Source organism: Oncorhynchus tshawytscha, unplaced genomic scaffold, assembly GCF_018296145.1.
Source record: "Oncorhynchus tshawytscha isolate Ot180627B unplaced genomic scaffold, Otsh_v2.0 Un_contig_27_pilon_pilon, whole genome shotgun sequence".
NCBI classification, from domain to species: Eukaryota; Metazoa; Chordata; class Actinopteri; order Salmoniformes; family Salmonidae; genus Oncorhynchus; species Oncorhynchus tshawytscha.
Genome location: NW_024609711.1, coordinates 174,667 through 318,275, shown reverse-complemented (window position 1 = coordinate 318,275; position 143,609 = coordinate 174,667). Strand labels below are relative to the sequence as shown.

The window sequence follows — 143,609 nt, the reverse complement described above, 5'->3', positions numbered from 1 at the left end:
CACTTAAAAAAGCAGGTTAAGTAGGTCACCTGCTCACATTAGTCTACTCCAAAATAAGTCCAGCATCCGACCAGTGCACTGTGCACACGCCATTTGAATGGTAAGGGACATCTATTACAAACACCACAAGTGTAATGAAATTCAGCCGACAAAGTGGCACGTATTCATGGATGCCAAGGGAAGCCAGGATTCCCCCAAAAATATGAACAATAAAAAAAGGGATTTTTTTTATTTTTATCATTCTTCTCTATCCGTGTTTCCTAATTTTCCACCAGTTCACAAGAAGCTGAATCTATTTCACCACAGAAAGCATCGGACCGAGACAAACAGCTCTCCTCTTGTCACGACTTCTGCTGAAGTCGGTGTCTCTCCTTGTTTGGGTGGCGGTCGACGTCCCCGGCCTTCTAGCTATCACCAATCCACTTTTCATTTTCCATTTTTGTCTTACACACCTGGTTTCAATCCCCCAATTACTTGTTCATTATTTAACCCTCTGTTCCCCCATGTTTGTTTGTGAGTAATTGTTTATTGTATTGCGGTCCGTATTTGTGGCCTTGTATTTATTACGACGTGTATTGTGTCCTGCGCCTGACTCATCTCACCAGCTACACACAGACACTTTACACCTCTGTCATAGTATCTGTAGCTCATGTATCTGATGCTGTCGGGCCAAAAAGATCACCCTGGACTCTCTCTCTCTCTCTCTCTCTCTCTCTCTCTCTCTCTCTCTCTCTCTCTCTCTCTCTCTCTCTCTCTCTCTCTCTCTCTCTCTCTCTCTCTCACACACACACACACACACACACACACACACACACACACACACACACACACACACACACACACACATAGGGTATCACCTTGTGAACAGCTTGATGTGACTGTCTGCAGCTGCCACCTGTCATAGTCCTGTCTGATCTCTTCCCTTACCAGAACAGCCATTAAAACATGGGCCTCTCTGTGAAATGAAGTCTTACTATATCCTACAGTAGTGTATTAGAGTATAGGACATATATTGCTATATTATAATATACCAGACTTTATGATTGCACAGGTGCAATTTAGAACCTGAAAGGGTTAGTCGGCTGTCCCCATAGGACAACCCATTGGAGAACCCCTTTCGATTCCAGGTACAATCCTTTTGGTTCCAGTTAGAACCTTTTTGGGTTCCATATAGAACCCTTTTCACAGAGGGTTCGACATGGAACCCAAAAAGATTCCAGCCGGAACCTATAAAGATTCTATCTGGAACTAAAAAGGTTTCTCCTATGGAGACAGCCAAAGAACCCTTTTGGAACCCTTTTTTCCAAGGAGTGTAGACTGTAAGATCAGCTGGTATTAAGTTGGTGTACCTGAGCAAAAGATGAAACAAGGAAAACCAGTTACCATCTAGCTAATATGTAAGTAAGTCGGTAGGCTACAGGATTTGATTAGATAAAATGAAACCTCACCATCTGCAATACTTTAACAGTGTGATAACTGTGATGAATAGCAGCCTAGTGTTGATAGCAGGAAATCAGTCGGCCTTACTGGCACTGACTTGTTGTGTTCCATCATCACTGAGGCAACTCTCTAGTCCCACAACAAAGGCCTTCTCCCCCTCTAGAGTCAAGGGTACATCTCAATATTCTCAAGTGGCCTTCTCTCCTCAACTGCTTTCCTTCTGCTGAACTTCTCTTTAGCTAATCTGTACATCTCAATTGTTTATAGCGGCTTTCTCTCCTCGTCATATTTCTCGGCACTGTGGTGAAAGTGCATGACAGGTGCGAGAAAATACCTGGTGGACATCCATTATATACAGAAGCTTCCACCAATCCTGTTCATAGATGCAGTGTAAATGAAAGGGAGGAGATGAGGAAAGGCAGCCACTTTAGCCTGTTGAGATTCATCCTAAACCTGAATAGAGCTTCACCCCGAGGCTCTGGCCATGATCGTGACTACACCATGAGGAGTGGGGACTGCTGAGGACTGCTGCTCTGAAGCGAAGCACCGAAGAACAGACTCACGCCTTGGTGAGCAGCAATGCATGTGGACATAACTAACTATTTTCACAGAAGTGTTTTAATTTGGAGTTTACTGGACTCCAGTGTAAATTGCTTTCTCGGTTGCTATGGTGCCATTGAGGTGGATTGTTGTACGCTGTCAGGGGTGAGTTTGGTCAAATGCACAGACACGCACACATGCCTTTTCACACACACACACACACACACACACACGCACACGCACACGCACACGCACACACGCACGCACGCACGCACGCACGCACGCACGCACACACACACACACACACACACACACACACACACACACGCACACACACACACACACGCACACATGCCTTTTCACACACACACACACACACACACACACACACACGCACGCACACACACACACACACACACACGCACGCACGCACGCACGCACACACACACACACACACACACACACACACACACACACACACACACACACACACACACACACAGGTTGTGTGGTGGGCGTGCAGAGAGTGTGCTTTGGATCTGTATATCAAACAGCAGGTCATGGCTAGTTCCTTCGTGGCTAAGGAGTAAATTGTGGTAAGACACATTTGTTCAGTGTATTTCATGGTTCCCTGGCTCCAAGATATTTTGTAACCAGTCTGCTACCGCATTTGAATGAGATTGGATTGGAAAGTGAGTGCGATTACAACTGTAATGCTCTTGGGGTCCCACACTGCCAAGAACCAAGTGTTCAGATGATGGAATGAATACAGTTAGCTATATTACATTGAGCCTAATTCACTCAGAGTAGTGTTTAATAACTTCCTCTTGCTCAGATAAGACTACAATATGCTAACTGATATTCTCTTCTCGTTCTTCTGACTGCTCCTTCCACTTTCTTCACAGTACTTATTTATTATGAACTCATTATAACGTTTCTCCCTTTATTGTTAGTCGCTATATTCCTCTCCCTTTCTTGCTCTCTCCTTCTCTTTTTGAGTCTCTTCCATTATTATTTTCACCCTTTTCTGTTACTTTTTCCATCTCTCTCTCTTTCTCTCTCCCTCTCTAATTCATTCTCTCTGAAGATCTTGCTGTCATGGACACAAATGAATGGCTCTCTGTCTTTCCATGTAGAGTGTGAGCCAGTGTGTGATCACAGCACACCTCTCCACACTCCAATGACCCCCTGGGTGCATAGTATATAAAGCCATCCCACTGTGCTCTACAGCAATGGCCAGCTAGCATGTGGTCATATACAAATACAGATTCAAACATACCGTTATACACATACAAATGGGCGGAAGGGAGGATGGACACACACACACACACACACACACACACACACACACACATACACAGAACATTCCTGTTCATACACATAAAGGTATCTCACGGTGCTTTAGATGATTGGCCATCTCTCAGCAGGAGGGTGACTGGTGTTGATTTTGGGGTTCCTAGGGGCAACCACTATTCATCAACATTACTACCAACTGAACAGACAGACACAATGACACACAGACTCAAAATCATCACCACCAACATTATTGTAGTCATCATCAATATCACTATAATTATTTTTATCATTATAATTATCAACATCGCCATCATTTTAAGATTTATTTTTAACCAAATCCCCATTATTATGGGCTACAGTTTAACCATAACCTACACTGAACAAAAATATAAATGCAACATGTAAAGTGTTGGACCGATGATTCATGAGCTGAAATAAAAGATCCCAGAAATGCACAAAAAGCTTATTTGTCTCAAGCTTTGTGCACAAATTTGTTTACATCCCTGTTAGTGAGCATTTCTCCTTTGCTAAGATAATCCATCCACCTGATAGGTGTGGCATATCAAGAAGCTGACCAAACAGGATAATCAAACCAACAGGTGCACCTTGTGCTGGGGACAATAAAAGGCCACTCTAAAATGTTAAGTTTTGTCACACAACACAATGCCACAGATGTCTCAAGTTCTGAGGGAGCGTCCAATTGTGTCCACCAGAGATGTTGCCAGATAATTACATTTTAATTTCTCTACCATAAGCTCTACCTCCACCATTGTTCTAGAGAATTTGGCAGTACGTCCAACCGGCCTCACAACCGCAGACGTGTATCGCGTCGTATGGGCGAGCAGTTTTCTGATGTCAATGTTGTGAACAGTGTGCACCATGGTGGCGGTGGTGTTATGGTATAGGCAGGCATAAGATATGGACTATGAACACAATTGCATTTTATCGATGAAAATTTAAATGCTCAAAAATAAGGTATCTGTGACCAACAGATGCACATCTGTATTCCAAGTCAAGTGAAATCCATAGATTAGGGCCTAATGCATTTATTTCAATTGACTGACTTCCTCATATGAACTGTAACTCAGTTAAATCAAGGAAATAGTTGTATGTTGCGTTATTATTTTTCTTCAGTATACATATCGTGGCATGTCACACTATTGTGAATTCTGTTGCCATATGTACTTTTTAAGAGCCTTTCCATGGAACATTATAGTGAATGTGTGTGTTTGTAGCCTATTGCGTAATTCATAACCCTACCTGAGATGGCACCGGAGAGGATGGATGCTGTTTTATTGGCTCTTAACCAACTGTGCTAATTTGTTCGTTTTTTTGCATTGTTTGTAACTTACTTTGTACATAATGTTGCTGCTACCTGGAAGGATATACTCCAAACACTCGAACAAGCCCTCATCCCCGTCATTCGTTGGAGAAAGAAACTGAGATTTTGCGGAAAGAAATTGGGGTGCGTTGTGAGGAGCAGGCGACTAGTGGCTAATCTGCCTTTGCCATCCGTGCTGTTAGCCAACGTTCAATCGCTGGAAAACAAATGGGATGAATTGAAAGTATGTAACAGAATCACCCACCACACCAGGACCAAGCAGCTTGGTGACAGGCAGCGACAGCAGAAGCAGCGAAAGGAGGAATGGACATGGGAAGACGTTTTGGATGGCAAGGGTTGTTACACTTGGGAGGAGATACTGGCTGGAAGAGATCGCCTCTCATGGGAACAGGTGGAGGCACTTAGGAGAGCAGAGGCAGCCGGAGAGAGGAGCCGAAGATACGAGGGAACACGGTTGGCAAGGAAACCCGAAAGTCAGCCCCAAAAATTTCTTGGGGGGGGCCTCAGGGAGAGTGTGGCAGAGTCAGGGTTCAGACCTGAGCCAACTCCCTCTGTTTATCGTGAGGAGCAGCGATCACAGGACTTCTGGACTTGGGAGGAAATATTGGACGGAAAAGGACCCTGGGCACAGCCTGGTGAATATCGACGCCCCAAAGAAGAACTGGAGGAGGCGAAAGCGGAGAGGCGCTGGTATGAAGAGGCAGCACGGCGACGCGGATGGAAGCCCGAGAGTCAGCCCCAAAAATGTATTGGGGGGGGGGCTCACAGGGAGTATGGCTACGCCAGGTAGGAGACCTGCGCAAACTTCCTGTGCTTACCGGGGGCTAAAAGACCGGGCATGCACCGTGTTATGCTGTGGAGCGCACGGTGTCTCCAGTGCGGGTGCATAGCCCAGTGCGGTACATACCAGCTCTTCGTATTGGCCGGGCTAGAGTGGGCATCGAGCCAGGTAAGGTTGGGCAGGCTCGGTGCTCAAGAGCTCCAGTGCGCCTGCACGGTCCGGTCTATCCAGTGCCACCTCCACACACCAGGCTTCCTGTGCATGTCCTCTACCCAGTACCACCAGTTCCAGCACCACGCACCAGGCCTTCAGTGCGCCTCGCCTGTTCAGCGCTGCCAGAGCCTTTCTCCTCTCCAGCGCTGTCGGAGTCTCCCGCCTGTTTAGCGCTACCAGAGCCTTCCTCCTCTCCAGCGCTGCCGGAGTCTCTCGCCTGTTCAGCCCTGTCAGAGCCTTTCTCCTCTCCAGCGCTGTCGGAGTCTCCCGCCTGTTTAGCGCTACCAGAGCCTTCCTCCTCTCCAGCGCTGCCGGAGTCTCCTGCCTGTCTAGCGCTATCAGAGTCTTCCTCCACTCCAGCGCTGCCGGAGTCTCCCGCATGTTTAGCGCTGCCAGAGCCTTCCTTCTCTCCAGCGCTGCCGGAGTCTCCTGCCTGTTCAACACAGCCAGAGCTGCTAATCTGCATGGAGAAGCCAGAGCTTCCAGTCTGCATGGAGCAGCCAGAGCTTCCAGTCTGCATGGAGCTGCCAGTCTGCATGGAGCAGCCAGAGCTTCCAGTCTGCATGGAGCAGCCAGAGCCGCCAGTCTGCATGGAGCAGACAGAGATGCCAGTCTGCATGGAGCAGCCAGAGCTGCCAGTCTGCATGGAGCAGCCAGAGCTGCCAGTCTGCATGGAGCAGCCAGAGATGCCAGTCTGCATGGAGCAGCCAGAGCTGCCTGTCTGCATGGAGCAGCTAGAGCCGCCAGTCAGCCAGGATCTTCCAGATCTGCCAGTCAGCCAGGATCCGCCAGTCGGATCCGCCAGTCAGTCAGGATCTTCCAGATCCGCCATTCAGCCAGGATCCACCATTCAGCCAGGATCCGCCAGTCAGCCAGGATCCGCCAGTCAGCATTGATCTTCCAGATCCGCCAGTCAGCCAGGATCCACCAGTCAGCCAGGATCTTCCAGAGCCGCCAGTCAGCCAGGATCCGCCAGTCAGCCATGATCCTCCAGATCCGCCAGTCAGCCAGGATCCGCCAGTCAGCCAGGATCTGCCAGAACCACCAGCTAGCCAGGATCCGCCAGTCAGCCAGGATCTGCCAGAACCACCAGCTAGCCAGGATCTGCCAGAGCCTACTACCTGCCTGAGTTTCCTCTCAATACTGGGCTTCCTCTCGGTACTAGGCATCCTCTCAGTGCTGAGCTTCCCCTCAGTGCTGAGCTTCCCCTCAGTCCCGAGCTACCCCTCAGTCCCGAGCTACCCCTCAGTCCCGAGCTTCCCCTCAGTCCCGAGCTTCCCCTCAGTCCCGAGCTTCCCCTCAGTCCCGTGCTTCCCCTCAGTCCCGAGCTTCTACCTCAGTCCCGAGCTGCCCCTCAGTCCAGTGGGGTCCTTGGTGAGGGTTATTAGGCCAAGGTCGACAGCGAGGGTCGCCAATCAAAGGACGCGTTACAGGGGGACTAAGACTTGGTTGGAGTGGGGTCCACGTCCCGAGCCGGAGCCGCCACCGTGGACAGACGCCCACCCAGACCCTCCCCTATGGGTTTTAGTGTGCGGCCGGGAGTCCGCACCTTGGGGGGGGGTTCTGTCACGCCCTGGTCTTAGTATTTTGTGTTTAAATATTTATTTGGTCAGGCCAGGGTGTGACATGGGTTTATTTTGTGTTGTGTTTTTGTAGTGGGGTTTTAGTAGGTATTGGGATTGTGGTTGAGTAGGGTTGTCTAGTAAAGTCTATGGCTGCATGAGGCGGTTCTCAATCAGAGTCAGGTGATTATCGTTGTCTCTGATTGGGAACCATATTTAGGTAGCCCGGGTTTCACTGTGTGTTTGTGGGTGATTGTTCCTGTCTCTGTGTTAGTTGTCACCAGACAGGCTGTATAGATTTTCACATTTCCGTTTGTTGTTTTGTATTGTTCATATTCATCGTCATTAAAGATGTCTCGATTTAACCACGCTGCATTTTGGTCCGACTCTCCTTCGACAGAAGAAAACCGTAACATATTCCCTCATGTCCACATTGATGAATTGTGGTACATTGTTATCAATGTTTGCTATTCATAATGTTAGCCAGGTGGAGCCAGGTGGAGCATGTTGTTATACTGTTGTATGTAGCCATATGTATGTAGCCATTGCAGCCATTTTGGAATGGCAGTGTCAGCCAATCAGCTCCTTTGTTGTTCTACACAACATTGTTTTGTGGTGTCCATTGCGTGCCTCCCACTAACTCCATTGTGTTGTATCCACTCAATCAAGAGGATGTGTGTATGTGTACTGTTCCCACAAACTTTACAGTGTGTCCAGCCAGGCATCCAGCCTAGGATGCTCCTCCATTGTCTGTTCATTCACACACATACAAACACTAAAAGTGTACATTTTCATCTACCTATACTCAACCCTGTTGATGCTGTCCTCTATTCATTTGCACATGTTCTTTACTGAAACCGTGTTGTGTTCATTTGAGCACACACCATAACAAAATATGTTTCAATGAAAAAAACAAAATAAGCATTCGATATTGTATAAGTTCAGATGGTATTCGACCTGTTTCACTGTGTTTTCTTATGCTGTAACTTATGAACATTACAGTGTCCTTTACTGACTTCTTCTCTGTCTGTCTCTCTAGTGGCCTGTTTTTATTATTGTTGTTTTGACCATGTTTTCCTCTGATCTTATTTACCCAGCGGCCTGGCTGCGTTGGACCGGGCTGTGAGGTGGTGGTGGTCTCTGGGTGCTGGTCTAGGCAGAGAGGCAGAGGCAGGAGGAACCTGCAGTGGAGCTGATGCCCGTGCCTGGCCTTGCCCGGGGGGCGAAGAGGGCCGAGTAGATAGCAGTTGAGACACTCTGCCCTACAGACACTGGTAGGAGGCAGCCTCTGCAATGGACATAGGACAGGTGAGGAATGGATGAGGGGGGACGACACACAGATATACCCTGAGTGGACAAAACATGACATAGACTGACCAGGTGCATCTTGGTGAAAGCTATGATCCCTTATTGATGTCACTTGTTAAATCCACTTCAATCAGTGTGCATGAAGGGGAGGAGACAGATTAAAGAAGGATGTTTAAGCCTTGAGACAATTGAGACATGGATTGTGAATGTGTGCCATTCAGAGGGTGAATGAACAAGATAAAAGATGTCAGTGACTTTGAACAGGTTATGGTAGTAGGTGCCAGGTGCAATGGTTTGTGTCAAGAACTGAAACGCTCCTGGGTTTTTCACGCTCAACAGTTTCCTGTGTGTATCAACAATAGTTCACCACCCAAAGGACATCCAGCCAACTTGACACAACTGAGGGAAGCATTGGAATCAACATGGGCCAGCATCCCTGTGGAACTTATTTCGCCACCTTGTAGAGTCCATGCCCCGACGAATTGAGGCTGTTCTGAGGGCAAAGGGATGGGGGTGGGGGTGGGGGGTTTAGGAAGGTGTTCTCATTGTGTGCTTAGTGAAATTCAAACGTTGCAGATTGTAAAATAAATTTTCGATGTAACAGCATACTAATCAGCTACAAATATATATATTTTTTATAATGTATAACTGTCTTGTATAGGCTACATGAACCTGCATGACATGAGCCGTCCTCACGCTCTCTCCCAGCTTGGATAGAAAATTGTTGAGTGTAAAACCAGTCTATTAATGCCAAATAATACCGTCAGTCCACCCTCAAAACACAAAGAATAGATAGATAGTACCAGTCAGCCAGCCGGCCAGCTAGTACCAGTCGTCTGGCCAGAAAGGACCAGTCTGTTCAGCCGGCCAGATAGTACCAGTCGGCCGGCCAGATGGGATTTGTCGGCCGGCAGGCCAGATATGGTCAGCCGGGTGACATGTGTACACATACCGCACAAATACAACCATACACACACACCTCAACATTAGCTTGGAATGCTATTTTGGTGTGTGTGTGATTTCACCTTTATTAGCTGTTTGCTCTCACACTGCCTTTCCAGAGAGTCCAGCTTCATACCAGCACTGCCAATCCCTTTATCAGTCTTAAACAGCCCACTGCAGAGAGAGCGAGAGACTGGAGAGGGAGGGTGAGCGAGATGGAATAAGAGAGGAAGAAAGGGAAAGTGATACAAACAAACAATCAAAAAAACAGAGACAGACAAAGATCCACAAATATGAAAGTATTACAGAAAGAGAAGACAGCTACTGACACAGAGAAACAACAGTCAAAACGGCAGACGCCAGTTAGAATGTCAATTGAGTTACAAAGAGATAAACTCACTCACCCTTTTTGAACAACCTAAACTTGATGCCTTTGGACTGGATGACTCTTAAATCTACGGCGAGTTCGTTTGATGTCCATCTTAAAATCCTCACTGAGCTCTGGGTTGAAGGGGGGAGGGCAAAACAACAAAATGAGGAGGTAATGACAGATGAGGATAGAGAAAAATATAGGATAAAATAAGAATAAATAGAGATATAGAGAGAGAATGAGCGAGGAAGGAGTAATGACAGATGGATAGAAGAGTAGGGATTCAAAAACCTCAAACAGAACTGTCTTATGGAGACTAGCATTATTGGGACAACGATGCGCGTAAGGGTGTGTTGGAGTGTTTGAGGAGTGTTATAGATCAGGTACCTGGACAGGTTGTGTTTGAGGAGTGTTATAGAGCAGGCACCTGGACAGGTAGTGTTTGAGGAGTGTTATAGATCAGGTACCTGGACAGGTAGTGTTTGAGGAGTGTTATAGAGCAGGTACCTGGACAGGTAGTGTTTGAGGAGTGTTATAGAGCAGGTACCTGGACAGGTAGTGTTTGAGGAGTATTATAGATCAGGTACCTGGACAGGTAGTGTTTGAGGAGTGTTATAGAGCAGGTACCTGGACAGGTAGTGTTTGAGGAGTGTTATAGAGCAGGTACATGGACAGGTAGTGTTTGAGGAGTGTTATAGATCAGGTACCTGGACAGGTAGTGTTTGAGGAGTGTTATAGAGCAGGTACCTGGACAGGTAGTGTTTGAGGAGTGTTATAGATCAGGTCCCTGGACAGGTAGTGTTTGAGGAGTGTTATAGAGCAGGTACCTGGACAGGTAGTGTTTGAGGAGTGTTATAGATCAGGTACCTGGACAGGTAGTGTTTGAGGAGTGTTATAGAGCAAGGGGGGATATAATCCACAGTATGATTAAGTTATTCATACCTGTAGGGACCGGGAGTTTGATGCCCTTCACTATGGTTAACACCATGTCACTACCTGTTAGCGAGGGGATGAACTTACTGGATAGAAACACAAGGAATGGGGGGATGTAGGGTGTGTGTGTGCTCCCAGTGTATCTATCAGCCCCTGGACATTGGCATGGATCAGTAAATCAGTTAATCAATAAGAGGGTGGATGAAAAGACAGGGCGAGTGTGTCTATGCCTCTGTCTCTGTCAGGGACAGTCAATGCAGCCATCTGTCGGCCGTGGACACACACATGCACACACAAACGTTTCAGGGAAATCATTCTTATTCAATGCCTGGAACTGGAAAAAGCCATAGGGTTGTCTGGCTGTACTTACCTCACCTTGCACTAGCAGAAACGAACCCCAGGACTGGACTGAATGGCTATATCACAACACCACCACTAGAGGGCCACAGCTCTGGTCTCTTAATGCACTTGTAACAAGCCCCTGCACGTGTAGAAGGTGAGTTCCTCTATGTGTCATTTGTGACTGGGTGTGTTGTGTGAGGTGTCTGTGTTGGTAGTGTACCTGTATGTGTTGAAGGTGCGTTCCTCTGTGTATGGGGGTAACAGGTGTCCTCTACTCTGTACCTGTTTCACTACCTCCAGGTGTCTCCTACACCACTCTGACAGCACCTCCAACCTGTCTAAACAATACACATTCTCACATCAACAGTGTCGTTCTGCGTGTCTGACCTGTCCTAAGGCAGCACATGTCCACCTGTCTGCTATCCGTTATATAACTTACATATCGTTTATCAATGCATAAGAGGTAATGAAAAGGGCCAGCACAGACCTAGTTGTCTCAGTGATCTCCCCCATGTGGGTGAACAGCTGGCACAGACACTTCTGATGGAGGGAGGAGAGGCACAGAGTCAGTTAGGGTACTGTGATAACCAGTGTAATTCAGTGTGTAATAAAGGAAGTTTTATAGTAACCTGTTATTGCTGTGTGAGGACCTCTGTCAGCTGGTTGTACTGGTCTGAGGCTCCAGGAGGGGCTGGGAGGGGCTGGGAGTGGACTTGTATCTTGTCTTCTGTTCTTGACACCTAGAATGACAACACAGTGGTGGAGGTGAAAACATAGAGGATGACTTGAAGCGGCTAGAGAGGAGAGGATATATACCATGATCATCCTGCCAGGAGGCTCCTTCTTACTGGCAGGACAAGTCATGTGACTGAGGCTGGCGTCTGTCTCTGTCTGTTGTTTGAGTGGTTCGTCTGGGGGAGGAGGAGATGGAAACAACCAGTCCGCCTCAGGAGAGAGAGAATTAGTAAGCGACTTCCTCTCTCTCCCTCATTAGCCCTCTTCATTAGCCTACTCCCATTATAGCGATCAAGCCCTCAGATAAAGAATGACAGGGGGAAGAAAAATTAAATGAGAGGGAGACTGACCTTTTTTGTTTGAAGTTCTCTCAAAAAGCTGTTATTAATTACCAGACCACTGTCTGTACTAGCTACCCTTAAAGCTTCATTGGAGTATATGAACTACATATGGGGGTATTATGCACAAAAAAAATGACATTGGTGTTACTGGGGAGAGAGCAGTAATCGATAGAGTAGTAGTCTGAGATCCAGCATTACTGCCAGTTCCCATTGTGGTGTAATGATAAGGACTCACCAGGAGGGGTGGTATAGAGCTGATGACCACTCACTCCTCTCAGATGCCTCTTCAACCATCACCTCTAATTTCTGAGAGAAGAAGAAAGGGAGGGGATGAGATGGATGGAGAGAGAAAATGAATGAGAGGGGTTGAGAGAGAGAGAGAGAAAGAGAGAGAAAGAGAGAGGGAGAGAGAGAGAGAGGAAAAGAGGGGAGGAGGCAGGAGGAGAGAGGGTAGAAGAGAGCGAGAGAAACACACAAATACACACAAGCAAGCAAACAAAACATTAACTTGACTTATGACCCTCATTATTGACTCTATTATATTGCATGCTGCTGAGGCCATCTATCAGACTGACTGTTGTGTACTCACACACACATACACACAAAAGCTTCTGCTAAATGGCATATACACACACACACACATTATCCTGAGGAGAGTTATGAGAGACGTCTGCCCTCGATGACCGGGGAGAATATACTGTACGGCTGTGACCCAGATCCCTGGTTGGTTGGTGGGCACAAGGAAGGATGGCAGTAAAGATGCCCATCTGGTTTGGCTCCACTGGGCAGAGCAGTGTTTGCCAAGTAGCTGGTTGGTAGCACGCTGGTGGCATCTTGGCTGTGTGTCATGTTTGGGCATGTGGTGTGTGACTCACCTTAGTCAGGTGAGAGTGAATGAGTGGTGTGTGTGGTACCTTTGCTGTCCGATAGTAACGTCTGGCTAGCTCCATGTCTCCTGCCCGCTTGGCCTGGACTGCTGCCACTCTGTACTCTCTGTCTGCTCAGGCCCAAGCCCTGAGGATCTGAACACACACACACATCCATATCACCACCACTGTATACTGTAGTAGCCAGTGGAAGAGCATCCATCCCTGATCCACAGTCAACCAACATACAGTGGCTTCCAATATTTCCTCCGTTATGCAATTCATCATCTCCTCATTAACACTAAGAGGAAACTATCATTCCATGACTTTAAGCAGTAGGAGTGTCTTCACACCCCACAAACCACACTTCCAGTCAGGGTCCTGTGCTATAACACACAGTGAGCCCAGGCCGGGATCAATAGCTAATTCACTCTCAGTCTGTGGAGACGAAGGGGACCCACACACAGTGATCAATCACAGCAGACTGAGAGGGCAGATCACGTTGTGAAAGCCACGCCTATAAATCTCATTAAGAGAAGGCCACGGTTTAATATGATTGATGATAAAGAACTGACTGTCGGGTTTGGAGATGCAGTAACAACTCAGGTTTTGGTTGTGGTTGGGTGGAGCTGAGAGATGCTGGTGCCAAGTGTGTGTGTCTAATTCTGGCGCGGGAGTCAGAGAGTTAGGTTTGTGTGTGTGTGTGTGTGTGTGTGTGTGTGTGTGTGTGTGTGTGTGTGTGTCTTCCTAGTCCCACTCTGTCATCTACACAATACTTAGTTAGTTGACAATATGCACTCTTGTACATGAATGACTGAGCTCTGGTTGGCTGGGCGTGTCGGAGGGGGTTGGCTCAACACAGCATTGTCATTGGTTGAGGCAGTAGATGGAGGCGAGTGATAACCCTGCTCCTCACCAGTGACTTGTGTCTTGAATGACAGGGTTGCTGTGGCCGGTGGCTACATGTGGTGGGATTACCTCCTTATTGATTCATTTGTCCCATTTTACGGTCGCCAACATGGACCGCAGGGTATAAAAGACAATAAAGGATTGAAGGGTCTATAAAGAATGAATGAAAAATGTCAATGAGCACCATTCACAATATTAAAAACATATTAATTCAGTTATATGGATTATGCTGAATTATGGCCATTCAATTCACATCATGCAATTCGTTTTTATTGATCTATTGGTAAAAAAAGAAAGAAATATTATGCAACAAAAAAAACACAAGACTCAACCATTCAGAGGTAATGTGTGTAGTTCTGATATGAATTCAATTACATTCTTTGCATTTGTTTCAGAAAGGCTTGATGTAAAATACCAGAATATGACAATGTGCATACATATTTGTGATCTATATAGAGTATCTATCTCTACTGCTCTGCCCTAACCCATCCTCCAAGGTAACAACCTGTGTTCTCTACTGCTCTGCCCTAACCCATATTTCAAGGTAATAACCTGTGTTCTCTACTGCTCTGCCCTAACCCATCCTCCAAGGTAACAACCTGTGTTCTCTACTGCTCTGCCCTAACCCATCCTCCAAGGTAACAACCTGTGTTCTCTACTGCTCTGTCCTAACCCATCCTCCAAGGTAACAACCTGTGTTCTCTACTGCTATGCCCTAACCCATCCTCCAAGGTAACAACCTGTGTTCTCTACTGCTCTGCCCTAACCCATCCTCCAAGGTAACAACCTGTGTTCTCTACTGCTCTGTCCTAACCCATCCTCCAAGGTAACAACCTGTGTTCTCTACTGCTCTGCCCTAACCCATCCTCCAAGGTAACAACCTGTGTTCTCTACTGCTCTGCCCTAACCAATCCTCCAAGGTAACAACCTGTGTTCTCTACTGCTCTGCCCTAACCCATCCTCCAAGGTAACAACCTGTGTTCTCTACTGCTCTGCCCTAACCCATCCTCCAAGGTAACAACCTGTGTTCTCTACTGCTCTGCCCTGACCCATCCTCCAAGGTAACAACCTGTGTTCTCTACTGCTCTGCCCTAACCCATCCTTCAACCCTGTGTTCTCTACTGCTCTGCCCTAACCCATCCTCCAAGGTAACAACCTGTGTTCTCTACTGCTCTGTCCTAACCCATCCTCCAAGGTAACAACCTGTGTTCTCTACTGCTCTGTCCTAACCCATCCTCCAAGGTAACAACCTGTGTTCTCTACTGCTCTGTCCTAACCCATCCTCCAAGGTAACAACCTGTGTTCTCTACTGCTCTGTCCTAACCCATCCTCCAAGGTAACAACCTGTGTTCTCTACTGCTCTGTCCTAACCCATCCTCCAAGGTAACAACCTGTAACCCATCCTCCAAGGTAACAACCTGTTCTCTACTGCTCTGCCCTAACCAATCCTCCAAGGTAACAACCTGTGTTCTCTACTGCTCTGCCCTGACCCATCCTCCAAGGTAACAACCTGTGTTCTCTACTGCTCTGCCCTAACCCATCCTCCAAGGTAACAACCTGTGTTCTCTACTGCTCTGTCCTAACCCATCCTCCAAGGTAACAACCTGTGTTCTCTACTGCTCTGCCCTAACCAATCCTCCAAGGTAACAACCTGTGTTCTCTACTGCTCTGTCCTAACCCATCCTCTAAGGTAACAACCTGTGTTCTCTACTGCTCTGCCCTGACCCATCCTCCAAGGTAACAACCTGTGTTCTCTACTGCTCTGCCCTAACCCATCCTCCAAGGTAACAACCTGTGTTCTCTACTGCTCTGTCCTAACCCATCCTCTAAGGTAACAACCTGTGTTCTCTACTGCTCTGCCCTGACCCATCCTCCAAGGTAACAACCTGTGTTCTCTACTGCTCTGTCCTAACCCATCCTCCAAGGTAACAACCTGTGTTCTCTACTGCTCTGTCCTAACCCATCCTCCAAGGTAACAACCTGTGTTCTCTACTGCTCTGCCCTAACCCATCCTCCAAGGTGACAACCTGTGTTCTCTACTGCTCTATCCTAACCCATCCTCCAAGGTAACAACCTGTGTTCTCTACTGCTCTGTCCTAACCCATCCTCCAAGGTAACAACCTGTGTTCTCTACTGCTCTGCCCTGACCCATCCTCCAAGGTAACAAGGAGGGTGTCAAGATACATGTCAATCATCTCAATGAGGAGGGGCTCCAAAGGAGACGAGCCAATAGGAGACAGAGGCCATGAGAGCACATTGGATTGGTCGTCAAACTTGCATGGTTCTGTACTCCACTCCCCCATTATCTTCTTCAACTCTGCCTGGCAAATTGAACACGTGATTGCAATGTGATGTTAATGTCAATATGCGCTTTGCATGAAAAAACATGTCATGTGCACAGATCTCAAGTTTAGTTTCGACATTGCCTGTCCATCCGTGTCTGAGTGGGTTTATGGCTGTGTCTCTTTTTGATCCAGGTTGTCTCACCAGACCCTCAGTAACAGTTCCTTACCACAGGCTCTGTGTCTGCTTCTAGATCCCACAGTTCCTCTCCTCCTTCCTCCTCCTCCTCTTCACTGGAATCCTACATATACAACAGGGCCTGTTCGTACTCTTGTCGTACAACGGTGGCCTTAGAGTGCACTTTGAGCCACAAACCTCGGTTGAGAGGAAACACCACCGATACACAATGCATTTTCTTGATCACACAGGCCTGCAATTGACTGATTTGATATTTGAGTCTCATAGCACTTCTTCAATACTGTGAACAGTATTAGGTCATTAGGTCTCACCTGCCTCACCCTCAGCATTCTTTCACCTGCTGTCTGAACCTCAACATCTACTACAGGATCCACCCTCTGCACGTCAAGCTGAGAGATGGATGGAGGAGGAGAAAGGATGGATGGGGAAGAAGAGAAGGGTGTGATGCTGTTGGAGAAGAAAGGGATGGAGAGAAGGATAAGAGAGAAGGCGGGATAGACGCCTTTTGCCCATTTGTGATAATACAGAGGACTGAATATTCTATGAAAGATTTTTCATTAGTGCTCCTAACTTATTGGCGGTGGCTGTGCTTGTATGAAACACCTGTTGGACAAGAGCCTCTTGGCTCTACACACAGTCTTATTTACATCATAATGACAGATGGAGGCTGCCTCATTATACCCATTAAAAGAGGCCCTACCGTGGGCAAACAGCCGAGTCCATGCTGGGTTAGAGTACATGAAAGTTCCATAATCACAGGGTCAATATTACTCATTCATCCACTAAGGGTTAAGGTTGGGATTTTGGGACCCCTCTAAGAAAGGTAGTCAGACACCAAGACTGGAGGCCGCTGTGTAATAGGGTGAGCTGGTGTAAATGCATCCGAGGGGGTGTAACACACAAATGTAGGAGCTGGATTTGGTGGGTAGAAAACTGCACTTATGATGACACTGTTAACAAAGGTGTGCTGATTGGTCTATACACTATTAATGGTGTGTTAGTCACCAGACAGAGTCCCAGGGGAGTGATGCAACAAACTGCTGAGACTGTCTCTCTCTTTGGTAATTACATGTAATTACTCAGTAACTAATAACTAATTTCACACAGACTATAGCCAGGCCAGTATCAATTCACCAAAACTGATCTTATCAGCATCATCCTACTCATGTTAGCCTATCAGCATCATTATACTCATGTTAGCCTATCAGCATCATTATACTCATGTTAGCCTATCAGCATCATTATACTCATGTTAGCCTATCAGCATCATCCTACTCATGTTAGCCTATCAGCATCATCCTACTCATGTTAGCCTATCAGCATCATCCTACTCATGTTAGCCTATCAGCATCATCCTACTCATGTTAGCCTATCAGCATCATCCTACTCATGTTAGCCTAAGCATCATCCTACTCATGTTAGCCTATCAGCATCATCATGCTCATGTTAGCCTATCAGCATCATCCTACTCATGTTAGCCTAGCTTACCTTTCTGTCTCCTCCAGAACCCTGTGTCTGAGGAGGAGGGTCCTCTCTGCTGTCACTCATGGTTGACCAATCAGAGTCAGATCAGAATGTGCAGTACCTGTAAACAAAACATGATGTCAGATATTTGGTTATTCCTAATCTCATTCCTAGACACTTCTGCACAAAGTTGTTCGAAACATTTCATGAAATGGTGGAGCAAATTAATGACTTTCTCTGGAAAACAAATGTCAATCTCTCTCTCTGACTCTTTCTGATAAATTATGAGTCCTTCATAGACAGCATACTGTAAATGTTTTGCATTGTAAATGGCCCCTATAGACCACTATATAAAGGTAAACCTATTAAGCCTCATGCTAGTGTAACCCCAGTCTGTCTACTTGATGTGTAATTTAACACACCTAGCCATGTAAGACTATATCAGGTAGTTCACCTTTGTCAAACACACCATGAATACGTTATATTAGGATATCTTCATTATGTGTCTGTTCTTGTCAGCTGTATGCACTGAATACAATGATGTGAAATTCTCATGTCTGTAAAAAATCATTACATTACCATGTCGAGGTGAGGGAAAAGGTTAAGGAGAATTGGAAAATGACTTCCTCCTTCTCACTGTTTCCAATGGTAACACGCACAACCAATCATAGAGACTTCTGAAATGAAGGTCGTCCTTTTGTCTCTCTGCTGCATGTTGCGGGTCGCAGCCGATGATTTATATATACATTGGTTGCAGCAAGTGAGTTGAACCTAATATTTGAACAATAAAATGTATGCTATTATATAGCCTCTATACTTTATAATCTCTATACAGGCCTGGCCTGTCAACTCTGGATTAAAGCATCTGTTTAATGTTTAGAGGACGAGTCCACAGGCTGGAACAGCCACTGCATCTAGCCAGCCCAGTGAACTACTTCATGTGTGCCATAAAGGTCCAGACCTCTTGTCACAGACTAGAGAGCCTTCACTTTTGTTCCTGCACCATGATGACATGAACGATGGAAACAAAAAGCAAAACGGTTTATAACCATGTAACTACGTACAGTGCCTTCAGAAAGCATTAACACCCCTTGACTTATTACACATTTTGTTGTGTTACAGCCTGGATTCAAAATGGATTCAATCAGGTTTTTTCTCACCCATCTACACACAATACCCCATAATGACAAAGTGAAAACATGCTTTTTTGAAATTTGAGCAAATATTTTGAAAATAAAATACAGAAATATCTCATTTACATAAGTATTCACCCCCCTTTGGAATAAAACTCCAAATGGAGCTCCAATTTCCAATCATCCTTGAGATGTCACTACAACTTGATTGGAGTCCACCTGTGGCCAATTCAATTGTTTGGACATGATTTAGTAAGAAACACACCTGTCTATATAAGGTCCCACAGTTGACAGTGCATGTCAGAGAAGAAACTATACCAAGTCCAGGGAACTATCCGTAGATCTACGAAATAGATTTGTGATGAGGCATATATCTGGGGAAGGGTATAAAACTATTTCTAGAGTGTTGGAAGTTTCCAGGACCACAGTGGTCTCTGTCATTGGGAAATGGAACTACCCAGACTCTGCCTAGAGCTGGCCATCTGACCACACTGAGCAACTGGGCAAGAAGGACCTTGGTCAGGGAGGTGATCAAGAACCCGATGGCCACTCTGACAGAAGTACAGAGATCCTCGGCTGATATTTGAGAACCTGCCAGAACAGTCTCTATAGCACAACACCAATCTGGGCGTTATGGGAGAGTGGCCAGACAGAAGCCACTCCTGAGAAATAGGCACATGACAGCATACCTGGAGCTTGCAAAAAGGCACGTGAAATACTCAGAGAATAAGGCAAAATATTCTGTGGTCTGATGAGACAACATTTTTACTCTTTGGCCTGAATGCAAAGCGCTATGTCTGGAGAAAACCAGGCACAGCTCATCATCCGTCAAAAATCATCCCTACCATGAAACATGGTGGCGGCAGCATTATGCTGTGGGGATGGTTTTCAGCAGCAGGGACTGGGATACTGGTAAGGATAAGAGGAGGATAAAGGGAACAATGAATGGAGCCAAATACAGGCAAATCCTTGATGAGAACCTGCTTCAGAGTGCAAATGACCTTAGACTGGGGAGAAGATTTATGTCCCAACAGGCGAATGACCCCGAGTACACAGCCAAAATAATGCTGAAAAGTCTTCAGAACAGGAATGTGAAAGTCTTTAAATGGCCCAGCCAAAGCCCAGACTTAAATCTCATTGAAAATCTGTAGAAAAACTTGAAGATTGCTGTTCACCGCTGCTCCTCATCTAACTTAATGGAGCTTGAGAAAATATGCAAGGAAGAATAGGGAAAAATGCCCAAATCCAGATGTTCAAAGCTGATATAGACATACCTAAGACAACTCAAAGCTGATATAGACATACCTAAGACAACTCAAAGCTGATATAGACATACCTAAGACAACACAAAGCTGATATAGACATACCTAAGACAACTCAAAGCTGTACTTTTTGCCAAAGGTGCTTCTACTAAGTATTGACTTGGGCATGTGAATACTTAGGGAAATTAGATATTTCTGTATTTCCTTTTTGATAAATTTGAAAAAATTTATAAAAACATGTTTTCACCTTGTCTTTAATGGGTATTGTGTGTAGATGGGTGAATGCAGGCGCTTACACAAGAAAATGTGTAATAAGTCAAGGATAATGAATACTTCTGAAGTCACTGTATATGTGGTGGTGGCCTAGCATGTATCAACAACAGAGGTGTGGTGGACTTTGAATCGATATCTCTTCCCTCAGAATAACAGAGAGGGTTTTCATAATAGACCATTTAACTGTAGGCTAAAAACATACATTTGGTATGAGAGTCACATCCCAGTCTCAGACTCACAGCATCCATACAGTATGCATTGTTTTCCTCCCAGACAACCCCCCCAGCACACCGGTGGGCTATGAGATGAGCTATGACTTTGCTCTCCTGGCTCTGTGATGCAGGTCTCCTGTGCGTGTGCAGACTGGGGATGACCAAAGCACTGTACATAATCTCAGCTTCTCTCTTTCTCTCTTTCTCTTTTCTCTCTCTCTCTCTCTCTCTCTCCCCCTCTCTCTCTCTCACTCTCACCTGTCTGCTCCCCCTCTCTCTCTCTCCCTCCTCTCTCTCTCTCTCTCTCACCTGTCTGCTCTCCTCTCTCTCTCTCTCTCTCTCTCTCTCTCTCTCTCTCTCTCTCTCACTCTCACCTGTCTGCTCCCCCTCTCTCTCTCTCTCTCTCTCTCTCTCTCTCTCCGGTCTGCTCCCCTCTCTCTCTCTCTCTCTCTCTCTCTCTCTCTCTCTCTCTCACCTGTCTGCCCCCCTCTCTCTCTCTCTCTCTCTCACCTGTCTGCTCCCCCCCCCTCTCTCTCTCTCTCTCTCACCTGTCTGCTCTCCTCTCTCTCTCTCTCTCTCTCTCTCTCTCTGTCTCTCTCTCTCTCTCTCTCACCTCTCTCTCTCTCTCCTGTCTGCTCCCCCTCTCTCTCTCTCTCTCTCTCTCTCACCTCTCTCTCTCACCTCTGCTCCCCCTCTCTGCTCCCCTCTCTCTCTCTCTCTCTCTCTCTCTCTCTCTCTCTCTCTCACCTGTCTGCCCCCCTCTCTCTCTCTCTCTCTGCCCCCTCTCTCTCTCTCACCTGTCTGCTCCCCCTCTCTCTCTCTCTCACCTGTCTGCTCCCCCTCTCTCTCTCTCTCTCTCTCTCTCTCTCTCTCCTCTCTCTCTCTCTCTCTCTGCCCCCCTCTCTCTCTCTCTCTCTCTCTCTCTCCTGTCTGCTCCCTCTCTCTCTCTCTCTCTCTCTCATCTCTCCCACCTGTCTGCTCCTCTCTCTTACAGACCTGTGTTTCTCTCACACACACGCACCTGTCTATAGATATACACACTCTCTCTTTCCCATTTCTGCTGCCATTGTTTTTCCTTTTTGGAGTATTTTCTTTTTTGCTGCCATAGTGAACACTCTTAGACTGAATTTGGAATGCTGTATTACTGTCACTTGTGAGTACACTGTATCTGTGTACTTTGTGTGTTTGTGACAACAGGTCACAAGAGTTTCACCCCCCCCAATGTTGGGTGGCAGTTGGAGATCAGTAGATTGAATTGACAAACCTTCCGATTCCAAATTAGAAGCCATTGAACTGGTTCCTAAGGGGATCACTGGAACAACAGGTATAGTCCCAGGCCGTCAATCATCATCTCAGTCGGGTATGAATGGCTTGTGTTTCAGCTTAAGGGAGATGGTGGCAGCTTTGATGGTGTGTGTTGTTTAGGAGTGTTTACATGGATGTTGACTGTGGGGTTGTCCTCTCCTGCTCTTAGTGGAGAGCACACACATACTGTAGGCCTAAAAAAACACAGTTACAAGATATCACTACCAGTCTTGCAATGCAACAACATGCACACATATTTACAGAATTCTCAAGCACTCCGTTATTATTCTATTAACAAAGAACACCTTTAAAAGACTAGGAAATCTAGAAGTAGCCAAAGCAGCTGATCCTGGCTTTGACGCGTTTGCCCTCTACTTGTGCTCTTGGTACTGTGACTGACCTCCCAGCTGAAGATCATAAAACTGCAGGAAAGAGAGAGAGAGGAAGGAAGGGAAGGCTGGTTGTAGTGAGAAAGAGAGAGAGACAGACAGGGAGAGAGAGAGAGGAAGGAAGGGAAGGCTGGTTGGAGTGAGAAAGATAGAGATAGATACAGAGAGAGAGAGGGGGGGGCAAGAGAGAGAGAGAGATGTGGGAAGAGAGAGAGAGAGAGAGAGAGAGAGTGGGAGGCAGAGAGCAGAGAGCGATAGGGAGAATGGGGAGGGAGCAAAAGAGACATAGGTATGGGGGAGACAGAGAGAGATAGCGTGGGAGCGGGTGAGAAGGACAGAGAGAGTTGTGTGGAAGGGATGGAGTGAGGCAGAAGAGTGACAGAGGCTGTGAGTGAAGGAGATGTGAGAATGAGGCGTGGAAAAAAGGGTAACAAGACTGAGACATCATAAGGTGAAGAGGATATGAGGAGTTGTGAGAGAGCGAGGGAGAGAGAGAGAAAGGAGATGGTAGCGAGATTGAAGGCGTAATTAGAGAAAGAGAGGAAGGAAGGCTGTGGGTTGGTGTAGAGGAGTAGGGTGAGGTGTGGCCTCATATCGCTGGTTTATGAGCATGTGTTCACTGTGATTTACACTCGACTGACTGCAGAGGGACAGGAGTAGGCCTGTGCATGGGAGAGAGAAAAAGGAAGAGAGAGGGGAAAAGAGAGAGGCCCTAGACTCCACAGACCCACGCCTTAAAGCTAATGAAAAAGCAGCTTTCAACCAGCCAGTCCCTGTCTCTGTCACTAACCATAATGATAGTAAAAAGCTTTGGAGCACCTTAAATACATTTTTTGCCAAAAAGGCAAACTCAGCTCCATCATTCATAGAATCAGATGGCTCATTCATCACAAAACCCACTGATATTGCCAACTACCTTAATGATTTTTCATTGGCAAGATCTGCTAACTTAAACATGACATGTGAGCAACAAATGCCAACGCTACACATCCAAGTATAACTGAGCAAATTATGGAAGACAAGCATTGTAATTTTGAATTCACTCGAAAAGTGAGTGTGGAAGAGGTAAAACAATTGTAGTTGTCTATCAACAATGACAAGCCACCTGGGTCTGACAACTTGGATGGAAAATTACTGAGGATAATAGCGGACGATATTGCCACTCCTATTTGCCATATCTTCAATCTAAGCCTACAAGAAAGCATTTGCCCTCAGGCCTAAAGGGAAACAAAAGTCATTCCGCTATCCATGAATAGTAAAGTCCCCTTTACTGGCTCAAATAGCAGGCCAATCAGCCTGTTACCAACCCTTAGTAAACATTGTGAAAAAATTGTTTGACCAGATGCAATGCTATTTTACAGTAAACAAATTGACAACAGACTTTCAGCACGCTTATAGGGAAGGACATTCAACATGCACGGCACTTACTCAAATGACTGATGATTAGCGGAGAGAAATTTATGATAATGTTTGATAGTATTCAGTGTGGCTTTTGACATTATCGATCATAGTTTGCTGCTGGAAAAACTTGTGTTATGGCTTTACACCCCCCACTACAGTATATTGTGGATAAAGAGTTATCTGTCTAACAGAACACAGAGGGTGTTCTTTAATGGAAGCCTCTCCAGCATAATCCAGGTAGAATCAGGAATTCCCCAGGGCAGCTGTGTAGGTCCCTTACTTTTTTCAATCTTTACTAATGACATGGCAGTGTGTCTATGTATGTGGATGACTCAACACTTCACACGTCAGCTACTAGATCAAGTGAAATTACTGCAACACTTAACAAAGATCTGCAGTCAGTTTCAGAATGGTTGGCAATAAATAAGTTAGTCCTAAATATTTAAAAAACGAATAGCATTGTATTTGGGTCAAATCATTCATTAAACCCTAAACCTCAACTAACCTCAATCTTGTAATGAATAATGTGGAAATTGAGCAAGTTGAGGTTACAACTGCTTGGAGTAACCCTGGATTGTAAATTGTCATGGTCAAAACATGTTAATGCAAGAGTAGCTAAGATGGGGAGAAGTCTGTCCATAATAAAGCGCTGCTCTGCCTTCTTAACAACATTGTAAACAAGGCAGGTCCTACAGGCCCTAGTTTTGTCACACCTAGACTACTGTCCAGTCGTGTAGTCAGGTGCCACAAAGAGGGACTAAGGAACATTGGCTCAGAACGGCAGCACAGCTGGCTCTTAAATGTATACGGAGAACTATCATTAACAACATGCATGTAAGTCTCTCATGGCTCGAAGTGGAGGAGAGATTGACTTCATCACTACTTGTTTTTGTAAGAAGTGTTGACATGCTGAATGCAAACGGGCGTCTGTTTAAACTACTAGCACACAGCGCGGACATCCAGGCTTACCTCATAAGACATGCCACCAGCGGTTTCTACACAATCCCCAAGTCAAGAATAGACTATGGGAGGCGCACAGTACTACATAGAGCCATGACTACATGGAACTCTATTCCACATCAAGTAACTGATGCAAGCAGTTGAATCAGATTTTAAAAAACAGATAAAAATACACCTTATTGAACAGCAGGGACTGTAAAGAGACACACACACAGGCACAGACCTGCTGTTTTCACATTAGCTAGCATGTCTGCTTATCAGTGGAGTCTGGGGCCTCTTTCTCTCAATCCAATCCTGAGCATGACATTTCTCTCTCTCTGTCTCTCTCTGTCTCTCTCGCTCTCTCAATCCAATCCTTGGCATAACATTTATCTCTCTCTCTTAGGGCTGTACAGATCCAATCCAAGTCAGTTATAGTGTTATGTATGATCACTGCAGCTCCACTAATTTATTCTGAGCCCCCGTGGCAGAAGATGCTTCAGATAATGAACAGGGGTCATAGGTCATGGGGGTCAAAGAGGACTAGACTGCGTGTGGAGGCAGTCAGCTTTGCAGGAAATGCTGTGTTTGCCAATAGTCCGAAGTTGCTCTCTCTCCTTTTGTATGCATTGACCTTGTAAGGAGAAGGTCCGTTGTGTGGGCTTAAACCATAATGTTTTCAGATGTCTTCTCCTTTTAGATCAGTTCAGATTAAGGAGAGGGGACAAGGAGAGGAAGCCACTTCAGACTATTCTATTGAGATACGCCCTGGACCAGGTTACTTCATACATTGAAGCCTCCTCAGGCGCCGCCCCTCATTATTTTGCTTATGGTTTGAAGGAGAAGCTCATATAGAACCCAAAGCCCCCTCAAGTGTGTCTCTGATTGGTGGGGATGTTTGCCTCTGTTGTTTCATTGGCTTGGAGAGGCTTCTATGGAGTAACTGAAGCAAATGACAGCTATTTTAAGTGACATTACCACAGTTACATCAACCTACCCTGGGACCTGAAGTACTGTCACTCCCACCACTTACCACCACAGCTCAGGGTTTTGTGGTATAGCTTTTGATAGGTGATGCCTCAGAGATGACAGCAATTTACCTGTACTAGTGCACTACATTTGACATCCTATTCAGGGCCATAAGCAGGGTTTAGTTTAGGAACCACTGTTAGTTTGGGAACCACTGTACCAACCTCTCTTACTGCTTCCTTCCTCTCTCTGTCTCCTGTGCTTCCTCCTGCATGCATTGCAGCCTGGCTCAGCCTCACCACTCAGCACCACATCATTGTCTGTCTCAGTATCCTACTCTTTGTAAAGTAAGGTTATTATGAGAACCTAGTTGAGTATTTTTTGCTCCTGCTGAAGTAGACTCCAATTAACGTTAGCTTCATACTTCATTCTTCTAGCTGGCTAAGTAATACTAGCCAGAGCCCTTCAATGTTACTGCATCTCACATCAGCAGTGTCTCTATTTACCTACTTGAGCTGACTGCGAGCTAGGGTAGTTTGTTTTACGTCTCAGGACATTGGCCTGAGCTGCGAGAGGGCGGAGCTGGCCGAGTGGTGAACGCGCTGTTATAAAGGTGCCTCCGGGGAATGCAGGTGAACATAGCGAACAAATCACTGTTCATTACTCCACTTGTTCGCAAAGAGGCAGGCGCGATTAGAACTCAGATCAAGAATATAAGCATTCTGAGCTTTGATCAAAACTGGGAGCAATATTCAGCTGTTGAACCGTAATTTATTTTCTTTAATGTGTACAATGTACACTACCGTTCAGAAGTTTGGGGTCACTTAGAAATGTCATTGTTTTTTAAAGAAAAGCAAATTTTTTGTCCATTAAAAAAACATCAAATTGATCAGAAATACAGTGTAGACATTGTTAATGTTGTAAATTACTATTGTAGCTGGAAAAAGCTGATTTTGAATGGAATATCTACATAGGCGTACAGGGGCCCATTATCGGCAACCATCACTCCTGTGTTCCAATGGCACGTTGTGTTAACTAATCCAAGTTTATCAATTTCAAAGGCTAATTGATCATTAGAAAACCCTTTTGCAATTATGTTAGCACAGCTGAAAACTGTTGTTTTGATTAAAGAAGCAATAAAACTGGCCTTCTTTAGACTAGTCGATTATCTTGGAGCATCAGAGGGTTCAATTACAGGCTCAAAATGGCCAGAAACAAATATCTTTCTTCTGAAACCCGTCAGTCTATTCATTGACTCTGTATTGGTACCCCCCTGTATATAGTCTCGCTATTGTTATTTTACTGCTACTCTTCAATTACTTGTTCCTTTTATCTCTTATTCTTTTTTTAAATTAGGGGCTCGTAAGTAAGCATTTCACTGTAAGGTCTTCACCTGTTGTATCGGCGCATGTGACTAATAAGATTTGATTTGATTTTGATTTGCACACTCTGGCAGCCTCTCAACCAGCGTCATGAGGTAGTCACCTGGAATGCTTTTCAATTGACAGGTGTGCCTTGTTAAAAGTTATTTTGTCGAATTTCTTTCTTTCTTAATTCGTTTGACCCAATCAGTTGTGTTGTCACAACGTAGAGGTGGTATACAGAAGATTGCCCTATTTGGTAAAAGGCAAAGTCCATATTGTGGCAAGAACAGCTCAAATAAGCAAAGAGAAACGAAAGTACATCATTACTTTAAGACAAGAAGAGTCACGTTGTGTGAAGGATCGGGCGACAGGCACAGGAATGTGTAATAGTTTTTTTGATTTCTTTACCCAAATTACAGTGTGCCATGTAAAGGCATGAGGACAAAGACCAAACAAACACATATACAAAATCAGGCTTTCATGGTCGAATTGGTGCAAAAAAAACACTACTAGAGGACTCCAATAAGAAGAAGAGACTTGCCTGGGCCAAGAAACAAGAGCAATGGACATTGAACTGTTGGAAATCTGTCTTATGGTCTGTTGAGTCCAAATTTTAGATTTTTGATTTCGTGTCTTTGTGAGATGCAGAATAGGTGAACGGATGATCTCCGCATGTGTGGTTCCCACCGTGAAGCATGGAGGGGGAGGTGTGATGGTGTGGGGTGCTTTGCTGGTGACACTGTCAGTGATTTATTTATTTTGAATTCAAGGCACACTTAACCAGCATGGCTACCACAGCATTCTGCAGCGATACACCATCCATCTGGCATGCGCTTAGTGGGACTATCATTTGTTTTTCAACAGGACAATGACCCAACACACTTCCAGGCTGTGTAAGGGCTATTTGACCAAGAAGGAGAGTGATGGAGTGCTGCATCAGATGACGTGGCCTACACAATCATCCAACCTCAACCCAATTGAGATGGTTTGGGATGATTTGGACTTCAGAGTGAAGGAAAAGCAGCCAACAAGTGCTCAGCATGTCATATTGGAGTTGCCTGGAGGCCATGCAGTCATACTGGAGCTGCCTGGAGGCCATACAGTCATACTGGAGCTGTCTGGAGGCCATGCAGTCATACTGGAGTTGTCTGGAGTCCATGCAGTCATACTGGAGCTGTCTGGAGGCCATGCAGTCATACTGGAGCTGTCTGGAGGCCATACAGTCATACTGGAGCTGTCTGGAGGCCATGCAGTCATACTGGAGCTGTCTGGAGGCCATATAGACAATCAATCAATCCAATTATATAAAAATAGTAGTACAAGAGGAATAAAATACAAAGAATTAAGCTATATTCAAGGAGTACCCGTACCATATCACTGTGCAGAGGAACAAGGAATTTGAGGTAGATATGTACATGAAGGCAGGGTAAAGTGACTAGGCATCAGGATAGATAATAATAAGAATAAGGAAAAGAACAGAGTAGCAGCAGCATGTGAGTGTGAAAGTGTGTGTGTGTGTGTACCGTATGTTTGTCTGGCATCGGTATGCTTATGTTTGTTATTTGTTATTTTACCTTTTACCTTTTTAACTAGGCAAGTCAGTTAAGAACAAATTCTTATTTTCAATGACAGCCTAGGAACAGTGGGTTAACTGCCTGTTCAGGGGCAGAACGACAGATTTGTACCTTGTCAGCTCTGGGGTTTGAACTTGCAACCTTCCGGTCACTAGTCCAACGCTCTAACCACTAGTGTTTGCGTGCATATGTAGTGTATTTGAATGTGTGTGTGGGGGGGGGTTTGTAAGAGTGAAAGTGTTGTGTGTTTAAGTGAGTGTGTATATAGTGTATATATACTGGAGCTGTCTGGAGGTTAAAACATGGCTCCTCCTCTTTCTCCTCTCTCTTTCTTATCTCATTTGAGGGAGACTCTCCTTTTCTTTATTTACTCTTTTTATGTCAACTTCTTATCTCAATTTCTCTTTATCTCTATCTGTTATACAGGGCTGTACTGTAAAAATGACTCTTCACTTAAACTCCATGGATGAATTATGAGTAACCATCACAGGTGTTGCATTGATGTCCTTACCCAGCCTTTTTTGTGTGTGAATACTGTGAAATCATGACATTTCATAAAATACAACATGAGAATTCTCAGGTTATACATTTTAGGGTGTTTATTGAAAAGCAAATATCACCTCTTTGACAAATTCAAAATTTTTATACAGGTAATAACTAATCCCTTCAGACAGGAAGAGAGACAGATAGATCCAGACAGCAGACATGAAGGATGTTTCATCAGGGGGAAATTAGGTCAGGCTTGGCCACAGTTGTCATTCATCATCGGGCGAGTCAAAGCATTGAAACCCACCGACAGCGATGAATGTGAACCGGGACCCTGCTCTGTGAGAGTTGGTGAAGAGATAGCGTCTTTTCCTTATGACATCATAGTGGGTGAAGAGATAGGGCCTTTTCATAGCAACATCACTGCTCACTGAAGGACCTCGTTGGCAGCCATCTTGGTAAGCGTTACAGTGTGTACTCTAATCCAGATGAGGTGTGTGTGTGTGTGTGTGTTTTAGTGCGAGTGCAAAGATGTGAACTCAAGAGGCAGGGTACACTCAACACGTGATGGTTTCTCTAAGTCACAAACTCACCGACAGCGTTGAATGTTCACTGGGACATGAATGCTATAGACAGACTGACTACCAGACCTGCATACAGCCTACTGTGTCATAACCTGTTTTACTATGTTTTACTGTGTGTAATAGGTGCAAACCAGTAACATGGTGCTTCTTAGTAAATATGGAAAAAATAAATGGGTTCAAAAAGACCCCAATATAGAATGTAACATAACACACAATCTGGATTACATACACCTGTACACATAAAACCCCAATATAGAATGTAACATAACACACAATCTGGATTACATACACCTGTACACATAAAACCCCAATATAGAATGTAACATAACATACAATCTGGATTACATAGTCCTGTACACATAAAACCCCAATATAGAATGTAACATAACACACAATCCGGATTACATACACCTGTACACATAAAACACCAATATAGAATGTAACATAACACACATCATAACACACAATCTGGATTATATACTCCTGTACACATAAAACCCCAATATAGAATGTAACATAACACACAATCTGGATTATATACTCCTGTACACATAAAACCCCAATATAGAATGTAACATAACACACAATCTGGATTACATACACCTGTACACATAAAACCCCAATATAGAATGTAACATAACACACAATCCGGATTACATACACCTGTACACATAAAACCCCAATATAGAATGTAACATAACACACAATCTGGATTATATACTCCTGTACACATAAAACACCAATATAGAATGTAACATAACACACAATCTGGATTATATACACCTGTACACATAAAACCCCAATATAGAATGTAACATAACACACAATCCGGATTACATACACCTGTACACATAAAACCCCAATATAGAATGTAACATAACACACATCATAACACACAATCCGGATTACATACACCTGTACACATAAAACCCCAATATAGAATGTAACATAACACACATCATAACACACAATCTGGATTACATACACCTGTACACATAAAACCCCAATATAGAATGTAACATAACACACAATCCGGATTACATACACCTGTACACATAAAACCCCAATATAGAATGTAACATAACACACATCATAACACACAATCTGGATTACATACACCTGTACACATAAAACCCCAAATAAAGAATGTAACATAACACACAATCCGGATTACATACACCTGTACACATAAGCAGTGATCAAAAACATTGCTTGCTCTTTGGGGGATTTAGGATGGGTATCTGTATAGCACTTTGTGACAACTGCGGATGTAAAATGGCTTTATAAAATACATTTGACTGAACAAAGTACAGTGGGAAATCCCAATCTAACTTGCATATAGAGACTGAAAAACAGCTTCTATCTCAAGGCCATCAGACTGTTAAACAGCCACCACTAACATTGAGTGGCTGCTGCCAACACACTGTCAATGACACTGACTCTACTCCAGCCACTTTAATAATGGGAATTGATGGGAAATGATGTAAATATATCACTAGCCACTTTAAACAATGCTACCTTATATAATGTTTACATACCCTACATTATTCATTTCATATGCATACGTATATACTGTACTCTATATCATCGACTGCATCCTTATGTAATACATGTATCACTAGCCACTTTAACTATGCCACTTTGTTTACATACTCATCTCAAATGTATATACTGTACTCGATATCAGCTACTGTATCTTGCCTTTGCTGGTCTGTACCATCACTCATTCATATATCCTTATGTACATATTCTTTATCCCCTTACACTGTGTATAAGACAGTAGTTTTGGAATTGTTAGTTAGATTACTTGTTGGTTATTACTGCATTGTTGGAACTAGAAGCACAAGCATTTCGCTACACTCGCGTTAACATCTGCTAACCATGTGTATGTGACAAATAAAATTTGATTTGATTTGATGTATAGATGACAACTCATAAATTGCCATCTATTTCACACACACGCTCCCGAGTGGTGCAGCGGTCTAAGGCACTGCATCTCAGTGCTTGAGGCGTCACTACAGACATCCTGGTTAAAATCCAGGGTGTATCACAACCGGCCGTGATTGGGAGTTCCATAGGGCAGCGCACAATTGTCCGGGTTTGGCCGGTGTAGGCCGTCATTGTAAAAAATAATTTGTTCTTAATTAACTGACTTGCCTAGTTAGATAAAGGTCAAAAAATAAAGACTTGCCTCCTCTTACCTTATGTTTTGGGAACATAGCAGGGTCCTGTGCAGTGTTTGGTCAGAGGTTCAGACCCAGCAAGAGGAGGAGAAGAAGAGAGAGGGAGCAGTAGGTCTTGTTCAGTGTTTGGAGGTTGCTGTGCTGCTGAGTGAGGTATAGCATAGCCACTGTGGGGTTGATCATCTGATTGTGGGGGAGGGGAGAGCGAGTTAAGGGTGAGGGGGTCACCGGGTAGAGAGAAAGTGGGGGGGAATGAGAGGAGGAATGGTTGGAAGGAGTAGAGGTAGGGAGGGAGGGAAAAAGCGGGAGGGAGGCTGTCTGGGCAGGGGGGTGTTGATCGATTCCAGGCTTGGCGTTTCCAGACAGGCTGAATGGTCAGAGGTCACCTGGTCTCATTTCCTATGAAAGAGAGGTTGTGTGTGTCTGTCTGGTTTGGCCATGCGTGTGTTTGTCTGTCTGCTCCCGCACTCCTCCTGCATGGGGCTGGGCTGGCTGCTCACATAACAAGATCACATGGACATACCGCCAGCAACAAACATCTAAATAGATACTAACACCCATGCACACCCCCACTTACACACACAGCTGTATCCTACACACTTATTAAAACCCACGTTATACATGTATAATTACCCACGGACATAAACATATACATATATCCAAAACATCTAGGCTATTTATATATTTGCACACATAAACAAACACACATGTACGTATATATTGGTAGGCTACATATATACAGGGCTTGAAGTAAAATGTTTTAGCCACTTGTCTAACACACACATTTATTGTACTATCCTTGTGGGGACCAAACAATTGATTCCCATTCAAAATCCTATGTTCCCTAATCCCTAACTCGAGACCTAACCCTATTTCTAGCCCTAATCTTAACCTTAACCTTAAACCTAACCCCTAAACCTAAAAAAACATTTTTCTTGTGGGGACTGGCCAAATGTCTGAATTGTACTTGTTTAACTATCCTTGTGAGGGTTTCTGGTCCCAGACTTCTGGTCCACACAAGGATAGGAAAACCAAACCACACAAAGTGCAGACAGAGAGAGCATGCTAATTGCACCCACACAGACAGTGATGGAGTGGGGACACTTAACACTCCACTGTTAGCACAACTCTCTGCTAACAACAACCAAAATAAACATTTAGCATTGACCCTCACACACCCTCACACGCAAACACACATGCACTTACGTACGCTCAAGTCCACACACACACAGAGCGAAGGGGGAGCGAGGTTTTACTCTGTCTCTGTCTGATATTGCTGAACTGCTATGTCAGGGTCAGTGAATTGGTGTGTGTGTGTGTGTGTGTGTGTGTGTGTGTGTGTGTGTGTGTGTGTGTGTGTGCGCACGCACACCAGTCCCAATTGAAGTGAATGGCAATTGCATTAAAGTATTGATCCAGTCTGGGGCAGGTAGACACAGACTCAGTCACCCAGACGAGGGGGAAGGTCCATCACCATTCCCATTGCCTCTGACATCTTCATCAATAACCCTCACAACACACACGTTAATGTATTATGCCTAACGCTCTAAAAGAGACACACATTCCGTGGCATGGATTCAATTAGTACTATCAAACCGACATGGGTAAGACGACAACATGCACTGTCACTACTGTCATACTATCATATAACACTCTGAGGTGTGAATGGAAATCACTCACCACAAATAAATTCACTCGCTGGAACTCATATTATTGTGAAAATGTTTTCTGTGCATCACTACATAGATGCATATTAAAACACTAGCCATGCAAGCCTCTGTTAAATAGCCCCCAGTAGCTGCATCATGCATTCATGTCCAAGCACACAAACAGCCCTTGACACATTTGTCACATCATATGTATGTCTGGTTGTAAGAAACTCTTCCATAGGATGACAATGCACTCAGATGTTATATCCAGATCTATGAAAGTGATGTGTCCTTCCTTACAACATGGAAATGTACTTTATATACAACATTACAAGCAGGATATAAAAATAGTAAATGACTGTAATGATTTAAGATAGATTGCAGGTAGAATGCACTTACCCTCTGTCCTCCTGTGTCCAGCCCCGACACATGCAGCCAGACACTCTGTCTCTCTCTCCTCCTCTCTGCCCCCTCCGTACGCCAAGCCCAGTTTCTCTCTCTCCCTCGCCCCGCATTCCTCTATCTCTGTCTTCTATCCCTTCCTTTACCCCCTCTCCTTTACATCCTCTATTCTCCCCGTTTGCAAACTCTACCCTCTCCTTCTCTCTCTCTCTCTCTCTATTCTCACTCATCCGTCGACCCCCCCCCCCGTGCCTCTCCCTGTTTTGTATTTCCTTCCTTCCCCTCCCCGGTCTATCACTCTCTTTATCTCTCCTTCTTCACCTCTCCAATGTCTTATTCCTGCTGCTGTAAACTTAACTGCAGACTGTCTGGTGTTTCTGTGCCTGTGTGTGTGTCTATGTATGTGTGTGTGTGAGAGAGAAAGAGAGAGAGAGAGAGAGGGAAGTGCAAACCAGGACATGCAGCCTGTGTCAGTTTGAATGAATATTGTACACGCTCTGCCTCTCCCTATTCCCCCTCTCCTCCACCCCCTCCTCCACCCTGTCTCTCTCTTCCTCTCGTGTGTGCTTGCATACTCTCTCTCCCTCCTTCAAAAATGTTCACACTCCATTTATATTTATACACATGCCACCCTTAATCCCTGTCATTCCACTATCTTTATTCTTTCTTTCTCTTGCACACACACACGCACACTGTATTTATTAACCCCCTTTGTATAATCTTTGTATAATACTATCATATAAATGTCACAATCTGACCATTATTTGCGTTGTTTGATTCTATGTTTTGTTTGGTCAGGGTGTGATATGAGTGGGCATTCTGTTACATGTCTAGTTAGTCTGCTTCTATGTGTTTTGGCCTGATATGGTTCTCAATCAGTGGCAGGTGTTTGTCGTTGTCTCTGATTGGGAACCATATTAAGGTAGCCTGTTTTGTATTGTGGTTGGTGGGTTATAGTCTATGTGATGTTGCATGTTTGCACTCAGTGTTGATAGCGGTCACGTTCATTTTGTTATTTTGTTTGTTTGTTTGTTTAGTGTACTTCGTGTTTTTTCGTCATTCAATAAAAGTATGTATTCACACCACGCTGCGCTTTGTTCTCCTCACTAAGACGATCGTGACAGAATAACCCACCAACAATGGACCAAGGAGCGTGTTAACGGGCAGCAGCGGCAAAGAACGCAGGACTCCTGGACTTGGGAGGAGATTCTGGACAGCGAAGGACCCTGGGCACAGCCAGGGGAATATCGCCGCCCCAAAGCAGAGCTGGAGGCAGCGAAAGCGGAGAGGCGCCGGTATGAGGAGGCAGCACTGCAGCGTGGCTGGAAGCCGGAGAGGCAGCGCCAAAATATTATTGGGGGGGGGCACACAGAGAGTGTGGCGAAGCCAGGTAGGAGACCTGCGCCAACTTCCTATGCTTACCGGAGAGAGAAAGGAACCGGGCAGGCACCGTGTTATGCGGTGGAGCGCACTGTGTCCCCAGTGCGGGTGCATAGCCCGGTTCGGTACATTCCAGCTCCTCTATCGGCCGGGCTTGAGTGGGCATCGAGCCAGGTGCCATGAAGCTGGCTCTAGCATCTGGTCTCCAGTGCGTCTCCTCGGGCCGGCATACATGGCACCAGCCTTACGCATGGTGTCCCCGGTTCGCCAGCACAGCCCAGTAGGGGCTATTCCACCTCGCCGCACTGGCCTGGCTACGGGGAGCATTCAACCAGGTAAGGTTGGGCAGGCTCGGTGCTCAAGATCTCCAGTGCGCCATCACGGTCCGGTCTATCCGGTGCCACCTCCACGCACCAGCCCTCCGGTAGCAGCCCCCCGCACCAGGCTGTCTTTCCGTCTCATCCCTACAGGTGCTCCCGTCTGTCCTGAGCCGCCAGAGTCTCCCGTCTGTCCTGAGCCGCCAGAGTCTCCCGTCTGTCCTGAGCCGCCAGAGTCTCCCGTCTGTCCTGAGCCGCCAGAGTCTCCCGTCTGTCCTGAGCCGCCAGAGTCTCCCGTCTGTCCTGAGCTGCCAGTCAGCCAGGAGCCGCCAGAGCCGCCAGGAGCCGACAGAGCCGTCAGCCAGTCCGGAGCTGCCCCTCAGTCCGGAGCTGCCCCTCAGTCCAGAGGCGCTCCTCAGTCCAGTGGGGCCTTTAATTAGGGTCTTAGACCCAAGGTCGGAAGCGAGGGTCGCCACTCGAAAGAGGCCCTTGAAGAGGGAAATGACTATGGTGGGGTGGGGTCCACGTGCCACGCCAGAGCCGCCACCGTGGCCAGATGCCCACCCAGACCTTCCCCTATAGGTTTAGGTTTTGCGGCCAGAGTCCGCACCTTAGGGGGGGTACTGTCACACTCTGACCATTATTTGCGTTGTTCGTTTCTATGTTTTGTTTGGTCAGGGTGTGATATGAGTGGGCATTCTATGTTGCATGTCTAGTTAGTCTGTTTCTATGTGTTTTGGCCTGATATGGTTCTCAATCAGTGGCAGGTGTTTGTCATTGTCTCTGATTGGGAACCATATTTAGGTAGCCTGTTTTGTATTGTGGTTGGTGGGTTATTGTCTATGTGATGTTGCATGTTTGCACTCAGTGTTGATAGCGGTCACGTTCAATTTGTTATTTTGTTTGTTTGTTTAGTGTACTTCGTGTTTTTTTCGTCATTCATTAAAAGTATGTATTCACACCACGCTGCGCTTTGGTCTCCTCAGTACAACGATCGTGACAGTAAATGCTGCTCTATTCCAAGTCTTTTGTAACTGAAAGACCCTAGACTCACAGGCATGTCATTATTTATTGGGAGATATTTGGAGCTATGACGTTTCCTTTTGTAGTCGTACTACTTTGATAAAGAAACTACAACAAATCTAAATTTAGCCAAATGTGCCAAAAAATGGCAAGTGAAACAAAAATACTGTTACTTGTGTTTTGTATCTTCCATAGAGTTTGGATGGATGCATTGGTTCAAATATTATGAATGTAATTTGCATGAAATAAAACTAACCAAAGCCGAACACAAATAATAAATAACCTCACACTCAACGTCAACAAAACTAAGGAGATGATTGTGGACTTCAGGAAACAGCAGAGGGAACACCCCCCTATCCACATCGATGGAACAGTAGTGGAGAGGGTAGCAAGTTTTAAGTTCCTCGGCATACACATCACAGACAAACTGAATTGGTCCACTCACACAGACAGCATCGTGAAGAAGGCGCAGCAGCGCCTCTTCAACCTCAGGAGGCTGAAGAAATTCGGCTTGTCACCAAAAGCACTCACAAACTTCTACAGATGCACAATCGAGAGCATCCTGGCGGGCTGTATCACCGCCTGGTACGGCAACTGCTCCGCCCTCAACCGTAAGGCTCGCCAGAGGGTAGTGAGGTCTGCACAACGCATCACCGGGGCAAACTACCTGCCCTCCAGGACACCTACACCACCCGATGTTACAGGAAGGCCATAAAGATCATCAAGGACATCAACCACCCGAGCCACTGCCTGTTCACCCCGCTATCATCCAGAAGGCGAGGTCAGTACAGGTGCATCAAAGCTGGGACCGAGAGACTGAAAAACAGCTTCTATCTCAAGGCCATCAGACTGTTAAACAGCCACCACTAACATTGAGTGGCTGCTGCCAACACACTGACACTGACACTGACTCAACTCCAGCCACTTTAATAATGGGAATTGATGGGAAATGATGTAAATATATCACTAGCCACTTTAAACAATGCTACCTAATATGTTTACATACCCTACATTATTCATCTCATATGCATACGTATATACTGTACTCTATATCATCGACTGCATCCTTATGTAATACATGTATCACTAGCCACTTTAACTATGCCACTTTGTTTACATACTCATCTCATATGTATATACTGTACTCCATATCAGCTACTGTATCTTGCCTATGCTGCTCTGTACCATCACTCATTCATATATCCTTATGTACATATTCTTTATCCCCTTACACTGTGTATAAGACAGTAGTTTTGGAATTGTTAGTTAGATTACTTGTTGGTTATTACTGCATTGTCGGAACTAGAAGCACAAGCATTTCGCTACACTCGCATTAACATCTGCTAACCATGTGTATGTGACAAATAAAATTTGATTTGATTTGATTTGAGCTTGCTGTTGTGGGATAAACCTAAAAACAGAACAATTCCCCCGCATTATTGATAAACCTCTCCCCCAATATCATTATTCCTCTACTCTTCTTGCTCTCTACCCCTCTCTCCATCATCCGCTCTCCTTCCTTAGTTACATATTGATTAGTTAGTGTGTATGGGGCTGGTGCTGCTGTGGTCATTGAGGTCAACATGGTGGCCAGCCAACCCCCTCCCTCTCTCTTCCTCTCTCTTCATGCAGAAGCTAGGCATGCAAATTGCAATCAGCTATAGAATTATGTGAAAAAGACATGGGACAACAATGCCAACATTCTCCGGAGACTATTCCTGTACTGGTGAGTGGAACTGGATAAGAGCTTTTCCTTGTTCCAGTGTCTCTCAACCTTGGGCCATGCGGGACCGGACATGATATTGCTGTTCCTTCTTTGTGGACCACTTACATTGCAACAAACACTTGAGAGTTCACTAAATCGGCATAAGATAACAATCTGGCAAACCAAAAGAGCAGCAGAGGAACATCGCTTTAGTCTATGACATCATGGTTGTCCTCTCCCGATCCATGTATAGAATATGAGGCTGAATATCCTGTACGCCTGGTCCTGTCCTAATCCTATAGACCTGCAACTTGGACTGAGGGGTAGGCGTAACATAGTAAATGAAAATCCGGGCCACTGAAATTAGTATGATATGTTATGTTTGGTATTGTCACGGATCCCTCCGGAACTTTCATTACGCACACCTGTCCCCTATTCCCACTGATTAGTACTTGTATAAGTTTGCCCTTTGGTTTCCATTGGGCTGTCGATTATTGTTACTATGTCCGTTGGTGCGTGTGAGTACTTGTGCTGTGTGTTTTGGCCTTCATGCCATTGTGGATTGCGCAGATGATTACGGGTCTTGTCCAGTGTGTTAATTATTGTGCGCTTGTGTTATTTATTTAAGGTACTCCTCACTCTTTTGTTTGGGTTTCAACCCTGTGTTTTTGTTTCGTGTTTGTTTGGTCTTCGTCCCCGTGCCTTTACACGGCACGCCATAATTTGGGGCTTAATAAAAAACCTTATTACGCGTTCCTGTATCTGTCTCCCGAATCATTTATGCCAACGTGACAGGTATGGTATGTATTCATTTGTGAATGTCCATCATCCATTTTGTATGATATATTACAAATTACAATTTGTATGATATTTTATGAATTAAAATTAATATGACAAACCCAAAATGGTTTTCAAGTAGATTATTAAGAAAGGCTCATCCTTTGTTAAAATGGCCTTTTTGCCTTTATGCAGATTACAACTTCTCATTTCCGACTAATTGAAAATACTTTAAAGTATCGCCCTTTCTTAAACAAGCTGTCACGCCCTGACCTTAGAGCTTTTTACGTCTCTATTTTGGTTTGGTCAGGGTGTGATTTGGGTGGGCATTCTACGTTCCTTTTTCTATGTTTTTGTATTTCTTTGTTTTGGCCGGGTATGGTTCTCAATCAGGGACAGTTGTCTATTATTGTCTCTGATTGGGAACCATACTTAGGTAGCTTTTTCCCACAGGGTTTTTGTGGGTAGTTATTTTCTGTTTAGTGTTTTGCACCTTTCAGGACTGTTTCGGTGATTCCCTTTGTTATTTTGTTGTTAGTGTTGAGTTTGAATAAAGTAAGCATGAACACTTACCACGCTGCGCTTTGGTCCGATGATTCCTCGTCTTCCGACGACGAATACCGTTACACAAGCCATACAATTTCAGTTTTATCCTCCAGAAAAGATAGAGCAAATATTACAACAAATGTTATGATTAAATTCAAATATACTGATTAATAAAAAAAACATTCTTTATGGAAAAAAGTTTAAATATGGTATTATATTTGTTCTTGTTATAAATAGAAACGGAGGAGTTGTCACATTACCATATATTTTCGATAACTGCATATCTGCTCAATCCAAACTTACAACCAATTGATTGCAGCACTACCACAAAACTGGAGGAGGCAAGTGGAAAACGGAGAAGGTAGGGAACTTGTTTGCCTGCCATATATTAAAGATACAAATTGGCTGAAAGGAACTGGCATAAATAGAATAATATACCAGTTTCATCTGAGGACAAATGTTGACAGTTGCGCCATACAGGGTGCAACATAAATAGGAGGAACTTTTGTACCAATTCCATGGCATATGGTTTATGAACTGGTACAAAAAACTACTCTTGATTCAACACTTAGAGTTTTTCAATTTAAATTATTATATACAATTATTAAGTATTTAAAAAAGTATTTAGTCAGCCACGAATTGTGTAAGTTCTCCCACTTAAAGATGAGAGAGGCCTGTAATTTTCATCATAGGTACACTTCAACTATGACAGACAAAATGAGAAAAAAAAATCACATTGTAGGATTTATAATGAATTGATTAGCAAATTATGGTGGAAAATAAGTATTTGGTCAATAACAAAAGTTTATCTCAATACTTTGTTATATACCCTTTGTTGGCAATGACAGAGGTCAAACGTTTTCTGTAAGTCTTCACAAGGTTTTCACACACTGTTGCTGGTATTTTGGCCCATTCCTCCAATGCAGATCTCCTCTAGAGCAGTGATGTTTTGGGCCTGTTGCTGGGCAACACAGATTTTCTATGGGGTTGAGATCTGGAGACTGGGTAGGCCACTCCAGGACCTTGAAATGCTTCTTACGAAGTCACTCCTTCATTGCCCGGGCTGTGTGTTTGGGATCATTGTCATGCTGAAAGACCCAGCCACGTTTCATCTTCAATGCCCTTGCTGATGGAAGGAGGTTTTCACTCAAAATCTCACAATACATGGCCCCATTCACTCTTTCCTTTACACGGATCAGTCGTCCTGGTCCCTTTGCAGAAAAACATCCCCAAAACATGATGTTTCCACCCCCATGCTTCACAGTAGGTATGGTGTTCTTTGGATGCAACTCAGCATTCTTTGTCCTCCAAACACGACGAGTTGAGTTTTTACCAAAAAGTTATATTTTGGTTTCATCTGACCATATGACATTCTCCCAATATTCTTCTGGATCATCCAAATGCTCTCTAGCAAACTTCAGACGGGCCTGGACATGTACTGGCTTAAGCAGGGGGACACGTCTGGCACTGCAGGATTTGAGTCCCTGGCGGCGTAGTGTGTTACTGATGGTAGGCTTTGTTACTTTGGTCCCAGCTCTCTGCAGGTCATTCACTAGGTCCCCCCGTGTGGTTCTGGGATTTTTGCTCACCATTCTTGTGATCATTTTGACCACACGGGGTGAGATCTTGCGTGGAGCCCCAGATCGAGGGAGATTATCAGTGGTCTTGTATGTCTTCCATTACCTAATAATTGCTTCCACAGTTGATTTCTTCAAACCAAGCTGCTTACCTATTGCAGATTCAGTCTTCCCAGCCTGGTGCAGGTCTACAATTTTGTTTCTGGTGTCCTTTGACAGCTCTTTGGTCTTGGCCATAGTGGAGATTGGAGTGTGACTGTTTGAGGTTGTGGACAGGTGTCTTTTATACTGATAACAAGTTCAAACAGGTGCCATTAATACAGGTAACGAGTGGAGGACAGAGGAGCCTCTTAAAGGAGAAGTTACTGGTCTGTGAGAGACAGAAATTTTGCTTGTTTGTAGGTGACCAAATACTTATTTTCCACCATCATTTGCAAATAAATTCATAAAGAATCCTACAATGTGATTTTCTGAATTTTGTTTTCCTCATTTTGTCTGTCATAGTTGAAGTGTACCTATGATGAAAATTACAGGCCTCTCTCATCTTTTTAAGTGGGAGAACTTGCACAATTGGTGGTTGACTAAATACTTTCCCCCCCACTGTATATGGGGCATACAACAATCTCAGCTCTGTATATTTTGCTGCGAAGAGACAGAATCAGTTAATTTATTCTGGTATTGACACGATGTATCTTGTTTCTGGTCACAGGTTCAGGAATGGTTTAAAAAATCACAACATGCAATTAAAATTAACCTTACAAATAGCAACGTTGGGCGATTTGGAAAGCCATAGTCAATAAATAATATAATAATACTCATACGAAAGGTTTTCATCTTAAGCTCACAACCTGTGGATAAAATATGATTAGAATGGTTCAAACATTTTGTAAAACATCACAGCACAATTGAAAAATATATGGCACATGGAAACCAAATGAGGGTGGTCTATGGTGATAGGTGGGATGGTCTGAGAGAGGCTGAGGGGTGGTCTATGGTGATAGGTGGGATGGGCTGAGAGAGGCTGAGGGGCTGGTCTATGGTGATAGGTGGGATGGGCTGAGAGAGGCTGAGGGGTGGTCTATGGTGATAGGTGGGATGGGCTGAGAGAGGCTGAGGGGTGGTCTATGGTGATAGGTGGGATGAGCTGAGAGAGGCTGAGGGGTGGTCTATGGTGATAGGTGGGATGGGCTGAGAGAAGCTGAGGGGGATGGTCTATGGTGATAGGTGGGATGGGCTGAGAGAGGCTGAGGGGTGGTCTATGGTGATAGGTGGGATGGGCTGAGAGAGGCTGGGGGTGGTCTGGTGATAGATGGGGGTGGTCTATGGTGATAGGTGGGATGGGCTGAGAGAGGCTGGGGGTGGTCTATGGTGATAGGTGGGATGGGCTGAGAGAGGCTGAGGGGTGGTCTATGGTGATAGGTGGGATGGGCTGAGAGAGGCTGAGGGGCTGGGGGTGGTCTATGGTGATAGGTGGGATGGGCTGAGAGAGGCTGGGGGTGGTCTATGGTGATAGGTGGGATGGGCTGAGAGAGGCTGAGGGGTGGTCTATGGTGATAGGTGGGATGGGCTGAGAGAGGCTGAGGGGTGATCTATGGTGATAGTGGGATGGGCTGAGAGAGGCTGAGGGGTGGTCTATGGTGATAGGTGGGATGGGCTGAGAGAGGCTGAGGGGTGGTCTATGGTGATAGGTGGGATGAGCTGAGAGAGGCTGAGGGGTGGTCTATGGTGATAGGTGGGATGGGCTGAGAGAGGCTGGGGGTTGTCTATGGTGATAGGTGGGATGGGCTGAGAGTGGCTGAGGGTTGGTCTATGGTGAGAGGTGGGATGGGCTGAGAGAGGCTGAGGGTTGGTCTATGGTGATAGGTGGGATGGGCTGAGAGTGGCTGAGGGTTGGTCTATGGTGATAGGTGGGATGGGCTGAGAGAGGCTGAGGGGTGGTCTATGGTGATAGGTGGGATGGGCTGAGAAAGGCTGAGGGGTGGTCTATAGTGATAGGTGGGATGGGCTGAGAGAGGCTGAGGGGTGGTCTATGGTGATAGGTGGGATGGGCTGAGAGAGGCTGAGGGGTGGTCTATGGTGAGGGCTGGGATTAAAGAGCTTATGTTTGGTAATGTATTATTGTTATGTGATTGCTTTATATAAAGGTATGAAATCAAATCAAATCAAATTTATTTATATAGCCCTTCGTACATCAGCTAATATCTCAAAGTGCTGTACAGAAACCCAGCCTAAAACCCCAAACAGCAAGCAATGCAGGTGTAGAAGCACGGTGGCTAGGAAAAACTCCCTAGAAAGGCCAAAACCTAGGAAGAAACCTAGAGAGGAACCAGGCTATGTGGGGTTGCCAGTCCTCTTCTGGCTGTGCCGGGTGGAGATTATAACAGAACATGGCCAAGATGTTCAAATGTTCATAACTGACCAGCATGGTCGTATAATAATAAGGCAGAACAGTTGAAACTGGAGAAGCAGCACGGTCAGGTGGACTGGGGACAGCAAGGAGTCATCATGTCAGGTAGTCCTGGGGCATGGTCCTAGGGCTCAGGTCCTCCGAGAGAGAGAAAGAGAGAATTAGAGAACGCACACTTAGATTCACACAGGACACCGAATAGGACAGGAGAGGTACTCCAGATATAACAAACTGACCTTAGCCCCCCAACACAAACTACTGCAGCATAAATACTGGAGGCTGAGACAGGAGGGGTCAGGAGACACTGTGGCCCCATCCGAGGACACCCCCGGACAGGGCCAAAATGGTACCATGTATGTAAAATGTGTATGTAACATGTATGTATATGTAGCCAAAAACCTGTAAAAAAAACAAAGATATTTTAAACTCAGCTTTGAGGCAAGCAACATTGAGGCATGCATGAGAGCATCAGCTGTTCCAGGCGACTGTGTGATCACGCTCTCCGTAGCTGACGTGAGTAAGACCTTTAAACAGGTCAACATACACAAGGCTGCGGGGCCAGACGGATTACCAGGACGTGTACTCTGGGCATATGCTGACCAAATGGCAGGTGTCTTCACTGACATTTTTAACATGTCCCTGATTAAGTCTGTAATACCTACATGTTTCAAGTAGACCACCATAGTCCCTGTGCCCAAGAACACAAAGGCAAACTGCCTAAATGACTACAGACCCGTAGCACTCACATCCGTTGCCATGAAGTGCTTTGAAAGGTTGGTAATGGCTCACATCAACACCATTGTCCCAGAAACCCTAGACCCACTCCAATTTGCATATCGCCCAAACAGATCCACAGATGATGCAATTTCTATTGCACTCCACACTGCCCTTTCCCACCTGGACAAAAGGAACACTTACGTGAGAATGCTATTCATTGACTCCAGCTCGGCGTTCAACACCATAGTACCCTCAAAGCTCATCACTAAGTTAAGGATCCTGGGACTAAACACCTCCCTCTGCAACTGGATCCTGGACTTCCTGACGGGCCACCCCCAGGTGGTGAGGGTAGGTAGCAACACATCTGCCACGCTGATCCTCAACACTGGAGCTCCCCAGGGGGGTGTGCTCAGTCCCCTCCTGTACTCCCTGTTTACCCATGACTGCATGGCCAGGCTCGACTCCAACACCATTATTATGTTTGCAGACGACACAACAGTGGTAGGCACAACGACGAGACAGCCTATAGGGAGGTCGTCAGAGACCTGGCCGGGTGGTGCCAGAATAACAACCTATCCCTCAACGTAACCAAGACTAAGGAGATTATTTTGGACTACGGGAAAAGGAGGACCGAGCACGTTCCCATTCTCATCGACGGGGCTGTAGTGGACAGGTGGAGAGCTTCAAGTTCCTTGGTGTCCACATCAACAACAAACTAGAATGGTCCAAACACACCAAGACAGTCATGAAGAGGGCACGACAAAGCCTATTCCCCTTCAGGAAACTAAAAAGATTTGGCATGGGTCCTGAGATCCTCAAAAGGTTCTACAGCTGCAACATCGAGAGCATCCTGACTGGTTGCATCACTGCCTGGTATGGCAACTGCTCGGCGTCTGACCGCAAGGCACTACAGAGGGTGGTGCGTACGGCGCAGTACATCACTGGGGCTAAGCTGCCTGCCATCCAGGACCTCTACACCAGGCGGTGTCAGAGGAAGGCCCTAAAAATGGTCAAAGACCCCAGCCACCCCAGTCATAGACTGTTCTCTCTACTACCGCATGGCAAGTGGTACCGGGACAAAAAGGCTTCAACAGTTTGTACCCCCAAGCCATAAGACTCCTGAACAGGTCATTAAATGGCTACCCAGACTATTTGCATTGTGTCCCACCACCCGCCAAACCTCTCTTTTACGCTACTGCTACTCTCTGTTCATTATATATGCAGTCACTTTAACCATATCTACATGTACATACTACCTCAATCAGACTGACTAACCGATGTATGTATGTAGCCTCACTACTGTATATAGCCTGTCTTTTTACTGTTGTTTTATTTCTTTACCTACCTACTGTTCACCTAATACCTTTTTTGCACTATTGGTTAGAGTCTGCAAGTAAGCATTTCACTGTAAGGTTGTATTCAGCACAAGTAACAAATAAACTTTGATTTGAAAAAATGTCCTCTCACTGTCAACTGCGTTTATTTTCAGCAAACTTAACATGTGTAAATATTTGTATGAACATAACAAGATTCAACAACTGAGACATAAACTGAACAAGTTCCACAGACATGTTACATAACATGTGACACATAACAGAAATAAACCAAAAGTAACATATCATACTAATTTGAGTGTCCCAGATGTTCCTTTACTATGTAATGTCCAGTCTATGAGACCAGCCTGATTGACCAGCAGTGGTCATCTGCTGATAGACCACACAAACTGACAATGACAACACTGACCCCTCTGGTAGAGAGAATGACCATCAGCTGTCAATGGAGGAGAGAGGGATGGGGTTGGGAGTCACGGTCGAGAGGGGGCATCGGGGGAGGATGAGAGGAGGGGAAAGGGGATTGAGAGACGGCTGGGTGGAAGGATGAGAGGAGGGGAAAGGGGATTGAGAGACGGCTGGGTGGAAGGATGAGAGGAGGGGAAAGGGGATTGAGAGACGGCTGGGTGGAAGGATGAGAGGAGGGGAAAGGGGATTGAGAGACTGCTAGGTGGAAGGATGTAAGATAATAGAGTGGTGATGGATGACAGGAATTCCATGCTGATTAAAACAGTTTAGTACATTTCATGTTCTTACCCATTTATGTCTAAGAGATTGTAGACTGGTATTATCACTGCCTATATTGACTTGACCATAGAAATAGTATCTCATTCTAGTTCTGTGGACTTGACACACATAAACAGATTGTATGAGTACCTGCATCCATCCAAAAACAAGGATGTTTGGTTTGAATAATTTGTATTATTCATGAGCATTAGGTTTGACAAGGGGTGTTGAACCATAAAATATTAATCCTTCTACTAAGGCAGTTCTGATCCAGAACACCTGCCTCTCGTAGGTGACATTGGACCGTCCTCACCAGTGGTTTGTAAATGACAATTGTTTCACCTCTTGACCCCTTTGGGCTCCGGAGTGGCACAGCGATCTAAGGCACTGCATCTCAGTGCTAGAGGCGGCACTGCAGTCCCTGGTTTGAATCCAGACTGGATCATATCCGGACATGACTGGGAGTCCCATAGGGCGGCGCACAATTGGCACAGCGTCATCTGGGTTTGGCCGTCATTGTAAATAAGAATGTGTTCTTAACCGACTTGCCTAGTTAAAAAAAAAAAAAGGTCAGTTTCAGGTTAGTCTTTGGTTCCATCCTGGGGTTGGGTTACAAAGAATCGGGACCTCAGGGGTCGAGATCCAAGAGGGGGCCAACTTCAGGGCAGGCCCTCAGTCACCTTTTGAAACTCGTACTCTGATAACTACTGCCTTTGTTAGTGTGTATGTTTTTCTGAGTATTTGCAAGTAGCCATCATCCAGATACAATAATGTTGCTGAGCTGCTCAGAGATATCATGCACATCTGGCATGTGCTGAGTGAGATGTAGGCTGCATATATGTCTAGACATGTTTGTGTACATTTGAGAGTCTAGTTCTGTTTGAGCATGTTTGAGAGTCTAGTTGTTTGTGTGAGAGACTATTAGTCCACCTTGACTCGTGTTGCAGACCTCAATAGCTCCCCGTCCTTGTGTGAATGGCCCCCGATCAGGATAAATTATCCTGTCCTAAAGATCAGAAGGCGATCAGTAACTGGAGCCAAAGTAGGATCAGTGTCAAGACAACAGCAGGATCAATAACAGACATGAACAGAGAGAGAAGAGAGATGGAGTGAAAGAGAGAGATAGAAGGGTATGAGAGAGATTAATCTGGAGAGGATTTTCCACAATGATAAGGGAGGTTGGTTAAAGGCAATACGATTAACGGAATAATTACTCTCAAACGTCAGGAAGAAAGGATGCCCATTCTATCTGCCTGAAGGGCAGCACAGCAATACACAGCTTCTATAATCCCAGGAAGAGGAGGCGGCAAAAATACTGATCGACTTACCTCAGGGAGACAAACACTCACTTATGGAAGAAGTCACACACTGAGAATTAATGCTACTGTGACAATAGTCCTGAGGAGGAAAGTATTGAAAAACAGTCTGGACTGGAGGAATCAAAAATGGCTACCCGTTCCACCTAAATTGAATATCTTGGTATATTCTTCCCTGGATAGTACCTCTGCTTTGTCTAAGATCAAATCATAGGGAGTTATTCAGAGGAAATGATCATCACAAAATTCAAAATCATTCCAATTGTACTTTAATTTGACAATAATTCATAAATGATAAATCCAGACCATTTAGAGAATGTTTATTGTATTGTTAAAGACGTGCTCCGGAACTTTGGCGACTAAGAATTTTTTAAACCTACTGCTTTGGGCTGGATGTGTCAATGTGTAGTTCATACAGGCATAATCTATGAGCAGAATTACTGTTTCACCTCAATTAACCACGAAATCCCTAGTTTGAAAGCAACTGTTATTCTGGAAGCTATGCGTCGCCATTTCCCTACAGTTTCCCCCACATGGGCCAGCCCCCTAACAATTCTAGTTCTAGCTAATGAGCTTCAGCCCCTTACCATTTGAGTGGCAGGTAACAAGATGCACACAGCAGAGCGAGAGCAATGACATGGTGCACATGTGACGTAGTACGCCATTTCCGGGGACCACTTTTAGCCCGTGAGCTCTACTTTCAGAACTACTGGCTAAAACCAATTCAAAAGTGCCAGAGAATATATATATATATAATTATTTGAAGTTTGTAATGGCTGTTTAGAGAACCTCGGTTGCTGACCATGGCATCAATTATCATATCTCAGTATAGAGCAGTACATACCAAATAAGTATCATTAATAAACTGTTAACAGTAATATATTCTCTAAAGGAGACCCTTTAACATCATGTCATGTGTAGCTATAGTAGAGTGTCAATATGCTTGGGCGCTATATAACACGTTAAACAGTGCAGAAGGTACTCTTATACACACATACCATCTGGTCAACATCCAATAAATATGCCCTTTCAGAGATTCTTGTTCAGCCATCTCATTATGTGTCCAGCAGTCATTGTCCTGCTAGTGTGAGTCCATTGGTCCATGACACATTAGGCCTTTGCTTGAGCTTGTGTCTGCTACTCCTGTGTCTCCGTCTCTGTCAGCGTCAGCTCCTGTGGTTCTGGGTCAGGTAGCTCCTGTGGTTCTGGGCCAGCTATCTCTTGTGGTTGAGCTACAATGCCCGTCTTTATTTTTATTGTTTCTACAAGATCTAAACTGTCCATCTTTATCTGTTCTACAATGCCCCCCTCCTCCTCTACGGCTGCCGATGCCTTTTCCTTCTCCTCATTCTCCTCCGTCTTCAGAGGCATCCATGACTCTTTGTGCAGCCTCTCGTTATTCTCCACCCCCTGGACACCAGGGGGCACTGTGGCGGCCATAGCAGGCGGCAGGTGCTTGAACTCTTCATCGTTCACATCATAGTCCTTCATCTTATGGTCCAGGATCCACCAGCGACCTGCGAAGCCAACGTCCAGTACCCGCGTGTGGAGCTCCCTCCAGGGGATAGAGAGGTTGGAGCACTGTGCCTCGTAAAGACTGGCGTCCGGGTTATAATCTGCAAAGTAGGTGAGTGAGACCACTCCCAGGCTGAGGTGACGTAACCTTCCCTCGTTACGAAGCTTCGCCAGCTTCTGCACGTGCCCATCCGATGTTCCACTGCGTATCCACGGCGTCAGGAGCCCGAGCTGATTGGCTGTATCCAGGACGGTGGTCTCGAAGGAGGCGTCGTCGGGGTTTGTGTAGATGCAGGTGCCGGCTCCACCCAGAAGGCTCAGGTAGATGGAAGCTTTGATTGGCCTTTCCCACGCGCCCACCACAATCTCACGACACGCCTCCTTGTAGTCTCTGGACATGCCGCTAAACCACACACCTGATTGAGAGGGGAGAGAATTGTGAGAAAAAGACAGACAGCATTCACACGAGATAAGATAGATGGTTTACTAAAACAAAGGCAAAACAGACTGACACCATATCCCTAGACATGGTAGTGAGGCATGCACACAATTATAATGTTTTGTGTGCCAACACTGTATTGTATTGCATTGCATCTCCAAACTGACAGGGACTGTCTCAGAGAGGTCACAGCAATAACTTCAGTCACGTGCCTTCCTCCACCCTGTGATTGCAAGCAGGGGCAACTGTAAAGGATCAAAAGCTAACAATGCCTTTACATAGACGAGTATGAAGTACATTTTCAAATCTAACTTGTGTAAAAGCCACAACGTGATACAGTTTGTTTGAAGCTAATGTCACATAATCTGATAACCTCATGAATGACTTTGGTAAGACAGTTAAGCAAGAAATATCATGCGTTCGTAAAGGCGTGGTAGGCTAACACGGCAAACAAGAGATAGATCGATTTCTTACCCAATTTGCTATTTTTCAACCTCTCCCATCGGGTGCCATTGACGGGTGCTGCTCCTGCTTCTGCTACAGAGGTGGAGCACCATCTCCTGAGCACCCACGAGGCAGCCATGTTCGTCAGACAGAAGCCGATCGTTCCGGAAGTTCACATTCGGACTGGCTCGGATCGGAAAAACACAGGGGACCGGAAAATACATTCATTTCCAATTTTTTATTTTATTGAGACAAAATGGCATGTCAGTGAAAAGTTGTATTATTATTATATTTCCCGTAAAAAAACAAATATCCAATATCCAGTTCTGCTTAAAAATAATGTTATTAAATCCCTGTAATATCATTAGAAACTAATAAATATAATGTTTTTTCGTTTTTTTTACATTCGGGTAACACCCATATTACAAAGAAAACACATTTGGCGCACCGCATTATCTCCCGTCTGTACCTGGTCACGTGAACATGATGATCCGTCTTGAGCCAACACAGGATCCGTTGTGTACATAAGGTGACGTGGAACAGGCGAGTGATAATGAGAATTTAGTGCACCATAGTTGAAATTAACACCATTAGCTAGCTAGTTTATTCAGACAACCAACGCAGTACACGTTTAAACAAATATTTAACTATGTGCTGCTGCTGTTAGGTGAGTTGATATTGAGATATAAAGCGAGACAACAGTGCTAGCTCGACAGCTGTCAGGCTAGCGAGGTGGTCGTGTCAGCACTGCTAACATAGCTGACTGGCTCGCATTGCGGATACAACAGAACCTCCTGCAACAAACAGTTAAGTCTCGGATCACGACGGCCAACGTATGACTATAAATCTGACGCTAGCTAGCTAGAGTTACAGTAAACTATAGGCATAAACATGACACAGACTGCTTGCCTGCCAAACAGATCAACACAATCTGTCATTTGTCAGATAAAAAAAATTGCACCTGCATATTCGATGTCGCATGCCTACACATGCTGTTACATATACTTTAGAAGGCAGCCAACAAAGAGAACATCTTGTCCATATGTAGCAAAAGCTAGCAGGCTACCCTATCCGAGAGAAGAACAGACTGTTGCCAAACGTCCGACTCAACAGTTATGAGTACATTTCTCATCTCCTTCCAGGTCTTGCATAAGGTGGTCATCTTTCCAGAGTTACCATGGCGAGTCCAGATGATCTGAAGTTCCAAGGTGAGGCTCATGGAGTGGCTCCCATCCTCCTCTCTCTGTTTATCCCCTTTCACCTCCTCTTCACTCTTCCCCTCTCTCCTTGTCTCTACATCTCTCACTGCCACTGTCCCGCACCTCCTCTCTCGGTCCCTCCTTCATTCCCTCACTCTAACCTCTGTCTTCTTCTCCTCTAGAGTTTGAGGAGGCCACTGACCTGCTGTTAGCAGACCCTGGGGCCTCCACCCTCAGTATGTCTGGCTCCAGCAGTACGGCCCCGGCCGGTGCCACTGGGGACATCAAACTGGACATGTCCGATGATGAGGGACAGGAGGAGAGTTCAGAGGTCAGGACAATGAATGAGTCCAATCACATCGCTCCATTGATAATCTGAAATTTTGCCTTTAATGATGTTTGCACAAACAGCCAAAAACCAAGCAATATGGGGATAACTGATTGACATTACTGTTTACAGCTCCTAAGAGGGGAGAAACAAACTAGCAGTTTCTGGACCATTGAGTACTACCAGTCGTTCTTCAATGTGGATACAATGCAGGTACAATATGCTTGAAATAACAGTTTAATCTGCACTCGTGAGGCTGGCCTATTTGTTGCTGTTTAACATCTGCCATATAGAAACCGTAAATGTATTGGTGTTAGTTGCTGTACAATGTCCATTGGTTGACTGACTACCTGTCATGGGATGCAGGTGCTGGACAGGGTCAAGGGGTCGGTGATGCCTTTACCAGGGCGGAACTTCATCAAACATACCCTCCAGTCGAGTCCGGATTTATATGGTAATAGGACACAAATCACCACTATAGCTTAGATAAAACTGTTCCTAGATAGTTAGATCTGAATTAGAATGGACCTTAGAATGTTAACTTTTATTGCCGTAAAACTGGACGACAGTTTGCCAAACTCTACATATCTTAGGTTGTAATGTGAACCACCTCTACCCAGACTAACCTTACCTCCTGGTTCCCCGTATGTCCAGGTCCCTTCTGGATCTGCGTGACGCTGGTGTTCTCTCTGGCCATCAGTGGAAACCTGTCCACCTTCCTGAACTCTCTGGGGAGCCCCCATTACCACGACAGACCCCAGTTCCACAGAGGTATGGTACCTGGGAGTTACAGCTTGGCTCCTTATCAATGGTTTCATGTGAGATTTGCTATGTAAAACAGTCAACAATCCCCTTTGTTTATCTTTACTTTTCAGCACAGAGGCTTTTTTCAAGACCATGTTATATTACATGCAATAGCAGTGTTGATGTTGCTTGCTTTATCTCACTCCCTCAATGACGATAGCTGCAGTAGTGATCTTCCTGTATGCCTGGCTGGTGCCCCTGGGTGTATGGGGTTTCCTGACCTGGAGGCAGAGGGAGGAGAGGCAGCAGAGTGGTTACTCCTTCCTGGAGACAGTGTGTGTCTACGGCTACTCCCTCTTCATCTACATCCCCACCTCAGTGAGTCAGCAGACACACTAGTTAATGTCTGGGTTGTAATTCAACTAGCAAAACATGTTAATCCCCTAGCTAAATGTTTTGCAATGGAAAATGAAGTTCAGGTGGTACCTACTTTACGGTTTCATAGTTTTCTTTCGTTTTTGTGCCTAGTGAATATGACCCTTTTCTTTATAGTATATTTCTATCTGATTGGGACCCAATCTAAACATTTTTGTTCTCTAGTAACAAACCAATCACCTCCCTCTCAGGTGTTGTGGATCTTACCATTCGAATGGCTCCGATGGCTCCTCATCCTGGTCGCCATGGTGATCTCTGGGTCGGTCCTGGTGCTCACCTTCTGGCCTGTGGTCCGCGATGACACCCAGGTGACTGCTTTTGCCACCGTGGCAACAATCGTCGTTCTCCATGCGCTGCTATCAATTGGCTGCAAGGTAAGAGCCCACTATAAGAGTGCTATGGGTAATAGTTACCTAGCCCCATCCTCCTAGGCCCTGTTCAAATAATTTGAAGAATGGCAGTGATCATGGTCTGACATTTATATAGAAATTAGTCCTCATTTCACTTAAACAAAAAATGTTTGAACCAGGCCCTAATCATAATCTAAATGGGAATGTCTCAGCTGTATGAGCCTCAGGGGAAATGTTTCATGTCTCATCTCCAACACCCTACTTCAGTCTATCTATAAACCTCATGTCCCTCATTAAGTTTCTAACCCTTTACACCTGTCCCTCTATGCTATCTTTCAGATGTATTTCTTCCAGACAGCGACTCCCACACTCAACCACACAGCAGCAATATTGACCAACAAGACCCACTGACCAAGAGGAACATGAGGGAGGGAGATGTGTCAATGTTTGAGACCACTGGGGAATCTGAAAGGACTAGATAAAAGGTTTAGGCTTTTGTTACCTACTCTGTGAGCATTGGAAGAGTAGCTAGCTGGCTGACCGCAAAACAGATGATAGTCAATGGTGAAATCGCTAAATACATTGTGTGAGTAGGACTATAAGAGTCGAGGGAAACGTTGGATGAAATCAGTTTACGGCACCTGTGTGGATGTTTTTTTTTTTTTCAGCTCAGTGGGTCACACATTATCCAGTCCTTTCAGATCAGAGAAGGGGACGTAGCTCCTGCATACTCCAACCAATAATAAGGATCCACAGAGGACTGACAAGTGGTCAGAAAGGTACCCATAATGTTGTGTTGGAGGTTCTGGATGTGTGAGCCCTACTCTAGTACATTATGGACTTAACTGGATCAGCAGCCCATTAAAAGTACTGTGTAATTGACTACAAATGTTATTACAAAGAGAAGGGACAAGGATAGAGGCCTATGAGTATAAACAAATTATGGGTTATGAGGATTGCATTGGGGGGAAATGTTTTGCTTCTGCTGCAGAAATTATTCTGTACTGGTATATTGTAATAAATCAATATTTATCATGGAGAAGTTGGGTGCACCTCAATAGTCGGGAGACTTCCTCTTATCTGCACTAAAAAATAGGAAAGGAAAAAGCATGAGATCTGCTCTAACCAGCTCAGTTCTGTCAGTGCAGATGGAGACAAGGAGAGGAATTATTTTTATACTTGAAATCCTCAGCTGCAGTCTGATCTTGAGATGAACCTAATTGAAGGGAAATGCTGTATGAATGTTTAACTAATGTACTAATACAGGGGTGGCCAACCTTATCCATAAAGGTGCATGCTTTTGTTCCAGCCAAGCAAAAACACCTGATTCTACCATCAGGTATGTTACAGCTTGGCTGGAACCAAGGCCTACTACACCCACGCCAGCCCTCTGCGGGTGAATACCTCCGAGATGGAAAAGGGTTGTTCTAGAACTCAAACCACTCCTATGACCTGGAACGTGTAGTACTGTGCTGACTAATGTATCCACACCACTTTTTCTTTTTGTAGATAGGTTTGTTAGTATATTTATTTATTCTGGGTTTGTGTGATTAAACTGTCAATTGCTTCGTCTTCTTGGTGTTGAGGGCAGGGGTCTAACGCTGGTCCTGGCAGGCTTTTGTTCCAGCACTACCACATCTGATTTAAATTAATATTAGTTTAATTGGCTGGGACAAAGGGTGCGAAATATCCACCATCTACATTTCATATGAGGAAGTATAGAGATCCCAGGTATGCAGCATTTGTTCCAGCCCTCAGCTTACTGTACTTTGAAAACATGGATTCTTGTTTGTCCTGAAGCCTCAGGGGCTAGGCTCAGCAATGAACCCAGAGATTTATGGTAGTTGCTTTGTGTGTGCGCTTGGAGGACACACATTTACAGCTATATTCCTTGGGCACATCAATGTCTGCTGACCATGTAGGCTCAAGATGACATTATAAAATCAGATTTAATTAGTCGTCCCTAACTGCTGGTTTTGGTTTGGAAAATCCGATCCTTGATCTGTGGCTAATTGTCAGGGGCAATTTCTTACCTCGAGCAATACTAACAGGAGTCTTCCTGATGCAATTTCCATCAATAGATGTCCCTTGAGGTCCCAGAGAAAAGTAGTGTTTGAATGCTAAGCTAGCAACTATCACAACATTGGTGTTAAAATTCTAACTAATATCAATAAGACCTGATCCAAAGACTTTTTTGGGGACTTCTCCACCAACATTTAATTTACTCCTTTTATACTTTTTTGTTTGTTGCTTTTCTGTGAAAGAAATAAAACAAAGACAAATGAAAAGTTAACCCTACAAACTAGCAAGACATTTTCTCTTCATAAAACTTGCTAAATCAAAAAAAATTAAACTCAGCCCACAAATTGTGACTGGAAGCAATGCATACATGTCCATTAAGTCTTTGTCTGAAGGTTGGGCAATTGACTTGCCCAGGAGAGGCTTAGATATCATAGGGAAAGAGGTGACTCCCTCTGTCCCGAACTCCCCACCGCAGTCTCGAAATGAAGGAAAGGAAACCGGGGAAGAATGTAAACTAGGATTCAGCTGCTCCAACGGCCAACATCAGTGTCCTTGGTCCAGTCTGTCTTTCTGTGGGTTCATCCTGCTTCCACCAATACCCATGGCTCACTGCAATCCTGATTGGCTATGAAGGGGAGTGGGGGGCCGGGTCTTCTGCTGTGTCCTCGAAGCTCGTTGGACAACACCTCAATCGGAGGTGAGGTTCTAACAGAGTTCCAGGGTTGGTGTTTTTCAAGATCACACTGACATCTAGGCTGTCTCTCAAATGACACCCTAGTCCCTATACAGTGCACTTCATTTGTCCATGTGGCTCTAGTTAATAGTAGAGCACTGTATATGGAATAGGGTGTCTTTTGAGGTAGCCCAGTAGACCTAGGCTAAAGACTACCACTATGGATGACCAGACAAACACCTTGGGGGGAGCTAGCTATCGCTCTGGAATGGGGCCGTTTAAGGAGAGAGGCTCTACAGGCAGGTGGAGAAGTGCCTCGATATGAAAACAAAATGGCATCAGTGAGGGGTGTTCATAGTGTTCTACTGTACAGGAAAGCCCTCTGTCCTTTCAGTGCAGATCTGTAGTGGGGGACATCCAATCCAGCGATAAGGGGAGGGGGATAGCGACTGGCTGTAGTGGATGGGGTTGGGTGGGTGTTTGGTGGAGGAGGGGGAAGGGTGGGGCATCACACTGGCACTAGGGGAGGCGAAATGTCCAAAAGGGGGGAGAGGGAGGGAGGGAACCTGGATAAAGGAGATGATACCTGCTGTACAGTCGTGCAATGAGTTATTATTTGCAGCAAAAGTCTCTGTGTTCAATGTGTATGTGTACATGTGTCTGTAAAGCATAAAAAGGTACAGTCAAACAAAGTTCAGCTCAGCTCAGCATTCAGAAAAACTGCCAATTCTTTGTGCTGATCAGTCTGTCAGTTGAACGTAGAGGTGCTGCCACCCTCTGGCTGGACTGGTGATATCATAGCTGCTGCACGATGATGAGAGGGGGGAGATGGGGAACAGCTCTCAAAGCGGAGAGAGCGGCGGGGAGGGACGGATATGAGAATAACTCCAGTGATAGAGAGATGGACAGTAAAGGAGAAAGGAAGGTGCTGAAGGGACAACACGACAGCACTGGTTTTGGTATTCTGGTTCTGGCTGTGGTCGGTCGGGGGGAGGGGCTAGTAGAGGTCATGCAGGGGTTCGGAGGTGGAGGGTGACGAGGTCTTAACTCCCATAATGCATGGTGTTGCTAGGGATGGCCATGGGAGAGGCCATGGAGATGGCGGGTCCCCCCATGGTGAACTGGTTGGTGACGGGATAATGCTGCTGCTGGTTAGAGCTGCTGCTGCTACTAGGACCTGATTGGCCAGTAGAAGCTCCTGGAGTGAGGGGGAGAAAATGGGAAGGTGAGAGTGGGAAAGAGTGTTATCACCTTCCCTTGATTGGTTGTGGGCCAACTATGTCACACACTTCAGAATCCATCCCCTCCATTTACACAAATGATAGGCGTTTAGGGAACTTGACGCCCCCCCAGGTGCACGTTTTGGTTTTGCCCTAGCACTACAAATAATCAAAGCTCGATGAGGAGTTCATTATTTAAATCAGGACAGAGTTTAGGAAACTCTTGTATAGTGTATAAAGAGACGTACCCTGGACGATTCCGGTGCTCATGATGGAGCCCATCCTGGAGTGGGTGTGATTCACTATCCCTGTGTTCACTGAGGGCGGAAATAGTGAGACTATTAACGCACACACAAACGTGCAAACACACAGTCAGTCACACTGTCTGTGCTTGTCTGTCAGTCAGTCAGTCCATCAGTCCATAGTATCCTACCGAGGGGGATGAGGTTGTTGTGGGACACCGTCGAGCCGCTGCCCATGACTGTACTGAGGTCATAGGCTGTAGGCATCCCTGAGAGAGAAAGAGAGATGAAAGGGTGAGACAGGGAAGAGAGTGAGATGGGGAGGAGAGAGAACGAGAGAGATGGGGACAGAAAGGGAGCGAAATGGGAGGAAAGCACAAGAGAAGCATAAGCATCCTTTCTCTCTCACACAGTTTTCCCCTCAGAGAGAGCATGCATCCCCCGTCTATCAGCTGCTCTGTCAGCCTGATCTATTCTGTGAAATCCCTACAGTTTAGTAAGACATTTGGTGGTGATGCTGTATGGATGCTTTTGCCTGATGATGCTATCATGGGTCAGATTGTGTTTGTATCGTCTGTGTGTTTACCTGACACAGCATTGTTCTGCCTCATGCAGTGTGTGTGTGTGTGGGGGTATGTCCTCTGTGTGTGTCCTCTATGTGTGTGTATTTACCTGACACAGCCATGCCCTGGCTCATGCTGTAGGCCCCCCCAGTGTTCCACATGGTCTCAGAGGGGGAGGTGTAGTGCGACCCAGGAGGGGGTGTGGGGGTGCTGCCTGTGTACCTACAAAAACACACACATACACAACAACATACACGCCATGAGAGGGCGCTCCCCTTCCCCCCTCGTTATCCTGAATGGCACAGGCCGAGGGCAGCGGAACAGACCAACTCACCTGAAAAAGGGGTTCTTCAAGTCCAGGAGGTTGCTGGACTTGGAGCCTGTCTGGTCCACTTGGGCGACAATACTGATGTCGTAGCTTTGTCTGTGAGAGCCAGGGATTGGTATGGGAGGAGGTGAGAAGGGAGGTGGATAGATTAACACAGACCAACACAGACATACAGAGAAGCACAGATTCAACAAGCACACATCTGTAATACACATATATACAGTGCTTTCGGAAGGTATTCAGACCCCTTGACGTTTTCCACATTTTGTTATATATTAAAAAAATAAAGATTCTAAACACAATACCTCATAATGACAAAGCAAAAACAAGTTAGACATTTTTCCTGATTTATATTATTTAAAAAAAAACTGAAATATGACATTTACATAAGTATTCAAATCCTTTACTCAATACTTTGTTGAAGCACCTTTGGCAGCAATTATAGCCTAGCCAATTATAGCCGACAACATTGAGACAGCCCATAAGGAGGTCAGAGACCTGACCGTGCGGTGCAAGGAGAACAACCTCTCCCTCAATGTGATCAAGACAAAGGAGAGGATTGTGGACTACAGGAAAAGGAGGACTGAGCACACCCCCATTCTCATCGACGGGGCTGTAGTGGAGCAGGTTGAGAGCTTCATGTTCCTTGGCATCCACATCACCAACAAACTAACATGGTCCAAGCACACCAAGGAAGTCGTGAAGAGGGCATGACAAAACCTATTCCCTCTCAGGAGGCTGAAAAGATTTGTCATGGGTCCTCAAAAGGTTCTACAAGCTGCCAGCTGCATCATCGAGAGCATCCTGACGGGTTGCATCAGTGCCTGGTATGGCAACTACTTGGCCTCCGACTGCAAGGCACTACAGAGGGTAGTGCGCACGGCCCAGTACATCACTGGTGTCAAGCTTCCTGCCATCCAGGATCTCTATACCAGGCTGTGTCAGAGGAAGGCCCTAAAATGTTCAAAGACTCCTGCCACCCTAGTCAGACTATTCTCTCGACTACCGCATGGCAAGCGGTACCGAAGCGCCAAGTCTAGGTCCAAGAGGCTTCTAAACAGCTTCTACCCCCAAGGCATAAGACTCCTGAACAGCTAATCAAATGGCTACCCAGACTCTTTGCACCCCCTCCCCCTACACTGCTGCTAATCTCTGTTATTATCTATGCATAGTCACTTTAATAACTCTACCTACATGTACATATTACCTCAATTACCTTGACACTGGTGCCCCCACACATTGACTCTGTACCGGTACCCCCTGTATATAGCCATTGTTATTACTGCTGCTCTTTAATTATTAGTTATTCTTATGTCATACTTTTTTATTGGTATTTTCTTAAAACTGCATTGTTGGTTAAGGGCTTGTAAGTATGCATTTCACAGTAAGGTCTACACCTGTTGAATTCGGCGCATGTGACAAATACAATTTGATATGATTTTCTGGTATCTCCAGACATGTTTGATCGGGTTAAAGTCCGGACTCTGGCTGGGCACTCAAGGACATTCAGAGACTTTTTCCGAAGCCACGCCTGCGTTGTCTTGGCGGTGTGCTTAGAGTTGTCCTGTTGGAAGGTGAACCTTCGCCTGAGTGCTCTAGAGCTGGTTTTCATCAAGGATCTCTCTGAACTTTGCTTAGTTCATTTTGCCTCGATCCTGACTGGTCTCCCAGTCCCTGCCTCTGAAAAACATCCCCACAGCATGATGCTGCCACTACCATGCCTCACCGTAGGGATGGTGCCAGGTTTCCTCCAGATGTAACACTTGGCATTCGGACCAAAGAGTATAATCTTGGTTTCATCAGACCATAGAATATTGTTTCTCATGGTCAGTCTTTTAGGTGCCTTTTGGCAAACTCCAAGCAGGCTGTCATGTGCATTTTAATGAGTGGCTTCCATCTGGCCACAACCATTAAGGCCTGATTGGTGGAGTGTTGCAGAGATGGTTGTCCTTCTGGAAGGTTCTCCCATCGCCACAGATGAACTCTGGAGCTCTGTCAGAGTGACCACCGGGTTCTTGGTCACCTCCCTGACCAAGGCCCTTCTCCCCCGATTGCTCAGCTTGGCCGGGAGGCCAGCTCCAGTAAGAGTCTTGGTGGTTCCAAACTTCTTCCATTTAAGAATGATGGAGGCCACTGTGTTCTTGGGGACCTTCAATGTTGCAGAAATGTTTTGGTACCCTTCTCCAGATCTGTGCCTCGACACTATCCTGTCTCGGAGCTCTACGGACAATTCCTTCAACCTCATGGCTTGGTTTTTGCTTTGACATGCACTGTCAACTGTGGGACCTTATATAGACAGGTGTGCCATTCCAAATCATGTCCAATCAATTGAATTTACCACAGGTGGACTCCAATCAAGTTGTGTTAACAGCTCAAGGATGATCGATGGAAACAGGATGCATCGGAGCACAATTTCGAGTCTCATAGCAAAGGGTCTGAATACTTACGTAAATAAGGTAAGTTTATGTATTTTAAATAAATTTGCAAGCATTTCTACAAACTTGTTTTCGCTTTGTCGTTATGGGCTGGTGTGTGTAAATTGCTGAGGATTTTTGTTATTTAATACATTTTAGAGTAAGACTATAACCTCACAAAATGTAGAAAAAGTCAATGGATCTGAATACTTTCCAAAGGCACTGGGTAGCTCCAAAAGTATTGAGGCAGTGAGCTCCAAAAGTATTGAGGCAGTGAGCTCCAAAAGTATTGAGGCAGTGAGCTCCAAAAGTATTGAGGCAGTGAGCTCCAAAAGTATTGAGGCAGTGAGCTCCAAAAGTATTGAGGCAGTGAGCTCCAAAAGTATTGAGGCAGTGAGACATTGTGTTGTTTTGATACATGAGGTTGCAGACGCACATATCATCCACAACTCCCCACCCCACCAAATGCTAACCTCCCCTGTTACTGTAGTGGGGAGAGGTTAGCATGAGGTTACAATGTAAACATGGAAGGAACCGTTACACTAACTTCCTCACTCATTATTTACGATTAATTCAGGATATTATGTAATCATGGTAGCATCCACAGTATTTAAAAACATTCTTCTGTTATTTACAATAAAAGTGACTCAAAAATGACAATTAATTATTTACCATCAATTTCAATTGGGCACAAAATAATTGGAAACAATTTCTAAATGGTTCACCCGATATGGATGAAAATACCCTCAAATTAAAGCTGACAGTCTGCACTTCATCCCCATAGTCATTGTATGAGGCAATTTTCTTTATAATTGTCGCTGTCCAAATACTTTTGGAGCTCACTGTATATCACCTACACACATTCATTCAGAACTGTCATAATATAACACAAGCCTGGGCCTAGAGGTGAATGGCAACACACTAACACCAAAGCCTCCACTCCCCAACATACTCCCAGTAGATCCCTCTCAGTCTCTCACCTCTTGTTGGCGATGAGCAGTGCTGTGCCGGAAAGTGTGTCTCCTGCCTTGGTGAAGAGGGGTGACTGGAGCAGACAACGGACCTGGTACCAGTGGGTCAGGGGCTCTGTGGGGGCTGTAGAGAGCCACACTGTCACCCTGCAGAGAGAGGGAGGGGGTTAGAGGTCATCCTACTCCAGTACAAGCATGGTCAGATATTCAGTAGGAACAGCCCTTTACAACTTATTGTGAAATGTTTCTATAGTGAATGTATTGTATTGCTTTTAAGTTGCACCCACTTTGTCTTTGTGTTTATTACAATGTCTGTGAGAAAAGAAGTGATGAAAGAAAAAGGAAAGTGACGGTGTAGCTGTAGTCAGGATCCATGTAGGTCAGGAGTCCTGGATCAAGTGATTTTACTCCTGACCACACACACACACTTCAGCCCTGGTTAAGGCAGCTCAGGCCAACTTACATTGATCCCATGAACACTACGTCGAACCAGAAGGCCAGGCCGTGCACCAGCCCTGAGTGCATCATATGGAACTTAAAGGGAATCTCGATCCTGAAAGAGAGAGCGAGAGAAGGGAAGGCGAGAGGGAAAGAGAGAAAAGAGTGGGATAAGCGTTAGTCTAGTTAAAGGGGCAATCAGCTGTTGCTACATCCATTTTTTTGACCTATAAATTAATGATATATACCCATTATGTCTTGAAGAATATAACTTATAAATACCTCATGAGCTTAGTTCAACTGCCGTACCCCATCAGAACCCAAAATATAAGTTTGTTTTACTTCAATGTTTGTAAACAAAGTAAATGTAAACAATATATATATCATCAAAACATGGTTAAAATTATAATGTTGATATCATGGATGGTCAGTCCCTGCATCCATAGCTCAGTCTATGAATTTGAGAGTGGTTACATTTCTCCAGCCCCATCCCTCAACTTTTTACATAAAGAAGGACGGGGAATTCGCTTTGTTATTGTTTCTACTGCTGATTGCTGCTTTAAGGTTATTTTTAGACACTAGAAGGAAGTATGTAGTATTTTTGCTGATGTAGAAAATTCAAAATCGGAAGTACCCATATTAGAGAAGTAGGACATTCCTACATTCAGTAACATGTATCTACACATCTCAATTCTCAACTCAATCTATGAATAACAATTCAATAATAAATATATGAGGGAATAACAGACACAGACAGACGGCACACAGACCTGTACAAATCCTCCTCTTTGGCCTCCAGAAAGTTGACTGTGTATTTGACAGACTTGGCCATCAAGATACGGATATCAAATGTGTCCTGAGAGGGGGAGGGAAAGAAAAAGGAGGAAGGAGAGAGACGGGGAAGAGGGAAGCAAGAGTATCCAGGTAAGTCCCAGTGAGGTAGAAATGTTTTACGGCAGCATTGGCTAGAGTGGGTACGGAGACGGTCTATGCCTTCATTTAATGATCTAGAACAGAGGCTGTACCCAGAACCAGGCCTTCCGGCCGGGCCCGGCTCTCCCAGCAGAGTGACAGAGGAGCAGGCACGGAGGAGGCCTACCCAGCTGACTACCGCCGGAAAATGATGTGTGTGTGTGTCGTTGTCTGTGTGTGTGATAAAAGGGTTGAGATTAATTCAATGAATACCCCTTATGAGCAGTGATAGTACTGTTGAAACCTCACTGTTGGTTCTGTGGTGCTGGACTGGGCGAAAACATTGGGATCCTAAATTCAGACCGCATCTAACTTATTTGTCCCAGCCGTCATAACACACAGTGTGACGGTGGTATCTTCTACCACAAACACACACTCCCATACAGTCAATCTCCTATCCTGCATCAGCGTTTGCCCATAAACACACACACCTCATGTACCACCCTTAGACATAAACAAACACACAGGCCAGTCCGTACTATGCAACCCAATTTTCCACAAACAGCCCTCGTCCCCACATACCCCCTGACTATTTCAGGCCTTAAATACCCCTCCCATATACATTTCCTAGTTAACCGCCCCCATTCACCCCAATCCTCTTAGGGGGGTATTGCTTTAACCGACATGGTGGGCGGGGCAGGCAATGTCAGAAGATAGGTGTTCAAGAGTCTGACATACAACTGAGAATTCTACGTACCACAATGGGCTGGCGAAAGTACTCATCCACCGCTGCTCCTCGCAGGGCTGAGAGGTCCACACCATGGAAGGAAGGCTGGTACCTGAATGAGGGAGTGAGAGAGAATTATCATCATCATTAGCAACTCAATCCCATCAACTACAGCAGCCCAATGAAAAGTGACTGATATCTCCGTACATTCACTGCTTCTACTCCCAGAGCTTCTTCTCTTGCCATTTCCCCCCCCGTCCCGCCAACCCCATCCTTCCTCCTACTCCCCATTTCTCTCCTCCCTCCCCTCCTACTCCCCATTTCTCTCCTCCCTCCTACTCCCCATTTCTCTCCTCCCTCCCCTCCTACCCCCTTTTCTCTCCTCCCTCCCCTCCTACTCCCCGTTTCTCTCCTCCCTCCCCTCCTACTCCCCGTTTCTCTCCTCCCTCCCCTCCTACTCCCCGTTTCTCTCCTCCCTCCCCTCCTACTCCCCGTCCTCCCCTCCCACTCCCCGTTTCTCTCCTCCCTCCCCTCCTACTCCCTGTTTCTCTCCTCCCCCCTCCTACTCCCTGTTTCTCTCCTCCCTCCCCTCCTACTCACCAGAAGTTGGCCTTGGTGAACTGCTCCATGTAGAGCTGTTCGTCTGTGAAGGGGGCCAGGTGCACGTCACCGATGGTGGGGAACATTTTACCTGCGACACACATGAAGTCAGTTAATGATGGTACAATCACCAGTGGCTAGTCATGATGAATGTCTCTCAGTTTTAAAATGTAGACTTTAATATTATTTACTGCTTGGGCTTCAAAATAATCTTCAGACCCTTTGACATTTTCTCCCTTTCTCCTTCCCCCCTACTCTACCCCTTTCTATGCTCTCCCTCCAACCTTCCCTCTGTCTCACCACTAGGCTTGAGGAACTTCTTGGCGTGGAGGTAGCTCTCCAACATCCTCTCGTTGAATAGCATGTAGCCCATGGGCTCTGAGATGATGATGTCCACCTGCTCAGGTAGCGTAACCTCCTCTACTTTACCAGGGATCACCACCACACGGTCCCCTAGACGGTTAGTGTTCACCAGGACCTAGTGGAGGGGACACCAGAGGGTTAGTGTTCACCAGGACCTAGTGGAGGGGACACCAGAGGGTTAGTGTTCACCAGGACCTAGTGGAGGGGACACCAGAGGGTTAGAGTTCACCAGGATCTAGTGGAGGGGACACCAGAGGGTTAGAGTTCACCCGGACCTAGTGGAGGGGACACCAGAGGGTTAGAGTTCACCCGGACCTAGTGGAGGGGACACCAGGGGGTTAGAGTTCACCCGGACCTAGTGGAGGGGACACCAGGGGTTAGAGTTCACCCGGACCTAGTGGAGGGGACACCAGGGGGTTAGAGTTCACCCGGACCTAGTGGAGGGGACACCAGGGGTTAGTGTTCACCCGGACCTAGTGGAGGGGACACCAGGGGGTTAGAGTTCACCCGGACCTAGTGGAGGGGACACCAGGGGGTTAGAGTTCACCCGGACCTAGTGGAGGGGACACCAGGGAGTTAGAGGTCACTCGGACCTAGTGGAGGGTTAGTGTGTGTGTGTATTAGAGTGAGGCTGATACATCTGCCAGATTTATGGCTACATAGCATGTCAAGAAGAGGATAGGGTTTGAGCAGGGGTGGTTTGTCAAAATCAATTTGCGGGCCAGAAAAAGTACAGTTAATTGGAAATATATAGGTCACTTAATTGACATAGTTTAGTGTGTCTGTTACCTCTGCATGCTGGGCCATGGTGCTGGCCTCCACAGCGTAGACCTTCCTGGCTCCAGCCTGAGCAGCAAAGAACGACAGAATCCCTGAACCACAGCCCACATCTAACACCACCTAGAGAGAGAGGAATGGACTCTAATTCTTCCCTGATAAAGACATCAATGAAATCAAGCAGTGTCTACTGCCCAAACCAATTAAACAACAGTTTAGCTTCAAATACAGCAAAGGACTCAATTCAGAACAAGCTATATTTAAGTCCCAGGACAGTGCATCAGTACCTTGTCCTTGAAGTCAGTGTGGTTCTGGAGGATGGCCCTCTGATAGGTTCCTGTCCTGACGTAGTCCTGCATCATGTTCTGCTGCTGGGAGAGGTAGCCATAGAACTGGAGGAGTGAAGGAGAGAGAGAAAACAAGGGAGTGAGAGGAAAATAAAGTGACAGAACAGCTTATTTTTCATGAGGCGTTTTAATATTGTCACTGAGCTAATAAAGGTTGGAATAAATGATTTATTGCAATGCATGGCAGATTCTACGTGTGCACCTGGAAGTACTGTACTGCGGATGATTCCTCTGTCCTGTCGCTGAAGACCGACTGCTCTCCACTGTGACCGCGGCAGTTCTTCAGGAGGTTATAGAACGATGAGAACTCTGAGGAGATCGTCATAACAGGTTATAAGCAGGACAAAATCAGACATAAGTTATAAGATGGTCATAAGCCAGTCATAATGGGGAGAAATCAAACAAACAATAATAATAACCAATTATAACAGTTCACAAGGATGACAGAGGCAAGACAAGTATGAGAAACAATAAGAATCTCTTTATGAGGACAGGAACATGTGCACTAGGACAGGGAGTCAAAGACACACAGGAGACAGAGGGTCAATGACAGCGACAGATATAGCCTACTGGCAGGCAGTCAAAGACAGACAGAAAAAAGGACAGACAGACAGACAATGACAGCATTCTCTGAGACAGAGTGGCGGTGTTTGCCGGGGGTTAGCTACCTGCAGGTGAGGTGAACTGTAGCAGGACGCTGTTGCAGCCCAGCGTGATGATGAACGACTGTTTCCCCACGCGACTGCACTCTGTGTCCCTGGAGACCGAACACTTGAACACACATGTCTCCTCTGCTGTGAGAGGAGTCATACAATAGTTAGGGCCCAGCAACACTCCTACAACAGGTCATTCATGGAATAAGCGTGGCACAGGAGTACGTGGCTTACCGTAGGTCACACAACATGAAGAACAACATGCTAACAGAACTGGCCTGATCACACACAGCGCTTTATTGACTCAATTAGCATTAAAGCATCTCAACCATAGCAGCAAGCAAAGAGCTATTTTTAACCTCCTTTAGCCGAGGGAAAGTCAGTAATTTCTTCTATTGAAGTTATTTCACACACACTCCTGGATGATTAAGATGACAGTTTTAAAGACTGGATTTGTGAAAGCAATATATTGGCAAGGTAGGTCTAGTGCTGTGCCCGCATGGTAGTGAGATAATCTGTGGTTTAATCCAGCAGTTGTGATGGGATTAAGACTAGCGCTGTTACTTAGATTAGCCAGATGCAGCATGTTTTATTAACAGACCAAACTAGCGACTGACACCGGATTAACCTGCGATAAATATGAGAGCGGGAGTGTGTGTGTTGCTTAACAAGTGTGTGTTCGATGCAAGGGCTGAGAGATAGAGTGCATGCTTTAAAATATGTAGGCTACAACCATCTCCCTCCACTAGACCTGGCCTGTCTACAAGGCCCTTCAGTTGAACATTGTGGGAAATGACAATGACAGATGGGGGACAAGGACTGTCACTATAAACATGTTACAGATATGGAACAACCAGATGATAGTCATGTCAATGTTCTAACAGGATAATGTCAGGTCATAATAGACACTTGTCAAAGTGAAGAGCAAAATTGTGTTATTTTTGCTGGGCCAAGGCATTGCCCCTCATGGACAATGTAAATACACCCATTCCAGCACGATACAGACATTACTAGTGTGCTGTGTTTGTTTGAGGTGCTTTTGTGTCTATAATAAAGCAGAAATAAAATGATTGTGTGGCAAGACACTGAGGTTATTTTTCCAAGTGGAAAACATAAAATTGGTCAGATTACTTTAGACTCAGTCGTGCTGGTCTATGTAGCAATTCAATCGGGAGTTCATTCATGCCTGGTGTGGAAACATTTATCTTCCATCATCATGGGAATGTTGGAAGAGGAAACGGCTGTTGGGCCTATGGACCGGACCAGGCAATCACACATATCAGAAAACTTTGATAGGACACCTTGAAAAACACCCTGCCACACACACATTTATACTTTCCCCACAGCCCAAGCTTGACTGTATCAAAACTAGGGACATCACGGCTTCTTGAAAGGGACATCCCATCTGTGCCTCACAGTGTAACAAAAGCTGCAAGCGCTCAGCGCGAGCACACAAGTGATCGACAGGGGAGGTGGGGGACTAGCTGGCTATTGTTCAGGGGAGAACAAAGATGAATAACTAATACGAGCCTGGTTTAGCTCATCGAAACACAAGGACCCATATTTAGCCTTAAAAAAAACGATTTCGTTTATCGATATTTATTCACTCAACTAGGCATCTACAGTAGATTAGATAACCATAAAGTATCACGCGCGAGCCATCGGGGTTAGCTTTGCACCGCTACTAGTATGATCTGTGCGCAAAGACGACGACGTTCCGAAACAAAACACACTTTTAAGATACCCATCTCAAAGGGTCAAATGTTATCTTGCTTTATCATAACTATCTAACGAGCTAATAAAGAGGGCAATGCTCATATGACGCAGTTTGCTTTAACTGTTAGAACTCTGTGGCATTAAGGGCAAACCATTGCGTAGTATGGCTGATAGCTTATTGGGGCAAAAATGAAAGAGTACGTTAACATGTCAATTAGCTTTGGCTATCTGCGTCAATGTGTAGCGAGCTGAAATGCAATCATTGAAATGCAATCTGGCGCTAAATTGTTAGCAAGTTGATATTAGTAAACAGGGTAGGTATCTAATGTGCTTGGTCACACTTAGCTTGCTGTCCTGGAAACGTCTCGTGTGAGCTAAAACTGACTACTTCGCATTAAATTAATACTTTAAAGAATATTCCTCAAGACAAATAGATAGGTAAGAAAAAACGTGGTCCACAAGCCACGAAATGAGCGCAGTAAGCTTGCTAAAGCTAACCACCTATAGTTAGCTAAGCTACCAACAGTGCGCTGTCGTGGTGCTGGAGAAGTAACCTTAGCTAACTAAGTTATGCTAGCTAATAGCGATAAGCGAAAACAATAGTCCCCATTACGTTGGATTCTATAGGTGGAACCAGTCGGTTTTGAAGTGGAACCCGCACACACGTGCAAGACCAGGAACTCGCATCGGTTAGCTAGCTATCTTTTTAGCATTTAGCTCTGGCTAGTTAGCCAGGGTAATGTCAGTTAACAAGGAGCCCAGGCCGAACCGGGATATGGAAGAGCTGTCTCAAGTCCACTCACCGTTGGAGAGGTTGATCAGGGCCGCGTCCTGTGTGGCTTTCACCTCCAGTCGTAGAGGCTGCTGCTCGGAGTGACGCTGTATTTCTCCGTTTGCGTCTCCGATAGAAAGGAGCCGCACGCCGGGAAACACCGACACCGCCATCTTCGATCTGTGGGAAGAGACAGCTCAATGTGGCCTCACATCCAGCGTTGGACGTGCACTCACGACAGGAAACGGGATACACACAGCTCTACCGCCACTCTGTGGCCGAGAGGCAAACTGCTTAGTGCAAATACAGTAGACTGTACTGACTTCTGTTGTCACTGCTGTACACTGTTTCAGCAAAGACAGTACAGTTAGTTGGACAAAGAGAGAAATAGGGGATCTTGAATAATCATTTGAATTAAATAAAAATGTCAGACTGTCAGCCAGGCTGCGTTTCGTATCCTGGTCTGTTAAATCTGTGTGAATAATATTGGTTCTGCTGTGTAACATGTCATGCAGCAAGTACCAAAACCTACAACTTTGGGCAGTGGCTAAATACAGTTTATCTGGCAGACTATTGGCAAATATGCACTGGTATTACTTGAGCAGCATTCTATGTGACAGGGATGAGCAAGTCTGGTCCACGGGGGCCTGAGTGCATGTCTGTTGTCTTGTTCTCTCCAAATCAGCATCTGATTTATAAACCAGGTATGGCATCAGTGGATTAATTAAGTGCCAGGCGAAAGAGAAAAACAGCAGACACTCAGGTCCCTGCAGGACAGGAGTTGCCTACCCCTGATACTCTTGTGTGTTCTGGCCAGTCAGCTTAAGGGGGCCACTCTTAACAAAATCCTTGATAAAACATGAGACTCAAGGAGATGTTGAAGGTGAAATTATACATTTTATTAAATTATTCAGTCAATACATGTCATGGTACCATTCTAAGACAAATACACACAAAAGAAACGTTAAGGCACAACAGGATGACAGTGTTTTCCACATCCATCCACCAGAGCATTTCAGTGACTAATATTTGTAAAAAGAGGTGCTCTGCTTTCCCCGTGCATTATGGACACTGTAGTCCTCAAAGGTTCTCTGTTCACTTTATTATAACGTCAGAGGAATTCAGAGCTCAGTCTCTGTCACCATAGTGAAAAGAGCTTGCGTTCCTCCATCTCCTTTCCTGCATGGCCACTGATTTGAAAGGACTTGGTAGGCAAGACTAATAGTACTGTGAAAATCTATGTAGGCCTAGTCCTTTCACCTATCAGTGGTCAAGTCTGAGGACATTATTGAAGACATGTTTCTGGGTATTGGAACATGTTGAAGGGCTGTTCTCCAGTTTTTAGCAACACTTCAAGTTGTAATAAGAACACAGTATGGTTCCTAAACATGACTCATTCTCTGGTGTTGTTTTTCAACTTCTTCAGGTCCTCTTTAAGTGTTTCTGATTAATCAATTGGGAAAGTAAATGCAGATTTAGGACTCAACAGGTCTCGTGTTAAAACCGGGGCATTTAAATTACCAGAGGTTTGGCACATACTAAGGCACATTAGTTTGAAGCAGTACGCAAAGAGTAAAAGGTAAAAGGGGTGGGGAACCCGAAAAATGACTTTTAAACCATTTAGAATGTGTCCTTACTTTAACGTAGATGCACCAATGGAGTAGCAGTCTCCTTCCACTGAGTGTCCTGAGATCAGGCTTATTTATAATGATGATACACAGCAATTATACTTATCTATAGTGTCAGTACAGTAATCCTAATATTCTTGTTATGATCCTTCATATCATTATTCTGATGTTGACTGAGCAACACCACAAAACCAGCATTGAAACAGATCTTTTGCATGACCTGAGTGAGATCTCTATATGTCAACACCCATAAGAAACCTCTAACATCTGAGTCACTCTTTTCAAGACATAGTAACACCATTTTCTTTTGAATTCGATTTTGCATCACAGTGGTTTAACTGTCAACTGAGGATCTTAACAGTGTAGTCGAGTGTTTAACACATGAGAATGCGCGCAAAATTTCTGTCAAAAGACTAAATTCTCTTGAGGCTCATGGAGTCACCACACTTTTAGCAGAGAATCATAAATTACACTTATTGAAATGCTTCACAATTTCATCTGACAAAAATCACAGTGACAGTGTTAAGGCGAGTTTGTGTGGAACTTTGCATTGTGTTTGCAACCAACTGAGCACCATTTTGAAAAACAAGCTCTGAGATCAAACTTGGGTGTAATATCCTGTAGTGTGTTGAACATAGCTTCACAACATTGATACGGTAGGCTATACTCATGTAATGGCACTGGGTCAACCACTTTAAAAGACTCACCAACAACAATGTGTAAAACCTAATACAGTTCAATTTCACTTTGAGTAAAATAAAAGTAACAAAAGGTAGAGACTGACATATTTATACTTTGAGGAGTGCTTTCATTCTAATGATCTCAACACAGAAAGGACTGCAAATTTTATCCTTATTGTGCTGTAGAACAGAACAGAACACATGTCAAAACTCACTCAGCATAGGGTTAATGCTTGTGATTGTGTTCTGGCCTTGAGGTCTTCAGTGACTGGACGTGGTGGGGAAGGGTGTAGGAGACGCCAAGGGGCTTGGAATTGAAAGGCATCCTTGGGGAATGTTCAGACGTGTTTTACAAGCCTCCATCATCATCATCGCCTGCGGTGAGAAAGCATAGAGTCCGATCAGATCACTGGCACAGGAGTTAGATGAGATATGGCTGCAATTGGTTACATTCTCTTTGTAACAATCAAAGCCAGAAGGGTCAAAGGTTAGCAAACAGGGAGAGAAAAGGAGAGTGAGGAACAGGTAGAGGGAAGGTAGAGAAAGAAAGCAGGACAGAAAGAGACAGAGAGAGAGAGAGAGAGTGTGTGTGTGTGTGTGTCCATGCACGTGTGTTTGTGAGAGAAAGAGACAGAAGAGAGAGATAGAGAGGGAGTTAGTTGAAGCCTACTCTACCACATCAGACTGTCATCTCACCTCAGAAGAGGGCGCAGGACTTGGGGGGTCTGAAGGGGTTGTCGCTGGAGGGCACCCCCATGAGGAGAGGGTCTTTATGGGCGTTCTGTAGGCAGAAGGTCTTCAGGTCCGCTGCTGCCTGGGACACCTGTGAGTGGAAACAGACACACTGTCAGTTCCATTATACTTTAATTCTGTGTCATAAAGGCTAGATAAGACTGCTGTAAAGATGACATATCAATGTCATAGGCATTCATGAGAACGAGTCATCATTGACAGTGACAGCGTTTTCTATAAAGAAGTTCCAAGTAAATTGAGCTCAATCCTGCTCTACTTAGCTTCTACTTGTTTTAACTCAGCTTTTCAAGAGAGACCTGGTCCACACATCAATAAATAGAGGGGCCAACACTTTCACTCTGCCACAATACTCCTACTGATACTCAGTTTAATGAACCTAAAGTAATATGCTCCAAGCTCACACTGTGAGAGAAACTGAGCAATGATCAGCTATTTTCCTAAAGTCCCTACCTAGGACTTGACTCAGCAATAGCATAATGATCTGGTACTTTACTAGAGGGTTGTTTCATGGGTGAAGTCTATAACAGTTGTCATAACATTGTCCCCATTAACACAATATGGCACTTTAGGACCAAGTCACAAATGGGCTATGCATTGAGTTTATTATTTATCTAGTTAGTTGATAATATGGTATAAACGTATGTCATAGGCTATAGATAAAATCCTATATTTTTTCTGCGTTCTCATATGCCCTTCAAAGCACAGTATGCTTGAGTGCTACAGGGTGGTTTAAGGTCTGCGGATTAATCTGGCTTTCTCCTCTAAAAGGAGTAATTTGGCCAACAATCGCACTACTGTCACAGCCACAATCAACAAAGGCCACTACTGTGCTGCACCATTCGCGGAAACTAACCTACGAGCTGTTTGCTTTCTCCGGACAACACAGCCTACTGCAGGAAATCTTCATATTTCACACGATTAACTTAGAGCACAATTAACAGCAAATCGTTAACTTCTAAATATATCATAAATACATCCATTCAAAACGGCGTTAAACTAAGTGAAGAGCTGAGGAGTAGCCTAGACTTGCCATAACACCTATGCATACAGCAATACTAGAACCGCATTATATCTTACGTTTTTCTTTCGGTAACATGACAGGTGAAAGGCGGCGCTCGATTGAGCACGTACATTTACGGGCTACTCCGTTAGTCTATGGGACAGCGCTGCAGTTAGTTACAATTCTGCAAACAGATGGCATAGTTCCAGTGGAACAGCATTTTGTAACAAATAACGCGATGCTTCCCATAAAATAGTCAAACTTTACATAATATATAGCTTTTCAATAGTTACCAAAGGGCCATGTTGACAAGTCAGCCAGTCACACCAAATGCAGAACAGTTTTTGATCAGTCTTTCTGAATGTAATGTCTTTACCTTGATCCTGCGAACACTCGCCTCTAGGCGAAGTTGTTTTACCACCTTCTGAGCGATAACCAAGTTGCTGCTGTTTGCGCTGTTATTCGACATGTCTGCGAGGTCTGTCCAACGGCCAAGTGAAAGTGTCCGACTATCACTTGAAAGAACGAGATTTTCTGATGAGGCCGCTGCGACTCAAGTGCTCCCCCTCTCTCTGAAAAAACGAACCGCTTTTTTACGCAATGTTCTCCCCACTGCTTTCAGAATGGCCCCTAATTAAAGATGGTTATCAGTAGAGGCACTTATGTGTACATGTAAAACAACAACAACATAATAATAATAATAGATCAGTCAGTTAAACAAATTAATGAGCTATTTTCGGAAAATTAAATGTTCATTTGGGTTTTATATTGTGTCGCCAATAATACACTGGTTTCTAGGCCTACAGTAGGCTTTGGTGAAGTAAATCAAAGGAAACGTATTTTATTAGAATGGTCTTGGCGCTCTTTTGTATAAAGATACTTTTTTCTAAACAACCCCAGAACCTCGAGGATATCATTAGCGAAATACAGTCTCGTCATGTGCTCCTTTAAAAAAATATATATATTTATAGAGAACCCCATCTACAATGTCACGAGTTTTGGCTCTTCAACACACATTTCTATATTTTAATGACATTTAATTTTAAGCTTTAATCGTCACATTATTATTCAATAGTCTAATTATTTATATAACAAGTAGGCTTTTGTATTTTAAAAATAGTTGGTATCTAAAAACTATCAAGGCAACGATAAGCAATACTGTAGTATTATGTTAGTGGATTTTTCTTGTGCACCATTGCCATCTAGCGCCGTCATATTCGAGGCTGTAAAACACAAACTCGTCACATGACAGAGGAATATTGCTCAGCCACTTCAGGAACAGTTCGACGCTCAAATTAGAATTGTTTCCGGTTAAATTGGGGTCAAACAAAGGGGATTGCACATTACAAGACATCACAATGCTTATACGAGTAAGTATTGGAGATAAAGAGTGAAAACATATTTTGGAAATGCATCGTTTGTGTTGTAAACTATATAGATTACAATGTGCAAATGTTTATTAGCTGTCTCAGCGGTGCATTCTCGAATCAGATGAATAGTATGCATCATGCACCTGCGACGATTAAAGCTAGCTGGCTAGCCACACTTGTGTAACTTGACCAAAATTGTGTAGCTAACCTAACTCATTCCCATCTCCAGCTAGCTAAATGCAATTACTATTTTTTAAGGAAACCACTGTCAACATTTTCCTAACTGTTAATGTGAAATCATGAGTAACTGTAGCATTTCCTAAAGTGTGTGTGATGTTCAGAGTTGATGTAAGATCATAATACATTTGATAGCTTTGTCTTGAACACACTTCAAGGGGCCAGAGTTGAAAAAAAATAACCATGCTATCTCTGAATGTAACTTTAACATATCATTATTGAAATAACCTGCCCAACACTTAGGTTAAGATCTTACAGACAAATGTTAACTCTTTCTCTCTATCCCCCTCTCTTAGAGGGTTTTACAATGTGGAATGACAGCTTTAAAGTCACGCAGGAACATTCACCACAGTGCTCAATGGAGGAGTCCTCTCGTACCTATCGTTGTGGAGCAGACGGTAAGAAATGGAACCCCAACAGAGTTCTATGTAGGACTGCAACATTTCTATGCAACTTGATTCACTCTTGGTTTGGAACGGTTTAGTTAGTAGTTTTCACCTGTCAGTTCCTGGTCCTTGCTATTCTAGCTGCTTTCCAATGTTCAAAGATCTTCCCCTCATTCCTTTTCCTTGTCTTTCTCTTCTTTCCTAGGGTCGAGGAGAGCGTGCGTATGACATCTACTCTCGTCTTCTGAGGGAGAGGATCATCTGTGTAATGGGGCCGGTAAGTCTCACTGGGTATCACTGTCTGTGTAATGGGGCCGGTAATTCTAGCTGTGTGTCGGTGTAATAGGGCCAGTAAGTCTGTGTGTGTAATAGTTTGGGATTCAAAACCTACACCAGGAGACATTGGGTATGTTTACATGCACACTAATAATTTGATATGAAACTGATTATGGCATTAAAGGTTGCTAGATGGAATCCCCGAGCTGACAAGGTAAAAATCTGTTGTTCTGCCCCTGAACAAGGCAGTTGTCCCACTGTTCCTAGGCCGTCATTGTAAATAAGAATTTATTCTTAAGACTTGCCTAGTTAAATAAAAGCTAAGAAAATCAAATGTATACAACTTACTCTGCTTATCGGCGCAAGGTCATAATCGAAGTAAGCCCACACCGATTAAAACATCTGGATTTCTGAGTCTGCTGTTGCAGTTAAGATTAATTTGTTAATCTCTCCTCTCCCCCTGCCTTTTTTCAGATTGATGACTCTGTGGCCAGTCTGGTTATTGCTCAACTACTCTTTCTGCAGTCAGAGAGCAACAACAAACCCATCCACATGTACATCAACAGTCCTGGTAAGAGAATAGTCGAGGAGAATAGAGGGGGACCTCCCACAAAGAGGAACAGATGGTGGTGCAGGGGATGGTTGGTGGAATAGGGATGGTTACTTTAAAAAGCATGTTTCTTAGAGGGGAAAGAGACTGAGAGAACACAAGTGACAGGTGGATCAGATGACAATAATAGGAGATAAAGGGTGCAGTCAGAAACTCCTTTTACCTTGACTTCAAATGAACTTCATTAGGTTAACGTTAAAGCTGAGATCCATGATAGGCGCAACAGCCCCAGGCACATGTATTATTGTTTTGAGGAAATGAGCATCCAGCATTGTGGTTAAAAAAAACTTACATACTTGGTTCTATTGTGCGTGAGTTGATGTCAGATGGAAAAATGTCTTTGTTTGAAGTAACGTCTGTTGTAATATCGCAAATGGACATGGCAGGTTCACCGCTATGAATTCCAGCTTTATGGAGAGATAGAAAAGTCTGGGAGAAGAGGAACATCGATGAACTAAATCCAACAAACCATTAATCCTGGTTCACTATGATGTTCCTCTCCTATCCTCTTTTCCCCCCCCAGGCGGTGTTGTGACGGCAGGCCTAGCCATCTACGACACCATGCAGTACATCCTCAACCCAATCTCCACGTGGTGTGTGGGCCAGGCGGCCAGCATGGGCAGTCTTCTCCTAGCTTCGGGCACGGCCGGCATGAGGCACTCCCTGCCCAACGCCCGCATCATGGTGCACCAGCCCTCCGGAGGAGCCAGGGTAAGGATGGAAAGGGGTAATGGGACTAGGGAGGCAGCAGGAATAGCTGGGGGGACAGGTTGAAGTCCGGCAGGTAAGGGGATAAGGGGGGGGTTTAAAGAACCTGGTACAGATGTTGGTTGGTTGAGCTTGTGTTGCCATCAAAAGCCAGACCTGTGATTGGGCATGTAAATATGAGTTCAGTATTTTGACACCTCAGTTGTCAGTTGCCTTCACATAACATCTGTCTTCTCTCTCCTGTGTGTTTATTAGGGTCAGGCTACAGACATCGCCATTCAGGCTGAGGAGATCATGAAGCTAAAGAAACAGATCAATCAACTCTACGCTAAACACACTGGCCAGCTGTTGACACATATAGGTAAGTAGCTAAGGCATCCAGTTCAGTAGTCTGGCTTTAAGTCGCTGCAGGGTTTTTATTTCAGCTGCTGATAAAGATGAGGCAGAGACTAACACAATATGCGCAGAATTTGATTTGGTTGTTTAGCTCTGGGGAAAAGGCATCCAGGGGGGCGGGACGGTTTGATTAAATCGTTTAGTCTTATTTCAAATACCCGTAGGGCCACACAGACCTGGGTTCAAATGCATGAAATTATACTTGTCTTGTGTTTTCTAATATGTGCCAGTACTTAAGTGTATTTCCAAGCACATCCCAATATGCAACAGTAATATTCCAATAAAAAATACTTCAAAATGTCTTAATATTGTCTGATGGAAAATGTACCATAGCCTCTGAGTCACATATGAATTAGTGACTCCTAACTAAATTCAAGCACTAATTCAAGGTTAAGTGATTTGATGATTGAGTCCTTCCTCACTCAAAGCACTTTGTAAGAGTGAACTCACCTCAGCCACCACCAATGTGTCGCACATTTTCACCAAAACTCGTAACCATACAATTATTCCCTTCTGTTTTCTTTCTCCCAGAGAGTGTGATGGAGAGAGATCGTTACATGAGCCCCATTGAGGCACAGGACTTTGGGATCATCGACCGAGTGTTGGTGCATCCTCCCCAGGCGGGCCAGGATGACCCAGAGCTGGTCCAGAAGGAGCCCCCTACCGCCATCTGCCCCTTGCCAGCCACCGAGCAGAGCCCCCCCGGGACCAACCACCCCTCCTCATACAAACCCGAACCCTGACCTCAGACTACCAGGAAGCAGTCCCACACCAATCACAAGCCATCCTCTATCTTCTAACCACCTAACGGCACTTCTGTAGATCGGAATGGATTGGACAGGTGCAAGCATATGCTGATGTCCCGTAAATCCAAATGTATTGGAGTGGATACTAATATGCGAGAAGTTACAGCGTAGCCTACCAGAGGGCAAAGTGGAGCTATTACTATATTGCTTATCCTGTCCAATCCTTTAATTTACAGAAGTGCTCTGGGTGGATAGGGGCCGGTTTGGAACAAAGGACCTGCATTGTATACCTTTGTGCTGGATAAACCTCTGGGAGAGGAGGCAAAATGCAGCAGTATTAGAATATTTACATTTAAGAATGATCATTTTTGACTAATCTCAGATTTGTATTGTCCCCCATAATATGTACACTGTATTTACCACAAACAAAGACTGCAGATCTCTACAGTGAAGGAAACAATATAGCCCCCATTTGTACAAGCCATGACACAATTGTGATGTTGATTTTCACGAACTGGAATAAAATAAATTTTCTTTGAGTCACACACCCAACCTGGGCCTGTACACATAAAGCATCTACGAGTAGGAGAGTTGATCTAGGATCAGTTCCTCCTGTCCATGCAATCTTATTCATTGTGACAGACAAGGCAAAACGGATTCTAGATCAGCATTCCTACTCTTAATGCTTTACGAATACAGGCTCTGATGTAAAAACGAATTATAATTGTATCAACGCGTGATTTGAGTCTGTAACAAGTAGTGTTTTGATTGCCTCAGTGATGAGATCAACTGAGCCGTTTTCTTTTGCAATATACAGAAGTCAGAAGTTTACATACACCTTAGCCAAGAAGTGTACATCAATTAGTATTTGGTAGCATTGCCTTTAAATTGTTTAACTTGGGTCAAATGTTTTGGGTAGCCTTCCACAAGCTTCCCACAATAACTTGGGTGAATTTTTGCCCATTCCTCCTGACAGAGCTGGTGTAACTGAGTCAGGTTTGTAGGTCTCCTTGCTCGCACATGCTTTTTCAGTTCTGCCCACCAATTTTCTATAGGATTGTCAGGGCTTTGCGATGGCCACTACAATACCTTGACTTTGTTGTCCTTAAGCTATTTTGCCACAACTTTGGAAGTATGCTTGGGGTCATTGTCCATTTGGAAGACACATTTGCGACTAAGCTTTAACTTCCTCATGTCTTGATGTTGCTTCAATATATCCTCATGATGCCATCAATTTTGAGAAGTGCACCAGTCCCTCCTGTAGCAAAGCACCCACACAACATGCTGCAACCCCCGTTCTTCACGGTTGGGATGGTGTTCTTTGGCTTGCAAGCTTCCCCCTTTTTCCTCCAAACATAATGATGATCATTATGGCCAAACGGTTCTATTTTTGTTTCATCAGGCCAGAGGACATTTCTCCAAGTGCAGTTGCAAACTGTAGTCTGGCTTTTTTATGGAGGTTTTGGAGCAGTGGCTTCCTTGCTGAGCGGCCTTTCAGGTTATGTCGATATAGGACTCATTTTTACTGTGGATATAGATACTTTTGTACCGGTTTCCTCCAGCATCTTCACAAGGTCTTTTGCTGTTCTGGGATAGATTTGCACTTTTCACACCAAAGGACGTTCATCTCTAGGAGACAGAACGCGTCTCCTTCCTGAGCGATATGACAGCGGTGTGGTCCCATGGTCTTTATACTTGCGTACTATTGTTTGTACAGATGAACGTGGTACCTTCCGCCATTTGGAAATTGCTCCCAAGGATGAACCAGACTTGTGGAAGTCTACAATTGTTTGAGGTCTCGGCTGATTTCTTTTGATTTTCCCATGCTGTCAAACAAAGAGGAACTGAGTTTGAAGGTAGGCCTTGAAATACATCCACAGGTACACCTCCAATTGACTCAAATTATGTCAATTAGCCTATCAAGCTTCTAAAGCCATTACATAATTTTCTGGAATTTTCCAAGCTGTTTAAAGGCACACTCAACTTAGTGTATGTAAACTTCTGACCCACTGGAATTGTGATACAGTGGGTCAGTGAAATAATCTGTAAACACCTTTTTGGAAAAATGACTTGAGTCATGCACAAAGTAGATGTCCTAACAGACTTGCCAAAACTATAGTTTAACAAAAAAATTTTTTGGAGTGGTTGAAAAATGAGTTTTAATGACTCCAACCTAAGTGTATGTAAACTTCCGACTTCAACTGTACATGCGACTTGTGTAAGCCTAGAGTGCCTCACTGTCAGTGACTAGGGGGATTTTGGAGATAAAGCCTCTCTTGTAAGAGTGAGTTTTAATCAAGTCATGATGGAAATGTTTAAAGAGTGGGATTTTGTTTCATTGATATTGAAAAGTTTGTCAGTCACCTTAAATTCAAAAAGTTATTGAGTAAAGCACTAATGATGCAATGACTTGCAAAGAAAAGCAACATGCTGGGATGAGGGAGAATGGGGAAATAACAGTACAATTGACACTTACAGTATAAGCCAACAAATATATTCATGTAAAGTAAGGTTTTATTACTTAATGTCTTCTGAACAAAACTTTTAAAATCAAAAACATCCACCACCTAATATGTCACACAGAGTCTAACAAAACCCAGTAAAAGTGTTACATAAGACCGTTCTGTGAACTATACTAACCCCATGGTAAACAATGGGGGTCTTGTGCAACAGTGCTAAAAACCCTTTACCTCTCCAGACCCTGGTAGCCAGTGCATTTCAAAATCTGGGGAAACATTTCAATATAGTGGCTTCCACTCATCTATTCTGATCTGATGGGTCAAAGCAAGACGAGTGGAAGAAGCAGGTTTAGACCATTGTGATGTAGCAGTGAACACACAGAACTGAAACCACACCCTGGGTGGATTGCAATAGCAGCTCTCCTTCCCTACAGCTGCAAAGATTTGAAAGAACAGGACAGGTGAAAGCCATTGGCATCTACCACAGTACTTTCACCTTTCTTCAGTTTTCCATTTCATGGTAAAGGAGAGGAGACAAGGGAAGGAAGGCAATCAAGACTTGAGATGCAGCCTGTGTCCCTCCCTTGAATAACCTGGTTAAACCAGAACCACAGGTAGCACCTCTTTCCCCCTTTCTCACAGCTCTTTTCTGCTGACTCAATGGCCCTATACAAGTACAGCCTTCTTTTCAAGTACTCAAACCAAACAGGCCCACTGAAACTGACTTGTGACAAACAGTTAATGGAGAGGGCACACTGCAGCACACAAGCCAAGCAATCCACAGGTTGTGTTAGCAAAAATGAGTAAGCCTATACAACAACAATCTCAGTCGCTTCCATTTTAAAATCTGGGGTTTGTAAATTGGCCTGCTGGCTGTTTAGAAGCAGTAAGCTAACATGCTCTGCTGCTGCTACTTCCTCCTTGACATGGAGGGGGAAACATTGTGTTGTACACTAAAGATATGGTGGGCATGTTCAAACTATGCATTCCATGCCTCAAGTGCAATTTCATGTTCTTTTTTCAGGGGGGGTGTTAGGCTAACATGCAGCTATCATGTTGTACACAGAAAACATGATCGACATGTTCCTACAAACTTTGTCTGTTGTAACAGTACATCAAACACACATACGATATACAGGCAGTCAAAATAGCAATTATTTTCTCATTGCAAACATTGGCTAGTTCTTTTTTCAGCAACTCTTGCTACGATATGGCAGCATAACTATGACAATTATAATCAAAAATATAAAACTCAACATGTATAGTGTTCGTCCCATGCTTCACGAGATGAAATAAATGATTCCGAAATATTTCCATTCGCACAAAAAGCTTATTGCTCTCAAATTGTGCACAAATTAGTTTACATCCCTGTTAGTGAACATTTATCCTTTGCCAAGATAATCCATCTGACAGCTGATTAAACAGCATGATCATTACACAGGTGCACCTTGTGCTGGGGACAATAAAAGGCCACTAAATGTGCAGTTGTAATCACAACACATTGCCACAGATGTCTCAAGTTGAGTGAGCGTGTAATTGACATACTGACTGCAGGAATGTCCACCAGAGCGGTTGCCAGAAAATGTAATGTTAATTTATTTACCATAAGCCACCTCCAATGTCATTTTAGAGAATTTGGCAGTACATCCAACCGGCCTCACAACCACACGTGCAACCAGCCCTGGACTGGACAGCCGATTAACTGCAGAGTATTTGTCATAATAAAGCCCTTTGTGGGGAAAAACTCATTCTGATGGGCTGGGCCTGGCTCCCAAGTAGGTGGGAATATGCCCTCCAGTCATGTGAAATCCATAGATTAAGGTTTAAGGAATTTATTTCAATTGACTGATTTCCTTATATGAACTGTAAATCAGTAAAATTGTAAAAACAATGTGTATATTTTTGTTCAGTATAGTAGGCAGTAGTTGACAAACGATATAAGAGATAATAGCGCACGTGCACCACAGAATGAACTCGCCCATTGTCAGACTGAGGTTACCGTTCCGGATTCACACGCTCAGCTGCCTAGAGGTGGAACCGCTACTCATGCTGTACTTGCATGATCATTGAAAAGCGAAATAGCAGTTAGTAGGGCCTGTGTGTGGGAAAACACAGAGAGTTCCTATGCAAAACTCTAAGTGGGGAGTTGCATTATTTTTTCAGGAACTTTACTACTGTACTTATCCTGTATTATCCTACAGTACTACTACAATATGACAGTAACTATGAAGATTAGCCTAATCAGGGGTACTCAAGTACTATTTGAGAAGGTCCAGTCACATACATATTTCTGAGGTGGTCCGGATGGATAATGTAATTTATCCATGTAGTAACAAACCCCCACCTCACAACCCATGCGACCTCAATCTGTTCCCACCTATCTTGAAAATGTTGCAGTTTTATAGCTAATTTCCTGCAATTCTACACATTTTGCATGGGGCAAATATGATTTTTTTGCTGTTTTAAAGCAAATATTCTGCAATTCTATGCATTCTTTCATGTCCTTTGTGTTTATATGATACCAGGGATCGAAGCCCGACCGATCCGGTCCACTAGTTGAGTATGGGTGGGCCTACATCACACAAAACGCTGATAGTTTAATGAGTCCTGCTTGTGCAACTAAAATATCTGTTACAACCGAGAAGGTTGTTTAGCCTTCAAAAAATATTTTGGGGAATGTTTGATCAATTTGCAGCAGTTTTTATTTCATTTCAGCTGTTCAAAAACATAAGGCAGAGATAGGCATCATAGTATCAGTTCAGAAGAGGGTGAGTAAAGAGAGAAAGGTAATGGAAGGGGAGTGTGAGCAGCAGTTCCGTAGTGTGCGTAAAAATAACATGTGCAGAATGTGACTCGGATTCTTAGTGGCAGGCAACCTATACACAGCCAAGGCCCCCCGAAAAAGAAAGCAAGCCTGCTAGGCATACAGCACTGCCCCACATGGCGTTGGTAGCTAATTTGAATATCCAAGTGTTTGTGCATCTCATTAGCTGAGCTGGCATGTCAGCGCTTTTTAATTTTTTTTAACCAGAGTACACCCAACCACTATTTCCAATCAGGCCACAGAGAAAAGCTGTTTAACATCCTTAATTATATATATATTTTTAAAAATTTTAGGTAAATTATTTAATAGACATCTGGAACACTGGACAGATACTTTAAAGGCCCAGTGCAGTAAAAAAAAAAAACAGTGTTTTATACATTCCACATTATGGAATAATACTGTGAAAAATGATAATACCCTTTTAGTGTAAGAGCAGTTTATAAAGACTGCCTGAAATTTCAGCCCATTTAGGTGGGAAGGGACTCTTGGAATGCCTGGTGACAACTCCAGGCGGTAAATGAGTTAATAGACCAATAAGAGATCCAAACCTCTACCAACAGCTAGTTTTCCCCTCCCCACCCAGACAACTCCCAGGCAGTCCTAGCTAAATTCTTTCTTGACAAATTGCTCTTTGCTAAGAAGATGCTACTTGTTGGCCATTTTAATTGAAAACAATCACAGTAAGGTACTTAATTGTTACCCCAAAATTATTTGACATTGAGATAAAACTGCTGCATTGGACCTTTAAGAAAAGCCCATCGGCTTTGGAAGTACAGTCAGGCACGCACCGGGTGCCACTCTCACATGACTGAGCAGCCTCCCCAGCTGTTCTTCTTGAAGGTGGTGGCCCAGCGCAACCAGCCCAGGTTGGAGTCGCTGTAGGGCGGGTAGCGCAGGACGTTGACCCTCTCCAGCAACCAGCTCCGGTTCATACAGCCCCGCCTGTGGCTGAATGTCTCAAAGCCCCAGCGGCCGTGGTAGCTACCCATCCCACTGGCACCTGGAGGGTAGAGGAAGATGACAGGGCACCATGATCAGATCCATGTCTAGTGCTTTTCTTCTGATAATGACTACTTCATTTACGTTGTCAGACACACACTTACCTACTCCTCCAAAGGGCAGGCCTGGCAAGGCCATGTGTACTATACCATCATTGCCGCAGAAACCACCACTACTGGTGTTGTTCAACACTGTGGTCACCACCTGACAGCGAGAGGGGAGGAATGTGCATTTATTCCATAAGAGTGGAGCCACAGTGAAGGCAGAGGCAGCCATAGAACTACATAACTTTAAACTATAGCTCTGTGGAGGACACCACCATGACTATAACATAAGAAAATAGATATGAGAAGAAACATCTATGTGCTGTAATGTAGGTCATGGTCTTACCGAGGTCTCGTCAGAGAAGACGTAGAGGGCCAGGGGTTTCTCTTGGCGGTTGATGTAGTCTATGCCCTCCTCCAGAGACTCTATGGTTAGGATGGGCAGGATGGGGCCAAAGATCTCCTCCTGCATTAGAGCATCAGACTCCTGCACGTCCACCAACACTGTGGGAGCTAGAAACACCACTTGATCAGCAAGAATTTGCTTCTATATGATTAGTTACTCATATTTGAAATTAAAGCCACTTTAACAGCAAGGCTACCACCTCAACATATTTCAACTTGCATTCACACCCACAAGGTGGCAGCAGTATACAAACCAAACTCAACCCCACTGCCTGCATCTCATCGTCCTTTCCTGTACCCCCCAAACTCACCAATATACCTGTCCTCCTCGCAGCTCCCCCCTCCGATCACCACCTTCCCCTTGGACTTCTCCAGCATGTCCATCAGGCGTCTCCAGTGGCGTGGGGTGACTATGCGCCCCATGTCCAGGCTCGCTCCGGGGTCCGGCCCGTAGAAGGTCCGCAGGGTCTCCCGGAGAGCAGGCAGTAGGGCGTCCCGGGTCTGGGCTGTGCAGAGGACGTAGTCGGGTGCCACACAGCTCTGGCCAGTGTTGAAGAACTTGGACCAGCACAGGCGCTTGGCGGCCTTCTGGATGTCGATATGGCCGTAGATGAAGCAGGGGCTCTTGCCACCCAGCTCCAGGGTGACGGGGGTCAGGTGAGGCGCCGCCGCTAGCAGGATGGAACGGGCCACCACCTGGGAACCTGGGGAGGAGATGGGGAAGGGTGAAGGAGAAGGAAAGGGTATGCAAGAGTGTGCGATAGAGGTGATATGGCAGAGGTGAGATAAAAGGGACATAAGGCCGACATTTTAAAACACAAAACATACTAAAAAGAGGGATTGACCTAATACATATTATTGGTCTAAGGAGTCCTCTCTGTTAGGCTTTACCTGTGTAGAAAATGTGGTCAAATTTATTCTTCAGCAATGACTTGGTGTCCTCTGCTCCACCACATAGTACTGCATAGCAGTCCTACAATAGTCAGATGGCAAAACTCAAAACATTAAAAACAAACAATAAGTGGGCAGGTATAGAGCAAATATGGCACTGTTGGCCTTCATTCCATTGATGATCCACAACAGGTAACAGAAGCAGGGGGAAATTAAAGCACATAGGTGTGTGTGTGTACTACCTGAGACAAGTATTTGGGGATGAGTTCTGCCAGGAGTTGCTCGGTGGCCTGACAGATCTCTGACGGCTTCAGAATGGCACAGTTTCCTAGTTCACGTCATCATGGAATAAATATGTCATCGTCACAAAATCAAACCTAATCAATAATGAAATGCTAACAGAGTCAGCATTCACTTTACACATACATTACTGATAAGGCAACATTGGTGGTAGATGTAAAATGCTTTGAGCTACTGTAAAAATGCTATAAATCCAATCCCTTACTATTAACAAAGCCTCTAGGTATACAAAGGCATGATAGATGTGTACCTGCAGCAATTGCAGCAACCAAAGGTAAGAGAATAAGATGTAGAGGGTAGTTCCACGCCCCGATGATTAAAACTACCCCCAAGGGTTCCCTGCGTATGAAACAGTCATCCATCCTAGTGGCCTAGAACAAGATGGAGAGAGGAAAGTAGATGGTTGGACAATTATTACATAAGTCAGTAAAATAATATTCCAATTGTGTGTGTTTACATGTTGAGCCATAGTAAAAGGTGGTAAAGTCAAACAGTTGACAGTGAATGTTGATGGAATCTGTACCAGATTCTTGCCAATGTTGTATTCCGGCTGCATCCAGGTCCTGAGGTTTTCCATGGCGAAGTACAGGTCATTCAGGGTGATCTGAATCTCTGACAGGACCGACTCAAACTTGGGCTAAGGGGGGGAGAGAGAGGGGAGAAGGTGAAATGATCGAGGGAGAGAGGGAACAGGACAACAAAAGATCCAAGGTGAAGAAAAAGGGACAGGGAAAGAGGATGAGGTGGAAGAGAGCAGTGACAGAGGAAATAATGAGAGGTGGAGAGAGGGAGGCAGAGGACATGCAGAGTGTACAGCAGTCTGCGCGTGTCTGAGTGTACAGCAGTCTGCGCGTGTCTGAGTGTACAGCAGTCTGCGCGTGTCTGAGTGTACAGCAGTCTGCGCGTGTCTGAGTGTACAGCAGTCTGTGTCTGAGTGTCTGAGTGTCTGAGTGTACAGTCTGCGCGTGTCTGAGTGTACAGTCTGCGCGTGTCTGAGTGTACAGCAGTCTGCGCGTGTCTGAGTGTACAGCAGTCTGCGCGTGTCTGAGTGTATAGCAGTCTGCGCGTGTCTGAGTGTATAGCAGTCTGCTCGTGTCTGAGTGTATAGCAGTCTGTCTCAGTCTGCGTGTCTGAGTGTATAGCAGTCTGCGCGTGTCTGAGTGTATAGCAGTCTGCTCGTGTCTGAGTGTATAGCAGTCTGCTCGTGTCTGAGTGTATAGCAGTCTGCTCGTGTCTAAGTGTATAGCAGTCTGCTCGTGTCTGAGTGTATAGCAGTCTGCTCGTGTCTGAGTGTATAGCAGTCTGCTCGTGTCTGAGTGTATAGCAGTCTGCTCGTGTCTGAGTGTATAGCAGTCTGCTCGTGTCTGAGTGTATGCTAGTACCTTATGGAGGTCCTTGTGGAGAGCATCTTGTATCAGCTGCTCGTTTTCTTCGACCAGGGAGAGAAGGTTCTGGAGCTGGGTCATACGGAACTGCTCTGGAAAGGTCAAGCCTGACCTGAACGTAGCCCTCAACCTGTCAATCACCTCGCTCTGGCTGGCCATCTCTGTCCACCCAACAGACAGACACACAAAGTGAGTTAGCGGATAATGTCACCTGGTAAAACAGGATTGAGACACCACACAACCAAAACAACCAGTGATGAGAGAAGAGCCTGGCTATTGGACATTCACTTTGCCAATAGCTATATAGAGTTGTAAATTCCAGACATCAATGGCTGCTGGTCTTGGCCATTGTCTGACTAAACTTCAGTGGTCTTTTAAAAACGCCCACATGAAGTAGCCTTGAACACTGTTTTATATTTTCAGTCAAGATACATTTGTTGCGCATTGAGAACACATGATGAATCCAGGGGTGTATTCATTATATTTTTAACAGAAACCTTTTACCATTTAAGAACGGAACGGGAGGGACCTAGAAAAGTGTCCAATAGAAATTCTCGTTTTCGTTGCAAAATAGGTATAATGAATAGGCCTACACCCAGGGCACGGCTTCATCGTTAGAACCACCTGGCTCAGGTCAAGTGTAGAAAATGCAAAAAGGCAGGCTAAGAAGGTAAGATGACAAAATATGCGGCCCGTTATATGGGCTATAAAAAGGTGAAAATCAGACCTTGATGCAAGTTATTCACGGTTTGTTGCTCACAGCTGTGTTACGGGTAATTTGAATGAACGCGGCAAAACCTTCAATAATTATGTGAACGCGTGGGCGGGATGTCAATAGTGACAGGCAGGGATGACGCAACTTTAACGATTTAAACTAGAGTACCAAATTGTTACACATTAAAACAGTTTACGTCGGAAACCCTCTTTGTTAGGATACTGTACAAGCTGCACTCTTTTCAGGATGGATGAAGTTGTGAAGTCCTACCTGAATTTTCCCGTAAATAGATGCTGATGATGAATAAAAATAAACTGAAGCCTAACAAAATGTTAGTCGGAATTTGAGGAAATTAAAAAGTTAAAACGCACCTGATTCTGCCAAAAGGTAGCCTAAATGGTCGTATGTTGCCCTTTCGAGCCACTCTTTAGACCTGTCTCTGAATTCAGATAAATCACATTCCAATTTGCCGGTGGCTTTGACTTGTTATGGGAACCCGAAGAAAGTGGCGCATTTCCTGGTGCTAGTGGTTTCCTACCAACGCGGCTAGTTAATCTGGAAAGCAGAATAGATTTTTGGTAGAACTTGAAAAACAAGCCTGTAAACCTGTCTGGGGCTGAAGAGAAACATGGGTATCCATAGACTAAAGGCCCTTCAAATTAAACCCTGGACCTAAAGCCAGTTCCGCTGCTTAGTTTCTCATTCTATCCCCTCTAATCAGGGAATGATTATAATCAGGGACACCAGGTAGGATAAATTAATTATCAGGTACAACAAAAAACAGCAGTAGGCTAATCCAGACCTCATTGGTTAATATTTGAATATCCCTGGTATCAAATCAAATCCCTGGAATCAAATTCAGGTTCAAGTGGGCAGACTGTTTTAGTTGCCATAGACTAGCCTACTGAATATAATGCATTGCGTATATTTATGTATAGACCATTATCTTGAAAGCAGTATTATTTAATTGTATGAATAGGAGATTCATAGAAAATATATAAATGTAACATGCATCAATTTCAAACATTTTACTGAGTTACAGTTCATAGAAGGAAATAATTTTATCGAAATGAATTCATTAGACCCTAATCTATGGATTTCACGCGACTGGGCAGGGGTGCAGCCATGGATGGGCCTGGGAGGGCATAAACCCACCCACTGGGGAGCCAGGCCCAGCCAATCAAGAATGAGTTTTTCCCCACAAAAGGGCTTTATTACAGACAGTTATACTGTCAGCACCCCCTCTACCCCTCAGATGATCCCGCAGGTGAAGAAGCCGGATGTGGAGCTCGTGGGCTGGCGTGGTTACACAAAGTCTGTGGTTGTCAGGCCGGTTGGATGTTCTGATAAGTTCTCAAAAATGACGTTGGAGGCGTCGTATGGTAGAGAAATTAACATCCAATTCTCTGGCAACAGTTATGTTGGACATTCCTGCACTGCATGCCAATTGCACACTCCCTCAACTTGAGATCTGTGACATTATGTTGTGTGACAAAACTGTACATTTTAGAGTGGTCTTTTATTGTCCCCAGCACAAGGTCCACCTGTGTAACGATGATGCTGTTCAATCAGCTTCTTGATATGCCATACCTGTCAGGTGGATGGATTATATTGGCAAGGAGAAATACTCACTAACTGGGATGACAACAAACATGTTTGAGAAATAAGCTTGTTGTGTGTATCAAACATTTTTGGGATCTTTTATTTCAGCTCATGAAACACGGGACCAACACTTGACATGTTGAGTTTATATTTTTATTCAGTAGTAGATATCTTGAAGTAAACACACACACACCGGTCCTGCTCTCCTTTTCTCGGGTGTCTGTTTCTCTCACACCGCACCCATCTCTTCCCCTTTGTGACCCTCACAGCTGTGTGGCACCATGCTTGGTGAACTCCAGTCTGTCACCTGGGTGTTTCAGGGTCCCAGTTTAGCATCTCTGATGATTCAGATAGACAGTTTAAGTAGTCCAGGGACTGCAGGGACTGTTCCTATTCACTTTCATGATCTAATTCTCACTACTTTGTTTCAGCTAAAGAGAAACTGCCTTTTTGCATAAGCCGGTAACCATACAATGTTTCAACCATGTGAACACAATTTGCATTTGGTTTGAATAAATGGTGAGAATGATCAAATAATGAGACAATTTAATCACAATTTAATTTATGTTATAGACCTTGTTCACAGCAGTAGTACTTCAATTATTTAATATTGTCAGTCATTCACTGCCACTCATCACACATTATCATTGTTTATGTTGGTAATATATATAACAAACTTTTCAAGAATTGCATAAAACAATGAGTATTAACTACAATAACAAATTGCTCTTTGTGGTTTCTTATAGCTGTTCCGGGCACCTCCCCCTAAATACTTTAGTGTATCTTGCTTACTGAACTTGTTTATAGGGGAGAGAGTTTAAGAATGTGTTTTTATCAGGCGTATCTATCAAAATGAGAATTGGGCACAGTAGTTCAAAGCTACCCAAGCATGACTTCTAACCCAGGATGCACCTGCACTCTGATAAAGACATTTCCCTGATATAGCATCTTGATTAACCCTAAAAAGGACCGATGTATCATTGTGGAAGTGCAGTAACACATTTAAAAACACACAACAGTGATGTATTGAAGATGTGGGAGAAAATGTCAAATTATGACTTGAAAAAGTCATTGAGTGACGTTTAGCCATGTATTGGTTTGGTGACAGTTGCTGATCATTGGACATTGAAACAACGGGAACACATTTCAGGGTACAGTACTTCAGGATGTGAATGGTTCATTTTTTAAAATTGTTTTGTGTGTTATTTAAAAAAATACATTTAAGGTTTTTTCTGACTTTATTGAACAGATAGAGAGAAAGGATGACAGCTATGAAAGATAGAGGTTGTGCCAAAGGGCATTAGGCCAGATTCAAAACTATGCCTAGAACGTATAAGACAACATACCACAATTTCTTATTGTTGTGAGAAATATCGAAATGTAATCTGATTTAATATCAATTATTTAATTACTCTTCTTAATACATCAAGAAAGGTTTGAATGAGAGATGTGAAAAAACAGTTGTGGCTGGAGCAGCAACTTTACTTTACTGCATGTTTGCTGATTGACAGTGATTGTTGATGTCTGGCTTTGTCTTAGAATTGATTGCCTTGAAAGCATGTCACATGCAAAAAAAGGGTTATCACCCAACCATGATTGTCATGTAAGTTCTGTCTCTCAAGTCCTTCTGTGATGTTTCCTACCATGTGTGAATTGTCTTCCATCCTGAAAAGATGACAGGCAAACTACACCTCCTCCTGGTCTTGCTGGGCCTCTGTAGTATGTACTCAATAATCTAGCAATTCATTGGAACAAGGTATTTTACATATAGAGAATTATAACATCCATTGATTTAACATATTAGTGATCTATTGTCTTCATTCTCTTTTCTCTATTAGGGATATTATGGTCAGAGTCTGGAGGACATTCCCTCCAGTCCAGTCCTGAAAAAGCCTGCAGAACCTCTCAGCCTCTCCTGTAAGGGATCTGGCTTTACCTTTAGTAGCTACAACATGGCCTGGATACGTCAACCTGAAGGAACAGCACTTGAATGGATAGGCATTATATGGAGTGATGCTAGTGGATCTGTATATGCAAAAAGTGTTGAAGGATGGATAGAAGTCAGAGACAATTCTAACAGCATGGTGTATCTGAAGCTGTCTGGTCTGAGAGCAGAGGACTCAGCTGTGTATTATTGTGCAAGAGAGGCACAGTGGTGTGAGTGGAGGATCTGTACAAACACCCCTTAGAGAATCTAACTGGCAGCATAGTCAACAGAGGGCAGTAGAGCATCAGTACAGCACAGTCAACAGAGGGCAGTAGAGCATCAGTACATCACATTCAAAAGAGGGCAGTAGTGCATCAATTTCCTGAAAACTAAAGCAACCAGTAAACCATCAACTGAACTACTATTAACATGAGCATTGTCCTATTGGCAAGAGTAGAAAGTTAGAAGTTAGAAAAATTTATGAAAGTTTCACTCCACAATATATACTGATGCTTTGTTTGACATTACAAAATGCAGATTTAATAACCACAATGTGGACCACTCAGAGTTTTGAGACATTGTAGGTAATCATGTACAAACATAGTACAGTATGTAATTTGGTATCAGCTATAATACATTATAAAACGGGTTGTTTGGATCCTGAATGCTCATTGGACAAGCAGCGTTCCAAGCCGTGCTGTGTTGGCCGTCACAGACATACCAATGCCCATCTGAAATGTTCTATCTGAAAATGATCACTGCACATCCATAAGAATATCATGTTCATGTTGCTGTCCGAATCATCTCTTGTATTTATCTCAACTCGCACAATATTTCCCATTGCTTCTAGCCCAACATTTAGTTTGGTATAGCGGGGGTTAATAGAAGCCTTCCTGTCTGCCTAGTAGACCTCTGAAGATTTCTTTCACTTTTGAAATGTAAATTCCCCTGTAGAGAGAATGCATCAACCAATGGTTGTGTGCCACGTTATCGACTGTGTCATCTACAGTCGATGAGTCGATGAGATCCTATGAGATCCTATTAAATCGCTAGTTCCTAATTCTATATAGATTTCTATAACATACAATGTGGTTAGCTGATAGGTAAAATACCTATCCAGGTTCTGTAATATTCGACAGGTGTCAGCAACGCCTGGGCTATCACTTCGTGCTGAACAACGTCAGTAACCTGTGACTGTATTCAGCACATAACACGGCCTCTTGTACCTTACTGCTTAATTACATCATCTATACACATGTATGCAGAAACAAAACCAAGTACAGGCTATGTGAGGTGTTGAATCTCAAACTGTTCATTCACGACAGAAAGTAGACATGTAAAAGGACCTATTTTTGTTTATTATTGATTTTTCTTAACTGCCTCATTGGAAACATGTCCTTTGAAAACTACTATACTGTTTTTGTCACCCATGAGCTTAATGGAAACACTTTTCAATACATTCTTTCCTTGGGAAATGGATGTCTCTACAGTATATACCATTTAAATGAACCCACAATTAAATGAAATCATGAAGGTTATCAATATTTAGAAAATCATCATGTTCCCCACAGTTCCTCCAGTCCTTCAGTCAGCTATGTGTGTGGTGAGTAGGCCCTGGAGGTTCTTCTGACTAAGTGACCTGATGAGGAAAAACTCTGTTCCTGGTGAGGTCATGTGATAAAGGACAACTCCTGGCCCTACCTATGAGCCCTAAATTGACCACTGACCTCATTCATCAGCCCCCCCCATGACATCATGATGTAAATCCAGATCTCTCAGAGTTCATATATACTTATGTTCTGCTGCTGACTTGTTGTCTTGTGTGGAGCAGCTGAGTTCATATCTCCACCCTCAGTATGACAGGAAAACTCTCCCTCCTACTGCTCTCTCTCTGTCTGTCCTGTCAGTTCTACTGTACTTAATCAGCTGCTCTTTGTGAAATTCGTGAACATGGACAATGGATTTTTTAAAACACTCTTATCTTGCCTTCAATTTTCTGTTTTCCTTTTTTTCTCTAGCACTTCATTTTCTTTCTCTCTCTCCATCTGGTTTCAATGGCCGGAGTCGGGAGTCCATTCCCTCCAGTTCAGTCCAGAAAAAGCCTGGAGAAACTCAGTCTCTCCTGTAAGGGATCTGGGTAAACCTTTAGTAGCTACAACCCAGGTTGGATAAGACAAACTGCAAGGAAAGCATTGGAATGGATAGGATTACTCTGGATTAGGCCTAGATAACCATGAACTTTTAGCATTGTTACCTAGGCCTGGAAACGCCTAACGATAATTCCAACAGCATTATGACTCTGAAGCTTTCTGTTCTGAGAACAGAGGACTGCTGTGTATTACTGTGTAAGAGAGACAGTGGTGTGAGTGTGTGGAGTATCTGTACAAAATGTCTCAGACAATCTAACTGGCAGCAGAGTCAACAGAGGGCAGTAGAGCATCAGTACAACAGAGGGCAGTAGAGCATCAGTACAACAGAGTCAACAGAGGGCAGTAGAGCATCAGTACAACAGAGTCAACAGAGGGCAGTAGAGCATCAGTACAACAGAGGGCAGTAGAGCATCAGTACAACAGAGTCAACAGAGGGCAGTAGAGCATCAGAACAACAGAGTAACATCTACTGAAGCATAATATTCCCCTAAGAGCCAAAACAACAGAACTACTTGTACATCAACACAAGGTACATATTTCCCTGAGGAGAGAGATAGAAAATAAAGAGGAATCACATACAGGCCTACATACTCTATTTGTGTTTATTCCTGTTAAACAAGGTGACTGTCCTTGATGGATTGATCCCTAATCTGACATTTATAGTAAATTAACCACAATGGGGAATTATTTCTATAAATACTGAGAAAACCATCCTCCAAGATTCCCTGCAGTTTTACCAAACACCTTGACCAGATCAGGAAAAACTTTAGGCCCTGATTATGGCATGGGGACAGAGTTTATCCGTGTCATTTGACATGTCATGTTATCAACAAACTCCTGGCCCTACCAATGAGTCATAGCTTGACCCCTGACCTCAGAGTTATCAGTCCCTCCCCCATGACATCATGATGTAAATCCAGATCCCTCAGAGTTCATATATACTTATGTTCTGCTGATGACTTGATGTCTTGTGTGAAGCAGCTGAGTTCTTATCTCCACCCTCAGTATGACAGGAAAACTCTCCCTTCTGCTGCTCTCTTTCTGTCTGACCTGTGAGTTCTGCTTGGTTTTACTCCTTATCATCTGTTCTTCACCTGAGCAATGACTGAAGACAATTTTCCATTGTTTTCACTCAATATTCCACCCTCTCTCCTCTCCCCCTGTTTCCTCTCTCTCCTTCTCTCCTTCAGGTTTAAATGGTCAAACTATGGAATCCATTCCCTCCAGTCCGCTCCAGAAAAAGCAAGGAGAAACTCTCAACCTCTCTTGCAGAGGAACTGGGTACACCTTTACAAGCTATGGTATGAACTGGATTCGCCAACCTACAGGGAAACCATTGGAATGGATGGGCTGGATCAACACCAATACTGGAGCAGCAGGCTATACCAAATCCCTGGAGGGACGGATTGAACTGACCAAAGACAGCTCAGTGAGCATGACACATCTGAAACTGTCTGGTCTGAAGTCAGAGGACTCTGCTGTGTATTACTGTGCACGCTGGACACAGTGATGTGAATGTGTGGTGGATCTGTACAAAAACCCCTCAGACATGGATAGATACAGGCTGTGAAACATGTACACACTGTTGTACTCCCCTGACATACTTCACTAACCCTCCTCTGTAAACAGCTGGGGTAAACAACCATATGCTTTAATATGAGATGTCCTTACCTTAGAAACACTGTCTATGCTTCATGAAGAGGGCCGTGAGTTTTTCTTGATATTCTTTTGAGGAGGGTTAGAAAAATAAGACAATAAACATGCACAGGTCATCATGTGTAGGAGTCATCTTTCACAATGACCAGGATTTTGCTAACACACCTGATCTAACACATCTAAATTAAATACGCTGATGATAAGGACACCTTATCGCCTTTTCCTATACACAGACTGCGACCGCAAGGTGGCGCCCAACCAATTCAAACATTTTTTTGGTAGGGCATCAGCAGTTTTCCACTTGTTATGTCAGGAACTCAATAAGCCCATGTCAGCTACCATTATTTTGTTTGCTATCAGAACCAAATGACTGACTGTGTGCACAGGGCAAGAGCACAGGGTCCCTGATCCCCAAGGTGACCCTGTTGATTTTGTTAGTCACTATCATACAGATATCATATAAACATGTCATAAGTCATGGCAAGGGGGGGTGACCACCATATTTGGCTTAGGGTCCCAAGAAGGCTAGAGGCGACACTGCATAAGGGCCTAGACTGTCAATATCAGATGTGTTTGTGTAAAAGTCTGCACACCCAACATATTACATTACATATTGAACTTGTTCACAACGCTTAAACAACAACCTCTGAATTGTAATAATGCATTTTATTTAATAACAAAGCAACATTTGACAACGTACACAAAGTGGGTCGTTCTTGCATTTTTTTTAAGGCCAAAGGGGCGGCAGGGTAGCCTAGTGGTTAGAGCGTTGGACTAGTAACCGGAAGGTTGCAAGTTCAAACCCCCGAGCTGACAAGGTACGAATTTGTCGTGCTGCCCCTGAACAGGCAGTTAACCCACTGTTCCTAGGCTGTCATTGAAAATAAGAATTTGTTCTTAACTGACTTGCCTAGTTAAATAAATAAAAATAAAGGTAAAAAATTGAGGAGATGAGGAGAAGGAACATGGACAGAAATGTGCTTGTATGAAATGAGACTCTCTCCGCAGGCACAAAACCTGTTCCAAATCTCTGTGGTGAATGATACATTGTGCTAACTAACTATCTGACCGAGAACATCTGACCATGCAATCTAAAGTAGTGCTGCTGTGGGTAGGTGGTGGTTTGATCGGCTATCTTTTGACAAACTAGATAGGTACTTTATTAATACTCTCTCAGTCTGGTCCCTGTGGGGAAAAAAAGCCTAAATCCTCCATGATCACTGTAGCATAGGTAGTATCTAATGTTGATCACATACAGTAGTTTCCTACCTCAAGCATGGTAGAGGTAGTCGTGTATGTGTGCATGGAAAGCTGTACAGCATATTTCCTAGATCCTAGATCCTCAATTTTGACATGTGTCTAATATGCAAATAATCCCCTCTGCTATAAACTGTATATCAAAGACCAGCTCTGAGGGGCAGCCACACACACAGTCACAACCTTCATCACTGCAACCACCCTGTCTGTCAGTACCCAGACAGACACTGTCTGCCATTCAACAGAGAAACATGTTTCTTACATCTCTCCTCCTCCTGTCCTTCCTACCAGGTAAGTGGGGGGATTTTAATATCTTCAAATACAAGGTACAAAACAAGATTGTAGAGTAAATCTGGTAAATAAGGTTGTTTTTGCCCATGAGTTTGTAGAGTTTAAATAAAAAAACATAAAAAGACATGTATTCTCTTTCGTCAGGTTAAGTTTCCTCTCTCTCTCTCCCTCTCCCTCTCTCTCTCTCTCTCTCTCTCTCTCGCTCCCTCTCCCTCTCTCTCTCTCTCTCCCTCTCCCTCTCTCTCTCTCTCTCTCTCTCTCTCTCTCTCTCTCTCTCTCTCTCTCTCTCTTTCAGATATACACAGCATTAGTTTGACTTCCTCCCTGCTCAACTCAAAACTCCTGGAGAGTCAGTGAAACTATCTTGCCAAGTCTCTGGCTATGTCCTGACAGACTATGGTACAGGTTGGATACGACAGCAGCCAGGGAAAACACTGGAGTGGATTGGGATCATCTGGGGTGGTGGATTCATCAACTCTGGAGCCTCTTTTAAGAACAGATTCACCATCTCCAGAGACAGTAGTAATGTACTGTACTTAGACATCACCAGTCTGCAGGCTGAGGACACAGCTGTGTATTATTGTGCTCGCTACCCACAGAGATAGAAACCAGCACCAGACCTGTACAAAAACTCACCTACTCCATAAACGGTTGGAGTTATATGTACCCACCAGGAGTGGGTGATCTTAGCCTTTACATGAAATACATCCTACTATGATCTGATGACTGTATGAACTATATGTAGTATCAGTCACTAGTCATAACATATGACTACTATAGGATATGAACAGATATAGGTATAACACAATACCCTCACTATTAAACATGTGTTAATATCAGTGGTGGAAAAAGTACCCAATTGACATTCTTGAGTACAAGTATAGATATAGAAAAGGACTTGAGTAAAAGTCAAAAAGTATTTGGTTTTAAATATACTTAAGTATTAAAAGTAAATGTAAATACTCAAATATAATTACGTATTAAAAGTAAGTATAAATAATTTCAAATTCCTTTTTAAGCAAACCAGATGGCACAATTGTCTTGTTTTTTTATTTACGGATAGCCAGCGGCACACTCCAACACTCAGACATCCTTTACAAATGAAGCATGTGTGTTTAGTGAATCTGCCAGATCAGAGGCAGTAGGGATGACCAGGGATGTTCTCTTGATAAGTGCATGAATTTGACCATTTTCCTGTCCTGCTAAGCATTCAAAATGTAATGAAAACTTTTGGATGTCAGGGAAAGTGTATGGAGTAAAAATGGCATTATTTTCTGTAGTGAATTAAAAGTAAAAGTACTCAAAAATATAAATAGTAAAGTACAGATACCCCAAAAAAAGTATTTTTACTTAAGTACTTTGTACCATTGATTAAAATGTTATTCAACAAGTACATATTGTGGGATTGAGTCAGTGGATGTTTCAGAAGTTTGCCCCTTTATCATGCTAGGACAACATGATGGCAGCATGTACCAATATTATTTTACTGTCATGAATAATAATTTGTACATTCATTCTGAAACGGTCCTTACAACTCCTACTCGGGTTTGTGTTGTCATGGAAATGTGTTCTCCATCAATTTACCTGGTAAAATAAATACATAGAAACAGAAACAGAAGGATTTCTTCTTCATAACAGAGCATCTCAAGATGACCTCATACTAGGTGATCTGTGGGTATCTATCAAAGCCTCTTGTGATTGGTCCTCCCAGTAAGAAGGAGCTCATGCAAAACATTCTAGTCCTCCATCTTTATTAATGTCTCTGTTGAAGGAGGATTCTGCTGTAGACTCTCAACTACCATTAGAGAACGAAACAGATCACCATGTTTCCTACAACAGGAATATTCTTACTGACAGTATATCTAACAGGTGTTTATAGCAATATGTTTACAAACACCGCAATATATTTGATTTGACAATAATAACTTTATACATATAGTATAGGATTACCAATAATAAGAAAACAATGTTAAAACATTCTAGAGTGTAGTGTTAGAAACTGACACATTATAAATATTTTACCACCATTTGCACTGATATTCCCAGTGCTTTAATACTGATTATCTTCATTATGCAAATATAATCTCACCCCTCACATCCCTACTCCTCCTGGCCTTCCTGTAAGTGGGGGGATTTAAGTCTATTTAAATACAGGACACTAAACACTGGAGAGATTGGGAAGAAACATTATATATTTGTGAATCTAGTCAATGCAGTTGTTTTCCCATTGTGTTATTGTTGTTTTCCCATTGTGTTAATCAGTTGTTTTCCTATTGTGTTAGTCAGTTGTTTTCCCATTGTGTTATTGTTGTTTTCCCATTGTGTTAGTCAGTTGTTTTCCCATTGTGTTAGTCAGTTGTTTTCCCATTGTGTTATTCAGTTGTTTTACCATTGTGTTATTGTTGTTTTCCCATTGTGTTGGTCAGTTGTTTTCCTATTGTGTTAGTCAGTTGTTTTCCCATTGTGTTAGTCAGTTGTTTTCCCATTGTGTTATTCAGTTGTTTTGCCATTGTGTTAGTCAGTTGTTTTCCCATTGTGTTAGTCAGTTGTTTTCCCATTGTGTTATTCAGTTGTTTTGCCATTGTGTTAGTCAGTTGTTTTCCCATTGTGTTAGTCAGTTGTTTTCCCATTGTGTTAGTCAGTTGTTTTCCCATTGTGTTACTCAGTTGTTTTGCCATTGTGTTCTTCAGTTGTTTTCCTATTGTGTTATTCAGTTGTTTTCCCATTGTGTTAGTCAGTTGTTTTCCTATTGTGTTAGTCAGTTGTTTTCCTATTGTGTTATTCAGTTGTTTTGCCATTGTGTTATTCAGTTGTTTTGCCATTGTGTTAGTCAGTTGTTTTCCCATTGTGTTATTCAGTTGTTTTCCCATTGTGTTATTCAGTTGTTTTCCCATTGTGTTATTCAGTTGTTTTCCCATTGTGTTAGTCAGTTGTTTTGCCATTGTGTTAGTCAGTTGTTTTCCCATTGTGTTAGTCAGTTGTTTTCCCATTGTGTTAGTCAGTTGTTTTCCCATTGTGTTAGTCAGTTGTTTTCCCATTGTGTTCTTCAGTTGTTTTCCCATTGTGTTATTCAGTTGTTTTCCCATTGTGTTAGTCAGTTGTTTTCCCATTGTGTTAGTCAGTTGTTTTCCTATTGTGTTAGTCAGTTGTTTTCCCATTGTGTTATTCAGTTGTTTTGCCATTGTGTTAGTCAGTTGTTTTCCCATTGTGTTAGTCAGTTGTTTTCCCATTGTGTTAGTCAGTTGTTTTCCCATTGTGTTATTCAGTTGTTTTGCCATTGTGTTCTTCAGTTGTTTTCCTATTGTGTTATTCAGTTGTTTTCCTATTGTGTTAGTCAGTTGTTTTCCCATTGTGTTATTCAGTTGTTTTCCCATTGTGTTATTCAGTTGTTTTCCCATTGTGTTATTCAGTTGTTTTCCCATTGTGTTAGTCAGTTGTTTTCCCATTGTGTTATTCAGTTGTTTTCCCATTGTGTTATTCAGTTGTTTTCCCATTGTGTTAGTCAGTTGTTTTGCCATTGTGTTAGTCAGTTGTTTTCCCATTGTGTTATTCAGTTGTTTTCCTATTGTGTTAGTCAGTTGTTTTCCCATTGTGTTATTCAGTTGTTTTGCCATTGTGTTATTCAGTTGTTTTGCCATTGTGTTAGTCAGTTGTTTTGCCATTGTGTTAGTCAGTTGTTTTCCCATTGTGTTATTCAGTTGTTTTCCCATTGTGTTATTCAGTTGTTTTCCCATTGTGTTAGTCAGTTGTTTTCCCATTGTGTTCTTCAGTTGTTTTCCCATTGTGTTATTCAGTTGTTTTCCCATTGTGTTAGTCAGTTGTTTTCCCATTGTGTTATTCAGTTGTTTTGCCATTGTGTTAGTCAGTTGTTTTCCCATTGTGTTATTCAGTTGTTTTCCCATTGTGTTATTCAGTTGTTTTCCCATTGTGTTAGTCAGTTGTTTTCCCATTGTGTTATTCAGTTGTTTTCCCATTGTGTTAGTCAGTTGTTTTCCCATTGTGTTCTTCAGTTGTTTTCCCATTGTGTTATTCAGTTGTTTTCCCATTGTGTTAGTCAGTTGTTTTCCCATTGTGTTAGTCAGTTGTTTTCCTATTGTGTTAGTCAGTTGTTTTCCCATTGTGTTATTCAGTTGTTTTGCCATTGTGTTAGTCAGTTGTTTTCCCATTGTGTTAGTCAGTTGTTTTCCCATTGTGTTATTCAGTTGTTTTGCCATTGTGTTAGTCAGTTGTTTTCCCATTGTGTTAGTCAGTTGTTTTCCCATTGTGTTAGTCAGTTGTTTTCCCATTGTGTTATTCAGTTGTTTTGCCATTGTGTTCTTCAGTTGTTTTCCTATTGTGTTATTCAGTTGTTTTCCTATTGTGTTAGTCAGTTGTTTTCCCATTGTGTTATTCAGTTGTTTTCCCATTGTGTTAGTCAGTTGTTTTCCTATTGTGTTAGTCAGTTGTTTTCCCATTGTGTTACTCAGTTGTTTTGCCATTGTGTTATTCAGTTGTTTTGCCATTGTGTTAGTCAGTTGTTTTGCCATTGTGTTAGTCAGTTGTTTTGCCATTGTGTTATTCAGTTGTTTTCCCATTGTGTTATTCAGTTGTTTTCCCATTGTGTTATTCAGTTGTTTTCCCATTGTGTTATTCAGTTGTTTTGCCATTGTGTTAGTCAGTTGTTTTCCCATTGTGTTAGTCAGTTGTTTTCCCATTGTGTTAGTCAGTTGTTTTCCCATTGTGTTAGTCAGTTGTTTTCCCATTGTGTTCTTCAGTTGTTTTCCCATTGTGTTATTCAGTTGTTTTCCCATTGTGTTAGTCAGTTGTTTTCCCATTGTGTTAGTCAGTTGTTTTCCTATTGTGTTAGTCAGTTGTTTTCCTATTGTGTTAGTCAGTTGTTTTCCCATTGTGTTAGTCAGTTGTTTTGCCATTGTGTTAGTCAGTTGTTTTGCCATTGTGTTAGTCAGTTGTTTTCCCATTGTGTTATTCAGTTGTTTTGCCATTGTGTTAGTCAGTTGTTTTGCCATTGTGTTATTCAGTTGTTTTGCCATTGTGTTATTCAGTTGTTTTCCCATTGTGTTAGTCAGTTGTTTTCCCATTGTGTTAGTCAGTTGTTTTCCCATTGTGTTAGTCAGTTGTTTTCCCATTGTGTTCTTCAGTTGTTTTCCCATTGTGTTATTCAGTTGTTTTCCCATTGTGTTAGTCAGTTGTTTTCCCATTGTGTTAGTCAGTTGTTTTCCTATTGTGTTAGTCAGTTGTTTTCCCATTGTGTTATTCAGTTGTTTTGCCATTGTGTTAGTCAGTTGTTTTCCCATTGTGTTAGTCAGTTGTTTTCCCATTGTGTTAGTCAGTTGTTTTCCCATTGTGTTATTCAGTTGTTTTGCCATTGTGTTCTTCAGTTGTTTTCCTATTGTGTTATTCAGTTGTTTTCCCATTGTGTTAGTCAGTTGTTTTCCCATTGTGTTATTCAGTTGTTTTCCCATTGTGTTATTCAGTTGTTTTCCCATTGTGTTATTCAGTTGTTTTCCCATTGTGTTAGTCAGTTGTTTTCCCGTTGTGTTATTCAGTTGTTTTCCCATTGTGTTATTCAGTTGTTTTCCCATTGTGTTAGTCAGTTGTTTTCCTATTGTGTTAGTCAGTTGTTTTCCCATTGTGTTATTCAGTTGTTTTGCCATTGTGTTATTCAGTTGTTTTGCCATTGTGTTAGTCAGTTGTTTTGCCATTGTGTTAGTCAGTTGTTTTCCCATTGTGTTATTCAGTTGTTTTCCCATTGTGTTATTCAGTTGTTTTCCCATTGTGTTAGTCCGTTGTTTTCCCATTGTGTTCTTCAGTTGTTTTCCCATTGTGTTATTCAGTTGTTTTCCCATTGTGTTAGTCAGTTGTTTTCCCATTGTGTTATTCAGTTGTTTTGCCATTGTGTTAGTCAGTTGTTTTCCCATTGTGTTATTCAGTTGTTTTCCCATTGTGTTATTCAGTTGTTTTCCCATTGTGTTAGTCAGTTGTTTTCCCATTGTGTTATTCAGTTGTTTTCCCATTGTGTTAGTCAGTTGTTTTCCCATTGTGTTCTTCAGTTGTTTTCCCATTGTGTTATTCAGTTGTTTTCCCATTGTGTTAGTCAGTTGTTTTCCCATTGTGTTAGTCAGTTGTTTTCCTATTGTGTTAGTCAGTTGTTTTCCCATTGTGTTATTCAGTTGTTTTGCCATTGTGTTAGTCAGTTGTTTTCCCATTGTGTTAGTCAGTTGTTTTCCCATTGTGTTATTCAGTTGTTTTGCCATTGTGTTAGTCAGTTGTTTTCCCATTGTGTTAGTCAGTTGTTTTCCCATTGTGTTAGTCAGTTGTTTTCCCATTGTGTTATTCAGTTGTTTTGCCATTGTGTTCTTCAGTTGTTTTCCTATTGTGTTATTCAGTTGTTTTCCTATTGTGTTAGTCAGTTGTTTTCCCATTGTGTTATTCAGTTGTTTTCCCATTGTGTTATTCAGTTGTTTTCCCATTGTGTTAGTCAGTTGTTTTCCTATTGTGTTAGTCAGTTGTTTTCCCATTGTGTTACTCAGTTGTTTTGCCATTGTGTTATTCAGTTGTTTTGCCATTGTGTTAGTCAGTTGTTTTGCCATTGTGTTAGTCAGTTGTTTTCCCATTGTGTTATTCAGTTGTTTTCCCATTGTGTTATTCATTTGTTTTCCCATTGTGTTATTCAGTTGTTTTCCCATTGTGTTAGTCAGTTGTTTTGCCATTGTGTTAGTCAGTTGTTTTCCCATTGTGTTAGTCAGTTGTTTTCCCATTGTGTTAGTCAGTTGTTTTCCCATTGTGTTAGTCAGTTGTTTTCCCATTGTGTTCTTCAGTTGTTTTCCCATTGTGTTATTCAGTTTTTTCCCATTGTGTTAGTCAGTTGTTTTCCCATTGTGTTAGTCAGTTGTTTTCCTATTGTGTTAGTTTGTTTTCCATTGTGTTAGTCAGTTGTTTTGCCATTGTGTTAGTCAGTTGTTTTGCCATTGTGTTAGTCAGTTGTTTTCCCATTGTGTTATTCAGTTGTTTTGCCATTGTGTTAGTCAGTTGTTTTGCCATTGTGTTATTCAGTTGTTTTGCCATTGTGTTATTCAGTTGTTTTCCCATTGTGTTAGTCAGTTGTTTTCCCATTGTGTTAGTCAGTTGTTTTCCCATTGTGTTAGTCAGTTGTTTTGCCATTGTGTTATTCAGTTGTTTTGCCATTGTGTTATTCAGTTGTTTTCCCATTGTGTTATTCAGTTGTTTTCCCATTGTGTTAGTCAGTTGTTTTCCCCATTGTGTTATTCAGTTGTTTTCCCATTGTGTTATTCAGTTGTTTTCCTATTGTGTTAGTCAGTTGTTTTACCATTGTGTTAGTCAGTTGTTTTGCTATTGTGTTCGCCAGTTGTTTTACCATTGTGTTAGTCAGTTGTTTTGCCTTTATGGTAGTCAGTTGTTTTGCCTTTATGGTAGTCAGTTTTTTTGCCTTTATGGTAACCAGTTGTTTTGCCTTTATGGTAGTCAGTTGTTTTGCCTTTATGGTAGTCAGTTGTTTTGCCTTTATGGTAACCAGTTGTTTTGCCTTTATGGTAGTCAGTTGTTTTGCCTTTATGGTAGTCAGTTGTTTTGCCTTCATGGTAACCAGTTGTTTTGCTATTGTGTTAGCCAGTTGTTTTGCTATTGTGTTAGCCAGTTGTTTTGCTATTGTGTTAGCCAGTTGTTTTGCTATTGTGTTAGCCAGTTGTTTTGCCTTTATGGTAACCAGTTGTTTTGCCTTTATGGTAGTCAGTTGTTTTGCTATTGTGTTAGTTAATTGTTTTGCTATTGTGTTATTAACCAGTTGTTTTGCCTTTATGGTAGCCAGTTGTTTTGCTATTGTGTTAGTTAATTGTTTTGCTATTGTGTTATTAACCAGTTGTTTTGCCTTTATGGTAACCAGTTGCTTTGCCTTTATGGTAGTTAGTTGTTTTGCTATTGTGTTAGTCAATTGTTTTGCTATTGTGTTAACCAGTTGTTTTGCCTTTATGGTAGTCAGTTGTTTTCCCATTCTGTTATTCAGTTGTTTTCCCATTGTGTTATTCAGTTGTTTTCCCATTGTGTTATTCAGTTGTTTTCCCATTGTGTTAGTCAGTTGTTTTCCCATTGTGTTATTCAGTTGTTTTCCCATTGTGTTATTCAGTTGTTTTCCTATTGTGTTAGTCAGTTGTTTTACCATTGTGTTAGTCAGTTGTTTTGCTATTGTGTTAGCCAGTTGTTTTACCATTGTGTTAGCCAGTTGTTTTGCCTTTATGGTAGTCAGTTGTTTTGCCTTTATGGTAGTCAGTTGTTTTGCCTTTATGGTAGTCAGTTGTTTTGCCTTTATGGTAACCAGTTGTTTTGCCTTTATGGTAGTCAGTTGTTTTGCCTTTATGGTAGTCAGTTGTTTTGCCTTTATGGTAACCAGTTGTTTTGCCTTTATGGTAGTCAGTTGTTTTGCCTTTATGGTAGTCAGTTGTTTTGCCTTTATGGTAACCAGTTGTTTTGCTATTGTGTTAGCCAGTTGTTTTGCTATTGTGTTAGCCAGTTGTTTTGCTATTGTGTTAGCCAGTTGTTTTGCTATTGTGTTAGCCAGTTGTTTTGCCTTTATTGTAACCAGTTGTTTTGCCTTTATGGTAGCCAGTTGTTTTGCTATTGTGTTAGTTAATTGTTTTGCTATTGTGTTATTAACCAGTTGTTTTGCCTTTATGGTAACCAGTTGCTTTGCCTTTATGGTAGTCAGTTGTTTTGCTATTGTGTTAGTCAATTGTTTTGCTATTGTGTTAACCAGTTGTTTTGCCTTTATGGTAGTCAGTTGTTTTGCTATTGTGTTAACCAGTTGTTTTGGCATTCTGTTAGTCAATTGTTTTGCTATTGTGTTAACCAGTTGTTTTGGCATTCTGTTAGTCAATTGTTTTGCTATTGTGTTAACCACTTGTTTTGCCTTTATGGTAGTCAGTTGTTTTGCTATTGTGTTAACCAGTTGTTTTGGCATTCTGTTAGTCAATTGTTTTGCTATTGTGTTAAAGTAGTACTTTACCACTGGTTGTGAACTTCTTTCATGATGCAGGCACAGCTTACAAAGATTCACTGAAACACAAGTTCAGCTTGACCAGAGACATTTCGAGAGGCACAATGACTTTAATAGGACAGAGTCTGCAGACTGAAGATACAGCTGTCTATTACTGTTCTTGAAACCACAGTGATACAAACAAGCCCCAAACCTGTAGAATAATAGCCATGAGAATGAAACAAGTTTAATCATATTGTATTTCCCTAACCAGAAATGCTGGTGTACCATTAATATATTTCTACATAATAAATCAAGTGTGAAAACACAAAAGTAATGCTCAAATCATTCTTCTGTACATTTCACACGACATGGTGTGCTGTATCTTATTTGCTCCATAAGAGGTGTCAATGATCAAGGTAATTCACAGTTCATACTAGCATACTAGTGTCACGCCCTGGTCAAAGTATTTTGTGTTTTCTTTATGTATTTGGTCAGGCCAGGGTGTGGCATGGGGTTTTTGTAATTGTGGTGTGTTTGTCTTGGGGTTTTGGTGGTGGTATTGGGATTGTAGCTTAGTGGGTTATCTAGCAAAGTCTATGGCTGTCTGGAGTGGTTCTCAATCAGAGGCAGATGCTTATCGTTGTCTCTGATTGGGAACCATATTTAGGCAGCCATATTCTTTGAGTTTGTCGTGGGTGATTGTCCTTAGTGTCCTATGTGTACTCTCGGTTAGTTTGCACTAGATAGGCTGTTTCGGTTTTGATTACGTTTATTGTTTTGTGTAGTGTTCGTGTTTCTTTATTTGATTAAACATGAATCTCAATCGACACGCTGCAGTTTGGTCCGACTCTCCTTCATCACCACTAGAAAACCGTAACAGAATCACCCACCACCAACGGACCAAGCAGCGTGTTAACAGGCAGCAGCAGCAGGAGCAGCAGCAGCTGCAGTGGGAGAGGCTGCACCACCTGGAGAAATGGACATGGGAGGAAGAACTGGACGGTAAAGGACCCTGGGCTCAGCCTGGAGAATATCGCCGCCCCAAGGAAGAACTGGAGGCGGCGAAAGCTGAGAGGCGCAGACATGAGGAGGCAGCACGGCGTAGCGGATGGAAGCCTGAGAATCAGCCCCAAAAATTTCTTGGGGGGGGGCTCAGGGAGAGTGTGGCAGAGTCAGGAGTCAGACCTGAGCCAACTCTCCCTGTTTATCGTGAGGAGCCAAGGAGGAGACCAGAACCAGAGCCGGTGTTGGAGGTGAGCGAAACAGAGACTGTGAAGGAGTTAATGGGGAAATTGGAGGAGAGAGAAATGAGGGAGTTGCTGTGTTGGTGCTTTTTGCATGGAATTCGCCCGACGGAACATGTTGGGGATTTGATGGCACCTGGGCTCCATACTCTTCCTGAGGTGCGTGTTAGTCGGCTGGTGAAGTTGGTGCCAGCCTCACGCACCAGGCCTCCTGTGCACATCCCTAGCCTTGCACGTCCTGTGCCAACACTGCTCTCAAGATCTCCAGTACGCCTTCACGGTCTAGCCCATCCTGTGCCACCTTCACACTCCAGTCCTCCGGTAGCAGCTCCCCGCACCAGGCTTCCTGTGCGTGTCCTCGATCCCGTACCACCAGTTCCAGCACCACGCACCAGGCCTTCAGTGTGCCTCGCCTGTTCAGCGCAGCCAGCGCTTTTCTCCTCTCCTGCGCTGCTGGAGTCTCCCGCCTGTTTAGCGCAGCCAGAGCCTTCCTCCGACACAGCGCTGCAGGAGTCTCCCGCCTGTTCAGCGCAGCCAGAGCTGCCAGTCTGCATGAAGCAGCCAGAGCTGTCAGTCTGCATGAAGCAGCCAGTCTACATGAAGCAGCCCGAGCTGCCAGTCTGCATGAAGCAGCCAGTCTACATGGAGCAGCCAGAGCTGTCAGTCTGCATGAAGCAGCCAGAGCTGTCAGTCTGCATAGAGCAGCCAGTCTGCAAGGAGCTGCCAGTCTGCATGGAGCTGCCAGTCTGCATGGAGCTGCCAGTCTGCAAGGAGCTGCCAGTCTGCAAGGAGCTGCCAGTCTGCAAGGAGCTGCCAGTCTGCAAGGAGCTGCCAGTCTGCACGGAGCTGTCAGTCTGCACGGAGCTGTCAGTCTGCACGGAGCTGTCAGTCTGCACGGAGCTGTCAGTCTGCACGGAGCTGTCAGTCTGCAAGGAGCTGTCAGTCTGTAAGGAGCTGCCAGTCTGCAAGGAGCTGCCAGTCAGCACGGAGCCGCCAGAGCGGTCAGTCTGTAAGAAGCCGCCAGAGCTGTCAGCCTATATGGAGCAGCTAGTGCCGCCAGTCTGCCCAGCGTCGCCAGTCTGCCCAGCGCCGTCAGTCTGCCCAGCATCGCCAGTCTGCCCAGCACCGCCAGTCTGCCCAGCGCCGCCAGTCTGCCCAGCACCGCCAGTCTACCCAGCACCGCCAGTCTGCCCAGCGTCGTCAGTCTGCCCAGCGTCGTCCAGTCTGCCCAGCGCCGCCAGTCTGCCCAGCGCCGCCAGTCTGCCCAGCGCCGCCAGTCTGCCCAGCGCCGCCAGTCTGCCCAGCGCCGCCAGTCTGCCCAGCGTCGTCAGTCTGCCCAGCACCGCCAGTCTGCCCAGCGCCGCCAGTCTGCCCAGCATCGCCAGTCTGCCCAGCGCCGCCAGTCTGCCCAGCACCGCCAGATCTGCCAGTCAACCAGACTCTTCCAGATCTGCCAGTCAATCAGACTCTTCCAGATCCGCCAGTCGGCCAGGATCCGCCAGAACTGCCAGTCGGCCAGGATCCGCCAGTCGGCCAGGATCCGCCAGTCTGCCAGGATCCGCCAGAACTGCCAGTCGGCCAGGATCTGCCAGTCGGCCAGGATCTGCCAGTCAGCCAGGATCCGCCAGTCTGCCAGGATCAGTTGGATCCGCCATTCAGCCAGGATCCGCCAGTCTGCCAGGATCCAGTCTGCCAGGATCCGCCAGTCTGCCAGGATCCACCAGTCTGCCAGGATCCGCCAGTCTGCCAGGATCCCCCAGTCAGCAAGGATCCACCAGTCAGCCAGGATCCGCCAGTCTGCCAGGATCCACCAGTCTGCCAGGATCCGCCAGTCTGCCAGGATCCGCCAGTCAGCAAGGATCCACCAGTCAGCCAGGATCCGCCAGAACTGCCAGTCGGCCAGGATCCGCCAGTCTGCCAGGATCCGCCAGTCTGCCAGGATCCGCCAGAACTGCCAGGATCAGGATCTGCCAGTCAGCCAGGATCTGCCAGTCGGCCAGGATCTGCCAGTCAGCCAGGATCCACCAGTCTGCCAGGATCAGTTAGATCCGCCATTCAGCCAGGATCCGCCATTCAGCCAGGATCCGCCAGTCTGCCAGGATCCACCAGTCAGCCAGGATCCGCCAGAAGTGCCAGTCAGCCAGGATCTGCCGGAACCACCAGCCAGCCAGGATCTGGTAGATCCATCAACCTTCCTGAGCTTCCTCTCACTCCTGAGCTTCCTCTCACTCCCGAGCTTCCTCTCACTCCCGAGCTTCCCCTCGGTCCCGAGCTTCCCCTCGGTCCCGAGCTTCCCCTCGGTCCCGAGCTACCTCAGTCCAGTGGGGCCCGTTGTTAGGTTTCCTAGGCCAAGGTTAGCGGCGAGGGTCGCCACTCAAGGGACACTAAGGAGGTGGACTAAGACAATTATGGAGTGGGGTCCACGTCCAGCACCAGAGCCGCCACCGCGGAGAGATGCCCACCCAGACCCTCCCCTACAGGTTTAGGTTGTGCGTTCGGGAGTCCGCACCTTAGGGGGGGGGTTCTGTCACGCCAAGGTCAAAGTATTTTGTGTTTTCTTTATGTATTTGGTCAGGCCAGGGTGTGGCATGGGGTTTTTGTAATTGTGGTGTGTTTGTCTTGGGGTTTTGGTGGTGGTATTGGGATTGTAGCTTAGTGGGTTATCTAGCAAAGTCTATGGCTGTCTGGAGTGGTTCTCAATCAGAGGCAGATGCTTATCGTTGTCTCTGATTGGGAACCATATTTAGGCAGCCATATTCTTTGAGTTTGTCGTGGGTGATTGTCCTTAGTGTCCTATGTGTACTCTCGGTTAGTTTGCACTAGATAGGCTGTTTCGGTTTTGATTACGTTTATTGTTTTGTGTAGTGTTCGTGTTTCTTTATTTGATTAAACATGAATCTCAATCGACACGCTGCAGTTTGGTCCGACTCTCCTTCATCACCACTAGAAAACCGTAACAACTAGCTTCACAGTTCATACTAGCATACTAGCTTCACAGTTCATACTAGCATACTAGCTTCACAGTTCATACTAGCTAGTTATCCTTGGATGACACCAGTCCTTACATTCTGACACTGTTTCTGTGTATAACATGTCACAATGATACAAGTCACCTCCTCCTTTTTATAATTCTTTCACTGTATGTGAAGCAACTCCCCTCTCTTGTGTATAAAGAGGAATATCTCACTCTCTTTCACTGAGTTCAGAAGTGCAGTTACCTTCAGTTCAGCTTCATTACAAACCATGTTCGCTGTGTCTCTGCTGTTGGTGCTGCTGTATCCTGTGAGTTTTGGGGGACTGATACATCAACCTTGGTGTAATAGGGAGTAATAGAGTTTTGGAGATGTAATTAACAACATTTTTTGTTTGGTTTGTTTTGTTTTATAGGTGTGTTCTGTCAGACTGAACTCACACAGTCAGGCTCTATGACCCTGCAGCCTGGACAGCCTCTGACCCTCTCCTGTCAGGTCTCTGGGTATTCAGTAACCAGCACCAGCTACTGTACAGGTTGGGTACGACAGCCTGCAGGAAAAGCACTGGAGTGGGTTGATATATATGTGGCAGTAGTACCATACATCTGAAGTCAGAAGTTTACATACACTTAGGTTGGAGTCATTAAAACCTTTTTTTCAACCACTCCACGCAATTCTTGTTAAAAACTATAGTTTTGGCAAGTCGGTTAGGACATCTACTTTGTGCATGACACAAGTCATTTTTCCAACAATTGTTTGCAGACCGATTATTTCACCTATAAATCACTGTATCACAATTCCAGTGGGTCAGAAGTTTACATACACTAAGTTGACTGTGCTTTAAACAGCTTGGAAAATTCCAGACATGGTTTTGGAAGTGTCTGATGGGCTAATTGACATCATCTGAGTCAAATGGAGGTGTACCCGTGGATGTATTTCAAGGCCTACCTTCAAGCTCAGTGCCTCTTTGCTTGACATCATGGGAAAATCAAAAGAAATCAGCCAACAAAAACTGTAGACCCACATGTCTGGTTCATCCTTGGGAGCAATTTCCAAAAGCCTGAAGGTACCACGTTCCATTCATCTGTACAAACAATAGTACGCAGCGTTCATACCGCTCAGGAAGTAGACTCATTCTGTGTCCTAGAGATGAACGTACATTGGTGCAAAAAGTGCATATCTGTAATGCTCCGGGTGTCGTGGGTGTGGAGTCAAATGCAGGAAACAGGGAGTTCAATGCTGTGCGTCTTTTAATAGCGCTTAACACACCACAGGGTGCTCACAAAAGTAACGTTCCCAAACACAGGGAATCAAAATGTACAATGGAACAAATCACGACCAGGTACAAAACACGTACCTCTACAACAGAGCCGAAGGTTACATAGAAATACCCAAATGATAGAAAAACAAACATAGACTGCCCACCCAACTCACGCCCTGACCATACTAAATAAATACAAAACAAGGGAAAGAAAGGTCAGAACGTGACAGTACCCCCCCCCCAAAGGTGCGGACTCTGGCCGCAAAACCTTGACCTATAGGGGAGGGTCTGGGTGGGCGTCTGTCCGCGGTGGCGGCTCTGGCGCGGGACGCGGACCCCACTTAACCATTGTCTTAGTCCGCCTCATTGTCCGCCTCCGTGGCTTTCTACCCATGGCCACCCCTCTCAATGACCCCACTGGACAGAGGAGCAGCTCGGGACAGAGGAGCAGCTCGGGACAGAGGTGCGGAAGCTCGGGACAGAGGGGCAGAAGCTCTGGCGCCTCTGGGCTGAGGGGCTCTGGCGCCTCTGGGCTGAGGGGCTCCGGCAGCGGCGCCGGACAGGCGGGAGGCTCCGGCAGCGGCGCCGGACAGGCGGGAGGCTCCGGCAGTGGCGCCCGGACAGGCGGGAGGCTCCGGCAGCAATCTGAAAGGCTGCTCAGCAAGGAAGAAGCCTCTGCTCCAAAAACTCCATAAAAAAGCCAGACTACGGCTTGCAACTGCACATGGGGACAAAGATCGTACTTTTGGAGAAATGTCCTCTGGGCTAGTTAAACAAAAATAGAACTGTTTGGCCAAAGTATATATCGTTCTGTTTGGAGGAAATCGGGGGAGGCTTGCAAGACGAAGAACACCATCCCAACCGTGAACCACGGGGGTGGCAGTATCATGTTGTTGGGGTGCTTTGCTGCAGGAGGGACTGGTGCACTTCACAAAATAGATGGCATCATAAGGTTTGAAAATTATGTGCATATATTGAAGCAACATCTCAAGACATCAGTCAGGAAGTTAAAGCTTGGTCGCAAATGGGTCTTCCAAATGGACAATGACCCCAAGCATACTTCCAAAGTTGTGGCAAAATGGCTTAAGGACAACAAAGTCAAGGTATTGGAGTGGCCATCACAAAGCCCATCACTTCAATCCCATAGAAAATGTGTGGGCAGAACTGAAAAAGCGTGTGCGAGCAAGGAGGCCTACAAACCTGTTTCAGTTACACCAGCTCTGTCAGGAGGAATGGGCCAAAATTCACCCAACTTATTGTGGGAAGCTTGTGGAAGGCTACCCAAAACATTTGACTCAAGTAAAACAATTTAAAGGCAATTCTACCAAATACTATTTGAGTGTACATAAACTTCTGATGAATGTGATGAAAGAAATAAGAGCTGAAATAAATAATTATCTCTACTACTATTATGATTTTTCACATTCTTAAAATAAAGTGGTGATCTTAACTGACCTAAAACAGGGAATTTTTACTAGGATTAAATGTCAGGATTTGTGAAATTGTTAGTTTAAATATATTTGGCTAAGGTGTATGTAACTTCCATCTTCAACTGTATTTTATAGTGATAAGCTGAAAAACATGTTCAGTAATCCCCAGACACACTTCCAGCAGCAAAGTGACTTTAACAGGACAGAGTCTGCAGACTGAAGACACAGCTGTGTGTTATTGTGCTCGCCTCCACAATGATACAAACAGACACAGAACCTGTAGAAGTACTCCATGATATTCAAATGAGTATAAACACTACAATACAAAGTTGTATATCCTCTTTGGGGTAAACGTGCCGCTAGTGCCCCACTTCCGGTGAAATTGCATAGCGCGAAATTCAAAATACAAAAATCGTAATTTTAAACATGAATGAAAATACAAGTGTCTTACAATGTTTAAAAGCTTAACTTCTTGTTAATCCAGCCACTTTGTCAGATTTCAAAAAGGCTTTAAGGCAAAAGCATACCATGCGTTTATCTGAGGACAGCGTCCAACATACAAAAGCATTAAAAACATTATCCAAACCAGCAGAGGCGTCACAATAGTCAGAAATAGCGATAAAATCATGCTACATAACAAATGGTCGTTTTGTTCGATAAGACATGATTTGGAATAGCACACACCTGTCCATATAAGATCCCACAGTTGACAGTGCATGTCAGAGCAAAAACCAAGCCATGAGGTCAAAGAAATTGTCTGTAGAGCTCCTAACAGGATTACGTTGAGGCATAGGTCTGAGGAAAGGTACAAAAATATTTCTGCAGCATTGAAGATCTCCAAGAACACAGTGGCCTCCATCATTCTTAAATGAATGAAGTTTGGAACCACCAAGACTCTTCGTTGAGCTGGCCACCCGGCCAAATTGAGCAATCGAGGGAGAAGGGCCTTGGTCAGGGAGGTGACCAAGAACCCGATGGTTACTCTGACAGAGCTCTAGTTCCTCTGTGGAGATGGGAGAACCTTATAGAAAGACAACCATCTATGCAGCACTCCACCTATCAGGCCTTTATGGTAAAGTGGCCAGACTTCTCAGTAAAAGGCACACGACAGCCCACTTAGAGTTTGCCAAAAGGCACCTAAAGACTCTCAGAACATGAGAAACAAGATTCATTGGTCTGATGAAACCAAGATTTAAATATTTGTCCTGAATGATAAGCGTGATGTCTGGAGGAAACCTGGCACTATCCCTACGGTGAAACATGGTGGTGGCAGCATCATGATGTGGGGATGTTTTTCAGCAGCAGACTAGTCAGGATGGAGGCAAAGGTGAACGGAGCAAAGTACAGAGACATCCTTGATGAAAACCTACTCAAGAGCACTCAGGACCTCAGACTAGGGCGAAAGCTCACCTTCCAAAGGGACAACAACCCTAAGCACACAGCCAAGACAAAGCAGGAGTGGCTTCGAGACAAGTCTCTGAATGTCCTTGAGTGGCCCAGCCAGATTCCGGACTTTATCCCAATCTAACGTCTCTGGAGAAACCTGGAAATAGCTGTGCAGCAATGCTCCCCATCCAACCTGACAGAGCTTGAGAGGTTCTGCAGAGAAGAATCAGAGAAACTCTCCAAATACAGGTTGTCAAGCTTGTAGTGTCATACCCAAGAAGACTGCAGGCTGGATTTGCTGCCAAAGGTGCTTCAACAAAGTACTGACTAAATGTTTTATTTTTCATAAATTAGCAAACATTTCTACAAACCTGTTTTTGCTTATTCATTATGGGGTATTGTCTGTAGATTGATGAGTGAATTTCTTTTCTTAAATTTAAGAATAATGCTGTAACGTCTCAAAATGTGGAAAGGTCAAGGGGTCTGAATACTGTACATTAATGCAATGTCAATTTTATGCACTTCAAAGCTATTATGTTTTGAGCATCTTTATCTAAAAAAATTATGCAAAGTCGTATGTAACAACAATGTTGCTATTGTAATAATCACAAAGATACCACACATGTATAATAACTTGATGCCAAGTGTTCCCGTATTACCTTATGTCTCATTCCTTATGAAAATATATTTGATAGTCATCTAGAAGCTGCAAAAGTGGTCTACTCTAATGTTGAGGTGATTCCATGTCCCTCACAGGTGCGTCAATCTAAGTAACATAATAAAAAAATCCCCATTGAAATCCGTCAGTTTAAGCTAGACCTGTCTTTTTGCATGGGCTGCGTCTCAATCCACCACACCCGCCTATGGCGGCCTTCTGCATCTGCGGTAGAAGGTGGCTGAGCCAAAGCGATGTTGTCAGAACATGAGACATCCCTAGGATCGTTATTTTCGTGAAAATGTCTGTAGCGTCCAAACGGTTTGGCTAACTAATATGATCAATTTGACCAAAATATGTGTCCAAAATATATATATACAGTATATTTCCTGAGGTTTCTTATATCTCCTAGATAAAGGACAGACACTTCAAAACCTTATTCCTTATGATTTATTTTTTACTGTTTTTTTTTGCCATTAATGGTTGTGTTGTTCAATGCATTTCTATGGGCTACAGTAGATACCCTAAGGAGTCCTAAAATTAGAAAACAAATAGCTAAATGTTCCATGGTACAACCATCTTAAAACAATTACATATGTCATATTAGAACCCTTAGAAAATAGTTGCCTTTCGTTGAAACATCCGAAATATAATTCTATACAAACTATATTTGACTTTCTTGAGTATTTTAAATGTTGGTATTATCAAATAAACTACAACATACAACTATTGTCTGCACAGGTCTGAACTATTGTCTGCACAGGTCTGTTGCTAAGGCAACAGCTACTCTTCCTGGGGTCCACACAAAACATGAAACATGACATAATACAGAACATGAATAGACAAGAACAGCACAAGGACAGAACTACACACACTTAAAAAAAGCACATAAAGGCACATATAGCCAACATATCAGTACATACACACAAAATATCTAGGTCAAATAGGGGAGAGGCGTTGTGCCGGCAGGTATTGCTTTTTTCAAACCAGGTTTGCTTTTCATTTGAGCAATATAAGATGGAAGGGAGTTCCATGCAATAATGGGTCTATATAATACTGTAAGCATTCTTGAATTTGTTCTGGAATTGGGGACTAAGTGATAAATCCAATTCAATACTAATGGTATTGTCCCACATAAGGAAATATTCTTGTTTTTGTGCTGTTCACATTGCATAAAATACAAAACATATCTAGTATGAACATCCCATATGGAAATATGAACTACAGAGAGCAGAATAAAGGACAGGGAGGAGAGAGAATCAAGGAATAGAGCAGATCTCTCCCTCTCAGTCTCTATTTAAGCCTCTAGAGGGCGGTCTATGCAAAGTATCCCTACCATTCATCCCTTTATAATCAGAGACTCAACTCTGGTCTTCTCATTATAGGCAGCTTGGACTGACATTATAACATTACAAGTCCTGTACTAACTAATACTGAACAATGAGGACTGCCTGGACTTTAGTACTCATGGTGGTGTCTGTAAAAAGTAAGTGACAATATTATGTGTCAACTAAAATGAATGTACCATCATTTTCATGTGTGTTTTTATTTTTACGAACTGCTAGAAAAATTGATCGATTATTTGTAATTTAATTTCCAAAGGTGTTCAGGGTCAGACACTGACGGAGTCTGAATCAGTGGTTAAAGAGCCTGGAGAATCCCACAAACTGACCTGTACATATTCTGGATTTGGTGGCAACAATTGGAATGCTTGGATCGGACAGGCTCCTGGGAAAGGACTGGAGTGGGTTGCAACTATCAGTGATGGTGGCAGCACTTACTACTCCCAGTCTGTTCAGGGTCGGGTCACCATCTCCAGAGACAACAGCAAGCAGCAGGTGTATCTCCAGATGAACCGTTTGAAGACTGAAGACTCTGCTGTTTATTATTGTGCCAGATAGACACAGTGACACAGGAGGCTGCTGCGCTGTACAAAAACTGATTAAGCAAGCACTTCTCTTACTGTGAGATTCTGTGAAATATTTCTGAGCTCCAGTCTCTGTCAACATAAATCCCATGGCCCGACCAACACTAGGAGAGAGTAGACTCATACTACTCTAAATTATAAACATTATTATTTGAAAAGCATAAAACATACCTGTCATTTTTGTAAGATAAAAACATAAATATCTTTACAGCCATTCAATTATAATCTGTAGCAGCTAAAACCATTTACCTCGTAATGTCTATTTGAATGAAACCAAATGTCAAATTTCAGCAAACAGGATTAGTACAATATGTAATACAGAACCATGAAGGTCAATAATGTGAAAGTATAGATGAAACAAGTTTAGATGGAACAAGTATAGATGGAACAAGTTTAGATGAAACAAGTATAGATGGAACAAGTTCAACTTTTTATGGCTGCAGGGGCAGTATTGAGTAGCTTGGATGAAAGGTGCCCATATCAAACGGCCTGCTCCTCAGTCATTGTTGCTAATATTTGCATATCATTATTAGTATTAGATAGAAAACACTCTGACATTTATAAAACTGTTTGAATGATGTCTGTGAGTATAACAGTACTCATATTGGCAGGCAAAATCCTGAGTTGAAATCAAATTAGGAAGTCAGAAATCTGAGCTTGTATGTATTCACCAGAGTCCCCAATGAAATCCCCTTGAGGTATGAATGATGTTGCACTGCCTAGGGGTTCCAATAGATGTCAAACATCAATAGAAATTATAATGAGGCTTCTATGTTGTTGTGGGAGTGAATGAGAGCAGAATATATCAGATGTCCATCAAGCAGCCATTTTGTGATCGCGCTTTTTCCTCATGGTAGTTACTTGAGTTTCATTGCTCACGAAGACAAGAAGGAATACTCCGGTTGGAACTTTATTGAAGCTATATGTTAAAAACATCCTAATGATTGATTCTGTACTTAGTTTGAAATGTTTCTTCAACCGAAAATATCACTTTTTAAAGTTTGTCCGATATAACGCTGACCAGAATTAGCATTTGGATATGTATACCAAACGCGCTAACAAAAGAAGGTATTTGGACATAAATAATGGACATTTTCGAACAAAACAAACATTTATTGTGGACCTGGGATTCCTGGAGTGCTTTCTGATGTAGATCATCAAAGGTAAGGGAATATTTATCATGTAATTTCTTGTTTATGTTGACGCCATCTTTGCGGCTGTGGTGTTTTTACTTTTGAGCGCCGTCTCAGATTATTGCATGCGTTTCTTTTTCTGTAAAGTTTTTTTGGAAATCTGACACAGCGGTTGCATTAAGGAGAGGTATATCTATAATTACATGTTTATAACTTGTATTATCATCTACATTTATGATGAGTATTTCTGTTGAATGATGTGGCTATGCAAAATCACTTGATGTTTTTGGAACTAGTGAATCTAACGCGCCAATGTAAACTCAGATTTTTTTATATAAATATGAACTTTATCAAACAAAACATGCATGTATTGTGTAACATGAAGGCCTATGAGTGTCATCTGATGAAGACAATTCAAGGTCAGTGATTTATTTAATCTTTATTTCTGTTTTTTTGTGAATGCTATATTTTGCTGGAAAATGCCTGTGCTTATTGTGGTTTGGTGGAGACCTAACATAATCGTTTGTAGTGCTTTTGCTGAAAAGCCTATTTGAAATCTGACATTTTGGTGGGATTAGCAACGAGAATAGCTTTAAAATTATATAAGACACATGTTTGTTTTAGGAATTGTAATTATGAGATTTCTGTGGTTTGAATTTGGCGCCCTCTATTTTCACTGTTAGTTGTCATATCGATCCCGGTATCGGGATTGCAGCCATAACAGGCTAACCCCATGGAGATGCAAATATATTCTGTGTACCAAGAGCCAATGTCTCCTCCCATTACAATAGTCTGCTATAATAATTGAACCCCAGAGACCATCTCCCTAATTCACAACTGTCATTTTCAGTCTACACCTTTGTTTCAAAAATCTTAGAAATTCTCGTGACAGGGGAGGTTCTATCTCAATGTTCTAACTGAAATATTTTATAACTCCATCTGTATCCTAGAGGTTGTAAGACTCTAAGTTTAAATAAACAGACAGTCCCAGCATACAAATGATCAGTTCTTTATTCAGAGAGCTCTGCCCTTCTAGTGCAGAGCTAGTCTTTTTATACACACACACACAAGTTCTTATCATGGGCTACTCCCTAGTCGGACAGGCTGAACTTTTCCACTACCCTGGGTGAGGACAGAATCTTCTCTTATTGGTTGCACAAGTTGTCTGTCGATAGCTCATCTTATCCTTTGTTGTCGCAACTACACCCTGCTTACATAGCTAAAAAGGAACACAATGTCCTAATTCTATCCTGCCTAAGCTGCACACATGATCAACTTATAGTCTTATGTGTCTAATGGATTTCACACAAAGTGATACAGTTTCAGGGTGAAATATCTTAGTCATTACTTTAAACATACAAATTCTTCTATCAATCTATCATTGACTAAATATTACACACACAAGATAAAAGTATTTACACCACTAATTCCTCAACTTAAAGGGTTAGTTCTATCCCTACTTCCAGTTATAGCTCTTCAGTTTTTATGATTTTCACTACAACCTTCACACTTCAGAACTAAGAAAAGTTTTATCTAATTGTAGGTCATCAGGGTCGAATGAATCAGCATCGCCCACAAGGCCCGGAGGCATGTAGCATTCATCCCATTGGTCGGAATCTGGAATTGGTCCAAACCTCACCATCTGCTGAGTTACCGCATTCTCCAGCGCCTTATTCACCAACTCTCGAACCAAAAAACAATTTAATGGTATTTGGCCTAACAACATGAAAATAGGTTTATATTGTTGGTTGCATAATCTTAATTTACCACTCCATGTCTAAAATGGGAAAGTGTTTGTGTTGTTTCCAGGTGAACCATCCTTGGAGCGCCTTCCAGTCCCCAGTGAGGAGCCGTCAGGCTCAGGGACCCAGAAACTCATGTGTTCTGGGTGGGGCTTCAACCCTCAGATCAAGTGGCTCTCTGGGTGTGAACAGAGGTCTGCAGCAGCCTATAAGAGAAGGATGGGGGAAGACGGACATGTGGCAGTACCCAGTCATATCACAGTAACACAGCAGGAGTGGAACCAGGGTATGGTCTTCACCTGTGAGGTCATTGACAAGTATCTTCAGAAAGTCAGGAAGAGCATCAATATATGTGCAGGTAGTTTTTGCTATTATGACATATACTATCCTGGAGCAGTGATATAGGCCTAACCATCCTTTAGTAATGTAAGCATTCTTTATCTGAATGTGGCTTAAGACACTCAATTCCCCTTCCTCTCAGTGACTCCAATATCATCTCAGAAAGTGGGGGTTTACCTACAGAGACCCACTCTTCAAGAGCTGAGGACAGATGGAACGGTGCCTGTCACCTGTCTGCTGGTGGGTCTCAGCCTTGGGGACTTTTCTGTCAGCTGGAAGGTGGATGGGGTTGTGGCTTCTCAAGGTGGGGTCACACCAACACCAAGGATCATTCAAATGGGACACAGACTGAGCAGATCATGTTTAACGTGTCTGCGAGGGACTGGCATGCACACAAACGTGTGTCTTGTGAGGTGAAGCAGCACTGCTCCAGCCAAGCCCAGGAGGAGCTTATCACCAAATGCAGAGGTAGGCAAATTCAACACTCATGTGGTACACATAACCCAGAATGCTGATTTTTGATACATACATACATCTTTGTGCATGCTATTATGTCGGTGCCTATCTGAGATATTAATAAACAATATGTTAATGTTACATTTGACTGAATAGGCCCAAAATCCAATAACTAATGAGTTTCCTGTTCATTTGCTTTGTCCCTCCAGATCCCAAGCCACCCTCTATATAGATAGTGAGACCACCAGATTCTGATCTATGGGGGTCAAATGATGCCACACTGCTTTGCTTAGTGTCTGGGTTCTTCGCCTCTGATGTAATAGTGAATTGGGAGAAGGCTGGCAGTCGCCTACCTTTATCTCGCTACTCCAGTAGCCCTTCAGTTCTTTATGCAGGGAGCAGCACCTACTCCATGAACAGTAGACTCATCGTGCCCAGGTCCGAGTGGAATCAGAACTCCAATTATTCCTGTGCTGTCAGACATGAGTCGTCCCGAGAGACCTATCCCCAGCACAATAGAGAATGTATTTGGTGAGTGGACTGTTGATTTGAACAGTAACATGATGAATTAGATTGTAATAACATGTACTGATGAATAGTAAAACTGTTGGTTGATAATGTTGTCTAATGACTTGAAGAATTGAGATGAGAACAATACCAGAGATATGTGGTTAGTGTCCCAATAAAAATGATTTGTAGTGCACAATGCCCATTTTGTGCATCCCAACTCTGTCTTTCATGCCCTACAGTAGGTATACGAATAGGCTATTCTATCCTCCAAACCCCTCATTGTGTAAAAGAAATGTCATCATGACAGAAATGTAGGCTAGGTCAGCAGACCACTCTTGAGTTGAACTTAGAATTGACCTCAGACCATTTCCATTAGTACAATTTTTATAAACACCTCAGAATAACATTTACTCAATATATTGCTAAATTAGTCAAATGATCAGTTCTGTTGGATTTGCTAACTAAAATCAAATTGGCTCGCTGGTTATGTTCATCTAGTTGGCTAACTCAGCTAGCTAAGCTATATTGTTATGCTATCTAGTGCATTCATTTGCAAATTTTTCTAAGAAGCAAAACAATACAAGTAGATATTTCCACATTTAGCCAATTCATTATAAGTGAAAACATGTAAAAATGTAGCTATTTGATTTGAGTAGTTAAAAGGACGTACTGATTATATTCTTTCTTCTTAGCAAGTTCTCAACTCCAAGGTTCTGAAGTTTTGGTGCCAAAGTCACTTGCGGTCAAGTGCCGCGTGAGTCTGAACGTACCGTCTAGACAGGACAGAGCCGTTGCAAATGCAAACCCTAGTGACAATGATACAACAACACCACCACCAATAATAATCTGTGTTGCTAGCTGTCAAGGAGCGGATTCTGGATTTGCAATCGACAAGGGTTTTGAAAAAGTAGATATACTGTAGCTACATCATAGATTATGGCTGCAGACTGCAGCGAGACTCTATGAATTATACAATTCAGTAAGATGCAAACAATGCCCCAAGAATGTATAGCATTTTAGGGTACATGGAGTTTCAGCACCAGGCCTCAAAGTATGTACATCCTTTATTCAGTCATCATCACTCATACATATAGAAAGAAATAAAAGTTTATTGTTCACGTACACAGTTTTGTTGACGTTATCGCACGTGATTACCCCCTTTCCATCCACTCATTTTCTCTCCCAGACTCTGTCATGCAGCCCCCTCTCTGGCCAGTCTCATCCACTCCAGTCTATCTACCCTGACTCTCACTTTCTCTCTCTCTCTCCAGGCTCAGTGACCCCCTCTGCACCAACAGCCACCCTGCTCCAGGGTCCCAGTGAGCTCGTCTGCCTGGTGCTTGGCTTCAGCCCTTCAGACATCAACATCACCTGGCTGCTGGACAACGTCACAGAGCTGTGGAACAACAACACTAGCACCCCCTACAGGGCACCAGGAGGAATGTTCGGCATCAGGAGCCACCTGAGCCTGGCACACCAGGATTGGACACCGGGGGCTGTTTACACCTGCAGGGTGACCCACACCACCCAGACTCTGGCCCTGAACATATCCAAACCAGGTGTCTGTCTGTTCACTCAATTCTGATACAAGAACATTTTCCTGGTGCTAGCCTGTTTCTAGCCTCATATGCTCTGTTTCACCATTGTTACAGAGCATTTCAGTATGAATTCCAGGCTAGCCTGTTTCTGCAACTCCTTCTCACTGAAAATCTCCTCTTTAATTTTGAGTAGAGCTCCTTGAGGTGGAGGGTGTCTTCTTTGACGAGAACAGGTCTGATCCCATTCTGGCGGACACTGCAGAGGAGAACTGGAACACGGCCTGCATCTTCCAGGTCCTCTTCCTCATCTCCCTCATCTACAGCTTCACAGTCACTCTGGTCAAGGTGAGAGGGAGGATATAACCACCTCACAGGTTTTCACTGCCTGGCTTTGAAGTGCAAATATATATTTGTGCGGTTTGCCTTTTTTTTAAAGAATGCATTCTTATGTCCCAGTGTGTCTTTACTGCATTGATGACCTGTTAAAGCACCTGTTGAGTTTCAGACATCGAATGTCATCCCACACAGAGGGGATTCAGATTATCTTCATGTTCAATATTATTCAAATTGGTCTCCCCAAAGGCTATATGTTTGTTTCTTTGCATTATGTATCTGTCACTGCAATCTCACTTTGACACTTACTCTCATTGTATTGCTGGCTAAGCCACAGCTACACTTGGTGTTCTCATATCCTGTTCAGCATTTTGAATGTAAAACAAACATTCCAAGGTTTTCACATCAACTTAAACTTACTTCCTTTTTATTTATTTTTCCAGACAAAATGATGACTTCCGGACACTTCCATATGATGGATCTCTAGGAGTTCAACTGGAAATGAGACCTTTTCTTATAAAATCACAACACGTTTCTTTAGAACATTGCATAGTTTTAATTTCTTACGGTTTCCTGTTGCTGGTGACAGGGAAGTGTTCTTGTTTTTATTCCCCACAAAGACAGACAATGTGGTGGTGCGCTGACTTAGCGTTATAGAATTTGAGCAGAGATGATACATTTTTTTTATTTAACCACTACTAAATAAAGCATACCATAGCAGTTATTGCTGAATTATCTTCTGATAATAAAACATAATTTAGTAGTTAATCGTTTTTAAATCGTTAAAATATACCTTTAGTAAGAATATAACTATGGTTGCATATGTCATTTGAGAACAACATAGAGAGCATATAAGTAGGACCGTGCTTTTTGGTTGTTTTTCTGGCACTTTCTACTGATATTTCCAGCATGATAAGCTACGTTTGCTGCTGCTAGAAAACCTAGGAAATTTAATTAAATTGACACAAGCTTTCTCCAATCAATCAATCAATCAATGAAAGTCTTGTTTTGCGTGTTTGTTTGATGGGGGGGATTTGTCGAAGCCAGGGGAGGCGTAGATCTTTGAATCTTAATCACACAAAGCCTATTATTTGGCAGGTAATACTATTTGTAGATCAGCCTCCACTGGCTAAGGCAATACTGCCACCAAACCACACGCACAACCAGACATTAATTGATTGGAGACAGCTTGTGTCAATTAAATATAATTTATTAGGATTTTCTACCCACAGCAAACCCACCCATTTGCTGTCATGCACCTCGTTTCATCACTGTAACACCATTGTTGTCCACTAGTGGACGCCACAAGACTGGGGTGCATCTGACTATGGGCTGGTACATTTCCCATGTGAAAGGCCAGTCATGTGTGGCAGTGGTCACTGGTCTGTATGCAGATGTTCACAGTTCAGAAAACTGAAAATATTAGCTGGCTGCATTTAGGGAAGGTCCCCATGAATACAGAGGAAGAGACCGTTGCATTCTCAATGTGTGCATATGTCTGCAAGAAAAAAATGAAAGAGTGTGAGCGTGAATATCTGTGTGTGTGTGTGTATCTGGAGGGTTCGAAGGAATTCACGTGAGAGGGAAAAGACTGTGTTCACCCAGCTTCCCAGTTGGCTGGCTGCTGTGTAATCTGGCATCGTCAGTGCTCTGATTGGCTCAGACCGCCGAGGCTGAAGACCAACGCTGTGACACTGTTGCCGGGACGGAGTCATAGCATTTTGACAACCGACGTGTTGAGGGGCTGACGACAGGGGAGAGGAGGGCACAATGCCCAGCAAGTTGTCCATCTAGCAGTGTTTCCCTGTCTGACCACCTCTTTCTCCATCTGACCCTCTCCTCAGTCTCCATCACCAACCATGGAAAAATAACCAGTGAACATCCTCACTCAATAGGGCACATACAAATGACAGCCGTTTAGCCGGATAGTCACCATTTTATCATCAGCAGGTCCTTGGTCACCACCGTGATCACCAACATAACTAAATCAACATCAACACTGTTGTCAGCTCCACCATCATCATCATAACTATCCTCTACCCAGATGCTGCGCTACTCTGCCACAGTGTATTGTTTATTTCAGTGCGCTGGTTAGTGGTTCGTGTATTGGATGTCTTTATCTCTGTATGGATCAGTAGAGGGAGATGTAATCCCTGCCAGGATGTGTCCCAATAGACTGAAGTGGCTTCCACTCCTTTTCTCCTTCCTTCCTCTCCACAGATGTGAAATGCACAGAGATGAACCTTCAGAAATAAGTTTCCACCATATTGTTTCCACAGATCCCGTGTGCTCGGATTTGTACAGGTTAAGGGAAGGTGACAAGGAGAGGAATCCAATCTAGGATATTGGGCTGCACCCCCGTCTCAACATGCCTTGTTGATGGGTGGTGATTCCCTGGATTAAAGGCTGGTAGCACTTCAGTTTACAGTGCTGAAATAACATCAATAGGAAACTACAAGTAAATAAGACTGCAATGACCAGGTAAGAAAATTGTAAAAACCTGTTACTTTATATGTTACTGCTAAATTCAGATATCAAGTCATACGAATTCACCTGGTTGTTATTTAGAAGAAATTATTTGTTAATGAAGAACTGTCTATAAGAGGCTAATAAGCATAAGTATTTAAAGACCCAGTGCAGTCAAGCATGATTTTTCTGTGTTTTATATATATTTCCAGACTACGAGGTTAGAGGAATACTGTGAGATTGTGAACATGATGATAATGCACTTTTAGTGTAAGAGCTGTTTGAAAAGGTTTCTTGAAATTTCAAGCTGTGTGGTTTTTTTTGTGCCGATTGCCATTCTTTGCCCTCATCCAGAGACTATGGTTAGGATGGGCAGGATGGGACCAAAAATCTCCTCCTGGATTAGAACATCAGACTCCTGCACGTCCACCAACATTGGGAGCTAGAAACACCATAGAAACATCAGACTCCTGCACGTCCACCAACATTGGGAGCTACAAATGATTTAAAAAAATTCTCAAACCAACACTTAGACTCTGGAATGGATGTACTAATAGTTACTTTTCAAACAGTTATTATACTTTAAGACATGCAAATATACAGAAAGGACAAAAATGCAGATGTTTTCAGCTACAATTGTGGTATGTAGCACCACCAAGGATCATGCTGAACCATGAGAACTTTACCTCGTAAGAATCTGATCTTCTGGGCCTGAGATATTGAAACTTCAGTCATTTTAAAGAGCTAAAATGTAGAAGTAGCCAAAGCATCACAGATTCTGACCAAATTTAATTAACATATCAATATAAACTATTTAATTGTACATACTTAGAGTATGGAATAAATACATTTATAGTTACTTGTGTCAGAATTATTATGCTTTAAGTCAGAGAAACACCATATTTTCCATAATTAAAAAAAAAAGTATTTTATTTTCTATTTAACCAGGTAGGCTAGTTGAACAAGTTCTCATTTACAACTGCGACCTGGCCAAGATAAAGCAAAGCAGTTCGACACATACAACAGAGTTACACATGGAATAAACATACAGTCAATAATACAATAGAAAAAGTATATATATACAGTGTGTGCAAATGAGGTAAGGCAATAAAATGGGCCATAGTGGCGAGGTAATTACAATATGGCAATTAAAACACTGGAGTGATACATGTGCAGAAGCTGAATGCGCAAGTAGAGATACAGGGGTGCAAAGGAGAAAAATAAATACAGTATGGGGATGAGGTAGTTGGATGGGATATTTACAGATGGGTTATGTACAGGTGCAATGATCTGAGCTACACTGACAGCTGGTGCTTGAAGTTAGTGAGGGAGACAAGAGTCTCCATTTTGGTCAAACTGTATGAAAAGTAACTACTAATGCATCCGTTCCACAGTCTAAGGACTTATGTTTGATAATCCACTCTGTTCCACGCAGGCCCTGCTCTCCTTTTCACAATGTTATCTGTTTCTCACACACCCCATCCATCTCTCTTCCCCTTTGTGACCCTCACAGCTGTGAGGCACCTCGCTTGGTGAACTCCAGTCTGTCACCTGGGTGTTTCAGGGTCCCAGTTTAGCATCTCTGATGATTCAGATAGACAGTTAAAGTAGTTAAGTAGCCCAGGAACTGTTGGGACTGTTCCTATACACTTTCATGATCTAATTCTCACTACCATGTTTCAACTGAGGAGAAACGGCCTTTTACATAAATCACCTGGTGGCTGGTAACCATACAATGTTTCAACCATAAGAACACAATTTGCATTTGGTTTTAATAAATGGGGAGAAGGTTCAAATAATGAGACAATTGAATCACAACTTCATTTATATTAGAAGCCGTTGTCAACAGCTGTATTCATTTTATTATTTAATATATTTTCAGTCATTCACTGCTACTCATCACACACAATGTTATTGACAGACCATATTCATGGTTTGTGTTTGTAATACATATAACTCACTTTTCAAGATTTGCAGTGAACAATGAGTCCTTAACTAAAATAACAAATGTCCATATTTATTTAGTTATTTCACCTTTATTTAACCAGGTAGGTGAGTTGAGATCCATTTCTTTTTTGCAACTGTGACCTGGCCAAGATAAAGCAAAGCAGTGCAACAAAAAAACTACAACATGTGGTTTCTCATATCTGTCCTGGGCACCTCCACCTAAATGCATTAATATGTCTTGATTGTAATTATTTATAGGGGAGAGAGTTACAAATGTGTTTTTATCAGGTGTGTATCAAAATGAGTGTTGGGTGGAGTAATTCAAAGCTACCCAAGCTTGACTTCTACCCAGGATGCACCTGCACTCTGATAAAGACATTTCCCTGATATAGCATCTTGATTAACCCTAAAAAGGGCCGATGTATCATTGTGAAAGTGCAGTAACACATTTAAAAAACACACAGTGACGTATTGCAGATGTGGGAGAAAATGTCAAATTATGATTTGAAAAGTAATTGAGTGTCATTTAGCCATGTATTGGTTTTGTGACAGTTGCTGATCAATTAAAACTTCTTGAGACTAGGGGGCAGTATTTTGATGTTTGGATGAAAAACATGCCCAAACGAAACTGCCTATTTCTCAGGCCCAGAAGCTAGAATATGCATATAATTAGATTAGGATAGAAAACCCACTAAAGTTTCCAAAACTGTCAAAATATTGTCTGAGTATAACAGAACTGATATTGCAGGCAAAAACCTGAGGAAAATCCAACCAGGAAGTGCTGTTATTTTGAAACCTCTGTTCCATTGCATGCTTACCATCCATTTAAAGGGATATCAACCAGATTCCTTTCCCTAAGGCTTCCACAAGGTGTGAACAGTCTTTAGACAGTTTCAGGCTTTTATTCTGAAAAATGAGCGAGAATGATCACATCGCGTTAGTGGATAGCTGGGTGTCCCCAGACTTGTGCATGCGCGAGCCACTGGAGTGATCTTTTATCTCTTCTATTGAAAACGCTACCGTCCGGTTGAAATATTATTGATTATTTATTGTAAAAACAACCTGAGGATTGATTTATAAAAAACGTTTGAAATGTTTCTACGATCTTTACGGATATTATTTGGAATTTACATCTGCCCGTCGTGACCTGCACGAGTCTGGATTACTCAACAAAACGTGCCAACCAAATGGAGGTTTTTGGATATAAAAATAATCTTTATCGAACAAAAACATTTATTGTGTAACTGGGAGTCTCGGGAGTGCAAACATCCGAAGATCAAAGGTAAGTGATTAATTTGATTTATTTTCTGACTTTCGTGACCAACCTACTTCGCTGCTAGCTGTTTCATGTTTTTTTTCGGCTGAGAGAGAGGTCCTCATAAAACGCTTGGTTTGCATTCACTGTAAAGCTTTTTTGAAGTCTGACACACCAAGTGGATTAACTAACAACAAGCTAAGCTGTGTTTTGGTATATTGCACTTGTGGTTTCATGAAAATTTAATATTTTTAGTCATTTAATTTGAATTTGGTGCTCTGCAATTCAGCGGATGTTGACGAAAATGATCCCGCTAAAGGGATCGGTGCGCCAACCCTCTTAACCTCTCTAGGATAGGAGACGCTAGCGTCCCACTTGGCCAAAAGCCAGGGAAAATGCAGCGTGGCTAGCGTCCCCTCCTAGAGAGGTTAAGAGGGTTGGCACACCGATCCCTTTAGCGGGATCATTTTTGTCAACATCCGCTATTATCTAAAAATGAAACTTTCATTAAAATCACACATGTAAGATACTAAATTAAAGCTACACTCATTGTGAATCCAGATTTTAACAAGGCTTTTCGGAAAAAGCATAAGAAGCTATTATCTGACGATAGCACAACAGTAAACAAAGAGAGGAGCATATTTCAACCCTGCAGGCGCTACACTTCTGTGAGCAGGCCTTTCTAATCGACCTGGCCCGGGTATCCTGGAAGGACATTGACCTCATCCCGTCAGTTGAGGATGCCTGGTCATTCTTTAAAAGTAACTTCCTCACCATTTTAGATAAGCATGCTCCATTCAAAAAATGCAGAACTAAGAACAGATACAGTCCTTGGTTCACCCCAGACCTGACTGCCCTCGACCAGCACAAAAACATCCTGTGGCGGACTGCAATAGCATCGAATAGTCCACGGGATATGCAACTGTTCACGGAAGTCCGGAACCAATACACGCAGTCAGTCAGGAAAGCTAAGGCCAGCTTCTTCAGGCAGAAGTTTGCATCCTGTAGCTCCAACTCCAAAAAGTTCTGGGACACTGTGAAGTCCATGGAGAACAAGAGCACCTCCTCCCAGCTGCCCACTGCACTGAGGCTAGGTAACACGGTCACCACCGATAAATCCATGATTATCGAAAACTTCAATAAGCATTTCTCAACGGCTGGCCATGCCTTCCGCCTGGCTACTCCAACCTCGGCCAACAGCTCCGCCCCCCCAGCAGCTCCTCGCCCAAGCCTCTCCAGGTTCTCCTTTACCCAAATCCAGATAGCAGATGTTCTGAAAGAGCTGCAAAACCTCGACCCGTACAAATCAGCTGGGCTTGACAATCTGGACCCCCTATTTCTGAAACTATCCGCCGCCATTGTCGCAACCCCTATTACCAGCCTGTTCAACCTCTTTCATATCGTCTGAGATCCCCAAGGATTGGAAAGCTGCCGCAGTCATACCCCTCTTCAAAGGGGGAGACACCCTGGACCCAAACTGTTACAGACCTATATCCATCCTGCCCTGCCTATCTAAGGTCTTCGAAAGCCAAGTCAACAAACAGGTCTCTGACCATCTCGAATCCCACCGTACCTTCTCCGCTGTGCAATCTGGTTTCCGAGCCGGTCACGGGTGCACCTCAGCCACACTCAAGGTACTAAACGAAATCATAACCGCCATCGATAAAAGACAGTACTGTGCAGCCGTCTTCATTGACCTTGCCAAGGCTTTCGACTCTGTCAATCACCATATTCTTATCGGCAGACTCAGTAGCCTCGGTTTTTCGGATGACTGCCTTGCCTGGTTCACCAATTACTTTGCAGACAGAGTTCAGTGTGTCAAATCGGAGGGCATGCTGTACGGTCCTCTGGCAGTCTCTATGGGGGTGCCACAGGGTTCAATTCTCGGGCCGACTCTTTTCTCTGTATATATCAATGATGTTGCTCTTGCTGCAGGCGATTCCCTGATCCACCTCTACGCAGACGACACCATTCTATATACTTTCGGCCCGTCATTGGACACTGTGCTATCTAACCTCCAAACAAGCTTCAATGCCATACAACACTCCTTCCGTGGCCTCCAACTGCTCTTAAACGCTAGTAAAACCAAATGCATGCTTTTCAACCGATCGCTGCCTGCACCCGCATGCCCGACTAGCATCACCACCCTGGATGGTTCCGACCTTGAATATGTGGACATCTATAAGTACCTAGGTGTCTGGCTAGACTGCAAACTCTCCTTCCAGACTCATATCAAACATCTCCAATCGAAAATCAAATCAAGAGTCGGCTTTCTATTCCGCAACAAAGCCTCCTTCACTCACGCCGCCAAGCTTACCCTAGTAAAACTGACTATCCTACCGATCCTCGACTTCGGCGATGTCATCTACAAAATGGCTTCCAACACTCTACTCAGCAAACTGGATGCAGTCTATCACAGTGCCATCCGTTTTGTCACTAAAACACCTTATACCACCCACCACTGCGACCTGTATGCTCTAGTTGGCTGGCCCTCGTTACATATTCGTCGCCAGACCCACTGGCTCCAGGTCATCTACAAGTCCATGCTAGGTAAAGCTCCGCCTTATCTCAGTTCACTGGTCACGATGGCAACACCCATCCGTAGCACTCGCTCCAGCAGGTGTATCTCACTGATCATCCCTAAAGCCAACACCTCATTTGGCCGCCTTTCGTTCCAGTACTCTGCTGCCTGTGACTGGAACGAATTGCAAAAATCGCTGAAGTTGGAGACAAAAGTCTCCCTCACCAACTTCAAACATCAGCTATCTGTCTATTGGTAAATAGCCCACCCATTTTCACCTACCTCATCCCCATACTGTCTTTATTTATTTACTTTTCTGCTCTTTTGCACACCAATATCTCTACCTGTACATGACCATCTGATCATTTATCACTCCAGTGTTAATCTGCAAAATTGTAATTATTCGCCTACCTCCGCTTGCCTTTTGCACACATTGTATATAGACTCCCCCCTTTGTTTTCTACTGTGTTATTGACTTGTTAATTGTTTATTCCATGTGTAACTCTGTGTTGTCTGCTCACACTGCTATGCTTTATCTTGGCCAGGTCGCAGTTGCAAATGAGAACTTGTTCTCAACTAGCCTACCTGGTTAAATAAAGGTGAAATAAATAAAAAATATATAAATAAACACAAAACGCAGAAATAAAATATAAATCATGCCTTACCTTTGAAGAGCTTCTTTTGTTGGCACTCTAATATGTCCCATAAACATCACAATTGGTCCTTTTGTTCAATTAATTCCGTCCATATACAGTGGGGCAAAAAAGTATTGTCAGCCACCAATTGTGCAAGTTCTCCCACTTAAAAAGATGAGAGGCCTGTAATTTTCATCAAAGGTACACTTCAACTATGACAGACAAAATTAGAAAAAAAAATCCAGAAAATCACATTGTAGGATTTTTAATGAATTTATTTGCAAATTATGGTGGAAAATAAGTATTTGGTCAACAACAAAAGTTGATTTCAATACTTTGTTATATACCCTTTGTTGGCAATGACAGAGGTCAAACGTTTTCTGTAAGTCTTCAAAGTTTTCACACACTGTTGCTGGTATTTTGGCCCATTCCTCCATACTGATCAAGCGGAGATCTGCAATGTTTTGGGGCTGTTGCTGGGCAACAGACTTTCAACTCCCTCCAAAGATTTTCTATGGGGTTGAGATCTGGAGATTGGCAAGGCCACTCCAGGACCTTGAAATGCTTCTTACGAAGCCACTCCTTCATTGCCCGGGCGGTGTGTTTGGGATCATTGTCATGCTGAAAGACGAGTGGAGGACAGAGGAGCCTCTTAAAGAAGAAGTTACAGGTCTGTGAGAGCCAGAAATCTTGCATGTTTGTAGGTGACCAAATACTTATTTTCCACCATAATTTGCAAATAAATTCATAAAAAAATCCTACTATGTGATGTCTATGCCCTAGGGAAATGTTCGCTGACCAACTGGCAAGTGTCTTCACTGACATTTTCAACCTCTCGTGTGTCCGATTGTGTAATACCAACAATACCAGCAGACCACTATAGTCCCTGTGTCCAAGAACACTAAGTTAAACCTGCCTAATTGACTACCGACCCGTAGCACTCATGTCTGTAGCCATGAAGTGCTTTGAAAGGCTGGTCATGGCTCACATCAACACCATTATCCCAGAAACACTAGACACACTCCAATTTCCATACCGCCCTAACAGATCCACAGATCAACAGATGATGCAATCTCTATTGCACTCCACACTGCCTTTTCCCACCTGGACAAAAGGAACACCTATGTGAGAATGCTATTCATTGACTACAGCTCAGCGTTCAACACCATAGTGCCCTCAAAGCTCATCAATAAGCTAAGGACCCTGGGAATAAACACCTCCCTCTGCAACTGGATCCTGGACTTCTTGACAGGCTGCCCCCAGGTGGTAAGGGTAGGTAACACCACATCCACCACGCTGATCCTCAACAGTCCCCTCCTGTGCTCCCTGATCACTCATGACTGCACGGCCAGGCATGACTCCAACACCATCACTAAGTTTGGCGATGACAGAAGAGTGGTAGGCCTGATCACCGACAACAACGAGACAGCCTATAGGGAGGTGGTCAGAGACCTGGCCGTGGTTCCAAGACAACAACCTCTCCCTCAAAGTGATCAAGACAAAGGAGATGATTGTGGACTATAGGAAAAAGAGGACCGAGCACACCCCTATTCTCATTGACGGGGCTGTAGTGGAGCAGGTTGAGAGCTTCAAGTTCCTTGGCGTCCAAATCACCAGCTAACTATCATGGTCCAAGCACACCAAGACAGTCGTGAAAAGGGCATGACAAAACCTATTCCCCCTCATGAGACTGAAAAGACTTGGCATGGGTCCTCAGATCCTCAAAATGTTCTACAGCTGCCCCATCGGTTGCATCACTTCCTTGGTATGGTTGCTCGATCTCTGACCTCAAGGCACTGCAGAGTGTCATGACGTGGCCCTCTTTGGGTATAGCTAGTGGCTTCCCCCTCTCTCCTACACCCAGGTTCTGTTGTTATCTCAGGTTGTAAATTCCTGGAGGAGACTCTCTCCGCCTGGCCATGCAGAAAGAGACACAGAGAGAACAAAGGAACTTCTTCTACATCACAGAACTTGAGAACTGACCAATATCCATGTTTTGGAGAACATAACTGGTCCGTGGAGAAGCCAGCTACGACCTGGTCTGTTTTGTTTCATGTTTGTGACCTCATGGAAGACAATACAGCCACATTACCATAACTCTGTTTATACAGGAGCCACCATTATGAGATTTGCATCTAATTATTGTATAAAATTAATGAGTAAAGATAACTATTTGTGAAATGATGTAATGTGATTTTAAACCTTTAATGTGAGAGAATTGTATTCCCTTTAAAGTTTAACTAAGTCATTGGCCCGCCCCCATGAGCACAGACATGATCTGGCTCATGGGACAGCCCTTTTCTACTGTTACAAACAAAACCCCCCATGTTACGAATCCCTTTTGGCCCGACAGTCTAGGGGGATGGTAACGAGACCCGTAACATGACTCATGCAAAGTGTAGCTGAGCTGGACCCAAGGAAAGAAACAAATATCCCAAAATACCCCTAAACTAGACTAGCCGACTTCAATTCAGCTAACTAACTACCAAAAATACAGTGGGTGGTCCGCCCAGTTCTAACTAGTATTTTTATACAAAGTATTCCTACGGGTAATGTATGTCCATGGGCGACTTATCTCGGTACCCCCTTTTCCCACTGTCCAACAAACACCATAACAAAACCAATACTCACAGGTGGGGACAAGGTGACATGTAGTTGCAAAAACCAAACAAGAGATCTACAGACAGATGGCATTGAAAGAGAGATTGAGCTCTAAAGCAAACAACAGACAGGGTTTTTAAACCAAGGGAAAGGGAATGTGATAGGGTAATGGAAACAGGAGGAGGTGTGTCTTCTGATTAGCGACTGATTGATGACTGATTGGGGAATGATGATTGCCACCTGTGTGGAGGAGAGAAAATAAATACACACACAGGATACCTGTATCCGTAACACCCCACCTGAAGAAATCTTCACCAGACCACACGTACCTCGATGGACACCGAGGGGGCAAAGGTTGAGTTTAGATCACAAAAACCTCAGTATAAGCTAAGGTTGTAATGGTTGTTGAATTCCTAACCATACCACGTGGTGCATTGGCTACACGGGTGGAAATGGTTAAACGCAGAGGCTATCGATCCTGGCAGAATAAGAGCAAATCTTAGATACTAATTACTAGTCTGCAGCAAGAAATTATGTCAACCTGGAATGCGAAGACTGACACCCACCGAAACATCTATTCTATAAGAACATTTCTGAATGGAACTCTGAAGTAACGATTCTAACCACGAAAGACTTCAGGGAAGCAGAGAGACGCTCGGATGAACTTTCCAACAGAAGGACTGATGATTCCAACAGAGATCACAACGGCACATTGGGGGTAAATATATATTGATTGCAATTATTCCCGACTGAGTGAGCGTTCATGTGCAAAGGATTAGCATTTCAATCAATATAATTGTCAACTGTGTAGTGACTCCTTTTTGTCTTTCCCGCCCTTCTCAGTCCACACCCACTTCCCTTTGTCCACCAAGCCGTCATATCGGCTTAGCCCACTAGGGAACCTCCCCTATCATATCCTTGTAACCATATCTACTGTTTATTTATGCATTTCTGTGATTATTTATTTAGTTAGTTAGTTAGTTAGTTAGTAAAGAAATTATTAAGACAATTATATGTGGATGATTCATAGTAAAGGCTGGGTTCGTGCAGCCTTTAAGAATTTACGACATTTGGAATGAGACTAACGTGAGGTAAAGAATAATTCATAAATTAGAAGACTAATTGATCCGATACTAAAATATCTGAAGTTATATTAGGAAAATTATAACTTTGTTATCTGAAGATTTGGTGCCCCGACTTCCTAGATAATTACATTTACATGATTAGTTTAATCACGTAATAATAATTACAGAGAATTGATTTGGTAAAATAACAGTCTTCAATTTAATGATGCCAAAGACACGACAGTAAATCACTGGGGATAAGCTTACTGTCTTCCAGGACCTCTTTACCAGGCAGTGTCAGAGGAAGGCCCTAAAAATTGTCAAAGACTCCAGCCACTCTTGTCATAGACTGTTCTCTCTGCTACCGCACGGCAAGCGGTACAGGAGCGCCAAGTCTAGGTCCAAGAGGCTTCTCAACAGCTTCTACCCCCAAGCCATAAGACTCTGGAACATCTATTCAAATTGCTACCCAGAATATTTGCATTGCCCCTCCCCCTATTTTATATCGCTGCTTACTCTCTGTTGTTATCATCTATGCATAGTCACTTTAATAACTCTACCTACATGTACATATTACCTCAACTAACCAGTGTTCCCGCACATTGACTCTGTACTGGTACCCCTTGTATAGTTTCGCTATTGTTATTTTACTGCTGCTCTTTAATTACTTGTTACTTTTATTTCTTATTGTTATTCATATATTTAATTACATTGTTGGTTAGGGGCTCGTAAGTAAGCATTTCACTGTAAGGTCTACGTATTCGGGACGTGTTACTATTCAAATTTGATTTGATTTTGATTTGATTTGAATATTAGGAACAATATCATATCATAAATAAAGACTTCAGATGCAGAAAAAGGATGCTGGGTAATATGCAAAAGTATACTTGAAATATATTTATATATATTACTTTCAAAAAAGTACATTTAAGTATATAATCTTGACATGTAAAAAAAAATACACCCTTGGGAAGTATGTTCCATGGCTGTGCACATTCCCTTATCATTGTCAACTTTCTCTGCACTCTTCTGAATAGGAATTCCGGAAGTACTTCCATACTTATTATTCGTACTGAAACTATACTTACTGTGTACTTGATCACTAACAAACAGAGTTTCAAGAAAAAAACTAAAACAATGCTTCAACAAAAAAGCATTTCCAGGTGTGTTTGAATGAATATACTAAATTACAGTGAGTGTGTTTGAGTGTAGTGATAGTGAATGAAAAACCTATGAATTTAAAGTACACTTTTAATAAGTGTGTTAAAGTGTAATGATTGTATTTTTATAGCACAATTAAGATAAACAGTACCAGTCAAAAGTTTGGACACACCTACTCATTCAAAAGTATTTCTTTATTTGTACTATTTTCCACATTGTAGAATAATAGTGAAGACATCAAAACTATGAAATAACACATACGGAATCAAGTAGTAGCCAAAAATGTGTTAGACAAATCAAAATATATTTAAGATTTTAGATTCTTCAAAGTAGCCACTCTTTGCCTTGATGACAGCTTTGCACACTATTGGCATTCTCTCAACCAGCTTAATGAGGTAGTCACCTGGAATGCATTTCAATGAACAAGTGTTTCTTTCCTTCTTAATGCATTTGAGCCAATCAGTTGTGTCAAGGTAGGAGTGGTATACAGAAGACTGCCCTATTTGGTGAAAGACCAAGTCCATATTATGGCAAGAACATCTCAAATAAGCAAAGAGAAATGACAGTCCATCATTATTGTAAAGTTTATTCAAGTGCCGTCGCAAAAACCATCAAGCACTATGATGAAACTGGCTCTCATGAGGATCGCCACAGGAAAGGAAGACCCAGAGTTACCTCTGCTGCAGAGGATAAGTTCATTAGATTTCACTGCACCTCAGATTTCAGCCCAAATAAATGTTTCACGAAGTAACAGACAAATCAACATCAACTGTTCACAGGACACTGCGCGAATCAGGCCTTCATGGTCAAATTTCTGAAAAGAAACCACTCGTAAAGGACACCAATAAGAGACTTGCTTGGGCCAAGAAACCTGAACAATGGAAATTATACCGGGGGAAATCTATTCTTTGGTCTGAGGCCTTCAAATTTGAGATTTTTGTTCCAACTGCGAGACGCAGAGTAGGTGAACGGATGATCTCTGCATGTGTGGTTTCCATTTTGCAGCATCGAGGAGGAGGTGTGATGGTGCGGTGGTCCTTTGCGGGTGACACTATCAGTGATTTATTTAGAATTCAAGACACTCTTAACCAGCATGGCTACCACTATATTACGCAGCGATATACCATCCCATCTAGTTTGCGCTTAAAATAGTACAAATAAAGGAAAACCCTTGAATGAGAAGGTGTGCCCCACACTTTTGACTGGTACTGTACAATAAAAGTACGTCTCGTATTTGAAGTATATTATTAGAATATATAGTATATTTAAGAATACTTTCGTATACTTGTAATATATTATAATATTTCAAAAGTTCTCGCTTGGGTAGGTATAATGGAATACCGTCACTACTGAAATGTATTCAAATGTTATTCACAAATATATATCGTGGGATTGATTCAGTGTTTTGTCAGAACTATACCACTGGGCACAGATGTCAGTTCAATGTCTAGTTTTGATTTACATTTGGATGAGTTGTCAATTCATCATGATATCAACAACAACAGTCACCATGTGTTTGGATTTAGGTTAAAAGTTGGTGGCTTTTTGCAAATTCAATCAGTTTCCTAAGTTGATTCAACATAATCACATAGATTTTTCAAGTTGAAATGACTTGGAAACAACATTGATTCAACCTGCTTTTTTCCCCCAGTGGGATGGCCTTTATCATATTATAATAACATGATAACAGCTTCTAGCAATAGTAACCTACTGTCGTGTGGATTAGTGAGTAATTCTCACACTGTTTTTACAACTTTTCATCAGGGTTTGTGTTGTAAATGGGAAATGTATCATCCATCAATTTACCTGATAAAATAGATACAATCCTGCTGTTTGTGATTATATTTATTGTATCATAGCAGAACATCACATCTGTGGGTATATATCAAAGCTTCTTGTGATAGGTCCTCTCAGTGAGAAGGAGCTCATGCAAAACTCTCCAGTCCTCCATGTTTATTAATGTATCTCTTGAAGGCTGTTTATGCTGAGGACAGTCTCAACTACCAATAACAGCTCAGCAGCGAAGTGGTAGGCCACACAAGCTTACAGAACCGGACCGCAGAGTGCTAAACCGTGTAGCGAGTAAAAATAATCTGTCCTCAGTTGCAACACTCACTCCCGGGTTCCAAACCGGCTCTTGAATCAACGTGAGCACAAGAACTGTTCATCGGGAGCTTCAAAACATGGGATTCCAAGGCCAAGCAGCCGCACACACATGCCTAAGATCACAATGCGCACTGCCAATCATTGACTGGAGTGGTGTAAGGCTGACCACGTTAGACTCTGGAGCAGTGGAAATGCGTTCTCAGGAATGATGAATCACGCTTCACCATCTGGCAGTCCGACTGACATATATGGGTTTGGTGGTTGCCAGGAGAGCGCTACCTTCCCAAATGCATAGTGCCAACTGTAATTTGGTGGAGGAGGAATAAGGGTCTGGGGATGTTTTTCATGGTTCGGGCTAGGCCCCTTAGTTCCAGTGAAGGGAAATCTTAAAGCTGAAGCATACAATGACATTCTGGACAATTCTGTTATTCCAACTTTGTGGCAACAGTTTGGGGAAGGCCCTTTCCTGTTTCAGCATGACAATGTCCCGGTGCACAAAGCTAGGTCCATACAGAAATGGTTTGTCAAGATGGGTGTGGAAGAACTTGACTGGCCTAAACGGAGCCCTGACGTCAACCCCATTGGACACTTTTGGGATGAATTGGAACACTGACTGCGAGCCAGGCCTAATCGCCCAACATCAGTGCCCGACCTCAATAATGCTCCCGCAGCAATGTTCCAACATTTAATGTAAATCCTTCCCAGAAGAGTGGAGGCTGTTATCGCAGCAAAGGGTGAACCAACTCCATATTAATGCCCATGATTATGGAATGATATGTTCGACCAGCAGGTGTTCACATACTTTTGGTCATGTAGTGTACATAGAGTAAAGAATAAATAATCATACCAATTAGGTGGGTGCGCCTCCAGGGTGGCGCAGCGGTCAAAGGCACTGTATTTCCTCTGACACATTGGTGCGGCTGGCTTCTGGGTTAAGTGTGCATTGCGTCATTTGCCTGGTTGTGTTTCGGAGGACGCACGGCTCTCGACCTTCGCCTCTCTCTCTCTCTCTCTCTCTCTCTCTCGTCTGTACAGGAGTTGCAATGATGGGACAAGACTGTAACTACCAATTGGATATGAAGAAATTGGGGAGAAAAAGGGGTTTAAAACAATATATTTAAAAAATATTTAAAAAATACAATAAATATGTATATATATATATATAATAATTAGGTGGTGCCTGTATTTGTTCTATTTCACCAAGATTAGACACGTGTGAATTGGAAATGTATTTTCATGCATATCCCACTCCCCGTGGGACACCCTCAGAGAGCTGGGTCAAGGCCACGATTACCAATAATAAGCAAGCAAAAATCAAATCAAATCAAATTTATTTGTCACATACACATGGTTAGCAGATGTTAATGCGAGTGTAGCGAAATGCTTGTGCTTCTAGTTCCGACAATGCAGTAATAACGAGCAAGTAATCTAACTAACAATTCCAAAAAAAACTACTGTCATACACAGTGTAAGGGGATAAAGAATATGTACATAAGGATATATGAATGAGTGATGGTACAGAGCAGCATAGGCAAGATACAGTAGATGATATCGAGTACAGTATATACATATGAGATAAGTATGTAAACCAAGTGGCATAGTTAAAGTGGCTAGTGATACATGTATTACATAAGGATGCAGTCGATGATATAGAGTACAGTATCAACGTATGCATATGAGATGAACAATGTAGGGTAAGTAACATTATATAAGGTAGCATTGTTTAAAGTGGCTAGTGATATATTTACATCATTTCCCATCGATTCCCATGATTAAAGTGGCTGGAGTAGAGTCAGTGTCATTGACAGTGTGTTGGCAGTAGCCACTCAATGTTAGTGGTGGCTGTTTAACAGTCTGATGGCCTTGAGATAGAAGCTGTTTTTCAGTCTCTCGGTCCCAGCTTTGATGCACCTGTACTGACCTCGCCTTCTGGATGGCAGCGGGGTGAACAGGCAGTGGCTCGGGTGGTTGATGTCCTTGATGATCTTTATGGCCTTCCTGTAGCATCGGGTGGTGTAGGTGTCCTGGAGGGCAGGTAGTTTGCCCCCGGTGATGCGTTGTGCAGACCTCACTACCCTCTGGAGAGCCTTACGGTTGAGGGCGGTGCAGTTGCCATACCAGGCGGTGATACAGCCCACCAGGATGCTCTCGATTGTGCATCTGTAGAAGTTTGTGAGTGCTTTTGGTGACAAGCCGAATTTCTTCAGCCTCCTGAGGTTGAAGAGGCGCTGCTGCGCCTTCCTCACGATGCTGTCTGTGTGAGTGGACCAATTCAGATTGTCTGTGATGTGTATGCCGAGGAACTTAAAACTTGCTACCCTCTCCACTACTGTTCCATCGATGTGGATGGGGGTGTTCCCTCTGCTGTTTCCTGAAGTCCACAATCATCTCCTTAGTTTTGTTGACGTTGAGTGTGAGGTTATTTTCCTGACACCACACTCCGAGGGCCCTCACCTCCTCCCTGTAGGCCGTCTCGTCGTTGTTGGTAATCAAGCCTACCACTGTTGTGTCGTCCGCAAACTTGATGATTGAGTTGGAGGCGTGCATGGCCACGCAGTCGTGGGTGAACAGGGAGTACAGGAGAGGGCTCAGAACGCACCCTTGTGGGGCCCCAGTGTTGAGGATCAGCGGGGAGGAGATGTTGTTGCCTACCCTCACCACCTGGGGGCGGCCCGTCAGGAAGTCCAGTACCCAGTTGCACAGGGCGGGGTCGAGACCCAGGGTCTCGAGCTTGATGACGAGCTTGGAGGGTACTATGGTGTTGAATGCCGAGCTGTAGTCGATGAACAGCATTCTCACATAGGTATTCCTCTTGTCCAGATGGGTTAGGGCAGTGTGCAGTGTGGTTGAGATTGCATCGTCTGTGGACCTATTTGGGCGGTAAGCAAATTGGAGTGGGTCAAGGGTGTCAGGTAGGGTGGAGGTGATATGGTCCTTGACTAGTCTCTCAAAGCACTTCATGATGACGGATGTGAGTGCTACGGGGCGGTAGTCGTTTAGCTCAGTTACCTTAGCTTTCTTGGGAACAGGAACAATGGTGGCCCTCTTGAAGCATGTGGGAACAGCAGACTGGTATAGGGATTGATTGAATATGTCCGTAAACACACCGGCCAGCTGGTCTGCGCATGCTCTGAGGGCGCGGCTGGGGATGCCGTCTGGGCCTGCAGCCTTGCGAGGGTTAACACGTTTAAATGTCTTACTCACTTCGGCTGCAGTGAAGGAGAGACCGCATGTTTCCGTTGCAGGCCGTGTCAGTGGCACTGTATTGTCCTCAAAGCGGGCAAAAAGTTATTTAGTCTGCCTGGGAGCAAGACATCCTGGTCCGTGACTGGGCTGGGTTTCTTCCTGTAGTCCGTGATTGACTGTAGACCCTGCCACATACCTCTTGTGTCTGAGCCGTTGAATTGAGATTCTACTTTGTCTCTGTACTGGCGCTTAGCTTGTTTGATAGCCTTGCGGAGGGAATAGCTGCACTGTTTGTATTCAGCCATGTTACCAGACACCTTGCCCTGATTAAAAGCAGTGGTTCGTGCCTTCAGTTTCACACGAATACTGCCATCAATCCACGGTTTCTGGTTAGGGAATGTTTTAATCGTTGCTATGGGAACGACATCTTCAACGCACGTTCTAATGAACTCGCACACCGTATCAGCGTATTCGTCAATGTTGTTGTCTGACGCAATACGAAACATCTCCCAGTCCACGTGATGGAAGCAGTCTTGGAGTGTGGAGTCAGCTTGGTCGGACCAGCGTTGGACAGACCTCAGCGTGGGAGCTTCTTGTTTTAGTTTCTGTCTGTAGGCAGGGATCAACAAAATGGAGTCGTGGTCAGCTTTTCCGGGGGGGGCGGGGCAGGGCCTTATATGCGTCGCGGAAGTTAGAGTAACAATGATCCAGGGTCTTTCCACCCCTGGTTGCGCAATCAATATGCTGATAAAATTTAGGGAGTCTTGTTTTCAGATTAGCCTTGTTAAAATCCCCAGCTACAATGAATGCAGCCTCCGGATAAATCGTTTCCAGTTTGCAGAGAGTTAAATAAATTTCGTTCAGAGCCATCGATGTGTCTGCTTGGGGGATATATACGGCTGTGATTATAATCGAAGAGAATTCTCTTGGTAGATAATGCGGTCTACATTTGATTGTGAGGAATTCTAAATCAGGTGAACAGAAGGATTTGAGTTCCTGTATGTTTCTTTCATCACACCATGTCACGTTGGCCATAAGACATACGCCCCCGCCCCTCTTCTTACCAGAAAGATGTTTGTTTCTGTCGGCGCGATGCGTGGAGAAACCCGCTGGCTGCACCGCTTCGGATTGCGTCTCTCCAGTTAGCCATGTTTCCGTGAAGCAGAGAACGTTACAGTCTCTGATGTCCCTCTGGAATGCTACCCTTGCTCGGATTTCATCAACCTTGTTGTCAAGATACTGGACATTGGCAAGAAGAATGCTAGGGAGTGGTGCACGATGTGCCCGTCTCCGGCGTCTGACCAGAAGACCGCTTCGTTTCCCTCTTTTTCTGAGTCGTTTTTTTTTTTTTTTGGTCGCTGCATGTGATCCACTCGGTTACACTGGTTGTAAGGCAGAACACAGGATCCGCGTCGCGAAAAACATATTCTTGGTCGTACTGATGGTGAGTTGACGCTGATCTTATATTCAGTAGTTCTTGTCGGCTGTATGTAAAGAAACCTAAGATGACCTGGGGTACTAGTGTAAGAAATAACACGTAAAAAAACAAAAAACTGCATAGTTTCCTAGGAACGCGAAGCGAGGCGGCCATCTCTGTCGGCGCCGGAAGTACTCACCTATGTAATTCGTGTCCCATAGAGAATGTTTAACCATTCTAAGGAGTTACTACATATCTCCCATATTGCCTATAAGTGTAGTGCCAAAAACAGACACATTATCACATATTTTACCCATATTTTTGCACTGATATTTACCAGTCCTTTTATACCTGACTGTCTTCCTTATGCAAATGTTTTGCTTTGTTAAAATGTTAATATGATTATATTTTGTAGTGAGTTCCATTTCAAATGCTTTGTCCACATGTGTGCACTATGAAGAACTCACTCAGCCAGGTCAACCATTGACCATCTCCTGTAAGGTCTCATACTCTTTATCTAGCTATTGGACAGCCTGCAGGAAAAGCAAAGCATTGGAGTGGATTGGAAGCATACATACTGTACTGGATACACATCCTTTAAGGATTCCTTGAAAAACAAATACACCCTCATGTTAG

The 143,609-nt window shown here is 43.7% G+C and overlaps 6 protein-coding genes, 1 long non-coding RNA gene and 2 pseudogenes across 10 annotated transcripts; 5 read left to right on the top strand and 4 right to left on the bottom strand.

The window, feature by feature from the left end:
* Positions 1–48,058: 48,058 nt before the first annotated feature.
* LOC112232684 (mitochondrial import inner membrane translocase subunit Tim29) lies at positions 48,059–50,802 on the bottom strand. The gene is made up of 3 exons (XM_024399857.2): positions 50,680–50,802; positions 50,241–50,393; positions 48,059–49,743 (listed from the first exon to the last, which is right to left on the bottom strand). The coding sequence occupies exons 2-3, from the start codon at positions 50,347–50,349 to the stop codon at positions 48,950–48,952; spliced, it is 903 nt and encodes a 300-aa protein (XP_024255625.2). The 5' UTR covers positions 50,350–50,393; positions 50,680–50,802; the 3' UTR covers positions 48,059–48,949.
* LOC112232685 (protein YIPF1) lies at positions 50,661–54,305 on the top strand. 2 transcript variants are annotated; one of them, XM_042317160.1, is made up of 9 exons: positions 50,661–50,753; positions 51,353–51,418; positions 51,592–51,740; positions 51,870–51,950; positions 52,104–52,191; positions 52,392–52,508; positions 52,702–52,859; positions 53,108–53,290; positions 53,606–54,305. In XM_042317160.1, the coding sequence occupies exons 2-9, from the start codon at positions 51,388–51,390 to the stop codon at positions 53,675–53,677; spliced, it is 879 nt and encodes a 292-aa protein (XP_042173094.1). In that variant the 5' UTR covers positions 50,661–50,753; positions 51,353–51,387; the 3' UTR covers positions 53,678–54,305. The 2 variants fall into 2 exon arrangements, with proteins under 2 accessions (XP_042173094.1, XP_024255630.1); XM_024399862.2 differs by lacking the exon at positions 50,661–50,753 and adding an exon at positions 50,875–51,016.
* A 1,148-nt stretch (positions 54,306–55,453) lies between these two features.
* Positions 55,454–69,237, bottom strand: LOC112232668 (histone-arginine methyltransferase CARM1). Of its 2 annotated transcripts, none has more exons than XM_042317158.1 (16): positions 69,036–69,237; positions 66,532–66,657; positions 66,066–66,172; positions 65,804–65,908; positions 65,529–65,639; positions 64,677–64,854; positions 64,377–64,467; positions 63,807–63,888; positions 62,908–62,993; positions 62,163–62,252; positions 61,709–61,846; positions 58,321–58,410; positions 58,096–58,208; positions 57,615–57,692; positions 57,430–57,498; positions 55,454–57,159 (listed from the first exon to the last, which is right to left on the bottom strand). In XM_042317158.1, exons 1-16 carry the CDS (start codon positions 69,175–69,177, stop codon positions 57,005–57,007), a joined length of 1,761 nt encoding a protein of 586 aa, XP_042173092.1. In that variant the 5' UTR covers positions 69,178–69,237; the 3' UTR covers positions 55,454–57,004. The 2 variants fall into 2 exon arrangements, with proteins under 2 accessions (XP_042173092.1, XP_042173093.1); XM_042317159.1 differs by having other exon boundaries at positions 66,532–66,654.
* A 644-nt stretch (positions 69,238–69,881) lies between these two features.
* On the bottom strand, positions 69,882–73,638 carry LOC112232683 (guanine nucleotide-binding protein G(I)/G(S)/G(O) subunit gamma-5). The gene is made up of 3 exons (XM_024399856.2): positions 73,442–73,638; positions 72,009–72,135; positions 69,882–71,687 (listed from the first exon to the last, which is right to left on the bottom strand). The coding sequence occupies exons 1-2, from the start codon at positions 73,532–73,534 to the stop codon at positions 72,010–72,012; spliced, it is 219 nt and encodes a 72-aa protein (XP_024255624.1). The 5' UTR covers positions 73,535–73,638; the 3' UTR covers positions 69,882–71,687; position 72,009.
* Positions 73,639–74,297: 659 nt separating this feature from the next.
* LOC112232682 (ATP-dependent Clp protease proteolytic subunit, mitochondrial) lies at positions 74,298–78,534 on the top strand. The gene is made up of 7 exons (XM_024399855.2): positions 74,298–74,435; positions 74,969–75,070; positions 75,264–75,335; positions 75,809–75,905; positions 76,468–76,655; positions 76,908–77,013; positions 77,580–78,534. Exons 1-7 carry the CDS (start codon positions 74,424–74,426, stop codon positions 77,789–77,791), a joined length of 789 nt encoding a protein of 262 aa, XP_024255623.1. The 5' UTR covers positions 74,298–74,423; the 3' UTR covers positions 77,792–78,534.
* A 1,756-nt stretch (positions 78,535–80,290) lies between these two features.
* LOC112232681 (aldehyde dehydrogenase family 3 member B1) lies at positions 80,291–88,529 on the bottom strand. Of its 2 annotated transcripts, none has more exons than XM_024399854.2 (10): positions 88,087–88,529; positions 87,099–87,262; positions 86,240–86,353; positions 85,967–86,087; positions 85,659–85,744; positions 85,417–85,498; positions 84,837–85,229; positions 84,467–84,633; positions 84,181–84,280; positions 80,291–84,077 (listed from the first exon to the last, which is right to left on the bottom strand). In XM_024399854.2, exons 2-10 carry the CDS (start codon positions 87,258–87,260, stop codon positions 83,878–83,880), a joined length of 1,425 nt encoding a protein of 474 aa, XP_024255622.2. In that variant the 5' UTR covers positions 87,261–87,262; positions 88,087–88,529; the 3' UTR covers positions 80,291–83,877. The 2 variants fall into 2 exon arrangements, with proteins under 2 accessions (XP_024255622.2, XP_024255621.2); XM_024399853.2 differs by having other exon boundaries at positions 88,188–88,529.
* Positions 88,530–110,175: 21,646 nt separating this feature from the next.
* LOC112232667 lies at positions 110,176–112,891 on the top strand (annotated as a pseudogene).
* Positions 112,892–115,916: 3,025 nt separating this feature from the next.
* Positions 115,917–116,295, top strand: LOC112232678. The gene is made up of 2 exons (XR_002950675.2): positions 115,917–116,122; positions 116,239–116,295. It is a non-coding gene; the product is annotated as an uncharacterized LOC112232678 (long non-coding RNA).
* A 2,958-nt stretch (positions 116,296–119,253) lies between these two features.
* Positions 119,254–126,064, top strand: LOC112232666 (annotated as a pseudogene).
* Positions 126,065–143,609: the final 17,545 nt, after the last annotated feature.

Excerpts from the sequence above, each read along its gene's own strand:
- LOC112232684 (XM_024399857.2), bottom strand. The coding sequence starts at position 50,349 with ATGGCTGCCTCGTGGGTGCTCAGGAGATGGTGCTCCACCTCTGTAGCA. Across the intron at positions 49,744-50,240 it reads GTTGAAAAATAGCAAATTGG|GTGTGTGGTTTAGCGGCATG; the intron begins GTAAGAAATCGA and ends CCTCTCAATCAG.
- LOC112232685 (XM_042317160.1), top strand. The coding sequence starts at position 51,388 with ATGGCGAGTCCAGATGATCTGAAGTTCCAAG. Across the intron at positions 52,192-52,391 it reads GTCGAGTCCGGATTTATATG|GTCCCTTCTGGATCTGCGTG; the intron begins GTAATAGGACAC and ends CCGTATGTCCAG. Across the intron at positions 52,860-53,107 it reads TCATCTACATCCCCACCTCA|GTGTTGTGGATCTTACCATT; the intron begins GTGAGTCAGCAG and ends CCTCCCTCTCAG.
- LOC112232668 (XM_042317158.1), bottom strand. The coding sequence starts at position 69,177 with ATGGCGGTGTCGGTGTTTCCCGGCGTGCGGCTCCTTTCTATCGGAGAC. Across the intron at positions 65,909-66,065 it reads CCGCAGTACAGTACTTCCAG|TTCTATGGCTACCTCTCCCA; the intron begins GTGCACACGTAG and ends TCACTCCTCCAG. Across the intron at positions 64,468-64,676 it reads GAAGTTCCTCAAGCCTAGTG|GTAAAATGTTCCCCACCATC; the intron begins GTGAGACAGAGG and ends TGTGTGTCGCAG.
- LOC112232683 (XM_024399856.2), bottom strand. The coding sequence starts at position 73,534 with ATGTCGAATAACAGCGCAAACAGCAGCAACTTGGTTATCGCTCAGAAG. Across the intron at positions 72,136-73,441 it reads CGAGTGTTCGCAGGATCAAG|GTGTCCCAGGCAGCAGCGGA; the intron begins GTAAAGACATTA and ends TTCCACTCACAG.
- LOC112232682 (XM_024399855.2), top strand. Across the intron at positions 75,336-75,808 it reads TCATCTGTGTAATGGGGCCG|ATTGATGACTCTGTGGCCAG; the intron begins GTAAGTCTCACT and ends GCCTTTTTTCAG. Across the intron at positions 76,656-76,907 it reads AGCCCTCCGGAGGAGCCAGG|GGTCAGGCTACAGACATCGC; the intron begins GTAAGGATGGAA and ends TGTGTTTATTAG.
- LOC112232681 (XM_024399854.2), bottom strand. The coding sequence starts at position 87,260 with ATGGCCAGCCAGAGCGAGGTGATTGACAGGTTGAGGGCTACGTTCAGG. Across the intron at positions 85,499-85,658 it reads TCCCCAAATACTTGTCTCAG|GACTGCTATGCAGTACTATG; the intron begins GTAGTACACACA and ends TGACTATTGTAG. Across the intron at positions 84,078-84,180 it reads CCTGCCCTTTGGAGGAGTAG|GTGCCAGTGGGATGGGTAGC; the intron begins GTAAGTGTGTGT and ends TCTACCCTCCAG.